The sequence below is a fragment of the Drosophila kikkawai genome, chromosome 3L (assembly GCF_030179895.1).
Source record: "Drosophila kikkawai strain 14028-0561.14 chromosome 3L, DkikHiC1v2, whole genome shotgun sequence".
Lineage (NCBI taxonomy): Eukaryota > Metazoa > Arthropoda > Insecta > Diptera > Drosophilidae > Drosophila > Drosophila kikkawai.
In genome coordinates, this window is record NC_091730.1 from 326,842 (window position 1) to 466,250 (window position 139,409).

General features: G+C 43.8%; 12 protein-coding genes across 23 annotated transcripts; 8 read left to right on the top strand and 4 right to left on the bottom strand.

Annotated features, from left to right (window-relative positions):
- Positions 1-751: 751 nt before the first annotated feature.
- Positions 752-28,230, top strand: trh (PAS domain-containing protein trachealess). Of its 5 annotated transcripts, XM_070285803.1 has the most exons (13): positions 752-768; positions 1,292-1,616; positions 9,728-9,760; positions 9,964-10,011; positions 20,391-20,626; positions 23,053-23,120; positions 23,192-23,480; positions 23,759-23,880; positions 24,181-24,282; positions 25,079-25,272; positions 25,337-25,443; positions 25,663-25,810; positions 25,932-28,230. In XM_070285803.1, exons 2-13 carry the CDS (start codon positions 1,336-1,338, stop codon positions 27,340-27,342), a joined length of 3,039 nt encoding a protein of 1,012 aa, XP_070141904.1. In that variant the 5' UTR covers positions 752-768; positions 1,292-1,335; the 3' UTR covers positions 27,343-28,230. The 5 variants fall into 5 exon arrangements, with proteins under 5 accessions (XP_070141904.1, XP_017028092.1, XP_017028100.1 ...); XM_017172603.3 differs by lacking the exons at positions 752-768; positions 1,292-1,616; positions 9,728-9,760; positions 9,964-10,011 and adding an exon at positions 16,609-17,469 and having other exon boundaries at positions 23,192-23,498; XM_017172611.3 differs by lacking the exons at positions 752-768; positions 1,292-1,616; positions 9,728-9,760; positions 9,964-10,011 and adding an exon at positions 16,609-17,469.
- Positions 28,231-29,295: 1,065 nt separating this feature from the next.
- Positions 29,296-33,593, bottom strand: LOC108078658 (uncharacterized). Of its 2 annotated transcripts, none has more exons than XM_017172591.3 (4): positions 33,412-33,593; positions 32,797-33,346; positions 30,154-32,735; positions 29,296-30,092 (listed from the first exon to the last, which is right to left on the bottom strand). In XM_017172591.3, exons 1-4 carry the CDS (start codon positions 33,463-33,465, stop codon positions 29,850-29,852), a joined length of 3,429 nt encoding a protein of 1,142 aa, XP_017028080.2. In that variant the 5' UTR covers positions 33,466-33,593; the 3' UTR covers positions 29,296-29,849. The 2 variants fall into 2 exon arrangements, with proteins under 2 accessions (XP_017028080.2, XP_041633252.1); XM_041777318.2 differs by having other exon boundaries at positions 33,400-33,593.
- Positions 33,594-33,664: 71 nt separating this feature from the next.
- On the top strand, positions 33,665-36,595 carry Cdc5 (cell division cycle protein 21). Its single transcript, XM_017172702.2, has 4 exons — positions 33,665-33,823; positions 33,881-34,146; positions 34,210-35,651; positions 35,712-36,595. The coding sequence occupies exons 1-4, from the start codon at positions 33,779-33,781 to the stop codon at positions 36,401-36,403; spliced, it is 2,445 nt and encodes an 814-aa protein (XP_017028191.1). The 5' UTR covers positions 33,665-33,778; the 3' UTR covers positions 36,404-36,595.
- On the bottom strand, positions 36,588-37,383 carry LOC108078718 (adenosine 5'-monophosphoramidase HINT3). Its single transcript, XM_017172717.2, has 3 exons — positions 37,049-37,383; positions 36,792-36,985; positions 36,588-36,726 (listed from the first exon to the last, which is right to left on the bottom strand). The coding sequence occupies exons 1-3, from the start codon at positions 37,236-37,238 to the stop codon at positions 36,673-36,675; spliced, it is 438 nt and encodes a 145-aa protein (XP_017028206.1). The 5' UTR covers positions 37,239-37,383; the 3' UTR covers positions 36,588-36,672.
- A 200-nt stretch (positions 37,384-37,583) lies between these two features.
- Ptpmeg (protein tyrosine phosphatase Meg) lies at positions 37,584-47,537 on the bottom strand. The gene is made up of 11 exons (XM_070285837.1): positions 47,442-47,537; positions 47,106-47,343; positions 41,931-42,395; positions 41,282-41,389; positions 41,132-41,224; positions 40,933-41,074; positions 40,029-40,866; positions 39,184-39,863; positions 38,501-39,122; positions 38,263-38,440; positions 37,584-38,199 (listed from the first exon to the last, which is right to left on the bottom strand). Exons 3-11 carry the CDS (start codon positions 42,081-42,083, stop codon positions 38,110-38,112), a joined length of 2,904 nt encoding a protein of 967 aa, XP_070141938.1. The 5' UTR covers positions 42,084-42,395; positions 47,106-47,343; positions 47,442-47,537; the 3' UTR covers positions 37,584-38,109.
- Positions 47,538-48,208: 671 nt separating this feature from the next.
- mth (methuselah) lies at positions 48,209-52,285 on the top strand. 2 transcript variants are annotated; one of them, XR_011445010.1, is made up of 10 exons: positions 48,209-48,324; positions 49,634-50,143; positions 50,200-50,350; positions 50,456-50,635; positions 50,695-50,955; positions 51,019-51,190; positions 51,247-51,441; positions 51,530-51,623; positions 51,869-51,965; positions 52,025-52,063. XR_011445010.1 is itself a non-coding variant. In XM_017172346.3 (9 exons), the coding sequence occupies exons 2-9, from the start codon at positions 49,649-49,651 to the stop codon at positions 52,091-52,093; spliced, it is 1,620 nt and encodes a 539-aa protein (XP_017027835.1). In that variant the 5' UTR covers positions 48,209-48,324; positions 49,634-49,648; the 3' UTR covers positions 52,094-52,285. The 2 variants fall into 2 exon arrangements, 1 of the variants encoding a protein (XP_017027835.1); XM_017172346.3 differs by lacking the exon at positions 51,530-51,623 and having other exon boundaries at positions 52,025-52,285.
- A 344-nt stretch (positions 52,286-52,629) lies between these two features.
- LOC108078430 (G-protein coupled receptor Mth-like) lies at positions 52,630-55,107 on the top strand. The gene is made up of 9 exons (XM_070284969.1): positions 52,630-52,764; positions 52,932-53,378; positions 53,441-53,576; positions 53,636-53,812; positions 53,872-54,138; positions 54,200-54,368; positions 54,424-54,618; positions 54,674-54,740; positions 55,077-55,107. Exons 1-8 carry the CDS (start codon positions 52,735-52,737, stop codon positions 54,738-54,740), a joined length of 1,488 nt encoding a protein of 495 aa, XP_070141070.1. The 5' UTR covers positions 52,630-52,734; the 3' UTR covers positions 55,077-55,107.
- Positions 55,108-55,218: 111 nt separating this feature from the next.
- LOC138928287 (odorant receptor 85b-like) lies at positions 55,219-56,809 on the top strand. The gene is made up of 5 exons (XM_070284970.1): positions 55,219-55,677; positions 55,738-55,936; positions 55,994-56,282; positions 56,335-56,536; positions 56,591-56,809. Exons 1-5 carry the CDS (start codon positions 55,378-55,380, stop codon positions 56,807-56,809), a joined length of 1,209 nt encoding a protein of 402 aa, XP_070141071.1. The 5' UTR covers positions 55,219-55,377.
- Positions 56,810-57,723: 914 nt separating this feature from the next.
- mthl10 (methuselah-like 10) lies at positions 57,724-68,375 on the top strand. Of its 6 annotated transcripts, none has more exons than XM_017172677.3 (6): positions 57,724-57,852; positions 59,694-59,869; positions 64,559-65,322; positions 65,421-66,036; positions 66,112-66,306; positions 67,621-68,375. In XM_017172677.3, exons 3-6 carry the CDS (start codon positions 64,569-64,571, stop codon positions 67,784-67,786), a joined length of 1,731 nt encoding a protein of 576 aa, XP_017028166.1. In that variant the 5' UTR covers positions 57,724-57,852; positions 59,694-59,869; positions 64,559-64,568; the 3' UTR covers positions 67,787-68,375. The 6 variants fall into 6 exon arrangements, with proteins under 6 accessions (XP_017028166.1, XP_070141443.1, XP_070141444.1 ...); XM_070285342.1 differs by having other exon boundaries at positions 59,723-59,869; XM_070285343.1 differs by lacking the exons at positions 57,724-57,852; positions 59,694-59,869 and adding exons at positions 62,057-62,634; positions 66,431-66,617 and having other exon boundaries at positions 67,621-67,739.
- A 1,124-nt stretch (positions 68,376-69,499) lies between these two features.
- Positions 69,500-71,912, top strand: mthl9 (methuselah-like 9). Its single transcript, XM_017172364.3, has 7 exons — positions 69,500-70,470; positions 70,545-70,736; positions 70,798-71,031; positions 71,086-71,242; positions 71,306-71,509; positions 71,579-71,658; positions 71,723-71,912. The coding sequence occupies exons 1-7, from the start codon at positions 69,822-69,824 to the stop codon at positions 71,755-71,757; spliced, it is 1,551 nt and encodes a 516-aa protein (XP_017027853.1). The 5' UTR covers positions 69,500-69,821; the 3' UTR covers positions 71,758-71,912.
- Positions 71,913-72,917: 1,005 nt separating this feature from the next.
- Positions 72,918-75,829, top strand: mthl8 (methuselah-like 8). Its single transcript, XM_017172415.3, has 6 exons — positions 72,918-73,722; positions 73,782-73,944; positions 74,155-74,346; positions 74,398-74,616; positions 74,681-75,038; positions 75,545-75,829. The coding sequence occupies exons 1-6, from the start codon at positions 73,201-73,203 to the stop codon at positions 75,591-75,593; spliced, it is 1,503 nt and encodes a 500-aa protein (XP_017027904.1). The 5' UTR covers positions 72,918-73,200; the 3' UTR covers positions 75,594-75,829.
- A 51,537-nt stretch (positions 75,830-127,366) lies between these two features.
- On the bottom strand, positions 127,367-128,720 carry LOC108078500 (uncharacterized). Its single transcript, XM_017172403.3, has one exon. It carries the CDS (start codon positions 128,233-128,235, stop codon positions 128,047-128,049), a length of 189 nt encoding a protein of 62 aa, XP_017027892.1. The 5' UTR covers positions 128,236-128,720; the 3' UTR covers positions 127,367-128,046.
- Positions 128,721-139,409: the final 10,689 nt, after the last annotated feature.

A 139,409-nucleotide genomic window follows, 5' to 3' on the forward strand; every position in this document is an offset into this window, starting at 1 on the left:
CCACGCCACGCCACTCCACTCCGAGAGCCGCAGATGCAGCGCCGCCAAGATGAGATGATGATGATGATGACGACGCTCTGGAGAGGAGTCGCCGCCGAGAGTCGGACCAACAACATGCAACCAGCAGCAGCAGGCAGCAGCAACCTCCATCCAACCAGACCGACGACCAGACCAGGCCAACCGACCAGCGACCGAGGCGACCGACCATGTTTCCTGATGCGAGGCGATGCGAGGCGATAGTTTATCGCCAATTTTCGTGCCGTGCAGAGGTGAACGCGGACCAAAAACGTGCGAAAGGAAAGCTCTGCTCAGCTGCCGCTGCCCAAAGGCGAGAGAGTTCCGTAGCCTCCGAGGCATCCGTATCGCAGCATCCGTATCCGTGTGCACCCGTACATCCTGCGGGGTCTCGCCTTTCCTCCCCCCCAGGGCTGACTTTTTGTGGCTCGCGAATCGCCTCCCTTTTTTTGTTGGCTAGCTTTTCGGCTGCTGTCGGAGATAGTATCGCAAAGTATAGAGACTGGGATGAGCTGAGCTCAGCCAAGGACTCCGACGACTCCGACTCCTCCCGACCAAGCTCCCCCCAAAAACGGCCATGCGCGTTAACGGTAAATAATGGCCGCCATCTTGGCCCGAAACGAAATGTGCAAATATGTCTATATAATCCCCAAGTGCTCTGTGTGTGAGAGTGTGTGCGTGTGACGACACCAAATCAAAGATAAATAGCTAAAAAGCTATCGCCGGAAACAAAATAAATAAATACTTAACAGGGTGGGTCGAGTTCTATATGGAGGAAATATATACGAAGATATAACTTGGGAGCAGGACGAAAGTTTAAGGATAGATCTTTGCTTCAAAGATTTTCAAGAAAATGTCTGTGATTTTTAATCAGTAAATTCCTATTTTATTATATAATTAGTTAAGTTTGATACCTATACAACTATTACTATATATACTGTACTTAATAAAAATTAAACGTAATATATTTCATGAACTTGGATCTACATAAGACTTATACGCTGGGAACAAAATTATTATCATTACCCATAGATATAATTTAAAGATCTTGAGAATATTTAAATAAACAATACCCTAAATCATTTGTTTTTGAAAATTTAAAAACTATCTTTTTGTATATTAAATATTTGTATATTAAATGTCATAGTTACTTAAAAGAAATCGATGGTCTTTGCCATCCTTAGCTTCTATTCTGCTCGTAGAATATCCTCCCTATCATAAAAATAAACAGATCGACCCACCCTAATCTCCTTTAACCATATCCAAAAATATATAGCCCCAGATAAACATATACATATATATATAGAGGAGAACCCTGGAATGGAGCACCACGGCAGTGGGTTTGTGGCCTCGCCCTGGGCCGCCGTTTTGGGCCACCACTCGATGGCATCCGATGCAGGATTCGCAGCCGCCGCCGCTGCGGCGCATGTCCAGAACCACTCGATGCACCACCCCATCCACTCGCACCACCACCATCACTCGCATTCGCACTCGCATCCACATCCGCATCCGCACTCGCATCCGCACCACCATCCGCACCTGGGCGCCGCCGGTGGGATGCCAATGGATCTGCATGTGCCGCAGGGATTCCCGTACTACAGGTAAATAAGCTATAGAGGAACCACATCCAGGTGCACCTGGCACCTCTCTTTGGCTCTAGCTATCTACCTCGCTCTCTCTCGCTCTCGTTTTGGTATGCAAATTTTTGGGGGCGTTGCCAGTGTCGGAAAAGCGTCATCCAATGGGCTAGAGAAGAGTTGAAGGAACTGCCCCTAACTAGAGGAAATTAATCCACTTCCGTGTTTCTGGGGTTGACCGCCGGGTATTTATAATGGAGGGTTTCTTTTTGAATAAAAAAGGATTGTAAGGAGGGAAGTACTTAAGAGAATTTGAGGAGAAAATACATAGGGAAACCCTTCAGGAGAGTCATTTTAAATTCTCTGGGTTTTTCAAGCAGCAAATTTCTTATTTGATAAAAATTATTTCAAAGTTGTCTAACAAAATAATATAAGCTTTAAGATCTCTCACCACAAAATATATTTTAATAAAAAAGTAATTCCACACGTCCCTTCTATCTTTAATAATGAGGATCCTGCCCCCTTCTCGATTAAAAGAAATCGCTTTATGAAGCCACTTTTGACCCTGACATGTCTCACACCTTGCCACCTTGTAGGCATCGCAAAGGAAAACCACCCAAAAAGTGGCTTTCGCTACTCAAAAATCAGCGATAAAAGGCCGAAATTTAATTTACTCGCGAAATAAAGAGCAAAGCTGTCGGGAAAAGCAGAAGGCAGAAGAGGGCCCTGCCGAGGTGCCAACATCGATGAAACTCATTATTAAACTAATTGAATTTACGTGACAATAACACTTTCGACACTTACTCAGCGGCGGCCGATGAACGCCTCACGAAGTCGGACGATTGTCACGAGATAAGTTCCCCTGCCTTGGCCCCTCTCTCACTTTCCCCACTCCCGGAATCTCGGGTTTTCCTCTCGCAAGACTCCTCCATAATGCATGGTTATTTTCAATATCGAAAAATGAAATCGGCATCAAAGAACATTTCGCCGCAATAGCCAAGGAAGCCAAGCTGGGTTCAGTCCTCTGAGCTCCTCCGACAGACCTCTTTTGGACATTCCCACAACAATATTGCAATGGCGATGTAATTCATGAACTCTGATTGGCGGTGCCCCGCGAATATGCCGAGGAGAGGTTGTAGTTAAGCCCGGGACGGATATCTCGATACTCGGAGAGACCATGATCCCGGCACAGCAGCTTTGACTACCAGTGGCTTTTTTTGGGTTTAGCTTAGCTAGAGATGGACGGGATCTCTATGGGAGATGGTTTGAAAATATAAAAATCGAGTATCCATGATGTCCTAGTAATGGATATAACTATATTCCTTTCGATATTTTTTCTGCTCTGCAAGTTCTATATTTAAAATAATGATTTCAAAAAGAAGGAATTATTAGGAATGCCTCCAATAATATATTTAAATATATATTAATTCTTTAAAAATATATGTAATCCTACTTATATTTTTTAAATTCATAATATCCCCAGCGTGATGCCCTCCATACCGATAGCTCCCTCACGCAAATCTCCAGCGCTCACACATCGGTGTGTCCCTAGTTCCAGACCTTAGCTTTCCACTCCAACCCCGAACTCTTTGCGACTTCTCTGCGCTCACACAATCAGCGTCTATCAGCATTTTTCAATTATATCGGAATAGCGTTATCCGTGGCTGGATCGCGTCAGAACGCATAATTACTATAATCACCTGAGTTATTACCTTGGCGAATATTGGCCGAGACGCAGACGCGGGCTCGGACGGGGAAGTAATATTAAAAGCAACAACAAGCGAGTGGGGACAGGGGAGGGGGAAGAGGCAGCCAAAAGGGTGGAATACAGAAATCTAAACTGTGATTGTTGGCCCCCCTTTCCGCACTCCACACCCCTTTCCCTGCCCTGCCCTGCCCCGCGTCCTTTGATGGGCTGCCTCTTCTGATGACGTTGCTGCCTCAATTTCATTTTGGTCTTTTTCCCATTATTTTCATTTTATTTTTTCGCTTTTTATTTTTTTTGTATTTTTGTTTTTGCTTATGCTTCAATTCGTTAAAGTTACATTACACTGAGAGAAGAGGGAGGTTCAGAGGGGAAGAGTTTTGACCTAACTGGAAAATTGCAGGGACGTTTGTTTTTCATTACAGCCGACAACTTTGTTGCTGTTTCTCTGTGAGGAGGGGGGGTTTGGCATCAGAGGCTGGGGAAAAAGGGGGGTGAGTACGCGCCAGGAGCACGAACCGCATTTTCATTGCACAAAGCGATCTCCACACACAATTTTCCACGGTCAGCCAAAGGGGATTCCGAGCTCTTTGCGGTTTTCGAGGCCAACTCTCGGCCCCCTCCAGCTTCCCCGCCCCTGGACGGGGGCTCTTAAGACCCCATCGCAGACAACGGTAACACCGCAGAAATGTGCAGTGAAAAACCATCATTTCAACAATTTATATTTCGAACGTGATTGGTGGACCTCGGTATATCCAGCGAGAGATGAGCTCCGCCAGGGGGTCAGGCGGTGGTCCGGGGTACCAGGGTTAGTAGCACTGCAAGACGGCCATTAAGAAATTGCTGTAAAGCATAAAGAGCAAAATGAAACCGAACAAAGAGCACACAGAAAGCAGCACAGCAGAGCTCCTCAGCGCGAGAAAATGAAATAAAATGCAGCAGATTATGATTGCGATTATGCTGGGCTCCACCGAGGGGATATATGACGGGGATAATGGCGGCTATATGGCGGGGGACAGACACACATATAAGCTGGATGATGGGAATGAGCATATGAGAAGCGGCGACTGGACATCAAAAGCGGGAACATCAGCAAATGGATATGGAGAAACAAATGGGGAAAATGAGAAAACGCGACGAAGTAAGGGGCAGGGAGGAAAGGATGAGGTGTTCCCAAGATCTTTGGATACTCCAAATCAGGACTCCTCATTTCCCATCTCATTAAGAACTTTCCCCTCATTCAGTTCATTGAAAAGCCATCTCAGCCTTATCCCAGCATCTCTCTCCCTGTCTCTGGCAACAAAAGAAAAGCCGCTGTTCAATCAGCAGTTTTCATCAGAAGCCCATCTTCCGCCCGCCAATAAGGAGAGAAGGAGGAAGGCCCGATCCCGGCGAAGGTGTTGCCCAGGCCCCACCCAAAATGCATTACGGTCTACACTTGTTCGGTGGCTCCTCTCCTCACCGATCAAGAGATCCGCACTGGCCCAGTGGTGGTTCCCAGGCGGCATCCTGCGTTCTCCGGCTCCTGCGGCCAACGTCACATTCAATTAAATTATGCAAATCAGACGCAACACCATACAGCTTGAGCAGGACACAGCTCTTTGAACAGAAATTGACTTTCTGCGGAGGTTTCTTCCCCAAGCCACCGGCAGCCCCCTTCGATTTCTCTCAACACTCCACCCACTCGCCGCCACGTTGAAGTTGCAACAGCAGCAGGAGCGGCGGCATCAAGTTGCAGGTTGAGGCAAATTACAACGTTGCCTCGGGCTCCTCAATTGGCTAAAGATGCAGCCTAAGATGCACTGAAAGAAATGAGAGGGAACAGCAAATAGGAACCTTTATATATAATATTACAAAACTACGGAATAAGCTATAGTTCCCAGTTAAAAATTCATAGAAGGTGCTAAGAAATATTTCAAAAAAAACTCACAAAATTACTTTCAATTGCCAAAACTTTGCCGCTTACATATTCCTCCCAGTGCACTCAAGCATTATCTGGTGTGGATGGCTTTTTCCATAGCAACGTTGATGAGCTTGATGTTCACACAGCCGGCAGGCATAAAGCTATTACACGGATACCACTCCGCAGTCGCCGGCGAGGAGGATGTCCTTGCTGCCGGCAAATCTCAAAGTGAGCCAACAATTTCATCAACGCCAAGACAAGTCGCCGGCAAGCTCCTCCTTTCGGGCTCGGCTTCGGGTGCGGGTTCTTCTTCTGGTAGCGCGCGAAAATTAATTGAAATTCATGCCGTGTTACAATAACAATCATTAAACGGCACACACACTACACACACTCGGTACACACACTGGCACACCCAAGGGCCAACCCTACAAGCACAGCCTGCCTGCACACCCAGAGTGCAAAAGTACAAATCCCTGAGTGGAATATCAAATGCTGGATTAGCGCGATGATTAGCCAGCGATTCATAAATCGATGGATTGCACATACGACCAGTGACTATATAGCGACTAACGACTCGCGAGTTATGACTTTTGACTATGCGTAGATAGTGGTGGCAGATACAGAGGTACATACTGGACATTGGGTATTGGTATCGGGTATCGCCTCCTCGGCGAGGGAAGTGCCCTGTTGCCGGGTGATCAAATAATTGAGATAAAAGTTCCAAGGGACCAACCCGAAAGTTCTTCAATAACCATCGACAAAAATCAAGTTAAGGAGGCAGGTTTCAAGATCGAATTTGTAAATACCCTAAGGGAGGGTATATATAAGATTAACAATAATTAAGGTAATTGGGATTGTTTGATGTTAGAAGTCTCCTTAGTTTATTTATTTTAGATTCTACATTTTCTAGAGTTATATTTATAGATTGGGACCTAAACTTACATCTAAGTACCTAATCAGCAACATCAATTACTAAACATTTCTTTCATCAAAAAAACTAAACAAATATTATTTTCTTAAATAATAAATCTTTAAGTCCGTCTCCTCGAGTAAGTGTATTATTGTAGGCAGAGTTTTACGCTTCCTCTTTCTTTTCCTTATATTTTTCCTTTTTTTTTATTGCAAAAAAACTTTGCCAAACTTATAAATATGTATGAGAAGTTTTCGAAATTGTTGGAATCCCTGCCGACAACAATAACTGCAGCAGGAACAGCGTCCGCAAGGTCGGTAGGAAGACAAGCTGGGATCGACGACGATGATGATGATCAGCGGAGTCCAAGTCGATCACTTGAACAGCAGTTCGTCAGTCAGTCAGTCAGCGGTCTGCGACTTTAAAAGGGAGCCAGTGAGGGTTCGGAAGGAGGTGGAGTTGGGGCTCGGGCTCGGGCTCGGGCTCGGGTTCGGGTTTGGCAACAGGCAATCATTGATCAGCGGAATTTAGAGCGAAAATTTGATATTAAGGCCAGGCGGAGGAACGGCAGAAAACAACCGAAACAGAAATTACGTTAAAGGCAAACCAAAAAAAATAAAATAAACCTAAAAATTGTTAAAATAAAATTAAGCAGAAATAAACGCCCCACAAAAGTTTTGCGGGAGAAATATTACTAAAGAAGAGGAAAGGGTCTTTTCAGAAGGTCAGAGATCGGAAATTGTCGGGAAACTACATCTTAAAAAACTAATCAAGACCAATAAGTATCTATAGAAAATCGGAGTAAATGTATTTTCCAAGTGCACAGTTGGCTTTTAATATAAATAATTGTCCAGCGCTACCGCAAGTCCTCCTCCTTCACCGCAGCTTCGTCTCTTTTGGGCACAATCAATAATGATAGATAGGCCACCGAGGGGAGGCTGGGAAGGATTGGGTTTTCGGTTGGGGAATGGGTGTTGGGGGGATCGCGTGTGCGATCAGTGTCCAACCACAAATCGCTTTGGGGCCTTTGACAGCATCATTCAAAAAGTAAATACGATCTGTCGCCGCTTCGGAGTGGAGCACGGAGCAGTTCGATCGGCGATCGACAGTGGAGCGGGTTTTGCAATGATCGTGATGAAATTCGCCAATCGAACAGCAGGAAGCTATTTGGAGGCGATTGGTGACGGTGGGAAAAATCGACGGTGTCGCAGGGAGGAAACATTTCATAGACAGGGAGTTAGCGTCAGCCATCACCTGATCTTCAACCCAAGAACATCCTGCCCTAGGCATTAATTAATAATTAAGAACCCTTTCAAGATCTGCCATCCGTCCGCCCGATGACAACCTTACTTATCGCTTTTTAAGTATGTACAAACATCGTAACCCGAATCAGAGGGCGACTGCTGGGGCTAGTTAAATGTGCAGATTACACACCTTATTATTATGAAATATGTTCCATAATTATGGCCACTCCGGTGAGCCGAGGGACAGCCTCTTAATAGTCGGCTTTGGCCAGCCCTTATGTAATTTCCACTGCCCATGCCCAGTTTGAGAGCGGAGCAGACCCTAGACCGACCTACCTGGCTCCTTATATTGACAGTCCTGGCGACAACACGATGTCTCAAAAGCCGAAAGGAAGGGGACCCGAGACCCCGGTCGCTGCCTCTGCTGGCTCCTGTCTTCCTCCTCTCTTGCCAATTTATTTATGGTGCGGTACAAGTTTTTACGCACTCAGGTGCTCTGAGACTAATTGGGCACGAAACGCAATCAAAGTGACGACGACAACGATGTATTGGGCCGAGCCAGCTCCCGCTCCCGCTGGAGAACCGGGTGACACTCACTGGAATCGATGGATGGCTGGCTGGCTGGCTCGCTGGGCCGCTCGATCGATCGACGGCTGGATGGATGGATGCCAGCCAGGACAGACGAGGTGCACAGAAAAACCAAACGATGAACAAGCACTCGGAAAAAATTGAAAGGTTTTATTAGGGAAAATATATATTACAGATTTTCTTAATCGTTTTAAACTGTTTTTTTTTTTTTAGTAACTTCGAAACAAACCCCTTATAATCCATCAAAATGTTGCAAAAACTAAGAGCTTATTACCATTACCTAGCAAGACAAAATTAATGTGATTTTATTATAGCTTATTATCTTACAATTATCTCAAGTTTCCTATATATTTTTCCAAGTGATTTAACTTGAGAGGGCGACCAGAGAGTACACCGATCGATGATTCCGATCACTTGAACTTTATATCTCGGCTGATGAGGCTTTGATTTGTGGCCCTCAACCCGAGCTCTCGGCTAGAACCGGAGAACCGGAGCCGTCCAGCCAAATAGTTGGCCTATGTTCTACACAATTATCTGTTATTATCGAGCTTTATTTTAGACCTTTTTTCATTGCGCAGCAATGTTGACATCTCATTGCTGCAGGAGGAGCCTTTTATGCCAACACTTAAAAATAGCAGCCACAGGAGATGTTCGCCTGCCGCCTCGCCGTCGCTCTTTCTCCGATCTTGAAGAATTCCTTGGCATTCCCCAGCGATCGTTGAGGGAGAACACGTGTCTCCCAATGGGTTGGGAACCATGGGAGGTGGGTGGGTGGTGACTGAGTTGAAGCTTTGAAAACTCGAGAGATAGAAAAGTTAGACCACTTTATCAACTTTAAAGTAGATTTCTTACCATCTACCCAAACCTTTTTGAGTCGACTATAAAATATATAAATTGGTTGGCTTCCTAGGTAAAGGCTAACCCAAAACGATAGCTGAAATCTCGTCTTTTCCAAGACTCCCAAATAAAATCTCTTTTCACCATAACTGAACACTTTCTTCCCTGAGCTACTCTGCCCTCGAGGAGAGGCTTGACCTGCGACTACCGATGATGAACTCAATCAAAACGAAATTAAAGGAAGCCGAGAGAGAAAATCCGCGAAGCAAATTACAATTTTGATAATTGCCCCCGAATGCTCTTGACTCGAATCACTTCCTTCCCCTTTAACGGCGTCGATCGATCGATCGACGGATCGAGCCACAAAACTGCCGAAAAAGGGTCAGCGATTTTCGGGGAAGGAGAGAGAGACCGCGAATAGGGTTCCCTGGGTTATACTTTTTGGGGGCAATGATTTACGACTCCAGGAGAAGGAGGAGAAGGAGCAGGAGGAGACCGAAGAGAGCGGGCCGAGGGACAAATCAATAAATTTTAGATCGGTGCTTGCACTTGATTATAAAGTGGAACCCCGCATATAATGTCCAGTTGTTGTATAATTTGAACAGATTGCCAGTTTCTTATGCGCCGAACTTCCTGTTGACCTTGTGATTTCATCGGATATATCTCTGCTAATGCTATGCTATGATCTTCTTGGCAAATATTGGAATATATAAAATTATAGGGAAATGTCCATTTACTTTCCACAAAAAATCTGAACCTAATTCCTATAGGTTTTAGAGCAAGAGTCTAAGAGGACCAATGCACAGATTAAATTCCTCGACTCCTTGCACTTCCTGTTGGCCTTGTAGAGAATGTGCTTTTTCTGATAAACATATACACACACATAAAAATATTTTTCTATATTTTATATAGAACCCCACTAATGCTATGATTCCATCTCCATTGCAGATACCGCGAGGATGCTCTGTGCTGGGGCGACAGGTGAGCGAAGCCAACAAGTGAGCCGAGACATTTATCGGCTAATTTAATTTATTTAGAAAATGCCACATCTTTTTCCCGCCGTAAAAGCTTCACGCTAATCGAATTCAACAGCCCCTACTTAAATGCGATCTTTTTTGCTGTGGCTTTCTTCTGCTCCCCGCTCCACCGTCTTTACCCTTCTTCTCAACCATTTCTTCTTGCAGAAAGTCCATGGAGGAGATCGGCGCGGCCCAGTCCTCGGTGAATGCGCGGTAAGTGTTAATGTTACCGTAAATGATTCAGTTCCCCCGATTCAGCCCCGATCGCAGCCCCTTTCTCAGCGCCACCTGACTTGGCGGCGACTGCGCATCGCATTTGTTAGCATAAAATTATTGAATGCCAGAGAAGTCGTCGTCGCCGCTGGCTCCATCTCGCTTCGAGTCCCAGTCCCCATCCCCATCCATTGCCTTGTTCACCAGTCGGCGCGACAGACGTCAAAGGCGCATCTATGAGATACCTGGTATCCGCGGCTAAGACCAGAAACCGTTGCTGCTAGCCTTCAGTGTATCCTAATGCCAGACGGTTAGGTTAGCTAAGCGTTTTACTAGCCTTGTAATTAAAATCACAAGTTTATTTAACGAGGAAATAGAAAGAAGAAATTTAAGCGATAAATAAGCTCTATATAAGCTCTATATAAAAGATACTAGGCGTCCTATAAGATACTTTACACGTCTTAAAAACTACCAAACTAAAAAGAGGGATATGTCCTTCTACTAACTTCCCTTGTCCGTCACTAAAATATCCCAGAGATCCGTAGACATTTAACCATTCTTTAAAAAAATTCTACTGAGCTAATCTAGTGTAGAGCCGAGTTCGACTCGATGCCAAAGCTCTGGTACTTGATGTGCGCTGTCTGGCCGTTTGTTGACTTGTTGTCTTGTTCTCGTTTTGTTATGACATTTTACATTTTTAATGGGAATTCTCACATAAAAAGTACAAATATCGGACTAATTGGATTTATCTCGAGGCTGTCGCGCGTTGTCACACTCTTTTTCTTGGCTTGATGCCGGAAGATCTGAAGAAGACTCAGTGAGCAGAGGAGGAGGAGGAGTGGAATCCTAGACGAGTTTTCCTGCTGGTTCTCAGAGACTCTGGACCTGGACTCTGGAAGGCGAGTCTTGTAGCAATTAGCTGTAACCCAGCAGTGGCCAGCAGCCGAGTCCCAATTCCTTCCCGAATCCGAATCCGTTTCCAATGAATCGATCAAGTGAAGAGCACAGAGCAATAACAAGCAATGCAGCAATGAGGTAAAGTTGCATTGCTCAAATTGATTTCTGCAATTAATTGAACAACGCAAATGACAAACTGACAAAAACAAAAAGCAAAGCGAGGCAAAAACAAAGCAAAAGTGAAGCGCAAAAAACCTGGAGCAAATTCCAGTCCTCCAACTCCGCCTCAGGGCCCCTTTCCACCGATTTTAACCAACCTCGAGCCATGCCAAGAATGCACTTTGGCTCCCGAACACGCTTCCAGCTCGCGAGCAGCCTCTCCTGGGTTATGGCGCAGTGGACAAGGTCCTGGCCCATCTTCATCAGAGGGTATCATTTGGAGAGTGTATCAGGCAAAGGCATAAACTTGTTCTTTATATTCACGACAATACGTAGTTTTCGTATGAAAATGAGGCCTATTTAGTGATCGTATTAGAAACAATTTTCGTTTCTTGTTCCTTTTTTTTTTTTAATTATAATATTAAACACTTCCCAATTACCTAATTTTTTAATTTCTTCATTTCATGTTTTCAATTTTACAATTCCGCAAGGAAACTCTTCGAATCATAGCTGAGTACAGCCGCTTTTACACACTCATCCTTATTTTCCGCTTCCAGTCTCCATATTCCCAGCAAGTCTCCCCTATTTTTTACCTTGTCATGGTCATGCAGTTGTTGCTTTTTTTCTTGCTTTTACTTTACTCATTTTTTATGATCTGCCACATTGGAGAGGCAGCCGGTAGCGACACAGTTTCGGAAGGTGCAAGAATATTAATTAATAATTCCGATCACAACTGAACACTTTTGTGTTGCCGCAGGAATCCGAATTATTTAGCTAAATACCAGAAAAGTGAGCGAAAAGCCAATGGAAACCGGAGTTGAACGGAGAGATAGAGATTGCGAAAGGGAGCATACGGAAGAGATTCTCAATTAATTTTTGATTTGTTGCCATTTTTCATTGTTTAGTTAATTTATCAACGAAAAACGGAAAGTTGATACCACATTTGACTGAAAATTGTTTGATCAAATTATATTATTTATATTTAAAGTTAGCAGCTTTTTATTCATTTTCAGTTTCGTTTAGCTGTAATAGAACAGTAAAAGATCGTTTCTTCAAATATTCCTAGAAAACGCATATTATCATGATATCTTGGTCCTCATCCTATCCTGTACAGAATCACATTTAAATCCTTTTGAAACACCATTTCTGACAAGAAGAAAGCAAGAAAAAGTGGACCCCAACCCACCGAGAAAGTTATTACCCAAGCTCAGAGACCTCAAGAGCATCCCAAAGAAAACGTTTCATCGGAAGCACGCACAGCAGCGATAAAGATCACGCTCCCGAACTGCACTACTCCGATTTCATGGCATCTCTCGTTCTGTTGTTTTATTGCTTAATTGTTGATCTCTCTTGTGGTTTTGAATTATGAACTTCCCCCGATGTCACTGCTTTCGTTTTGTTTTTGTGTTGTGTAACACAATTGAGGAACAGTTAGGCCATAAAAAGAACCTCCTCAGATCTGACAAGCAGATAATGCATTTCTCCCGGCTACTCTTTTCGAAATAAATAATTTTGGAGCTAGAAAAACCAATAAATGGATTTAGAGAAATTATGAAAATTAGATATTATCAAAAAGACCCAAGATCATGATCACAACCTCCTGTTTATATATAAAAAAAAACAAAAAATATTTACAATTAAGAACAAGTTTTAATTAATTTTATTAATTGCATTTCTTCGAGTGTAGTAGAGATTCTTCTGGAAATAATTTTGTTTAGCTATTTTATCACCTCCCGTCAGTTTTATGGGTGCTCGGCCCGCCTCCTGGTCAGTAAAGTCCGGAGAAAGAGAGTGAAGAAAGGAGAAATGGTGACAGATCAGCGATCGTGGTTAGTTTATTGCTTCCTCCTGTGGCTTCTTTTCTCACTGAGAATCCTTTGGCTATCTTATCGGGACGATCACGTGTTCATCGATCGTTTTCAAGGCGCCCTTAAATGCTTGCTCTTCTGATTTGGTTTTTGTTTTTGTTTCTGGTTTTTCGCATTCATTGTTTCATTTGGATCTGGCTTGGCCAACATCACGTATACGTTCACGTTCCTATTTGAAATGGACGCCTCGTGTGTCCGAGTAAACGTGATGGATGCATCGACTGGCCACTTTGCGGACTCTAACCCCGAAGCCCACACAGTTTCTAACTGAATTCCTTAACTGGTTTCCACTTCCTTTGGCTTCTTGGACTTCACTGTAGTACAGTATGCACCCTCAACTTAATATTTTATGATGGAAATGTTTTCCCTTTATCCTATTCAAAAATGTACACAAAAAATATACCAGCAGTCTATCCTTTGAAATAACAAATATAAATAAGATTAAATACATACTCGTATGATATAATTCCTACGGATACTTGAGAGCTGTGGTCACCTCTGATGATTACTGTGGCGTCTCCGTGAGAGACGTGATGTGATGTGATGTGGAGGAGCAGGCCGGCGCAGACGTGCGCCAGACACTTGAGCTTTAGTTCTATCCGCTCTCGCTTTTTCATTCATAAAAGTCATGCAGCGAATTCGAGGCTCCTGACTGGAATACTACAAGTGTTTTTCGAAAAACCAAAGCAGAAAGCGCAACTGAAACCGAAACCGAAATGAAAATTCATGTCCATGTTTCCAGCGTCGCCCGCAGCACGCACACGCACCTCAAAATGGCGAGGGGGTGGTAGCCCAGTAGGTATGGCTCCTGGGGGGGGGAGTAGGGTATGGGTATGGGGTTGAGGCGCCATCGTTGCACGTCCGTGGCCATTGTCCTCGGGCAACTGGAAGCCGTCCACACTCGCCATCCACACTCAATCCACACACTCTGAAAAGATTTAAAATTTTTAAAGATTCTGCAATAAATGGTAGTGTCCCTAATCTGGTATTATTTTAACAATATTTTAGCCGAAAGCCAGGACTTAATTATTTTTTAAATATATAACCTCTGCACTTTTAATAATTACCTAAATTATTTATCAAAATCTTAGCGATCAAAGACCCATGCTTTTTGTGGGCAGAGTCACTTGTCGAAAGGAAAACCTTCCTCAGAGTTCTCTGAGAGTTTATGACTTATGATATAGCGTTTGAATTTTCGCTCAGTGTACACGCATTTGCCAATTGCCGACCTACAGAAGAAGGTTCTTTCACGCGCCCCCGGACAATTTCAATGCCGGCCTGCCGATGACGATGATGACCACGATGTCTGCTCGGTGTCTGGACGTGAACGTGAACATGGACGTGGCCGTGGATGTGTATGTGGACGTGGACATGGCCAACAGCCCCCGTTTTGCCCCCGGAAGCCCCGCATCCTCGCGTTCATTCCGGAAGCGCGAACGCTTTCCACGTTCGATTTTTATGGCGAGCGCGCTGGATTCGAGTTCCTCATTCATTGTCTACTCGGCCGGCCACCTCTTCTTCCTTGCAGCTAGCTCTTCTTCTCGTTGGACACTGCGCCCGTCCCCCTGCAACCCCCTGTGCCTGACCCAAGCACTTGGCACGTTTCCTTTTTAAAATTCACAATTGCCGCCGCCGCCGCTGCCGTAATTGTGGGAGAATTCGCTACGCCAACTTGTCTCCTCTCCGCCATCTCACTCACTCTCTCCCGAGAAATCGATCACGTTTCGGTTTCTACACATGTTCCAGTTACGATACGCTTACGTAATGTCTACACCACAGCTCCTCCACCCTGGGATTGGGACTGGGGTTGGGGTTTCCGAAGGGGGCAAGCTTTAAATTGGCCGTGGTTAAGGCCAAGACAACGACTTTGCTCTAGTTTTAGCGAAAACAACGGAAATTGGTAGTGGAATTAGGTATCAGTGAAAAGGATGCCAGGATTCAATTTTTCCCGGTCAAAGAGGTCAAAAAGAATGGATTTGTGTCGTGGTGTTTTTTCTACAAAAACTAAGAAAATATATCTAAAATTAGAAAAAAGTATATATGAATTTAAGGCAAGGCTAATTCAAGACCAGCCACCATATTTAAAATTTGTTAGGGTTAATTTTTCTATTTATCCCGATTTGGGGGGTTTTTTTCTAATTGGCTTTGTTTAGATCCGTTCCTAATTCAATTAATTCATTTATGAAATATGTGATATTACAATGTGCTCTGTTAAATAGACATAGAAAAGCTTTCTAAATTCAAGAAAATAACCTTTAATTTTAGAAAAGTCTTCCTTTATGTTTTTCCACATTTCAATCAATGTCCTGTGTAAACTTTCCCCCATTTTCCCCATTTAGTTTTCAATGTTGCCAGTGCGATGGTGACCCACACCTTGATTATTGCGGGGGCCTTCTTTCCGTGGAAATTAAAAGGATGTTGCTCCTCCCGCTCTTAATGGAGGGGGGCAACTATGCACATAAAAGAGACAGCTTCTGTCTGTGCGAGTCCGGAATAACAAAACGTTCCCTGCCCCAGCCCCAGCTACCTGTACCCCTAGACCCCCCTCTCTCCTATGTGCTGCAGGTTTCAGGGTTTCAGGTTCATTCCGCAGGACATCCATCCGTAGGCTTTACTTCTTCGCTTCTCATTGGCATTTCAGTCACATACACAAACACACATAAAAAGGCGCGGCGACAGGAATAACACCCACGCAGCGGGAGCGAGCGAGAGAGAGGCGAATTCCCAAATGTGTAAAGAAGTAAACTAATTGCTGCGCGTGCAGCAGCGCCAAGCAAAAGCCCCATCGCCCTCTCTCTCTCTCTCTCTTTTTCTTTATGCCTCTCTGTCTTTTTTTGGAGTACATAAACGCAGGCGAGATGGGGAAAATGGGCGAGCGCGAATGAGATGGCGCTAGGCAAACCAGTTTTCCAACAGGCACGTACATCCAACCATCCCTTTCTGTCATCTCGCGCTGTCTCGCTTGCTCGCCCTCCTCTGATGGGGCTCATTTTGTATGCGCACTATGTCGATTCCGATTCGACGCCGCGTCACGTCCCGCCCATTTGCACGCACACACGCTCCCGCCCCTGTAGGTGTGTGTGTGTGCGGGTGTGTGTGTGTTGGAAAGCGTGAGGCTGCTTAAAATGCTACTGGCGCTCCTCGCACATGACTCTGCAGGCGGTCAGGTGCTGCTCACCCACACAGGCACATGCACCGGAGAAGTAGGGTGCCTCAATTTTTGTTGTGGGAAAAAGGAATTTGTAGAATTTATTATTTTAAAGATTATGGTTTGGATTTGACTATAATATATTTAGAAAGTAATCAATATTTGATTTAATACAAAAGAAAATAGTCCTTTGTTTAAAAAAACTTCAGTTTAGTTCTTCAGTACTATTTACTTGGGAATAATAGGCGAACTCTTGGCAATAATTTTTCACCACTCTTAATGTTGCCTCCTTTGAAAACGAGTCACCCTGCTGCTCTTGGCTAAGCTGGCGCCGTTGCTTCGGCTGCCTGCTCCACCAGCCTTCGTGCTTCGTGTTGCTGCTTCGGCTGCGAGTCTTGCCACCCCCGAATTTTAGCTGTGCCTTCTCGCTCGCTCGCACGCCCGGCTCTGCTGCTTCGCTGCCGCTCGCCTTTTGCCCTGCTTTGGTTTTGTTCGGCTCGGACTCGAACGTGACTCTGGGATTATTCTGCACGTACTCTTCGCCAGCGACGGACGTACCGTAGCTCTCCGTACTCCGTATTCCGATTCCGTACTCCGTTTTCCGTATTCCGTGGAGCGTTCCCCGTGCCAGCGTCATCAGCTGCAGTTTCACGTACGCAGCCCGGCCGTGCAAGTGCCTCCATATCCGTCTCTTTCGCTCCGGCTCCGGCTCTCCAGTGCGTACCCGTAATTGGCAGGTCTCCGTCGAACCCCAACCCGTACAGAAGCCCGGAGACGTGCCAAGTGCCGGAGATAAATGAACTGGACGCGGCGCGCCTCATTTGAATGCCAATCGATTGACGGCTAGTTTCCCGATCCGGATCCACATCCGCCTCCGTGCAGTGCGTGACCCGTAGTCGGTCGCTGGATAATTGGGGACACGTAGCACACGCGCGTCTGGTGTCACGGACACAAAAGGATGCGGCGGCCTTCGCAGCCCTGAATCCTACCTAGCCCAAGGCAGTTAAAGCAACCAAGTGCAATATACAGTAGTGAAAATGTGTTAAGTGTTAAGGACAAAAGGTCCTCCGCCAACTGCGAAAACTTGGAAGATACTCATAGAGACCAATTAGTGAAAAGACCCTTCCACAGCCAGAGCGACATGTTGCCGTATCAGGCTGCAGTGGCCATGGACTACGCCGGCTACCAGCGCCAGCCAACGCCCGGGCATCCTGGCTCTCACATGGCGACCATGGGCTCCCTGGCCATGCCGGCTGTGCCGTTCAGCCACAGCTGGATGGTGCCCACCCAGGACCTGTGCGCCATGCCGCCGTACAACAAGATGCCCGGACATCAGCAGCCGCCAGGACCCGGCATGCATGCCCAGCAACAGCCCATCGAACCGGGGTTAGTAGTCCGCGAAATAAGGATCTAAATAAACTATGTAGAGCGTCCCTCTTTATGTTATTAGGAATTATTAGCAAGATTGTAGTCAGGACCTTTAGAATACAATGGGATACACCCTTGTCTAAAGAAAAGGATTCAGTAATCCCCCAAAAGAAATTCTAAAAAAATACCCATGTTTGAAAAAAGCTCTTAACTTTGTTGAAATGTAGTCTTCTTTAAAAAAAAAAACCATTAAAACCCGATAAAGAATACCGCATTTAATGATAAAAGGCCTAAGATCGACAAGGCTTATCCTTACAATTTCCAAAGGTAAACCCCATCAAGTCATAAAACTTTAGCTTGAATTCATAGGATCCAAAAAGATTGAAAACATATATTTAGAAACGACTCGAAAATTTCGAGATTCTCAAATTTTGGATTCAATGATCCTTAAGGATTTACCCCACCTGAAGCAACACTGGCATTATTTGATTGTTTCAGCATAAAAAATAGTATATTTAAATGAGAAGCAGTTTAAAAATTTGAAATCATTTAATTTAAAAATAAATTGTAAGGAGTTTTGTCATAAATCTTATAATTTAATTTACAAATTCGATTTGAAACTGACATTTACTATTGGGATTATTCATTTACTTTGTTAAAGTAAAGTTTACACGATTTTCCAGACCAACGTAGGGCATTCAAGAAGTCCGAAGAAGCCTAAAGCGAAATTGTCGTCTTCATTGTGTACATTTTGTGGGCTCTTAAATTTATTTTAATGCGCTCATCACCGGCTTGAAGCTTCGTTTTGCGTAGCTTTATCTGAAGCCGCGTCGGCTTCTGGCTCTCAACTCGAGGCTCCGGTCTCCATCTCCAGTTGTAGCCTCGGTCCGGATTTCTGCGTCTTCGGCTCGGGCTTCGCGGCAATGGAGCTGGAGATCCGTATCGCAGCCGAGAAACCGTCATAAAAATATTTTTGATAATTAAAAAGAAACCCCGACTTGGGGCTTTGCCACGGGCCAAGCCAGTTTTCCCTTCGCCACTTGCTTTTTGTTTTAAAAGAGACGACAAGAACAGGGCATCAACAACAGCAATTTTAATTAGTTGTGTTGAAATTACGTTTAGTGAGATGTCAGTGTACCTGGCGGTATGTTACACGCCGTGTAAATGTTTTCCTAATAAAAAAAAGCGATACCGTTGAGGGAAACATTTTTTCCAAATTTAATTTTGGGCTAAAAAAAACATTAATCTTGGCCTCGTCAATACCGAAATACCATTCAAATCAGGCGGGGAGTGAGATGTGTCCGCATCGGAGGTGTTGCCTTGACAAATGATGTGCGGTCTCGATTTTAATTTCGCACGAAATTCGCCACTGTCTAACGGGGGAACAAATTGCCTGTCATTAGCAAAAATTGCCTAAAATTACGCACAAATTGCAAGTTATTGGACACAGGCATTGGTTTAGGGTATTTGTTCTCTAAAAAAGATGCTTGGTAAACCAATATAGGGAATAGTTAGGACCTCCAAAAATAGACCACCTTTTAGGTAACTCTCTTTTTTCAGTCCCTAAATGTTGTGTGTGAAATTTTCTTGGCTATCTCAATCTCTATATCCCAAATCCCTTGGGCAACTCTTTTTCCACTTGATTGGCACTGAGTTTGCAAATATTTTTATAGTAGTAGAACCCCGATAGGCAATTCGATTAGCGGCTTAATGCGGGAATTACAGGATCCCAAGGCAGTGTAAGCGGCTTACTGCGGTCATAGAAGGAGAGCGAAAGTCACCCAATCTTACTTTTTTCCTTTGTTTGTGCCTGGGTTCTCACAACACAGGACAACTCAAGGATAAAGGCTAGGGAATAAAGGATAAGAAGTGTGGCCTCGGGGCCTTTCCTTTGTCAAGGTAATAACAGCACTGAGTACCGTTATTGCTTTATCAGTGTTCTGACTCTCTTAAGAGCTCTCCTTTTTAGATATGGCAAGGACTCAGCGGGTCAGCTGTCCTTATGCAATTGCAATTCGAAGAAAACTAGAGAAGAATTATTACAGGAGATGTTTGTGTGGGTCCATTTCTTAAAGGATCTTTACAAAAATTATTAAATATAAATATAAACCTTTTGGAAACTCTCTTGAATCGCCATGCCCACCGAAGTTTGCGTAGCGCACACACTGATTTCACTGCAGGTCAAAACAGCAACCACAAAGAGTTGTCAACAAACTTAAATTATGAAGGCTTGAAGCCAAGTTTTTTTTCTGTTTCCGACGAAGATGCTCACAGAGAGATGGCCGCCAGCAGATAGCGGAACCGCAGAAGGCTGAGCAGATCCATATCCACATTCACAGCCACATCCACATCAACTGTCTTGGGGATCGGCGGCGGTGAATGAAAAGCTTTCTGGGCATTTAGGGAAAATAATATAACAAAACTGGAGGTGAGGAGGAGATGGGATCGTTTTGGGAGGCGGCATTTTCACAGGGATTCGGGGGAGATGTGTGCTGGGAAATCGTAATGAAAACATCAGCGGATGTCTAGAAGCTCGGACTGGGAAAAACTATCTCACCCGCTCACTGGCGACAAATGAGTAGCCATTTGTCCAGGGACAAACTGTTGTCTGTGCTAGCTATTGTGCCCCAGAGACCCTAGGAACCGTTCACCCCACCCTCGCCGAGAGCGCTGAAAGGCTGACAAATGCTGGGCAATTAGTTAGGGTTTCGGTTTGACACCATTCCATCACAAAAAGCCGTCGGGTTTGGCCAAACAAATGGCCGCAAACGCGACTCTGACAGGTGCGAAGAGGAGTCTTCTCTTCGGAGCGATCGGAGTCCCCTTTTATTATTCCTCTCTGCCATTCGTCAGTGTCTACTTATGTAAACTGATTTATTTTCCCCTATATTGTCCCTTTAATATTGTATTTATAATAATTCCTACTTATTTATTGACAGCATCCTGGAGCTGCGCAAGGAAAAGTCGAGGGATGCGGCTAGATCGCGTCGGGGCAAGGAGAACTACGAGTTCTACGAGCTGGCCAAGATGCTGCCCCTGCCGGCAGCCATCACCAGTCAGCTGGACAAGGCGTCCATCATAAGACTGACCATCAGCTATCTGAAGCTAAGGGACTTTTCCGGACACGGCGACCCGCCATGGACAAGGGAGGCCTCCAGCAGCAGTAAGCTCAAAAGTGAGTACAAACCGAGAACAGCCGGAACTCCAACTAATATAATAACTAACAGGACCATTAGAAAGGTTATAAGTCAATGATTACACTTCGATTTAGACACAGAATAAGATCCCTCCGCTTCTTTCGATTTAATCTAGTAAAGCCCGGAAACTCCCAATTTATATTAGTAAATATCATTAGGCACCTCCAAAAAAGTGTGTGTATTTAAAGAGAAATTTACATTGGCTTATTTGCATTTGGTGGCGGCGACTGTACGCGAAGACGACCGCCATATTGGCGGCCATTGTCGATCGGTTGTTGGTTGTTTGGGGGGACAAAAGGAGAAGGCAGAGAGGGGGTCCAATGAGCGGCAATAAAACCGAAAGCGGAGACATGGCTTGAGTGAAATCAAAACTATACCTCATTTTTTGCACAAGCTGTCTATGACAGAAGTTATGCTCATAACGCGCACCTTAAAATGCGGCCGAGTCAGCTCAAGCGGTTCGTATCTTCCAACTGCTTTTGTACTTTGTTTTGGGCTTTAGCCAAATTTGCATAAAATATCGTTATTAAGCGCAATTTATTTTTATTTGCTGCGCATGCGCGACCATTTTCGGTGCCAGTCTTGCGTGTGTGACAGTTTGTGGAATTTCAGAAGGCCCCATTAAAGTGATCGATCGATTGGCTGCCAGAAGCCAGTCACTGATTACTGTTCTTGAGAAATAATTGAAATAAACGGTGGATGATTCATTCCACAAATAATAATGTAAATTTAATTTAATCCCAACGAAGAACCCCTCACAGTTGTCGACACTTAGCCTCGCATTAAAGCCTAACATTAGGGCAAAGTACAGAGATATTCATGGGGTTTGAGTTGCCCAATACAGCAACACAGAGTTTTTGTTGCCAGCTCAAAGTGCTATGTATACCATCCAAGCAATTCCTCGCCCGAGCCAAGCCAAGCCACGTCATGCTCCGGCAACGTTGACAATGCATTGTCACGTCAAGTGAAAAAGGCATTCCACGACGACAGCCCACGACTTGGCCAGGTCTCAGACAGTATTCAAAGGCTGCCAACTGGCAACTCAACTGGCGAGAAGTGCACTTACAGAAAAACATGAAAGAAACCTATACCATAATGAAGACGAGCTTGTAAGCAATATAATAATTAGTTACAAGATGCAGGAGCCAGTTTTAAAATAGGTCTTCCCTTAAGACCTGTTCAGTATTAATTTATAAAAATATTTAAACTCATTTCAAGGATGAAAACCATGAAGAAATCAGCCATTAAATTCACATTGAATAATATTTATTTTTGTTGCCGTGCGTCAACTGCCAAAGTGGCCAAGTGGAAGCGGACAGAGCAGAGCCAGAGCCAAAAGGTAGTGGCGTGAGGCGGCAGGGCCATCAAAAAGCCAAAAAGGTAGTCAAGGCACTAAAAAATAATCCAAAATCAATGGGGCGTTATGTATGGAAGGCGGCGGAAGGCAACGCCTTCATCCATTCAATTGGATTATTATGCGAAACTAAACCCAGGAAAGCAGAAGGAGCCGGAGCCGGAGCCGGAGCTGGAGCAACAAGCTGCGGGGCAATAAAAAGCACTTCAATTTGACCCACAGTCACGGCAAAAAAGAGCCAGAGAGTGGGTGCTGTTGCTCGGTGGGTGGAAGGTCATTAAGGCAGGCGCAGCCACATATGGCAGAGTCCGAGCGGAAGCGGAAACTGTTTGCCAACTTAGCGCGTCGACCGCTGCAAGTCGCTGGGGAATCGCGCTCGAATACGAGATGGAGAATATGTATGTGTTTGCGGGGGAAAAATATTTGAAATGGTCTGAAGGGCCCTTCGATTTGCACTTGTGCGAATTATGACTCGGCCCGGTCGGTTGGTCGGTCAGTCGTCGTCCATAATCGTAAAATTCTATAATTGAATTAAATAAATATACGCCTCCTCCGCTGGATGTGGGTTTGGGCATCAGCTGAGGAAATATTGAATGTCCGTTTTGATATTTACGATGCCCTGCGGTTATCCTCCAAGTTCCTGTTGTCTTTTCCTGGGTTACGGGGGGAGTGATCACTTATGAGGTCTGGGAGTGAGCCATAACTCAAGGGGGGCACCGAAACATAGGCTTACTGGGAGGGAAAAATATTTATTTATTTATTGTTGCTCGGCCTAAACAAGAGCTACTCGAATTGATCAAATAAAGGTATAGAGGATGGGTTTCTAAAAGGGATTCTGTGGTTTGTAACAATAGGAATACAGCTTTATAAATATTAATTTTTAGTTTCCAAGTTAAAGATTATTTCCCCTTGATTTGTCTTAATTTTAATACAATTTTAAATATATAATTTTCTCGTTAAAAGACTAGATTAGCTTGTAATGAAACATTTTTCCCAGTACATTGTTTGCAACCCTTTCTAAACTAAACACCGCCTCCACTTTCTCTCCAGGTGCCGCCATCCGTCGCAGTCCCGCCGTTGATTTGTTCGAGCAACATCAGGGCACCCACATACTGCAGGTAAGCACACCGCAGGGTTCGCCATCATGACGATATGCTAATCCAGAACCCCTCCCATTCTCCATTTCCAGTCTCTGGATGGCTTCGCCTTGGCTGTGGCGGCGGACGGCCGCTTCCTGTACATCTCGGAGACGGTGTCCATATACCTGGGCCTGTCGCAGGTGGAGATGACGGGCAGCAGCATTTTCGATTATATCCATCAGGCGGATCACTCGGAGATTGCCGAGCAGCTGGGCCTGAGCCTCACAAGCGGCGGTGGCAGCAGTGGGGGAGGCGGTAGCTCCGGTGGAGGCGGCGGCTCGGGAACGGGCATGGCCTCGCCCACATCCGGAGCCTCGGACGATGGCAGCGGCACACACGGTACGAACAATCCCGACGGTGAGTCAAGTCCGAGTTGTCCAAACACCAGGAGCGGGGAGAAGTCCTGGGGTGGGTTGTCTTAAATTCTGAAATCCTTTACAAGGGATGTTCAGGAGGACAGGAATCGTAGTTCCCTCAAAAGGAATTTGTGCTTAAGGGAGAATGAGGAATGGCACAGAAAATCAAACATATTTTCCATGAGAGAGAGAGAGCGGGACTTATCGCCTTGAAAGGCTAATCCAAACTAATCCGCGAACTTCTTCCCAATCCCATTCCAGTGGCCGCCTCCATGACCCAGGCCTCGACGAGTGGCTACAAGGGCTACGACCGCAGCTTCTGTGTGCGGATGAAGTCGACGCTGACCAAGCGCGGATGCCACTTCAAGTCCTCTGGCTATCGGGTGAGTCTCCAGTTCCCACTACTTCCTATTCCAAGTCTTTCGAAGAAGCTATACCCTTCCGTTTTTATTGGTTTCCCCTTTGTTTTGTTTATTTTTATTGTTATTATTTTCTGTAGCCACTTTGCTAACTGAATAGTTGTTGTTTTCGGGGACGTTATGTTTTTCTTTGACCTGAATGTAGTGTGTAAGGGAGTAAGAGACTAACTAACCCTAGAAGTCTAGCCTAGAAGTTGTGTTGTGTAACCTGCATTGCCCCTTTCTGTATTACGTATTACCATCCCATCCACTGCTTATCTACAGGCCAGCGATGCAACGAGCAATTGCAACCACGCTAGTAACAATGCCAATGCTAATTCAGCGGGCAATGCTAAAAACGTTAAGAATCCGGGCTCAAACTATTCGGTACGTATCAATTGAAATCAGTACGTTTGTATGCTAGACTGCTAACAGCAAAATCAAAATCAAAATCAAATTACAAAATTACTTACTTACTGAGCGATTCGTTTTTTAAGTTCGTTACCAACAACTATTTCGGCCATAACTTTTGTGTTTGCTAAAAGAAACGATAAAGAGAAAAGAATGACTGATTTTAGATTGATCAGTATCGAATAACTAGTGCGGAAGCTGCTTCATTCATCCACCAATCAATTAATCAAATCACCATCCATCAGCGCGATCACCACATACGCTCTATTACAAGGTTCTACAGTTTTGTTGTTGTTGAAGAAGAAAGCCTTTACACTCGGCTAATATATTTTTATCTAATATAGAGCTTATCTATTATATATATAATATATATATATTTTTTTTTTTAATATTATTAAAATATATATAAATTATATATTTTAATATTTTATATTCTTTAAAAATCCAATTAAGAGGTTACAACAATTCATCACGATCTTAATTACAATGAGTTTCGAACAGTACATATTTTTCCTGCACAATTCTAAATTTTAAATAAAAAAATTTAACTAAACTATAATTATTATAAATAATATTAAAGCTTATAACGAAACATGGTATATAGAATGTACCTCCTGCCTGAGTGTAAAGGTGTTTCCTGGCCCAAATCCCTCAGAATTCCTTCTTCTTCGCTCAGCACACCTCGTTAAGTTCGTAGGCTACCCTGAGTGGTGCCGTGGATTCCGATGCTCCAACTAACCAGCTCTTGGCCTCGTTCTTGGAACCTTTGCAGGTGGTCCTTCTCCTGTGCAAACTGCGTCCCCAGTACACTTTCTCCCACAGCCGCAAATCGCAGCCGCCGCTCCTTGGAATGGTGGCCTTGGCCATTGCCCTGCCGCCGCCTTCGGTGCACGAGATTCGGCTGGAGTGCGATATGTTCGTGACCCGGGTGAACTTTGACCTTCGAGTGGCCCACTGTGAGCCGAGGTAAGCCAGCATCAGCTTTACTTTTAAATGCTTCTTCGACTAATAAATGCTTTCTTTCCTGTAGGGTTTCCGATCTCCTGGACTACACGCCGGAGGATTTGGTCAACAAGAGCCTGTACTCGCTGTGCCACGCCGAAGATGCCAACCGCCTGCGCAAGAGCCACACGGATCGTAAGTGGATTTAAAATGAATTCAAATTTAAAATAAAGAGACAATTCATGGTCCTTTTTTTTAAATTATATTATTTATTTATCTTAATTTATCTTATATATATCTTAATTTTAAAAGGTTTATAAAAGTATCATCCAGACTTATTTTTGAACAAGTTTTATCCATCCATAAAAGTGTATTAAGTTTACCTAATTCATATATCTTTCCCTCCTTGTACAGTGATCGAGAAGGGTCAGGTGCTGACCGGCTACTATCGACTGATGAACAAGAGTGGGGGCTACACCTGGCTGCAGACCTGCGCCACCGTCGTATGCAGCACCAAGAATGCCGATGAGCAGAACATCATCTGCGTGAACTATGTGATCAGGTGAGTGTCTCCTTACAAGTACCTCAAAAGTTAATGGTTTTAAGCGCAAGCCATACACTATGAGTTATTTTTAAGAAGCAGTAAAGTTTTAAGTTTAACTAACGCCTTATTGCATCCTCAGCAATCGGGAGAACGAGAACCTGATCCTGGACTGCTGCCAGCTGGAGCCCAGCGTGGACAGCATTAAGCATGAGGAGAGCTTGGGCAACGATAAGAGCAGCGGCTCCCCGGGCGGCGATGCTCCCGGAGAGGGCAACCCGCACCTAAGTGCCGGCGACATGAAGCTCAACTCGCCGAAAACCGATCCCGATGGCCATTCGCACCGCGGGCGAGGACGCAGTGCAGCGGCCTCTCACGGCAGCAGTCTCAATAGCCTCAGCCTGATCAAGGATAGTCCAACGCCGCTCGGCGTTGAGATCGAAGCTGGTGTCGGTGTGCTGCCCACCACAGTGGCCACGCCAGTGCCGGCAGCCACGCCCAACGGCAGCAGCTCCAATGCCGGCAGCGGTGGAGCGACCACCAAGAGGAAGCGCAAGACGAAGGCGGCCCAGCAGGCGGAAGATCAGGAACGTCAGGAGCAGGCGATGCCGGAGCAGCCACTGCCCAAGCTACCGGCCATGGAGCAGCGCGACCAGCAGCAGCCCCGCAGCCGCCTGCCTTCGCTCGTTGACGAGCAGCAACCCGCCTCTTCGGCGGCGGACTCGGCAGTCAAGGACCTGGAGCATGCCATGTCCAAGCACCTGCCCTCGCCGGTGGCGGTGTCTGTGGCTCCGCCGCCCAGCACCGACTTCAGCGCGGACTCCCTGCTCAAACAGCAGCAGCAGCAACAGCTGGATCCCAACGAGAAGAGCAGCACGATCCAATGGATAGGCACGCCCTACCAGCAGCCGCCGGCACCCATGCCAGCCACGGCCCTCCTCCGGCAGCTGTACGCCAACCGGGAAAGCGTAATCCGGGCCACGGCTCGCCAGACGCCGACAGGCGTCGGCCCGGGCGTGTTCTACGGGGACCAGCAGACGGGACCCTTGCCCACGCCGCCGGGCAGTGAGTCCTCCTACGAGAACCAATACCTGCAACTGCACTCGGCCGCCTCGGCTGGCGGACATCCCGGCAGCGGCCAAAAGACTTCTGCCGATGCCTTCACCAATCTGGTGTCCACCTACGGGGGCTATCACAGCTCCATCGACTACCACAACGCCATGACCCCGCCCAGCTCAGTGTCCCCGCGAGACTCCAATCAGCCCGGCAAGGCGGCGCCCGTGCTCACCTCGAATGGCGGTGGCTACGACTATGCCCCCGATCCGCTCCGGGGCCAGTATGCGACGACATCCGGAGACGGAGGAGTGTTGCCAGCGACGTTGCCTCTGAAGCCGCAGGCCTACACGGCTGCCATGCACCCGTCGTCCACCACCACCGAGGGCGGAGTCACCTACAGCAATCTAGACCAGCCGCAGTACTTTGCGCCGCACTCGAGCTTCCATCTCTACCACAAGGGCAGCCCGACCAGCGGTTGGTACTCCACGCCCTCCTAGGTGCTAGACGATCAGGGCCAGGCCCACTCCTATCAGGAGCAGCATCATTTCCAGCAGCAGCAGTACCAAGATGGCAGGCAGAGCCAGGCGCCGGGCGGCGATAGATGGGACTTTGTGGGGGCGCTGGGCAAGGTGGCCAGGATGTTCTTCAGCGCCAGGAAGGGGAATCCGGGATAGAGCGAATAGGTTTGCTAGGACTGGTTGCTCCTCAGGATGAGGCACTCCCCCACTAGCAATCCATAGAGCGTTAAATGAAACATTAAATGTTGTTAAATAATTCTTAAGTCTGTAAATTATGAAACACGTAGCGCACACTGAGACACCCAATGAAATTATACGCAAGAATACTCAAAACGCAATTAATTAAACACAAACTAACTAACAAGTAACGTGTAATGAGTAAGGCTAAAGTAAATTGAAATATAAACTAAGACTTGCATAGAGTGCCAAGGAACAGAGAACATGAATCCCAGCTATGAGGAACGGCTTGAACCCAACCCTCTCCCCCTCTATCTCTCTCTCTCTTGTTATTAATTATTTAAATAAATTGTAATTTTACCGATACATAGGCACGCGCGTATATAAGATTAACTCATTACAACATATAGTATCCCTAACATACACATAAATATATTTAATGACATTTTTACAACATATCAAATGCTTCCTCCTGTAGGTCCTAGGATTTATGTGTAATCGAGCAGCGATTCGACTCGGTTATAGTATCTCTAAGAGTTCTGCTAATGTTCGTCTAACTCCGTTTCCTCCCTATTGTATATTTAATGAATCTAATAGCTAAAAACAACAAAATACCGAAAAAAAACAAACAACAAAAAGCAAAGACCGAGCAAAAAATCTGTAATTAAATTTTGTATAGAAGCAACAAGAAAGTTTCTCCCATTAAAGGCTTAAAAAAATATTGAATTTAAAAGTTGTCTACTTATTACTTAAGGAATACCTAAAGGGGCATATCAATAGAATATTTTATTATATTTATACCTTTGCAGGGTATTATAATTTCAGTCAGAAGTTTGCAACGCAGTGAAGGAGACGTTACCGACCCTATAAAGTATATATATTCAGCATCAACAGCCGAGTCGATCTAGCCATTTTATATAAAAAATATAAAATATAAAAAATCCGATTTTATAATACAAAATAATATTTTTCTAAGTCAAGGAATCATTTCCGACCCCTTAAACCATATATATTCTTGTTCAGCATTAACATGCGAATCTTTCTAGACATGTCAGGAAGAAATCGATTTTTTGGCCATTTTTGCAAAATTTTATAAGGGGTTACATCATTAAAATTTTTGATTTTGATAAAAAATTGAATTTTCAAAATTTTTTAACGAAGTATGCAGATTTATTAACTGTAGAAAATCTTGCACATAACAGTTTTCCGATTTAAAATTAATGCTCTTTTGGCCGAATTATGATATTTTTAATTAAAAAAAAAAATCAAAAAGTTTTTTAATATAAAAAATCAGGCTTTATAATACAAAATAATATTTTTCTAAGTCAAGGAATCATTTCCGACCCCATAAACCATATATATTCTTGATCAGCATTAACAGGCGAATCTTTCTAGGTATGTCAGGAAGAAATCGATTTTTTGGCCATTTTTTCAAAAATTGATAAGGGGTTACATCATTAAAATTCTCAAAAATGACCAAAAATTTTGATTTCATAAAATTTTAAATTTGATATGCATTTTTTTTAAATTAATAACAACTAACACAAAACTGATTTCCGAATCGAAATTAATGCATTTTTGGCTTAGTTATGATATATTTTAATTGTTACCTGCAAGGGTATACAAACTTTGGCTGGCCAAAGTTAGCTTTCTTTCTTGTTTTTATTATTATTTGAGAATTCGTATTTCAGCTGATGAATCCCTGATCTCTGACTTTTTTAAACCTCACCTAAAGACTTTAATTAAATAAATTAGTTTTGAGATTTTATGTTTTTAATTTATTTTTTCTTTACATACGCGTTACAAGACGACTTTCATGGAAGTCCAGGGCTAAGGGAAAGAAACGGAAATCGAATTTGATACAAAAGTTTTCCCGATTGACCTTTATATATATACAATTCATATGTACAGTAACAGATTCTTAAGGATATACAGTAAATATGTACAGAAACAAAACAGACAAGAGTTTGAAGAAAATATTTGTATATGTATGTATCTTTGGTGTAGGCCAAAGTCGTAGAGAGAGGTCCTATTGAGGGAGTCAGGATCATTTGGGGTGGCATTAAAGCAAGAAAAAAATATATAAAACTCCACGGACTGACTCGGATGTTTAACAATATTTGTAATAAGATATTATAAAAACTTGAAGCTACAGAAATTCCAAGGAGGCTTCCTCCCTCCTTCTCTCGCTCTCTCTGCGATTTTGGTATAAAACTTTCTTACGATTAAAACTATGCGGCACTTTGTGTGTATTTGATGAGTCTCCCAAAGAAACCCCTCCTTTCATATGTACAATTTGGTTCTCCTGCTTAAGAAGCAGCCTGCAGGTCCACCTTTGTACTGGAATGTGCGCGCACCACCTGGCTTTCCGTCTTGATCTGGGAGGAGTTTGCCGCGGGGGCTTGAGCCCCAGCTGGTGCTGATGCTGGTGCTTCGTGCTTGGCCTGATGAACCTGCAGCAGGCCTTGATTAATGCTCGTGAAGCTGCACTGGTCGCACTTGTAGATGATCGAGGATAGCTCCTGCTCGGGATGGCGCTTCTGGAGGTGTATCTGCATCGAGTGAAGGGAATGGTAAGAAACAGTTTGTGGAGAAAACTTACAGAATGCGAACCCGAAAGGCGGTGCTCTGGATGGCCTGGAAGTCACAGTGGGGACAGGAGTAGCGTTTGTGCTCCTTGTGCGTGCCTAGATGCCGCCGGAAGGCGTTGTGATCGCTCGTCTCATGGTCACAGATGTCGCAGCGGAATCGCTTTCGCTCTTGATGCGTCCGCAGGTGCAGGCGTAAGCTGCTCTTCGAGCCAAACACCCGCTGGCACTCGGAACACTCGAGCTGCTCGTTGCGCTCCTTGCACAGGTGCTCCCGCAGGGTCTTCCGCTGCTTGAAGGCCGCGCCGCAATCCTCGCAGCGATGCATCAGAACGGCGGCGTCTGTGCCGGGGGCGGAACCCCCCAGCTGCTGCTGCTGTTCCTGCTCTGCCTGCCCAGGTTTGCCCATGCCTAGCCCCTGGGTGCGATGCAGCCGGCGGTGGTTCTTCAGCTGCTTCGTGTTCTTGAATCCCTTGCCGCACTGCTCGCACTTGTAGTTGCGCTCCTCCGAGTGGATCTTGGCGTGCGTGTTGACCAGCCGCGAGTAGATGGGCGTCTTGAAGCTGCACAGCTGGCAGCAGTACAGCTCCATGTCGATCTGGTGGGTGCGCCACAGGTGCGTGTGCAGGCAGTTCCAGTTGCTAAAGTCGCTCGACTTGCACTCCGGGCAGATCATCGGCTGGCTGGAGCTGGGCAGCCCGTTGTGGCACCTTCCGTGGTACTCCAGGGTGGCGGGCGACTTGAACCGGAACATGCAGCCTTCCACCTGGCACTTGCCACCCTCGGGCACCTGGCCGGAGCCTGGCGGTGCCCTCCTTTTTGAGGATGCACTGCCACCCGAGTGCTTGGCCCCGTAGGGACGCCCGCGGACGGAGGTTCCTCCGGGCATTGGTGGCTCGACGGCAGCGGGCAGCAGATTGCTGGCCACATATATGCGGGCGGGCTTTTCCGCAGGCGTTGGCATGGCTTCCGCCGCCAAAGGCACAAGTGGAGGGACAGGCAAGCTGCTCAGAGATGTGCTCTGGGCCGCTACAGGCGTTCCACCGGAGGTTGTGACGGGCACCAGAGGTGGCACCACATCTGCCCCTGCTCCTACTTCAGTCCCTGTGCCTTGAAAATCCTCCGGGGGCGAGACATACAGCTGCGGAAAGTCCTTGACGAGTAGATCCTCGGCAGCGTGCGAGAAACCCTCAAGTTGGGGCGTGTCTCCACCTACATCGCCTGCCACCTCGTTGGGAGGGGCGAGGGTACCAACTTCGGCATCTGGCACAGCGTCCTCTATCCAGGGCCAGCCCTCGAGGTCCTCGGCCAGGTCGTAGCCATCCTCGCTGGGCCAACTCCCACTGATGGAGGGCTGAAAGTCGCCCAGTGACTGGGGATCCAGCTCCAGTGGCTGCTGTTGCTGCTGCTGATGGTGCTCCACGGCCGGCAGATCCATCATCGACATGGCCCCCATGGGCTCCAGATTGGGCACTATCAGGTGCTCCACCTCAGTGCGGTTCATCAGGTTCAGCTCGTCCACGGTGCGCAGATGCAGCGTTCCTCTTTGCGGGGCCTTCAGGATGTCTACGTTTTTGATGAAGATCTTCTGCTTCGTCGTGATGGGAGCAGTTGCCGTGGGAGCCGCCAGGTAGTGCTCCATTTGAACGGGCTGCGACCCCATGTGTGGCATAGGAGCCTCCATGGAGCCATTGAGGGGCGGCGGAGGCGGTGGAGTCTCGTCCGAGACAAAGTCCACGCCAAAGTCAAGGTCTAGGGCGCTGAAACGTGTGTTGTCCAGGCCGGAAACCGCTCCTCCATTCCCATTAAGCACCGAGTCAAAGGGAAAGACCTCCGAGCACATTTGGGCCAAGGGAGCGAGACTGGGCTCAAAACCCGGAAGCGGGCAAGTGGGCGTCAGTAGGGGATCTGCTTGGAAGACGTCTCCTCCTCCCACGTCCCCTGCCATTACTCCCGGAACCCCCTGGCCCACTGTCGCCGGGAGACCACCGTTAAAGCCCATTCCAGGCAGGGCGGATGGCAAAACCATTGGCTCCTTGAGAATGTCTACGTTGCGGATGTAAATCTTTGGTTGGCGCGGCTTTTCGGGCACCACACCCACTATGGGAACGTCCAGCAGGCTGTTGGACGTTATGAGCGACTGATCCGGCAACTGGAAGTCGAAGGGCAGCAGCGCCGGCTCCCTAAGCACGTCGACGCTCTTGATGGAGATCTTCTGGCTGGGTTTCGGTGGCGGTGCTGCTGCTGGTGCACTCGCCGGTGCTGGTGGCATGGCCTGTTCGTTGGGCGAAGCGCCTACCGCCACGCCTTCCAGGAGGTCCAGGATGTTGCCGGCACAGCCGCTGTCTGGCATCAGGGGCGGAAAATCTGGCAGGGAGTTCACGTTCACCTGTTGCTGCTGTGGCTCGCGCAGACAATCCACGCTCTTGATGAAGATGCGGCTCTTGGGCAGGCCTTGGCCTTGGTTCTGGGCCTGCGCCTGCTTCTTAACGTGGACTTCGTTGGGTTTCTCGCTGAGCAGCGCCAGTATCTCATCGTCCTCCAGTTGGTGATCCAGGCTGAGGTGCAGGCTAAGAGCATCGCTGCTGTAGAATACGTTGGAACAGCCTATCGGGGAGTAACGAAAATTATGAGACGGCAGTCCTGAAGCCTACGATCATGACCTCACCCGGACACGGTCGCCGCCGCTGGGCACTCCATCCGTAGCAGCTGGCCAGGTGCAGGTGCTGCTGCAGCCTCACCTGGCAAAGGCTGAGAAAGGGACAATTGGGGCAGCGTAGGATCAGAGGCGGGCCGGAGCTATCCGCCTTGCCCTCCACACTTTGGCAGCTGGAGTTACGGGTGGGCGGCGTGGGCGTAGCATTCAGACGCTCCTTGGCGGCGGCCTCCGCCAGCTCCGACTTGATCAGCTCCGCCTCCGATTTGATCTCGGCGGTGCGTCTGCGAAAGGCGTTGCGGTAGCTCTTCTCTGGCTGCTGCTGCAGGTCCGTTGTGTGGATCTGTACAAAAGGAATGCCCTCCGTCGGAGGCGGCGCTGCCGTTGCCTCTCCATCGGGTAGCCAGACAGCGGTAGCGGCTGTGCTCCCAGGTGCTGCAGAGTTGGTGGAAGCGTTGCCGCCGATGCCCAGCTCGTCGTCGAAGAATCCGTTGAAGGTGGTGGAATCGTTCTCCTGGGCGTGAACTGGCGTGGAGAGCGAGAGGTCCGGGAGCAAGTGCAGCTAGAAGACACACGGCGTGGTTTTGTGGCCAGAAGAACTCGCGGGGTGCTCACCTGGTGGCTCACCTGGCTGCTATTGCTGCTGCCGCCGTAGAAGCCCGGATAGGCCGCATAGCTCATGGTGGCTCCGTGATCCTGGCTCCAGGTACCGGTCCTCGGGTTTCCGGTGGCGGGGCCGTCAATTCCGCATTAAAATTTCCATTACGCAGGGACAAAAACTTTTTTGGTCTTCAACTGATAGCGAACATCTGTTCATCCCGCCATCCCCGTCTGGCAACGCCAGGATCCTCGTTGAAGCTATCGATATAATCGATATACTCGATATACTCGATAACAACTCCCACCTCTAACCGGCTGCTATCGGTCTCTAGTGAAATTAAGCAAAAAGCGAATTTGTATTTCTTGGGACTTTAATTAAGAAAATTAAGCCAAAATGCCGCGAATTATGATCAAGGGAGGCGTGTGGCGCAACACGGAGGTAAGTGCCCAGGCAGTTGCTAGTTTTTCGCACTCCTAACGACTCTCCCCACCCCAGGATGAGATTCTCAAGGCGGCGGTAATGAAGTACGGCAAGAACCAGTGGAGCCGCATTGCCTCGCTGCTGCACAGGAAGTCCGCCAAACAGTGCAAGGCCCGCTGGTACGAGTGGCTGGATCCCAGCATCAAGAAGACAGAATGGTCGCGCGAGGAGGACGAGAAGCTGCTGCACTTGGCCAAGCTGATGCCGACGCAGTGGCGGACCATCGCCCCCATTATTGGACGCACGGCGGCCCAGTGCCTGGAACGCTACGAGTACTTGCTGTGAGTGGTCTTGTGCTTTTAGCCCGGAAAGATCATTACTAATTACTAATTTCCGCCTTGCAGCGACCAGGCCCAGCGCAAGGAGGATGGCGAGGATACCATGGACGATCCGCGCAAGCTGAAGCCCGGCGAAATCGATCCCAACCCGGAGACCAAGCCGGCGCGACCCGATCCCAAGGATATGGACGAGGACGAGCTGGAGATGTTGTCAGAGGCCCGAGCCCGTCTGGCCAACACGCAGGGTAAAAAAGCCAAGCGAAAGGCGCGCGAGAAGCAGCTGGAGGAGGCACGTCGCTTGGCCACGCTCCAGAAGCGACGCGAACTGCGTGCCGCCGGCATCGGAAGCGGGAACCGCAAGCGCATCAAGGGCATCGACTACAACGCGGAGATTCCCTTCGAGAAGCGCCCTGCCCTGGGCTTCTACGATACCGCAGAGGAGCACCTGCAGAAGAAGGAACCGGACTTTAACAAGATGCGACAGCAGGACCTGGATGGGGAGCTCCGCTCCGAGAAGGAGGAGCGCGAGCGCAAACGCGACAAGCAGAAGCTAAAGCAGCGCAAGGAGAACGAGGTGCCCACCGCCATGCTGCAGAATATGGAGCCGGAGCGCAAGCGATCCAAGCTCGTGCTGCCCACGCCGCAGATCTCAGACACGGAGCTGCAGCAGGTGGTCAAGCTGGGGCGCGCCAGCGAAATGGCCAAAGAGATCGCCGGCGAGAGCGGCATAGAAACGACAGACGCCCTGCTGGCGGACTACTCTATTACACCCCAGGTGGCGGCCACTCCGCGCACGCCGGCTCCCTACACCGACCGCATCATGCAGGAGGCCCAGAACATGATGGCCCTCACGCACACGGAGACGCCGCTCAAGGGCGGTCTGAACACCCCGCTGCACGAGTCCGACTTCTCCGGCGTCCTGCCCAAGGCGGCCTCCATTGCCACTCCCAACACGGTGATTGCCACGCCATTCCGTACGCAGCGCGATGGCGGAGCAGCCACGCCCGGGGGCTTCCTCACGCCCTCGTCGGGCGCCCTGGTTCCAGTGAAGGGTGCCGCGGCCCCTGGGGCCGCCAACACTCCGGCCTATGTGCGGGACAAGCTGAGCATCAATCCCGAGGAGAGCATGGGCGTCACCGAGACGCCGGCCGTGTACAAGAACTACCAAAAGCAGCTGAAGTCCACGCTTCGGGAGGGCTTGTCGACGCTGCCCGCTCCGCGTAACGACTACGAGATCGTGGTGCCTGAGCAGGAGGACAGCGAGCCGATGGAGGTCGGCACAGAGCCCGCCGTGGAGGATCAGGCAGATGTCGACGCTCGACTGCTGGCCGAGCAGGAGGCGCGTCGAAAGCGGGAGCTGGAGAAGCGCTCGCAGGTAATCCAGCGCAGCCTGCCGAGACCCACGGAGGTCAACACTAAGATCCTGCGGCCGCAGTCGGAAAAGCAGAACCTGACGGAGCAGCAGCAAGCCGAGGAGCTTATCAAGCACGAGATGATCACGATGCAGTGTGAGTATAACCTGGTAATCCCCATGAAGTCGCCATACCTATACCAAAATCTCCTCGCAGTATACGACTCTGTGAAGGATCCCGTGCCAGGACAGTCGCAGCACAAGCTGGAGCAGCTGCAGAGCTACTTCAAGGCCAATCCGTATGAGGACATCTCGCAGCAGGAGCTGGCCAAGGCCCGGCAGATGCTCAACGAGGAAATGGAGGTGGTGAAAGAACGCATGTCGCACGGCGAGTTGCCGCTGGACGTCTACGCCCAGGTGTGGCAGGAGTGCCTCGGACAGGTGCTCTACCTGCCCTCGCAGCACCGATATACACGTGCCAATCTGGCCAGCAAGAAGGATCGCCTAGAGTCGGCCGAGAAGCGCCTGGAGACGAACCGCCGGCACATGGCCAAGGAAGCCAAGCGGTGCGGAAAGATCGAGAAGAAGCTTAAAATCCTCACCGGCGGCTATCAGGCGCGAGCTCAGGTGCTGATCAAGCAGCTTCAGGACACCTACGGCCAGATCGAGCAGAACACCGTCTCGCTGTCCACATTCCGCTTCCTAGGTGAGCAGGAGGGCATTGCTGTGCCGCGTCGGCTCGAGTCGCTGCAAGAGGATGTGCGCCGCCAGATGGACCGCGAGAAGGAGCTGCAGCTGAAGTACGCCAGCCTGGTGGAGGAGCGCGATTCCCTTTACTCGCAGATCGAAGCCATCACAGGCGTTCGCCCCACGGCCCAGCAGCTTCTGCCCGAGCAGGATCAGGTCTAAGTGGGAGCTTCGGTCCGCTAAGCTCAGCCTCAAGTAAAACAGAACTTGGGCCAAATCTAAAACCTTTACTTGGCGATTTTGAACAACCCGAATCTTGACATTAACGAATCAAGTTAACAGATACCTAGGATCTGCCCGGGAGAGCGGAGGGAGCATATTATAAGCAAATATACTTTACATTTTAAACGATTATTTGATTTATCTTTATTTTTCATTGGCACTTTCTTAAATATAACACTTTTGCTGGGAAATTGAAGACCGCTGATCCTCTAGTTGGACTGTAAACTTTCCTTCTGCGCCAGATACAATCGCGCCTCGTCGGCCTATAATCAAAGAGCTTAGATTAGATACGGGCGGGTTTCTATGAAAATAAAAAGAGATTACGCACCGTTTTAAACCACACCGAGGACGGCCGGAAAACTAGTCTCGATAGGAAGCCCATTTCCGAGCGCGGGGCAATGGCATGCATGTGAAGGTGGCGCACGCTGATGAACGGCGGCAGGTGAAAGCCGAACAACACGTCCTCGCTGGACACTCCCCGTCCCTTCAAGAACTCCCTGAGGCCCTCTTCCAGCCGTGTAACTGTAAAATAATAGTAAAATTTAAGATATGTATGTGTATATGAAGGAGTTTAAGCACACTTACCCAGGTCCTGGTGGGATTTGTCGAGAAACTTAAGGCTCGGGACGTGCTGTTTAGTCACTGCCAAATAGTGATGCTGTGACGCAGGCTTAATATCCTTGAAAATAACAAATTCATCCGTTTCAGTCTCCAATACGGTGCCCGAGTCCTGGCCACTGGATATATCACAGAAAATGCAGTTGCTTGTCGTCATTATTTGTCAAATGTTGAAAAAATTGCTTTTGTTTGCACTAGTTTTTGGTCCTTGAGGTAGATTTTATTTAATTTTGAAATGAAAATAGCACTGCAAATGTTTGTTTCTCAACTGAACAGCTGACTCGGGAACTGGTTATCGACAACAACCAGGGATGCAAAGTTCTAAACATCGATAAGCTAATTTAGTTAGCAAAACTATTATTTAATTTAATAATAATGAGCAATAAAAATATTTATAATTGAGATCTGTAAACGAAATTTTGAAAAATCCTAAACAACATTTTTTTATTTTTAAATACACATTTTATTGGCGTTTTTTATTAATCATAAATACATTTATTGATTGATTTTGGTGCTAAAATGCTCAAGTTTATTCTTCCTTTATTAAAGGTATAAGGTTTTCGTATTCATATTATCTGTTGCTGTTTGCATATTGTTCTCGACGTAGCGTTGGTTCAGTGTAAATAAATCGCCATTTGTTCCGATGCGCTTTGTATATTTCCTGTTCGATTAGGTAGTTGGTTCAATTCGTTTTTCATTCCGCGGTGGCTTTGTAAAATTTAGAATTGTTTTCCTTGCAGCACTTGCGGCGTGTGATAGATATATGTGTGTATATTTAGGATTAACTTATGAACGGAGCTGATAATACATAATAATATATATAAATATATATATTTATATATAGAGCTGGTAATAGTAATGATATACAATCGTTTTTAATCATATGTCTAAGGGTACTAGATAGATAGAATTAGATGTAAGAAAAAGTTCAATCGTTGTTGTTGTTGTTGGGGCGTTGTAAAGCGGAAGATCGTAGATTGCGTATCTGGGTTAGATTGTCGCAGTCCCCTCTTGTCGTAGTTCCAGTCCTAGTCCTCGTCGTCGTCGATCGCCGCACTGCTGCGAGAGATCTTCGTGTAGGCTGCATAGATGCACTCGCACACGAAGCGATACTGGCTCTGGAAGGAGACGGAATAAGCTTGAACAAGACGCCAGACAAGATCTCCCAGGGATATACTCACCACATTCTGCACCATGCAGGCTCGCTGATCGCGCATGGTTCTCACAATGTCCAGTGGATACACCGGCTCCCGGGCCTCCATCAAAGCCAAGGCGGTGTCCATCAGTATGAGCACGCCGGTGCGTCCAATGCCTGCTGAACAGTGGACGATCACAGGTGGATTGGCGGCACTGATGCATCTACAAGTAGGTCGGAAAAGGTTAAAATCCAGTCCTGAACGCTTCTTCGCAAATACTCACTGATGCACGCTCGTTGATACGGGCGTTTCGTCTTCGGGAGTGGCTCCATTGCTGGCCGCACACTTGCGCTCCCGCATCAGGCCGCCGTTCTCGTCATCCTCCGCATCAGCGTTCATTAGGCGCATTTGCTTGAGGTTCTCTTCAATTTCCTGAAGAAGCGTGCGCTTGCGCGCATTTCGCACTCGCTCCGTGAACTCGAGGAAGAGGTTGGGATCGGAGGGCACGCAGTGGTCGGGCCAGGCCAGGTACTGCATGTGGTGTATGTGCCGCTGCTCGTGCTTGTCGTTCAGCACGAACTCGCGGAAGACGAAGCTGCCCGTTTCGTCCGGCGTCTCGGTAAGGCAGCGCACCGAAAAGCCCTCGGCCAGCTGCAGCTCCTCTCCGGTCACCGGCCAATACTGGTGGCACTTCTGCCGGCCGGCCTCCATTACCGTGGTGAGCATCACGAGCAGGTGGCTGCTCTCTTGCTGAACCATGCGCCAAAAGTCCGTGGTGGTGCTGGCCAGCGGCCCCTGGGTAGCTATATATCGGTTCACACCGCCGGGAATCTCCATGTTCACGTAGTTAGCGTTGATGTAGTCGCCGGTGAGCGAGTTGACCAACGACACCCGTGTGCAGTCATCTGAAATGGCGACTCCACGTTAACACAGACTCTAAATTAGGGTAAAGGTCTTTCAACTTACATGGCGATATGTCACGGTATCGGTTCTTGGGCGCATTGGACGGCTTGCGCGCTTCCGTGATGGCCAGATCGGGATTTTTGCGGTACATGAGCTCATACTGGGCCAGGAGAGCGCCAGAAGCCAGGCCATCGCTGAGCAGGAGCACGCTCTGGTTGAAAAGGGCGTCCCCATCAAGCAGATTCGAGTGCGATCCGGTTTCGTCGCTCTCGGGAACGTACTGGTACATCGGCTCCTCCTCCAGATGCAACGGCATTGAGCTCTGCGGACGCACCGTCAGCAGAAGCTCGCCACTGGCCGTGTTGCGGCAATCACGGATTAAAGCCACCACCTGCTCGTGGCGCAGGCCATGCACCTCGCGTCCGTTGATCATGAGCACCTCGTCGCCCTCGCGAACGCGGGGTGTGCAACGGTCGGCAGGCGTGTGCGGCACCACCTTGGATACCTGAACGGGATGGCTTAGGTTTACACCGCCCTTCACATTAAACCCGTAGCGTCCGTGCTCGTCGGCCAGCAGCCTTATGGTGATGAGGTCGCTGCCACTTTCCGGCTGGCCCACAGCGTCAGCGATTGTGGTGGGCAGCAAGATGGGGCTGTGCTTGCCGGAGCTGTAGGCAGGTGGCATAGGGGAGGGTGAGGCCGACTCAAATCGCCTTGTACACTGCTCGCTTAAGCCCACCTCGCTGAAAAGATTTCATATTTATGTTAGCTTAAATGGATAGAAAAATCAAGAACAAAGAATATCAACAATTTTTATAATTTATAGGGTCGAAAATGACCGTTTCAGAGAATTTCAAGCATCTGACTAAAATTAGCCTGCAAGGGTATTAAAATATATAAAAACTCACAGCTGGATGTCGTACTCGTCGCTCTGCTGCTCCCAAGCCTTCCGTGGCATCGAGTCGGCCTCCTTGGAGGTAACCTTACCGCTCGCCTTGGTGATGGTCAGAATGGTGCCTCCGGCGGCCGCGGAAGGCTTACCATTGTGAGAGGCAGCGCTCTCGGAGCCACTGTGCTGCTGCAGGGGCGTGCCGCCCGAGGAGCCCGATGTGCCGCCAACGCCTCCTGCCGCGAATCGCTTGCTGGGCGAGCGTACAAACACCTTGTGGATGCGGCCGCGCTGCTTCGACTCCTGCACTGCCTGGAGCTCGGTGCGGCCGGAATAGTAGAACTTGCTGCCCAGACTTATGTTGAGGAAGCGCGAGAGCCGGTGCGGCCGCTTCAGACGGAAGAAGCTATGGTGCTCCACGCAGGACTTCCATAATGCCTTTGCGTGCTTGTGGCTAAGCATCCCGAAGCCCAACAGAGTGTCGTAGCTCTCGCTGGGCTCGCGGCGGAGCTGGATGAAGAAGTCCTTGCGTTTGAACGACACCTTCACCATCTTGCTCCACGAGAAGGTGTTGATCCGGAGCGAGTGCTGGAAGACGAGCAGCCCCACCGCCGACACGCCCAGCTGCAGCTCCTTGCCATTGGAGTCGGTGGCGCTGTGCAAGTCAATGCCATACAGCTCCAGACGCTTTGCGTGCTCCAAATAATTGTACTCGGCGTCCGCCGGCAGCTGGCCGCGATGCAGCTTGTGCAGCTCGCCCACCTTGCGCTCCGCCTCGGGCGTCTGGTCGCACAGCAGCTGCAGGCCGCTTAGGTAGCCCACCTGGTGCTCCGACGCATTGAAGTCCCCCAACTCCGCTGTGGGAGGAGACATTGGGATACAAATTAAACACCTGATGTGAGAGAGTCAAGGGATGCACTTACACTGCACCGTGTAGCTGGCAAGCAGGCACTGGGTGTTGCTGGAGCATGGCAGCTTGCCCAGCAGAATGTAGCGCTTGATCTGCAGATAGAACTGATAGCGAGTGAACTCCTCCTGTAAGCGGCTCGGATCGCTTACAAAGAACTGTGGGGAATAGGCAGTTTATAAGATCTGTAAGGATAGGGGCCAATACAAGCTCACCTTAACCCTAAACTGTAATAATGGAACGGCATTGTTGTCCAGGCCAACGCTGCTGCATTGCTTCTTGAACTGCTTCTGGGCATCGACCCATCTCTGCGGGGAAAAAAACAGAGTTAAAAGATGTTTTGAGATACAGTTGGAGGGACTTACCACAACATCGTCCGGCTTCTCTGGGAAAAGTAGGCCGAAATAGTCCCTTTCGGATAGCTCGAGATACTGAAAGACCTGATCCAACAGCTCAGAGCCTTTTGCACGTTTCTACAAAAGAATGGGATAAGAAGGCATTATTTCTCAGCCCCAAAGCCCCTGTATTCAGATATCTGCCTAGGAAATCTTATGGCGCATTGCTCCCCCCCACTTTCTGCGATGCAATTACAGCGATTAAACGCCTTCAATTTAATTGCAATTTCAGTAGACAGATTTTGTCCCGATTATAATTTTCATCTCCGCAGCACACACTCGATCATCGTCGAGGTGAAAAGAAAGCGAAACCTCGGATGGAGCTGGAGATTGGGAAGCAATGCGGACAAGTGCGTGTCTGCGATGCTAGCTGAGATGAAGAAAGCGAGCTCGAGTGCGCAGATAAAAATGAATAAATGAATAGCGATGATTAGCAGAAAACTTTCTTTGTTTTGACTATATTTCGCATATTGAATAATTATGCGCATGGCTAATGGAACTCTACGAAGCAGCAGAGGAAATCCTCTCCTGACTCAATATCAACACATTCAAATACTAGTTTGAAGCAGAAACCCCCCCACTCCTTGGCTGTTTCTAGGCCTAATGGGTGGGTTGTTACCTCGATCCGAAAGGTGTGCGTGATGTCATCTAGGAACAGGACGGTGACGCATTGCTGCCGTTGCGGGTTCTTCTTGTCGCGCGCCAGTTCTGTGCCGCCTCCACGAAGGCGGAAGGTTCTGCTCAGGTTTCTCAGTCGGAAGCGCTCAAACATGACCGAACTCCATGCTGCACTGCCGACTGCTCACTGGATTTGGTTTTGGATTCGTTTTCGAATTTCTAGGCTCCGGGCGGTACGTGTTTCACGTGTCTTTCTTGGAGGGCGCTCTGATTGCGGAGAAGTTCCTTGCGATGGGGCCTCTCCTCTGGCTCGGCTTCTTCTGTTGTTTATTCGATAAATTGGCAAGAGTATTTAGTGTGTATTATTGTTTGTTTTGCAGGTGGCTGGCTTGCTTTTGTTTCCAGTTAACTTGGCTGCCTCCTCCTTTGGCTCCCTTTCATGTGGATGGATTGGATCTCTGATTGACTGCAAAGGGAGAGGGAAAGGTGGTGGGTGAATAAAACGCTTCTAGCAGTTGATGAAGGCAAAAGTGTTCGTTCCGGCCTCTTCCTGTTTAGATGTTTATTTTGACTAGTTGTTATTTTATGTCCTTCCTAACAACCAGTGGGGTGACCCCTACTCCGATATCAACGCCCGTTTCAAAGCACCTTTCCCGGCCAGAAGATGGTGAATTTTTTCACGTATGGCAAACCCAGACAAACAAACCAAGCAGTGAAGCTAGCGACTGACTTCGTCGTCGTCGTCGTCGGTGACAATCGACAAGTGCAGGGTGACTAATCATTTGTCTTTCAGGTCTTTCTTCGGTTCCCCCTGAGTTACCTTCTTCCTAACCACTTGGGTCGGTCAATGGAAAGCCCAGAATATAACTGTTGTCAAACTAGCAGAGTCGGCTGTTTTATGGGAGTATGAGGGGGCCAAGTACTAAAACACACTCATTGTACATTTTAGCACTCGGGAAAAAGATTCGATTTTCTGGAATGCTAAATGCTTAGGTGACCGGTTATCCTTTTTTTGAATTTCTCCATTCAAAATAAGTTATTTTTTATGGCTATTCGAGGGAGATAGCTCTTAGCGCGTCTCTTAGAAACTCGAACCGACTTTGTTTTTCGCAGTGCAGTCGCCACAAACCTTCTTCTTTCGCTGATGATTGATGTACCGTGTAATTGGCTTAAATGCTCTTCACTAATATATACACACAGCCCTAAGTATCTGTGTGTGCATAATTGCAAACGTAAACACACAAAAAGCAAACGCGAACAGAGTCTTTTACCTTTCAACCTTATTTTCCCGCAAACGTTGGCGTTTTCTTCCTCTAAACTGGGTTAAAACCGCTTTTGTTGAGCTTCTCGAAGCGGGCAGCGATTGAAGAGTGGGAAATAGTGTTTTTTTTCATACAGTTGTCAGTAATTATCAGACTGGGGATAACTAGCTAGTTGCCTTGAGTCAGTGGCCGCCTTTTTGGGCTGATGATCGAACGACACCCAACCCAGGGGTCAATAGTTATCGGAGGCCAAAGCGCACAAAGCCTTTTATCGAAATGAAAATGAAAATGAGGCATTCATCGGTTACTTTTTATAATTCTTTCCGACGCCAAGAGCCTTGTGTATAATTTGTTCGCTCTCTTGGACAGACACACATGGAAAGAGAGCGCAATTGTCGCAAGTAGTAAAAATATCTCGGAATAGGGAGAGATTGTTCGGTGTTCTATAAAAATAATACATTTCCGGACCGTTGCCAGGCGAGAGAGACAGATGGGCAGTCGATCTAGCACTTAGCCAGAGAAATGTGCGCATTATCAATGACATGTAGATAATTTATGTGGTGGCACAAGGAACTCACAAAACGGGCAATAAATAAATCCGGCTTTAAAAAAGCAAAGTGATTGGGCTCACCCTGACTTTGGGGCCCTTTTGTTCCGTTCCGTTCCCTCATAGACACTTTCCTTGATTCATTATCAGTTGGTGGTAATTATAAGCGTAAACTTGAAGCTTGCTAGCGCGATGGTTCGATAATATTAGTATAGTATAGGTACAGTAGCCACTCTACAATTTTTAAGAGAATGATTGGAGACCGTACATATAAATTGGAGCCTGATAACAAAAAAATATAATTAATTTCGTTTCGATTGCTTAAAATATCCTTCAGATCATTAACTACAAACAACGCTGTATAGTGTTATAGTTTACTATAAACACTTTTTTTTTTTTTTGCTGCACTGTATTTCACTTGGTTATCAACAGGTTGGCAAAAGAAAAAAGGAAAAAAAGCACAACAGACACACATTGGGAATATTATTAAAAACAAACAAATGGAGGACGGTTTACGTCATTCTCTGACGCCCACGAGACGGGGTTACGACAATACCTGGAGCTGTGTGGAACGGGAAGCGAGAGCGTCGAGAATTGAGGCGGTGGTGCTAAAGAGGTGGTCACCATATTTGTGGGGAAGCCATGACCACTGGTCAGTTCGGATTCCATGTACGGCCAGGGCAGCTTGTCAATGAGTATACTACGTACTACAGAGTTTTCATTATGAAATCGAAATCGAAATGGTCAACACACACACCTAGGCGAGGCGACATATCCATGGTATGGAGTGACCGACCGACCGCTCGCTCAGTGCCCTCTTCCTATGTTTTTCGGTTCGTTGACCGACTTTCCGCGGACAATAATCGCTGCGACACATACATATGTACATATTTGCATATGCAAACGCTATCTCAGTGCCTGACCAAATTACGGTCTGGGGGCAGCTTCGGCCTTTTTCTGCGGCTCTTTCTTTGTTCGCTGCTCTCGGAGCGGGATGTAGCTCTTGCCAAACCAGTTAAAATCTGCAGCACTTTCTTAGGGCAACTAACCACATGACCTCTGAAGCCTCTTGAGATCAACGGTGGATTGTCGTCGAGGCTGTTTCCCAATCAAAGAAACCATGTCATTCCAAAGGCCAGGGCTTGACAAGGGCAACCGGAGCAGCACAATGGATCCACACTGTGATGTAATGGAAACCGCAGACGTGGATAACTTCTAAGGAAGCGAAACTCGAGAAACCCAGCCGCCAGCCACAAGGAAAACAACAAAGCCTAGGCCAAACAAAGCAGGCGACAAGATAAGCTTTCCACATGCGAGTGGAGGAGGAGCAGGCTTTGGGCAGGGGGACAACCAGATGTCACTCCATTTCAATTACTCGGCACATCCTTCAAGCATACTTCCATTTTTATAACGCTTTCGATGCCTGGCAACCCCAATATAAGTCAAAGCAAAGAAATTACCTAAATGGGAAGGATTGTCCTGCATGCTAAAACAAAATATACTGTAAATCTACTTTATAAAAAATATACATTAATATATAAAAATTATAAGTTCAAGTTACAATTAAAATATCCTTCCGCGAAGACTGTATTTTCAATTAAAATTTACTTTTGTGTACAGTTTGCATATACATATAAATTATGTAAAATTTACCCCTGAAATTTCCTGATTTAAAGTGCTTTTTAATGGAGCTCTCTGCTGTCCATAAAAATATGGTCAGCACCCCCAAGTTTGTGCCCTTCGTGTTTATCAATCTAACCCGCAGCCTGGCTTCAAATAGAATTTTCCGGTGGCAGGGGCCAGGGGTTGTGATCCACCTGGTTGGGAAATGGCTTTCTCTGTACGGGAGGAGGTCACTGCCTGACTGGAAAGCAGGTTACTCCCCCGATTGATTTCCTCTCGTGCCGAGGACGCATCAATTACGCTGGCCTGGAATTAATTATCGGCTGGCGTATGCATTTGCTGCTGCTGCTACTGCTGGTGGGGCTAATGTTGCTGCCCAGGGTTGCCATGTGTGCGCACACACCGCGAAGGGGGTGGCCCGAGACGGGGCTTAGTGTGTCCAAGGCGGGGTTTAGTCCGCTTATCGTTGTTTGCCTTTTAATTTTTATTGCTTCTGCGAAGAAGGGCCGGGGGAGGGGCATGGGAGGGGAGCGAGCACATGCACAGCACACCCCGTGTGTATTTGTTCAGTGCTCAGCATTCCGCCTATGCTATTTTCGTGTTCATATTCCACATGCAGCCCAGTCCCCGGCGGAAGACTCAAGACCCGGGCGGGCGACAGTTATATACACACACAACCAAGAACGCATTCACTCGCACAAAAATGAGCAATGCCTTCGTGTTGAAATTGAAATCCATTACAAGTTCAATTGTTTTATGAACGATTAAAAGAAACTAAAACTAGAACTTCGGTCAGATTTAATAAAAAAAGGTGTCCTAAAAGCAATAAAAATAAAGAAACTATGAAATCTGGGGCGATTTTTATAATGTATAATTTTTATTTTAAATGAGACATTTTTCCCAATTTTAAGGGCATAAAAAATTTACCAGCAAAACAAGTGAAATTTGTCTGTTAATTAAAAAAGAATCTAATTAAAGCCAATCAGAAAAAACGTTCCGAGCTGGAGAAAAGTAGAAAAATTAACCCTAAAAAATTGTATTTATTTTGCCTTGCGTTGTTTTTATGGTGCGTTGCCTTAAATTTATAGAATCTTTTTGTTAATTTTAGAAAATGTTCTTAATTCTACAGAATTTTACAGTGCAGATCTCAGCTGATTTGTTTTCCCTGCCCCTCTCTTTATGACCCTACCTCTCGCCGGCCCCTTATAAACCATTACCATACGTAAGAATACTCCCTTTACTTTCACCGTTCATCTTTTGATTGGGGTTAATTCGCTGCTGCTGTTATTATTGTTTGGCCTAGCAAACAGTTTTATGACAGTTAACTGGATGGGCGAATCTGAGCCGGGTGGAGTTTGGGTATGACAGTAACAGTTAATTGACGATTTGTAAACACAATAAAAGATTAATTGCGACAGAGGGAGACAGGAAAACAGGAGCGAGAGCTGGCTGCAGCATCTTCGCTATCCTCTTTCCTCCTATCTGCAGCCTTTGCCACTTCCTCCATTGCACTGCTATACGTGCGGCTTACGAGATGCAGGCAAGGCATGCATGTGTGTGTACAAGTAACGTCTTGCCCTCTCGCTCGCGCTTGCAGCAAAATAAGGAAGAGACTGACAGGCTGAGTAGGCGGCATGTGCGGGTGTGCAAGCGAGCGGAAGGGAAAATCAAGATGAAGAATAACAATAATTACGGTACGGGAAGGAGTTAAAACACCACAGAATCTTAGATTAAGCTGACTTACCTCTGGTTATTGAGCTTTCCCTGTCTGTCTCTTGAGCTGTACTTGCACAAAGTAGATTTATAAATATTCCGTATAACTCTCGTATATGTGCCTCCTTTCTTGTTTTATTTAACAAATTGCCGAGTTTCTTTCAACTCGGGGGCAGCATAGAACTAACACATGCACAAAAACGCGTTCACGGACACGGATAGCGAGACTCGCATACACACACACACAGCAGCCGCTTCGTGGAAGTCAACTTAAAATGAAAAAAAAACGCAATCAAAACTCACGGATTAGGTCGAGAATCGAACTTAGTGGTTGCGAGTTATCTTTTCAAAATTTAATCGGACTCACTACACGGGTAAGCGCAAAAACGGAGGAAACGAAAACAAACCGAAAGAAACCGAAACGATTGTGTTTGTAATTAGCAACAGTGTTGCCAGATGGCTCCCCCTGAAAAATCTCAAAAGGAGAGTTATCGATGTATCGCAAAACACAAATGGAAATGGTATGACCGTCTACTTTCTGAAATGGCAGATACAGGAAGTAAAGGTGGCTGATGTTCACAGTCATCAAAGTTTTATAATGGTAAAAAGAAATAAATAGAAAAAAAAACAGTCTAGGTTTAGCGGTTTGGTGAAATTGTCAAAATATACTAGTGTCTAAAAAATCATGCACCTAGGATTTTTCAAAACATCCGTGCGTTTATAATTCCCTTTCCAAATTTGTTTTTTTTTTTTTAATTTTTAAAATTTATAAATTTTATGTTAATTTATTTTACAGATTAAAGTTAAAACATAAAAAAAAAACAAAATAAAAATTAATAAAGTCAAATGGCATTACTTTTAAATCGAAACAATATTCTGTGTTATTTTTTGTAATGGGTTAATATATGTACATATGTTTTTGCATAGCTTAACTAAACGATTTTTACAGTAATGTAAACTTTATATTACTGAGTATAGAATTTATCAGACAAGTATATGTAGGTTAAAAAGTAACTTTAAAATAATTAAAATTGTTGTACAATTCTGCATTTCTGTCTTCTTATGATTCCAATCTGTATGATTGTATCTATGTACATATCTGGCAGAAAATGTCTGCAAAAGAAAGAAAGGAACAAACAAACTCGTTTCATTATCATCTTCCCAGTGGCAGTCGGGCTGAAGTGAATCATGGATCAGTTCATAAAGAGTCGTCGGAGGCGGAGGTGCATTATAATCCTTGGACTCCGTGTGTATGTATATACAAATCATTTTTTATTTTTTTATTGTTGGCGCTCGGTTCCTTGGAATAGGGATCACTTTGCCAAGGCCAAGAAGTTTGCCAATTTTTATTTGGTTCAGTGACCGCCGTTTTTTTTTGCATAGCTTTGAATTCGTTTGAGTGGAAACATATGCCACACATGGTCTATGAGTATATTGAGTTTACACTTTAAGAATTTCTGTGATCATGTTGTTTTAGTAGAAAATATTATTTATAAATATAAATAATAATAAATAATAAATAAATAATAATAAATATATAAATAATAATATATATAAATTATTAATAATAATTATTATCACATTATTTATTAATATTATTTATAATTTAATTAATATAATAAAATATATATATTTATAAATGTATTAATATATATATTTATATTTATAATATATAAAATATAAATAAAGATCCATATAATTCTACATATAAATAAATTTCCAAGAAATTAATTAATCACGAGAATAAAGTTTAATTAGAGGCGTGCGTGGTATCGTTTCCCTTTATAGACTGTTATCACTGTGAGTCAGTAGCTTAACATAACACTCTCTTTGCTAAAAAAAAAATAACGATATAATTTTTTCTCTCCGCCAATTATATACAATGAACAAAGAGCTAAGCATATAAATAAACAGGAAATCGTTAATAGCAAAGCATGTTTGTTAGCTTTTTTTTTAAATATTCCCTAACAAATATTTCGCGAATTCGCCGAACTAATTTTTTAGTGCTTGAATTAATTTGTATTCAGAACCATTCGTTAACATTCTGGATAAGCGGACTATGGGGCCCCTAAGACAAACTGCATTTAAATATTGAAAAAAAAACACGTTCAAATGTTTGAATACACAAATATCTAAAAAAATTTTAATACAATTTTTTCGCAGTTGAACGTTATAAAAAAATCACACAATTTAAATTTTAGTAAAAACTCAGTTCAGGAGTCATGTCAATAACAATTCACATGCTTGTGTATTTTCAGGGGAGGGTATACTAGGTATACAAGCTTCCTAAATTCAGCTTCTCTTTATTGTTTTATTAAATATTTTTGTTTGCCACTTTTATGTTGTTTTTGTTTTTCATACAAGAATAATCTTCTAATGTCATATAATCTATAGAGTTCGGGGAAAATGAAATTAATGTTCTTGTTGATTGGCAACTGTACGTATGTACAAATTTTTATACGTGCATATTGGTTGTCTTGAATTTAATGCCGATTTCCAAGAATAAATGCAAAGACTTGAACCTCCCACAGAATTGAAATGGGTTTCTTTCATTTGCAGACTCTTGGCGTATAAATGCGGTTGTTCGTAGTGCTCTTATGGGTGCTGGTACTGCACCAGACATTGGCCGATATTCCCGATTGCGACGACCTTGATACTGTGGAACTCTCGGCCAGCCAGAGGCTTCCCAATGGTTCGTATATCTACGAGGGTATCCTCATTCCCGAACGGTTAACGGGGGAATATGACTCCAGACCTTTACCGGACGACTCCAAGGAGTCGGTGAACAGGCGGCACTGGCGGGGATGTGTCTGCAAGTTGAAGTCATGTGTCCGGTTCTGTTGCCGTCACGATCAGATAATGAAGAACGGTGAATGCACTGATACCAAGGAGAAGGAGCTGGCCCAGATCGATCCCTACTTAAATGTGACCAACGCCAACGGTTTGGAGGTGAAGAGACACTTCCGCACCGATCTAATTCTCCAGACGGATTTTCACATTCCCTGTAGTAGTAGCAACCTGTACCCTCTCGACAACAGGGTGGAGGGCAATAACTACACACTGTATGAGGTGGGTATTGTGATGTTCCATTTCGCGGCGCTTAACCTATATGTATTGTCAACCAGAACGGAACCATCCATCGACATATGGACGGCGTACAGATGAACAAGAGCGAGTACTGCATTCAGCACAATCAGCTCGATGACAAGGATCCTCAGTCCCGCATCGTACCCCACTACTGTGTGCAAGATGAGCCAAAGACGGCACAGACAGTGGGTAAGCTATGAGAATTCAAAACCTATGAGACCATTATTTTGTTAGCCTTACCCAGTTTTTTATATTTCCTTTGCCTACACTTATTTCCACCACTTCTCTCCGTAGTGATGATAATATCTCTGATATGCATGATCCTTACTATCGGCGTGTACATGTGCGTTAAGAAGCTGCACCGCAATCTGCAAGGAAAGAGCTTCATCTGCTACATGTTTTGCTTGTTCATGGGGTTCCTTATCCTGCTACTGGACTTGTGGAAGTTAACGGACGCGATCTGTTTCACGGCAGGTACTTTGAGTTGACCGGAAACCCTGAACTCATCTAACCAAGTCATGTCCCTTTGACAGGTTACTTGGGCTATTTCTTCGTTATGGCCGCCTTCTTCTGGCTCTCCGTTATCAGCTTTCACCTGTGGAAGGAGTTAGGCGGTAACTCCAGCTCCCACAATCGGTTCCTGCCAAATAACCTATTCCTGGCCTTCAACGGATACGCCTTTGGCATGGCGGCGATCCTGACCTTAATCATTTTTATATTAGATGCGTTTGTAGCTAAAGAGGATAACCTAGACTGGATGCCTCTCGTGGGCTATTACACCTGCTGGATCAATGGTGAGTTCGGTTCACATTTTATGGATTTTCAAATTGAGCTTTCAATATTTTCTCCCCCCGTAGCTGTGGACTCGTCCGCCATGCTTTATTTCTATGGACCCATGTTGGTGCTGATCGCCTTCAACATGACCATGTTCATCCTGACGGCCATTCGCATCGTGGCGGTGAAGAAGGAGCTGACGAAGTTCGCACAGCGTCAGGAGCGGACGAAGAAGCTCAACTCGGAAAAACAGACGTAGGCTTGATCAAAAAATGTATCTACTGCCCTATCTATTCTAATCCGTCGAACAGTTACATATTCTTTCTGCGCCTCTTTGTTATCATGGGCATGTCGTGGAGCCTTGAGATAATCTCCTATTTGGTGCGGAACAACGAATTCTGGAAGACGGTTTTCACAGCGGCTGACATTTTGAACTGGTCCCAGGGCACAGTAATATTTGTGCTGTTTGTACTGAAGCGCAGCACTTTAAAACACTGCATGGATCGGTGAGTAGTCTGAGTAGATTGTCCCGGAAGCTAGAGTAACCAGCAACCTCCGGGTACTGTCGTGTTATTGAAATTCTTGCCTGAGCAGCATTAGGGGTAGGAGCAAGGAAGCGGAGGCCGAAGCCAGCGGGGAAGATATCTCGCTCGAGGAGACGCAATTAGCTCCGAGTCTCCTGTAATAGGTAAACTGTACTGAACTGCTTCTAACTGCTAACTTGGTGCTGGAGAATGTACTATCTACTATCGACTGTGACTAATTATTGGGTTCTATGTTTGGATGCACTTATAGTTTCTCTGACCAGCTTGATGTTGTCGTGTTCTGTGTGCCTTGTTATGTTCCTTCCTTTAACTTGAATGTAGCACGTTGAAACTTAGACTATATATCCTGCATTTTTCTTTCATATTTATAACGATTCTTCCCCCCCAGGCCGGTGAAACAGAATAAGTTTAGCGGTTGCAGCATAAAGTCATGCACAGGTGGAAGTTCGACTAACCGATATACCTATAAGCTCAACTCGATCCAGGTAAAGCGTCTTACAACTACCAAAAATTGCTATTACGACTACAAAGAACCTTCCTGCAGGTGGCACACTCAATAGGTAAACAATCGGAAATGCAAGTTGAATCCTTATGGGAAAAACCAGAAAAATAAGGAGGCACGGGTAACGACCAAGTAAGATCAGCCAAAGACTTGTACGAGAATCTCTTAACTATGTTCAAGTACCTCTTAAGTATACATCTCTATTTACATACTCGAGTTTTATAAACAGACTTACTGTAGAGATAAGCCACCGAAGAAAATTGCCTTTTATAATGTAACTAATACAAATAATATTATTCTAAATGTTTGTTTTATTTATTACCATTTATTAGAATCTGCGTAAAAAAACCCAAAGCTAGGAAAAGTAAATAATGAATCCTGGAAGTGAACGTAGCCAAGTTCAAAGGCTTTCTGAAAAATTTCAGGGGTTGAAAGAGCCGTAGGCTTTATTCTCAGGAAACTTGCAGATGAAGTATACAATATTTAATTATTTAATAATCCTCATCAAAAGACTTTAAAGATAAGATTATAAGCTTTCTTAACTCTCACATTTTATAGTGATTTAAGCTCTCCCTTTGTGTTTTACCCGTCACACTGATACGAATTTCCAAAAATTTGATTATTTCAAAATATGTGTTTATGTGCAATCAGTCAGTAAGCATAATCAAGATCTGGAGCAGCAGCCGCCGCTATATCTTGGCCTCACTCACAAATTTATATTTCAGTTCTTTCAAAGTCGTAGGTTCGGAATCATGTGCAACTGCTGTACAACGATGTTTTTAGTAAGTTTCCCAATTCCAATATATTTCCCAGTTTTTATAGTCCTCTAGGGAGTAATTAAAATTCGCTCAAAACAAAAGTTGGATAGGCTTTGGATTTTGAAATGAAAGTAAATAGGATTCAAAGTTAGATTTAAACTGGTTGCCTCACTACTCTTTCCGCAATCCAGATGTTGTGGATATTCTTTTTAGCAACTGCAGATAAAACAGGTGCTGATATCGCAGGCTGTGACTATTTTGACACTGTCAACCTCAACGAGAGTCTGAGGTATCCAAACGCCTCGTATTTGTACGATGGGCGTCTTCTTATTCCCGCTGAGCTTACGGCTGAGATCGATCACAAAGAGCTGCAGGATGGCACCAGAGTTCCGGTGGAAAGACACATGCGGGGATGTGCCTGTAAGCTGTTCACCTGCCTACGCCTTTGCTGCCAACTGAATCGGACCCTGGATAATGGCCGTTGCAAGCCAAGCGCTAAGCAGAGTCAAATTCTAGAGGTCATTCACCAAAATCGCTCTGGGTATATCCTTCAGGACGATCTCCCTATGCCGTGCGATGATGTGCAACCGTTCTACGAAACATTGAAACCGGAGCTGCATGTTCGGACACAGTCGCGTCATTAATTTTTAAAGCTCTGAATTAAAGTTGGTTCTTTTAAATTAATTCCTTCGGACAAAAGTTCGACGAGTCAAACAGACGGCTCTTCTGTGTCCATCCTTACAAAATCTCTGAGGAGGACGTAGACATCATCAAAATAGTTTCCCACAACTGCACCATATCCATTGAAGATCCCCAGAAGATGGGAAAAACTATTGGTAGGCTATGATGGAGTAAGGAAGAAGGATATGCACATATTATTACATCTATTTTGCAGCGCTGCAGCTATCGCTGGTTGGTCTCTTATGCACGATCTGCGTGTATCTTTTTCTGGAGGAACTGCAGAATCTGCACGGCCAGTGCTTCATCTGCTTCATGATCTCACTCTTCATTGGCTTCCTTATGCTCTTGCTTGACCTGTGGAATCTATCGCGCAACTATTGCTTGACGGCAGGTATAATTCCTCAGTGCTTAAGGATATCCAGGATAATCTATCGATGCTTTGGTCTGCAGGCTATCTGGGCTACTTCTTCGTCATGGCCGCCTTCCTGTGGCTCTCCGTCATCAGCTTGGGTCTGTGGAGTACCTTCTGCAGCAGTGGGGTCCAGGCGCGTAACCGGCATTCAACCAAACGCTTTGTTGTCTGCAACGCCTTTGCCTGGGGAGTGGCGGCGGTACTCACTGGAGCTATATACCTCATCGACAAGTTAGTTAACTCTTCGCAGGAGAATGAGGAGGTGTGGCTGCCGGGAGTGGGTCACTTTACCTGTTGGATCAATGGTGGGTTAGCATGAGCTCAACTTTCCTGCGGATTTTGTTATACATTTTCATAAATTTATAGTCTCCAGCTGGTCCGCCATGATTTATTTCTATGGTCCGATGGCAGTGTTGATCGCATTTAATCTGGTCGTGTTTGCCTTGACGGCCCATCGTATTATGGTGGTGCAGAGGGAGCTTCGGAGTGTCCACAGACAGGACAAACAGCGGAAGTTCCAATCCGACACTCAGACGTAATAAGCTTCTATAGTGAATGGCTTGCCATGACCCTAAACTCTCTCCTCACAGTTACAGCTTCTTCCTGCGCCTCTTTATCATCACTGGCGTCTCGTGGAGCTTGGAAATAATCTCCTACCTAGTGCAGAACGTTGAAGTACTGAGGGAGATATTCCTGGTGGCCGACTACTTTCATTGGTGTCAGGGTATCATTATTTTTGTCCTGTTCATTCTGAAACCCAGAATCCTGCGGCTGTGCAAAGAAAGGTAAGTACTATGGGCTTTATTTCAAAGTGAAAATAAGAACACAGTCTTAAAGTAGAAATAGGAATCGTGATACTGACTTTTCCAAAGATGAGATGACGTCCCTTGATGGGGCTTTGACATAGGTAAATCCCTGGGTTTGCATTATATTTTGTGGTGCTAGAAATTTGGGTCTAAAAACTAATACTTTGTGATTGTTCTAACACGCAAGTCTATATATGTCGCATTTATTTGTCCTTGTTGAATTGTTATTGGCTTTTGTTTTATTTTAAATTTGTTTAGATTTTTAAAAATGTTTTTATGGTGCTAGAAATATGGGTTGAAAAACTTGTACTATGTTATGGTACTAACACGCAAGTCTCTATATGTCGTTTTTATTTGTCCTTGTTGAATTGTTCCTGGCTTTTATGTTTTATTTTAAAATTGTTTAGATTTTAAAAATGTTCTCTTCTTCAATCCAGGTATGCCAGTTGCATAACGGAGGAAATCAACAGATAACAGAAAGTTTCAATGAACTAGTTTTAAGATTTTTTTATAATAAATATTAAAAGCAAAGCATTCGGTTCTTTACTATTACCATTCCTTATTTCCTTGTAACCCCAACACTGCCCAATATATCGAAAGTGGTCACACGAGTTTCTAACGATGTAATCCAACCAATCCAATTACTGTCTGCGAGTCACGCCCCATATGCCATAATATAAAGAGGAAAGCTCTATAAAAGGTAGCCTGCTGTAAGTGGAGCCTTCATCTATTGGCAAAATGAGCAGGCTGCAGGAAGTGACCCAGCGGATATGGGCCTCCGATGTGGATACGGGAAAGATAGGCTCCTTAGAGTTGAACGCGTGGCTGGCTCAGCTTACGGGAATACCGCTGGTAGGCCTCCGACCAGAGTCGAGGATCCAAAGGTTGGGCATTCTGGTTCGCAGCTTCTTCATCTTGCCCTGCCTCTTCTGCTACGTGTGCTTGGAGATCTATGACCTTGTCCTGAACTGGGCGGATGTGGACGTTATGACCCAGAACGTGCTGATGACACTCACCCACGTGGGCTACTGGGTCAAGGTGAGGGCATAGGTGTTTCCAAGTGCTGCTCTGACATTGGTAAGGATAATGTGTTTGCAGGTGCTGAACACCTTTCACCATTACGAAGAGATCAAGGAGATTGTCAGGCAGCTGAGCTGCCTCACCAGGGCCTGCGTGCTGTCTGGCCGCCAGAGGAGCACCTTTCATGACGTAGAGGTGGAGAACAAGCTGGTTTGTCTGATGTACTTTTGCCTGGTTGTGTTCTCCTCGTCAACGGCCATGGTCATGCTACTTGTCGGTGAGTCCGAATGGGTGTGATTCCACCTAGGCCTGATTTACTCTTTTCCGGGGGCAGTGCCCGATGAAATGGCCGGGCAGCGGTTTCCGTTCCGCGTCCAGATGCCTGGATACCTGCCTCCGCTGGTACAGCAGCTGTACATGGGCCTGAGTGTAATCTGGATCTCCTGCGGCATTCCCACTATCGACAACATGAACGTTCTCTTGATGAATCAAATCTGCCTGCACTTAAAGGTGCTCAACATGGCCTTTGATGTCTTGGAAAGGGATAAGCAAGGACAGCGGCTCCAGGTGGACCCTCACAGCTGGCTCCAGTCGATCGTCCAGTACCATTGCAGCCTGATTAGGTGAGATTATGCGTTTTCCTTGACTCCTAATTCGTACAGTTACATCCTGCAGGCTACGTCAGCGCGTGGAGCGGGTGTACCGCCTGCCTATGATGTTCCAGTTCGTGTCCTCCCTGGTAGTGGTAGCCATGACGGTGTTCCAGATGCTCGTCGGCGATGGTTCCAACAGCTCGATGCTCGTCTACTTTATGCTCAGCGGCGTGCTCTGCCAGATTTTCCTCTACTGCTGGTTCGGCAACGAGGTCTTCGAACAGGTGAGTCTGTGCTACCAATGTCTTTGGTTATACAGGACACTCCTCATTCCGCAGAGCAAGACGCTGTCAAGCTCTGGATTCCGCTGCGACTGGCTCCAGTTTGATGTTCGATTCAGGAGGTGCCTGGTCATCTTCATGGTTAACGCGGACCGTCCCTTTTTGTTCACCGCGGGCGGATTCATGGGTCTGACCCTCACGAGCTTCACCAACATCCTGAGCAAGTCCTATTCGGTAGTGGCGGTGCTGCGTCAGATGTACGGCAGGTCACAGTAGAGGCTGGCTTCTGGATCAAAAAGGAAGTTGGCTACCGTTATCTCTATATATTTCAGCTAACGACAATCCTGTTAAATAGAAGTATATTATTCGAATCTCTGCGTAAGCTGTCGATACAAAAATGTCAGAAAAGGTAATTGACTGTGGGTGTCCCTCCAATCTAGGGCGGAAGTTTGTTTAACCTTATCGGAAAAACAAAAGGCTCTGATAATTGGCCATCATAAAAAGTGTTTACATATTTTGTGATTGTTTTCGGCGTGTAACCTGCCATTAGCTGATACCTATCATTATATCATTATACAGTTAGGGTCCCATTCATTTATTTTCGGCATTGAGAAATATACAATATCCGAAGTCAACGGACATAATTTGTATTGTTTTCTAAGCACAAATGAGATATTGTACAGGGATCGTAGTCTAATAAAATTCGTTAAGCCAGCTCTGGGACCTCATAATCCATATTAAAAAATTGCTTTTTTTAAAACAATATTTACTGGCTACAGAAATTGCATGTCTGAGATGCACCTTCTTTTCTGTTAGTTTTTTAAGATTTTTATTCCCACTAATCTAGAATACCTTGGTCTAAAAAAAAAAACAAATATCCCTATTTTCCAATGGATACTAACAAAGAACTGGTTGGTTCCTTTGAGAATCTAGATTAACCGGATATTTATGTGATTTTCCATTCTTATTCTGTATATCTACACACTTTCTGAAGAGTATTCCACATAAACCTTTCCGAACTCCGACTGGGACTACTCTCCGTCGAGTAGGTGTGCTTCTCGGCTAGCTTGACAAAGCTTTTCCCTTTATATATGGTTAGTATTTCGCCGCAGCTTTTCCGTTCCAGCTGTTTGGAAGCTAAGGCAAACGCCGGAGCATGGGACGCCGCGCGGCTTCAGTCGCAGCGAATTCGCTCGCCGAAGAAGTTCACTGTTCGGGGTTTGCGGGTCAATCATCGAATGATATCGCGCGATACTGTTATAATATTTGAACTTGATCTAGTAGGCGCTTATCTAGCCCTAGAAGCGGTCCCTCGTCTCGTAAGCACTACTCACTCCATCGGGGCCAATTAACTAAGCAAATTTGCAGTGAAAACAAATTAAGAAATCCTGGCATTAAAAAAAGATCACTTCGTGGTATTCTCCTCGCTCAAGGCCTTGGGTCTCCGCTCCTCGGAGTTTGCCGAGTTTCAAAACAAATATATATACTATAATGCGATTTTAATGTCTCGGATCGGATCGGCTCGGCTCTGCGAATCTGCGCCCACAACAAACAGTCGCGTCGCGTTGTCTCCTCATAAATTGTTTTGTACTGTTTTTTGGTGAACCCTTGGTTTTTTATGTTATGTGTACATTCGTACATGTGTCGCGCCGGCTCAATGCCAAAACCAGTTTCGGTCTTTTTCTCAAGTTCGGCTAAAAACATATAGTATTCAGGGAATACCAGAGAAGCTCCTTTCCGATATATTTATTATATTATAATTGGTCGTTACTATACTTGGCCGGTCTCTATAGCCTGATTGCAGACACGTCGCGCACTGTTTAAAAATTAAGTGCTGGAAGCCCCGTACCGAGCTCTCTACGTGCTAATGTTTTGATTTCCGAATTTGAGACGTGGGACTTGGCTTCCTTTTAATGGCTCATTAATATAGCTGCTGTAGTGATTTCTATAGCCATAAAATATCACTATCTAGCGACCTTATACGATGGGAAAGCCGGGGATATGTACTTAAGTACATGTCTATCAATTTGCAAATATTATAATTTATATTATCAGCCTGAGATTATAGTCAAGGTTCTAGTTAAGCAAGTTCATCAATGGTCATCACAGTATTACGATTGGATTATTATACCAACGAATACGGGATCAAAACAAAGAAAGTTCTTGTTATAAAACCCGTTATCTTTTTGGGGGAGGAACTCAAGCTGCTCTTACGGGAAAAGCTCCAACTGGCGCTTGGCTAATTAATTCATACAAATCAAGCATGTTGAACACACTTTTTTTGAGTCATCGCCAGCAGTCGTCTGTCTGTGTTTCCCCCGCGGCACCACTCCACACTCAAGAAGTCCATCCATACATCCATTCACTTGTCCGATAATTGTTTTGTTTGCGAACAGACACACAGTTGAGCCACTGTTGGCACTCGATCATATTTCGCATTGTTTGGCATTTTGTTTTATTTATCATCAGCGGCCAAACCGAGAGCTAGCAGAGCTAATAGGGCTTTCTTATCGGCCTGGTACTTGTCTCGTACTGCTTGAGTTTTATTCGAACTCCCCACTGCTAATACTAACAGAGCTCTAACAGCACTAGTATCGCTCTGTTATCCACCGGGTACTTCCTTGAACGCTTCTCGCGCAGCAACTCAGTTCTTTTCGAGACGTAACCCGTAGTGGGCGAGCGGATGAGGTCCGCTGATGTACATATACAGTAGAGATATATCCACAGATCGGAATTACGAACTCTGAATGCCAACGTTAATTAATTTGCAATCTAGCGTGTGTGACTTTGTCGGTGGAAACGTCAGAAAACCAGTTCGCGTGTGTTCGCATATTTACACCCACTTCCCGGGGAATTCCCCCGGCAACCTGAAGTTTCTACGAGTCGCTGAGAGAGAGAGAGAGAAGCCATTACGAAAAGAGGATTTCTTAATTTCTTGAGAAACGTTTATGTGGTTACCCACCTTGGCCGTCGCCACAGACTCTTCCCAGAGCCGATTTGCATAAGTAACCTGTTGAAAAACAAACACGTCGAACTTAAAAACGCATACCCAGTTTCGTTCAGATAATACATATTAAACGCCGGAACGCAGTGCGAAATAAACCCGTGAACAAAACACCCAGACAGTGATTTTATTGTTTATTCTCCCATCTATACCCAGTACCTATGACCACCTCTGGCAGTGGTCAGTGTTCTCAGTTATCGCTATTCGTGAAATGCAAGTGCCACACATCAATCTATAACTGGAGAGTGAGCGAGCAGGAAGACTCTGTTGATTAACAGCAAACAACCTGAAGTTGCTGGCATTATTCATAGCCTCCATCACCTGAGAGCTGGGTAAGTTTGCTATGGGAATAGCTTTTGTGATCAGCATACTATAAGTAGTTCTCCCTACGAAATATAGTTCCGCATTTTGAAGAATTTTCTCATTCGAATTGTGTCATTTTGAGAATTCCAACGAAATAAACCGAAATAAAATTAATGCCTTCTGAATGAGGCGACGTTAACTTTAATAGGCTTATGAGTTCTGTCCATCTGCGAATAGATTCCTAATGGATTTTACCAGATAAAAGCATATCGACGCATTTTCGCGAAAGTATCGTATGTCGAAAAATCCAATTTTACAGGAGAAGCTTTTTTGTGCTTTAATCTCTTAGGAAGCACTATAGAAAAGACAAAATTGAAACTTAATTTTTATCGGAACTATAAGGTTTTCAGTTATAATATTTCACAGGGTAGTGAGACATTAGGTACCTAACAATTTTGCATTAAAATCTCAATTTCGAAAAAAAGCGACATACGATACTTTCGCGAAAATGCGTCGATATATACGTCGTATTTAATACGATTTAATGTTGTGACGATTGGCTTTAATAGAACGCTAGAGCGTGTCAGGTTTTCTAATTTCAGTTGGGGTTTTTATCGGTTGAACTGGTCAAAGATTGACTGGCATTCCCTGATTAAAAATCACAGAGAAACACTCGACCATATTTACCCAACTGTTCTCGATGCACCTTTTATTGAGTCACTGCACGAATTTTGCAATTATTCTAGGCGGAGAAATGGCTACCGGCCCCCTGGAGGCCGCACCTTGGGTACTGTTTCTTTCGTCTCTGAATTCGAATTTGAATTCTCTTCGATTTGAGTTCGTATTTGTTAAATGTTTTGTTTACACTTTCGCACATTTGGCCGCTGCGAGCGAATTGTTGTTGAAACACATCTCGGGAATATTGTTTATTGTTTGCTTTGAGGTCTGTTTATTTCAATACAATTTTCCTCTTACTTGCAGGGTATTAGATAAAAATATATAAAAATACATTCGCGCTGCCTGCACTCACGCCCACCACATCAGAGTAATATCTAAGTACTAGAAAATATTACAAGCTGCGGCGATTAGCATTCCATTTAATTTCAATTGGTATTATCGGGCCTTTCCCGCTGTGCATTTTCATGATAAGCTCCAAATGCAATTACCAATTAATTGTGAAATGCTTTTCCAGTTGCCAACTGTATGAGTCGACTTGACATCTGGCTGGGGATCTTTGCCAGGCACCTGATGGTGGCCATAAAAAACTGTCTGGATAAGGATAATGGTGTTTGGTCTCTGGAAATTAGTCCTAGGGGTGTTTTAAAAACGGAAGTTGTCTTTAATTAATGACTTTTCCAACTACTTTTAATCGGCTATGACAATGGCAATAACTCACGAATAAACCATATGTGTGTGGAAATTCTAAAAGAGCATATCAATTTGAGGTTTATTATATATACCTATATATTTTGGGTAAAGCATCATCTGTTTTAGCTTTTCAAAGGTTCGAAATATTAGATAGAAGACAACTCGAAAACACTCTCAAATACATTTAGTTTCCAGTATTTCGAGGGTATTTCATAATTTCCTAATAGTCCAACTCAGAGGCTCTCCTCCAACCCAAAGAGCCTTTCATCATGGCTAATGAGCGGGAACAGACATATCCCAATGACGGCCGTTTATCTTCCCGGGTCTCGAGTTCCCCAATGGGCGATCTGTTGACTGTCCCGCCTCTCCTGCGCCCACTCACACATTCGGGGCGCCGTGGGGCACATCAGGAGGGTGTCAGTGGAATAATATTTGGCGAACTTGCCACCCGCCCACAAGCCCACTCTCGAGTGATAGAACGTCTATAGCTCTTTCGCGGGGCCTCCGCCTTTGTTTACAAGCCGCAGACAGCATCGGCGTCTAAAAATACTCCAGTTAGGAATTTTCACACGAAAATCCACACAAGAGCCAGCCCGTCAATGGGATTGGGCCATATAAATTGCTTTTTGCCAAGTGTTTGTTTGCTGCGAAAACAGAAAGCATAGAACTCTATAGGTAAAAAGGGTAAAGGGGCACATCTGTAATCGCTGCTTATCGGAACCGAAAACCCACCGCAGTTCACCACAGTCCACCACTTTCTGGCGTGGTGACTTGTAACCCCTCTTCAAGCGCTGGGTTTCCTTCTGTCTTCGGGCGATTAGTTTCAGTTTGTGATACGGACAGCAAGACAGAAACCGCGCAGAGCCCTCGAAAAGATAATGGGCATACAGTGTATATAAGACAGAGCCCAGGGACTTTTGGTGGCAGACGTGATAAGAAAACACTCGAAAACAACAGAAAAACCCAAAAACACAAAGAGACGAAACCGAAAACGGATAAAGCAATATATATATGAAATATAATTTATGCGACTTGAGGGTTTTAAAAGTTCGCTTCCGTGTAAAAAAACATACGTTAAGTTTTATAGGATTGGCCGGCTAATGTTTGTTTTGTTCGGTCATTTTCGATATTAATATGTTGACGGTGTCGTCGCCTAGTACCTTTTTGTTTGAATTGTAATAAATTACGCATACGCCGTGTGGGTGCGAAGCCGTTTCGATTAATCTTCATTGCCTCGTCCAAAGTCTAATGGGATTCTGATGATGACTCAGGGCGCCAGTTTTTAGAGTCAATAACTCAGCAAAGGACCACCCTACCTGACCATGGACAATCCCCAAATTATCAGCATTAAACCGATACAGATAATAATAAACGAGTCCAAGCCGAGTAGCAGCAGTAACCTGAGGAGACGCATTGCAGAGCATCTGTAAGTGATCGCAGTAGGCATCGAATGGCTCGCGATTTCGCGGGAACTGGGGACTCGATAAGTCGTTACTCTACATATACATATATAGAAAAATAAATAAGCAACTCGTATTCCTTTGTCAGACATTGGCAGCGCCGTTGGCCAATTGACTTTATCTTATCGGTTACCGGCCACAAATAAGACATTTTATGAGTCGGCCCGCAAAAATACACACATCAAGAGTTGGTTATAATATTACTTGGGAATAATATCTGGGAAGAACCACAATTTGGCAACTTATAACGAAGCTCATCTGTTGAGACAAGGCTTAGAAATGGCTATTGTAATACCCTTTCCTGTTTGTTACTCAGTTTTATAGAATAAGAGAATTATTAGACTTACGAATTATTAGTTCTTATATCTTTGCAAGAAATTACAATTATTTATTATTTATTTATTTTTATTTTATTTATTTATTATAATTATTATAAATATAGACAGAAGTTTGTTACGCTGTGAAGACGGCATTTCTGACTCTATAAATCATATTTATAATTGATCAGCATCAATTTGATCAAAATTTTACAAGGGGTTTCATCGTTAAAATTTTCAAAAAGTTACATAAATTTTAATTAACAAAGCAACATTTATTTATGACATTGTCTCCGACTTTTTTAGGCCCTAATTAGACGAGTTAATTACCTGGTTCTTTTCAGTGTGCTATTACGACTTATTTTCAAATCGCATTAAACAATTCTTGATCTGAATAATTGTTTGGCTGATCAAAATATACACGAAATATATACACAAAGTGGAGATTTGAAAAGAAATATTGCTTCTATCAAAGTGCGGCCAGCGAGAATCCATATATTGGATAGATCGCTGCCCATAATTCAATTTTATAGCCAATTGTTTTCATGGCTTTAATGTTCCGCATGTTTTGATTATTTTTCAAACATGCGTGAAAGAACTGAAAAAGCTCTCTGAATGAGCGAAAAAAAAATATATAAATATAAAATATATTCGATCTGCTGAATATAATTCCCGTTCCCCAAGTGTATGTCCGCTCTCAGCGATTAATTATGCTAATTTTCCATCGCCAGATAAGTGCTTCCACTATACCCATTCCAGGACCCCCAGTATCCATTTACTACATTAGCTATCTATATGGGAGTTTAATGTGTTTACTCTCCACCCATCATGGTAATTTTGTGGCCCACGCGCCCGAGGTAACCCTCGCTCCTCTTCCCTTGGGATCAATGAATATTAGGTGCCCCAGTCCCAGTCACAGCCCCAGTCCCTCGGTGTGATGCAACCGATAAGATAGCCATCGACGGTGGTGATGGTGGGCTTATCTATTCGCACTGCTAATGAATTTATGGCCGGCTCGTTAGCAGCGCTTGAAATGCCATCCCCAGAGAGCTAGGTAATCCTAGATGGGGGAAGCAGAGTCGGAAGTCGGATGGATGTCACCGCTATTGACAGACGACGGCAGTTACTATCAATTTAACACGAATCCATAAATGTTGGCTGCGCGCTCCCTGCGTGCCTGACCTTATGATTGATGCCCCACGGCGCCTGGGTACGAAACCGAGAGACCGAGTTAGCATTTACTCCGCGCAGTGGGACAGTCCCATTGGACTCGTTGGCTGCTAATTGCTTGCGACGCTGTCCTTGAAAGCTGCTCCTTTATCCTTTCAACGACCTGTTGCCCGCGTGCATGATTCACTAATTGGCTCCGGCTGCCCAAATTAGTGGTAATTAAAAAAGCACTAAGTAATATCAATTTAATTACTAATTCAAATACAGTTTGCTGCTTCAGTGAACAACTGTACTTAGGATAGTTATATCTGATAAAAAAACTACTCAAATTTAAGGTTTATTTTGGATTAATTATGCAACATCCAACACAAGAGACTAGCCCTACCTTTCTCCTTACTTTTAGGACCTTCATAATGCCAAAGAAAATCCAACAACGCGGAGGATCCCTCTACTGCGGAGTCACCCTGCTGGGAATCCTCTGCCTAATAGTATTCCGCCTGATCCCTGGCCTGTCCTTTGGTGTGTTTGCCATGGCGGAGCAGGATCACTACCACACCATAGACGACCCCAATGTGCCATGTAATTTCTACGACACCGTCAATCTCACCGGCCACACGGCCTACCAGAACGGAAGCTACGATTACTACGGCACGCTGATACCCAAGCACTTGGTGGGCACGTATGACTACATCCATCGATCCCTGACGGAGCGGGTGGAGGTGCCCCTCCATGTGCGCGGCTGTGCCTGCAAGCTGAAGGCCTGTCTCAATATATGCTGCCCGTGGCGGCAGGTCTTCAACAGCGAGAAGGGCGAGTGCATGGTCGATCCGCAGGATCAGCGCATCTGGCCGGATCCCGTTATGCTGAACGTAACGTTTGCCAACGGCAGCATGGAATCGGTGGACATCTTCAAGCAGTTCGCCATCCAGAGCTTTCGGCCCTGCGCTAGAATGTTCTCCCTGCAGCCGGAGATTAACTACTTCGATGGCTACCTCATCTTTGAGAACGGGTCCATGCTGCGGATGGACGATGACAAGTATATAAAGAAGAACGAGTACTGTCTGGTGCCGACCTACGTGAATGATACGGATCTTTACTACACCGTGAATCCAGCAAACTGTGACATGCTGGACGAGCGCAATACAGTAAAGATAATCAATGCCTATGGTGAGTGTTGGCAACATGCCAAGGAGAACACCTTTGACTACATAACCAAATATTTTGAGAAGCCCCCGCCCTTGACTAATCTTCTCCTGCTCTTTCAGCAATGCTCTTCTCCATTCCATTCATGATGCTGACCATTGCCGTGTATCTGCTGATCCCCGAGCTGAGGAACCAGCATGGCAAGAGCCTGGTCTGCTACCTAGTGGGTCTCTCCGTCGGGTACTCCTCGCTGACCTTTGTGCAACTGGAAAAGAATATCGATCCCAGCAGCAATTCATGCAAGGCCTTTGGCTATACTTCGTACTTTTTCTTCATGGCCGCCTACTTCTGGCTGAACATAATCAGCTTCGATTTGTGGCACAACTTCCGAGGCACGCGGGGCATCAACAGGTTCCAGGAGAAAAAGCGCTTCCTCATCTACTCCCTTTACTCGTGGGGTCTGGCCCTGGTCTTCCTAGCCTTCACATTTAGTGCCCAGGAATTCACTTCCTGGCCGAGTTACCTTAAACCGGGTATCGGGGACGGCACCTTCTGTTGGCTGGACATGACCAACTGGTCGGCCATGATTTATTTCTATGGCCCCATATTGGTCATTGTCGTGGCCAATACGATCATGTTCGTGATGACAGCCATCAAGATCCACAGCGTGCAGCGGGAGATGGCTAGGATAATTGCCGGCGAAAACAGCACCAAGAACTTACGGACCGAGAAGGACAAGTGAGTGCAGTTTTCAAAGTACTTTCCATCCAACTCCCACCTAAGGAGAGCCCGTCGCGTCTTGTCTTCCCTTAGATTTGGGTTGTTCCTGCGGCTCTTCCTCATCATGGGCGTCACCTGGCTGTCGGAGCTGATCTCGTTCTTTGTGGGGGCTGACAAGAACTGGTCGAAAATCTTCTACATCTCGGATCTGGCCAACGCCATGCAGGGCTTCCTCATCTTCATGCTGTTCGTGATGAAGAAGAAGGTCAAGCACTTGATTACCAACAGGTGAGTGTGCAGTTCTGCTTCGAAATCTGTGTTTTGTCTCGTCCCATTCCGATCCTGAGGGATCTGTCATCGATCCTTGTTCCCCTGTGATCTGTTTAATCTGTAACCCAACGACAATTCCCAGAACAATACGGGTGCGCAGTCTGCGGCAGACTGAGAGTGTTACGATGGGGCCGAGCACGATCTCAATGAAGCAGCGCTTCAAGGAAGCGTCCAGCCAGATCCGAAAACTGGTAGTCATTCGCAATGCCTTCGCCAATGGCTCCACCGCCAGTGGGATTCACTCCCACGATGTCTGAGGCGAATCTTCCGTAAGCAGTAGGTCATATACTGCTCGATTGTTGTGGCCTCCGACTAACCTTTACTAGCTGAGGATTAGCCTTGCAATTGTATTCCTTTAATCTCTAGGAAGCTCTATTAAAAGCATATGCAAAACCTGCAAAGAAATAAACCCAAGAATCCTAGGGATTTTAGGGGTGCATTGCCACGTAGCTCACTTACTGAAGAGACCCAAAAGATTTTGATGTAGCCCTTGTTTATATATTCCCTTTATGTTGTACTTATCTCGTTGTCAGACCGCTTTCGATATTGCTTAACCTCAAGCAGAACACCAACAGAAACAGCCAGCCGACTAACTCTAGACACTCCAACAACAACACTGACAACCAACAACACAAACCCGAATCTCCAGCCGCCCAAAGCTAGACTCCAGGCTCAAGCCATAAAAACCAATACGTCCATTATGCATAGTAGCCAAGCCTACTTAGTAGTAACCACATCATAACCCAACACCTTCTTATGTTTTGCGTCTATAATGTGTGTCCATATATGTGTGTGATGTGTCTTCTCATCGAATCTAAATCATCGTCCCCACCGAAGACTCCTGGAGAAGAGACGCTCGAATGGTGTGAACTCGCCCAACGTCTCGACCACCACCACGACCTCGATCACCTCCGACTCCAATGTACTGCCGAAAAAGCTCCCCCTTAGGGCTGTCGAGCATCCAAAGGCCTGTTCCAGCCCAAAGGCGGCCATCTAAACAGACTGGTCACAGGTAAAACTGAGAGTAGAAGTTGCCACTGCCTCCGCCTTGGGAAGTCACTAACTAAACTAGCTCTAACCCTTAGACTTTAATCTTTTAACCCCTAATCATCATAATGAGTTGCCTCTCGAATGTCTTGGTGCTTGGTCTATGTATTTCCATTTAGATAACAAACCCTGGTAATCCATTAACCCCGTTCTAATCAGATTTTTCAACATTGTCTATTCCACTCTGCCCACGCAATGGACATCGTGACGATCGCCGTGCCTCAGATGCTCGAGTGCTCGCGATGGCAGCAACCAGCGACAGAGCCAGTACTCCACAAAGACCACGTCGAGCAGCGTGGCCAACTTGTCGCTGCACGAGAAGCCTTCGTTGGCGGCGGAAAAGCCGCTGATGGCCACAGATCCTCAGAGAAGCACCACCATCTTTCGCTGAGTATCACGGGACCAGTTGCAGCCTTGGGTCGACGAGCATCGAATAAACCATAATGGGAATATGTGTCCACAGAAGGAAGGGAGATTCAGTTGGAGATCCCAACCTATTCCAAGGACCAGCTCCCTCTGCGTCAGCATCAGCCATATTTCGGATAGAACTTTACGAAAAGACACTACTATAGGAGAAAGTCCCTATCCATGCATCCAACTCCCCGAGAAGCATTCTCACAACCCTTGTCTCTCTTTCTCTCTCTCTTTGTATATGTCATGTGACCGCCACGAACAACCTGATTAGTTCTATAAGCACCTTACCCTACGCGTCAGCGCCATATCTAAGTATATTTATGCCTATGAAATTATAACCAGCTAAGAGGGATCAAATCGAGTCCAAATCTTAAAGATAAACCACCTGCATGTACGTACGTAACATAGATGTGCCTTGAAAACATTCAGATTTATATATTTTATACGCATAAGCGTACCCATTCTCCATATCTACTTATATATAAATACGCTATCTATATTGGTAAAATAAAAATTACGAGAAAGTATAATCGTATGTCAAGCTTAATAAAGCCAAAGATAAAAATTATTATTTTATGTGTTGAGGCCTTTTTTGTAGGTACCGAATCATTACCACTGATTCACTGATAAGATATTCAAATAAGGTAAATTTTCAAAGTTTTAAGGAATATATACTAGTAGTATAAACTACTCTGCTAAAGATTTAGCAGAGACACTCACCATACCGAATGTATTTGATCGTAAGAGATCATTAGCAAATGCGGGCACCATAAATACGGTATGCTATTTTTTAACCTGTACATAAACCCTGAGAGTTTCAGCTTCAGCTGTAGATCGGGTTGGATTTTCTTGTCTTAACAACAGCTTTTTTAATTCTTTTAAGAACTAAATTAATAACAAACAAGAAGGAAAGCTAGTTGGCAACCCTTGCAGGTTACAATTGGATCAGGCGCCGAATTCAAAGTATACTAGAGGTAAGCCAAAAATTAATTCATTTTACCATATTTCGAAATGTTCGCTTCTGTTTTTACTATTTTTATTTTTAATAAAAAAATAGCAACTTCATTTTAAATTTTAAGAATTTATCGTCATCAAATTTAATTTGAAAAGCGTGCCTACGCTATTTTTTTTTTCTAGGTTAAAAAATCTGCATACAGATTTTAAGATATTACTTTTTTTACGATTTAATAAGCTAACGGCAATAACGAAAACAAAATCTGCACATCACCGGCAGACATCCCCGAGCCAAGGATTTTGGAAACCAAGGTTTTTACCTGACTTCGATATTCGGTCTGTCAATCTGTAATTTTTTAAATTTTACTTTGGAAACAGTGATCTCTAATTTTCAGTCGAGTGTTTCATATCTTTTGTGTCTTGATCTTTAATTAATTGAAAAGGAAAGACACATGTTAAACACACTCACTCACTGGAATTACCTTATGAATGGCTAGAAATAGCTGATTCAACACCACTCACGCGGTGCGGTGCCTATCAAAAAATGAATTTTGAATGTGCCAGTCGCGCTGGTTGGGATTCCACACGTTCGGGAGAGAGAAGGGGCCTGGGTATGGAGCAGTGACTGGTCCCCACCGCTTCTGCTTCTGCTGCTGCTGTTGTTTCTGTTGCTGCTTTGCTCTGCCGGTTGTGGTCGCGTCTGGTTTTTGGGCTCGCTGGCTAATCAGTTAGTCTGTTTTTTATTCTTGGCCAGCATGGAGCGGCACTGCGGTTGCCCCTGCCGGGTCTAAGAGAGAGAGAGCGGTCTCTCCATCGTTGTTTACGGCTGTTCTTTTGTCGTTGTCGCCGCTGTCGTTGTCGCAATCACAGACGTTTTTAGACAGCGCCGCTGCCTTCGTCAGTTTTTGGGTTCCGATTGTTGTGGACTCGGAGTCGGATTCGAATTCGGATTCAGATTTTGCGAGTGTGCGTGGATTGCATAAAGAGAATTCGGCGGCGATCATCGCTTCGATTATTTGTTTATTTCATTATCGAGCTCCGTGACGTCACTGTGAGCCATGGCTTCGTCTTGGATCATCACCATAGGCTTGGGCTTGGTTTTATGCGTGGGCGTACGATCGCTGGAGATCGCTAGCATGGATCATCCCTGCGCCTACGCGGACACGGTCAACATCACGGATGGATTGCGGCTCAAGGACGGATCCTACTCTTACGCCGGAGTGGTGGTTCCTCCCCATTTCATGGCCGAGTACGGCTTCAAGGTGATCGATGGCGTTGAGTACCGGGCCAAAAAGCACTTACGCGGCTGCGTCTGCCTGCTAAAGCCATGCATCAGTTTCTGCTGCCCACCGGATCTGGTATTCGATGCCAAGAATTGGAACTGCTCCAGGCCCCACCAGATACGGGAGTCCACTCACATAGAGCTGACCTACAGCAACAATAAATCAGTGGAGCAGGTGCGGATCTTGGATCGATTTGTGGTGCGCACGGAGCTTGGATGTCGGAACAAGTTTGTGGACAAGAAGCACGAGAGCTTCTGGCAGTGGGATCTCTTCGAGAATGGTTCCCTGCAAAGGGACAACCGGCTGTGGACCCCAGATGAGTACTGCTTCACTCCATTGGAGCACAAGTCTGAGCAGTGGGAGCTCGCGCCGCTCAGCTGCGAGCGCTTCCAGACGGGCTACCGGGTGTGGATCTACGCCATTTGTGAGCAGTCGCATTCTTCTCGTTTGAGGAGGTTTTTCTATCCAAAAAGTAACCCCTTTGTTGAATCCTTTCAGGCAGCATCATAGCCATTATCATAAACATATTTATCCTGTCGCTACTGGGCTCGGTAAGGGAAGCGCGGCAGAGTTACTATGGCAAGGTGATCATCTACTATCTGCTCTGCATCGTCGTGGGCTACTCCCTTTTGGTCTACTTGGCCCTGAAGAATCCCATGAAGCTATCGCATGCTTCCTGCAGAAATATAGGTGACTGCTAAAGGCTCGAATTTCATTCCTCCTTTAACTTAGAAAATCGTACTCTATTTAGGCTTCCTGGCCTACTTCTGCATCCTGCTATCCTTCGTCTTCCTGGCCATTTGCAGCTTCGATTTCCTGCTTAACTTCAGACAGAAGGCGGTGAGGGATTGGGTTCGTCGCCTTTGGTATGGCTTATCAGTCTTGGCTGTGGTGGGACTCCGGTTCCTCGTGTCCTTCGCCCAGGACTCCAAGCTGCCCAAACACTACAAGCCAGGCATTGGCGAGGACTACTGCTGGTTTGATGGTGGGTCCTATTGGGTTTAACCTAACGAATAATACTTTATACCCTTTATTTCAGTTCGTCTTTGGGGCATTTTGATCTACTATTATGCGCCCATTACCATTCTGCTCATCTTTAGTATTGTGTGCTGCCTCAAGGCCTACTTTTCGATCTACGAACTGCCCCCGGACACTCAGTACATATTGGGAACACAGCTGAGAATCGTCAAGACCCAGTAGGCGAAGATCTCTAAAGCTTTTCCTAGTTCATCCTTGTTAAATTTTGGTTTTCCTTTCAGTTTTTACGCCTTCAGCGCCTATATAGTGGGCGTGTTCGCCGTGTGGGTCCGTGAGATCGTGGTTTACATAATGGCCAGAGTAAGGGAGCACTTCTTCATCATAGACTTCTGGAGTGGCATTTGCATCCTGGGCCTGGCCATAGCCGGATTTATTCTCTTGCTTGGGAAAAACATGCATGTGAAATCCTGGTGGGCCATCAATGTGTAAGTTAAATTTATCTCAACGGAAAAAGAACTAAAAACTAATATTTAAAATATTGCTTCATTTCACAGTGAGTCGAGTCAAACAGATCTGAGTGTGATCAATGCTCGCGTCTACAAGTTCGATGAGAAAGGGGATCTCAAATCTTCAGGTTATTATTAATAAATATATATTTTTTGGTTTTTAAGTCAAAACTAATCTATTTTGTCTTACAGACTCACCCTATAAGCCCACAGTCACGTCACTTTAGTTGATTTTGCTGTATCAAGCTATCTTATGATTCATTTAAGGCGTCGCTCACAAATATGTCCATAATTTATAAGTGACTCAGTATACTAGGTATAAGTTTGTTAAATAAACTCAGATAATGTGCATGTAGAATGTATCTTTATCAATCAATCCTTAGCTACTCTGATCTTTCATAAGCTAATTGTTTCTACCTTTAAGCAAATCTGCCACAAATTCACACTCATAAATTCCTAATTTTATAGATTTTGCAACTTGTCAACCATTTTCTTTTCTCTGTCCTCCTTCTCCTATTATTAGCTTTATGAATAATTTTTGTCCCGCGGCAAAGGAAACTATTCCTCGAATATCCACCCCACGAGAGTCTCTCCTTTGTGACGTGCTTCGTCTAGGTTGGGTTTGGGATTAGCGGAAAGCCACTAAGTGGCACGCAACAAATGCTCGGTTAATGACGCAATTGAGAATGGCCGAGAGCTGACTTTATCCGTATCGCTCTATCTGTCCGAGTATCTGTATCTGTCTCTATTTCCATGCCTCCGTCTGTAGAATGTCCGGTGCGCGAATAGTTTCCAATAGTTATGTGAAAAGTGACTCAGTAATGAATAGTGGAGACACTATAGGACCTGATTTTTATGGAGTTTTTAAGGGGTTAATTATAAATAGAAACGAAGCCTTTATGATAAGGCTTTGCGATAAGTTTATTGGAGGTTAAATATAGGTGTGGTGATCCTCGATATGTGGACTTTATATAAGGTTCTTGAAAAGTATAATTAAAAACTAAATATTGCCTCAGAAATAGTTCACTAACCCAAAGAACTGAAATATTTAAATTCAAACTTTCCTTTTCCTCTGGGGGAATTCCTCTTAGCATCCAAAATCCATTCAATCATAATTTTCTTAGCATTTTTCCAAGCATATATGTATAGAGCATTTCCCGACCATTTTGATGTTTGGCCAACAGCTTACTTTCCCCCCCCTTTTTTTTGTTCTTTTGTTGTAAACAAAATGCCGCACGTTCCTGGGACGACGCTAAATAAAGTGGGTGTGCGCCTTGCCACACCTCACACACCTCGCACACAGGCCTCAGACACACCACAGACACTACACCACCACCGACTGACCGCCTACCTTGCCTTCGATTGAGTTCGTCGGGATTCGGATTAGCAGTCCAAGTTCGACGAGTGCCAGGTGCAGGCTGACGATGATCCGCCGTACACCCAACTAGCGGCTCTCCCACCTGTGCCCCGCCCAGTCATCAGTGCATTACAATTACCCATACCTGTGCCATTCGGTCGGTCAGTCCATTTTGATACCATTTCCATACCAATTCGATTTGGATTTGGCAATCGTCCGGAGGTAAACACGCATAAATTGGACGCTCTAGTGTAAACAAAAACACATCCCGGAGCAGGGAGAGCCAGAGATTAGATTCGTTCGGCAGTCGAGAATGTCTCTTCGAATGGCGCAGTTGTGCCCTCTGGGGATGAAGATCCTTCTTCTCCTCTGCACAGTCCACTTATGCTGGGGATATCACGAGGAGACTCACTATCCCTGCGCGTTCATTGACACCGCCAACATCTCGGGGAGTTATATCTCGGAAGGCTCCTACATCCACAACTGGACAGTGATTCCACGTCACTTGGTGGCCGCCTACGACTTTGTCATTGAGAATGGCATCCGTATACCGGCGCCCATTCACCTCAGAGCCTGTGTCTGTAAGTCGAGGCCGTGCGTAAGGATTTGCTGTCCCGAGGGGCAGACCTACGACCTGGTGACCAGACAGTGCGAGATACCAATACGCCAATTATCCAGTCTTCCCTCGGAGAACCACATGGAAGTGGAGCTGAACAACGGCAGCCTGAGCGATATAGAACTAAGGTCACGTTTCAGCATTCATGTGGGAACGCCGTGTGAGCACATGAAGGCGGTAACCAAGGGATCGGAGTATGTGCACTGGACTCTGCACGAGGTAATGAATTTTCCCCATTGCGAGCGCTTAGATGCTTTAAAATTTTCTCTTTTCCCCAGAACGGAACGGTGACCCATCGGGGCCACCTGTTCTCCAAGCACTACTGCTTCACTCCCTTGCTCCTGCTCAATGGCAACACCTCCTGGGACTGGCAGCCCTTGGCCTGCGCCCCGGAGAAACTACACTTTGTACTGGGCGTGCGGGAATGGACCTACGCCATATGTGAGTCCGCCAGCGATTAAACACAGTCACAACTTTTGCTTTCAATTTTTAATTCTCATTTTTGAGGCAAAAATAGACACCGCCTCGCCTCATAAAAATAATTGCTAAAATAACAAAAGGAAATCGCCGATGTGTGGATTGATAGTTTGATCGTCAGCGATATTCATGCTTTTATCCAGCTGATCTCGCGCTCTACTCGTTTCTCTGCAGGTCTTTTGATCGCCATAATATCCATGTTTATTGTGCTAATGGTGTACCTGATGTGCTCCGAGATGCGCAACAGTTTCTACGGTGTGGCGATCAAGGCCTACACTATTTGTATGATCATGGGCTATGCCCCCCTGGCCTACCTAACTCTGCACAATCCGGCGAATCTCTCGAATGCGGCCTGTAGGATCTTACGTGAGTTATATCCTTCCAGCCCTGAGATCTCTTTTCTAACCGTTTTCCTAGCCAGCTTAACTCTCATGTATCTGGTTCTCTCCTTCTACATCCTGAGCTTCATTGCCTTCAAGCTCTACCTCAGCTTCCATGGCGTTGTTTTCACCAAACTCATGTTCTGGCTGATCTTCACACCGATTGTGTTGATTGCCATTGGTTGGTCCTTCTTCGTGGGCTTCAGTTACTACGGCTCAAGGCTGATCTTTGGCGGCGATACTTGCTGGTTTGATCGTAAGTACTCGGCTATCTATCCGATAACTAATATAATTAACTAATTTACGGATCGCTTTTCCAGCGCGCAACTGGTCTATTATGGTGTACCTGTACGCCCCCGTCTTTGTGGCCTGCGCCATCAGTGGCTTCTTCTACATCCTCAGCCTGATCTACATCAGCGAAGAGCCCGAAATCGAGACCGAGAAGAGCTTCGAGTCCATTGAGAAGAATCGCTTCAGATCCTTTTGGAAGTATTTCGGCTATACGGCGCTCGTGTGGTTTGTTTGCGTCTGCTCTTTTGCCTTCAATTATTACCGGGAGGAGCGGTCGCACCTCAACTATGCCGTCAGCTTCTGCATGGCCTTTCATGGATTTGCGGCACTCTACGCGTTGATTGGGAAGAATCAACAGATCCAGAACTTTCTGCGACGCATTGATAAGTGAGTAACAGAGAGACCTATATTTATGTAGCGTAATCGCGGATCTGACAAGAAATACCAGAGCTATATCAGCTAAATGTGAAGCGAATCGATCATAACTAAGCCATAAATGCATTAAATTCAATTCGGAATGCTTTTCCATGTTAGTTTTTAATAGGCTAATAAATATTCATACTGAATTTCAAATTTTAAGAAATTAAAATTTTTTCAAATTTTTAAGAATGTTAACGATGCAACCCCTTAAACATTTTTTGATAAAAAATTTTGAAAATTTTTTTTCTTCTCGACATGGCTAGAAAGACTCGCCTGTTGATGCTGATCAAGAATATAGGGTCGAAAATGACTCCTTCACTGCGTTACCAGCTTCTGACTGAATTTGTAATACCCCGCAAGGGCAAAGTATTATAACAGAGATTACCCGGTTTCTACAAGTCGGAACTCTCGACTATAGCCCTAATATAATATTTTAATAATGACTTATTTAAAAACAATTTTCTTTCCTAAAGCGAGGAAGATACCTGCGAAAACTCCGTTCCCCTGTCGAGTTTTGGTTAAAATTTACCAAAGTTTTACAACAAGTGGAAGCAATATTAGTCACGACGACAACCCAATGAGCAATTTTCAACTCAGCCAAGGCACAAACCTGATGTGTTTGACGTGGAAACTAAACTTAAATTTACGTATAAAATGTCTGTCCAAACTATGTCTGTATAATCAACAAATACTCTATTATACACGAAGAGTTCACGTAATTTCATGCAGATAATTTTTCGTACCAAAAATATACTCTTTAAGTCCTTAGATAAATGGCTTTTATTTTATTTGTGGTTTGTAAATAGCTCCCAATAAAATTATAAAATAAAAACAAAAAAACGAATGAAGTAATAGAGAGGAAAACTATATATATTTAACCATATTTAAAGCCTTTAAGTAGAAAGGTTTTTTATTGTCATTTTTTTATGAACAATTGCAACAATTCGGACTTGGCTTGGCGTATCCAATTTAATCTTTCCCCGACGTCTCATAAACACACAAAACACAACAAAAGTAACCCAAAGCCGAACCCGAAACTCTGGCCAACAATATACACGTAAATAACGTAATTTACACAACACAAAACAAACTCGGAAGTTGGCCGTAAGGCAACTCTGGCCGAGGACAAGGATGAGGATGAGCGGGTGCACCACAGAATCCAATCCACGGCAATCCACTCAACGTGCTCCCATGCCCAAAGTCCCACTCCTGACTGGGTTCCCCCTTGTGAAGTTGCAATTCTCTGGACCGTGGTCGAGTGTCCCCTTGCACCTCCCTCCTCTTACTGCTGCTACTCCTGCTCCTGATAATGTTCCTGCTCCAGCTCCTGCTCCTGCCTTGCCTCCCCTCTCTACTTAATAAGTGCGCGCCGATTTCGTTTGACATCAGAGGTCAATGGCCGAGAGACGAGAGCGGAGCGCCGGCAAGAGAGAGCGAGCGCTGAGCACAGCTGCATCCTTGCATCCTCCTCCTTTGGGTGGCTGTCAAGCGCAAGGAATCAAGTGGAAAGTGAAACGAGGGGAACCCCCGTTCAGTGTGCTCTTTTGATGTGGCCTCGCCCAGCTGCCCAGCTTCCTCCAACCCAAAACCCGATTGGGCTTCGGCTCTTTTCGTTGCCTTTGCTCTTTTCCTTTTTTTGGCTGGGCGTACAGCAGCAGGTCTCGGGATACGGGCTACGGGCCACAGGATACAGAGCGCGGAATACACACACACAACTAAAGCCGGCAAAAGCGCGCGCAGGATGGATACACACTGGTGGATCGATAAAACGTAGTAAAAATGCTCGTAGTAATGGAAGCTGGAAGGGAACCCGGCACAAACTGCATCGGCATCGACAACGGCATCGGAGGAGGTCCAGCAGCATCCTGGCTTTGGTCGTCGTGCGCACTGGAAATCCACGAGAGGTAGGACATGTTTGGCGCGTTTTTCGACTGCATGTGTGAGTGTTGTGCTTTGTTTTGTTAATATGCAAAAGGGTACAACGCGGAAGGACTCTGGGTAGGGAGCGAGGAGCAAGCAGCGAAGCCGAAACTAACCAAACTCGACCGCGCCCTGTTTCGGGGACTCCCCCAACTTCCACAGCCCCATCATCGTCATCATATCTATCTCCTGGACGGGACGGAGGAACCAACATGAAAATTAATTACCAAATGACTTTATGCTTTTTAATGGCCCGATGGCAGTTAAAGGATATTAGACAAGCCATTAAATGGCTAACTGGTTGCGGCTGCACACACAGGCCACGCCCCTGAAAAAAGGAAGGAGTCACACATCCCACATACGAGCTAGGATAGGAGGGTGTGAAGGGTAAGAGGGTCCGAGTGTGTGGTTTTCCAAATGGAACTCTATTTGGTCAGAGGAGTTTTCTATTATCGATATGGAAAGTCACTAATTAGCATTTGGAGAATGTATTTAAAGAAGTTTAAATGGCTGAGAATTTAAGATTAAATATTTTTTCCCACTTTTTATTATCAATATTCACAGCCTGTACTATACTCGCAATAATTATCATATCGAAATAAATGTAGTGATTTATACATGGATTTTTAAACTACGAAAAACTGTCAACTGTTACGACATTTCCACAAAATATCGATATACTTTAACTGAATACAAACTTGTCCAATTCCTAGTTAAAAACTCTTTTATGAAAACTTAATACTTTCCGTTATTAATACATACTCAACACTTCCCATTTACCATAAACGAAAAAAATAAACCCTTCCCCAACCGTTTCCGGTCACATTCTAGTCGCCCCTAATGACTTGTCCTCCCCCCAAACGCTTCCCAAGACTTTTTACTGGCCGTACATATTTCCGAAACAAAGCACGTAGAGCAAATCAAATACAATAAATAACTTTTAATTTAGCATTTCGAAGAAATTTACAACTCGAGGCGTAATTTATGCCCATAACTGTCCACCCGACAAGCAATTGACCAACATATCCCCCCTTATAATTTATGAATTAAAAAGTATGAGGAATGCGAGGAAAATGATAAATTAAAAGCGAAGACGAAGAAGAAGTCAAAGGCAATTTAACGGTTAGCAATAGTCCCACAAAAAAAAGGGGGCGGAGTACCCTCATAAATTCATTGATGAAAACCCGGGCGGGCACAGTGGCCCCAGGAAAACCTACTGCTACTCGGGGCCTTCGATTTCTAGTAAGTCATAATCTACGAAGCGGGTTCGAGGTTTCTGTTTTGTCTTGGCCTCCCAAAAGGGGCATACGCGTGTGCTCTCGTTTCTCACCTGCAATGACACCTTTTCCCATTCGAATCATGAAGTTTTTATTATTATTTTTGCCCCTCTTTTCCCTTGATTTTTTCTTACTTCGCTGTTTGTTTGCTCGTTGTTGTTTTGTGTTTGTTGTGCTTGTCACTTGTTGTTGTTTGTTTGCTCTCGAGATTTATTTCGTGCGCCTTTTCGTTTCGTTTGGCCTGTTCAATTTACACAACATAGCTCGCAGCTCGGAGCTCGGAGCGATCTTTGCACGCCCAAGCCCCTCTGGAATGAACTGTAGTGTAGACCCACACTTCACCTTCATGGTGGAATAGCGATAAAGCGAGGCGCTATCGGAGTCCATTGATCAATGACGCGGTAGTTTCAGAGATCGGGTTTAGTATTATATATAGTATTATTTATTGGGTAACTTTTGGAAATCGAAATTGATCTTTACAAAAGTCTGTAAACAGGATTTAAATTTCTTAATTTTTTTAATTAATAAATATTGTACAGTTCATTATCGCTTTTTGCAGAAATATTTAGAAAATTCTATGCCACTTTTAGAAACATTTTATAAAGGAGACAAAATATTCTAAATTTAAGGATAATTTTTCTTGAATAAAGAAAACATGGGGCTACTTTAGGGTATCCACAGGTGCCCATCAACCGTCACTTAACTCAATTATGAAAAATTAACCAAAATTAAAAAAAGATCTAAACAAGGAAAATCAGAATGAAAAATATTTTTATAAGTGTAATATAGCCTCGATTCAATTTTCTCATGACATTAAAACTCATTGGATCACTAACCTGCGATCCCACATCGCTCACTCACCTCCCTCGTCCTCCTACACCTGCCAAATCCACAATTGTAGAGCATCCGCTTCGGGAGTTCCCAACGAAACAACAAAATTTGGACGAGACATCTTTTATGGTGACGGCACGTGTAAATGCTTAACACAATTTTCAAGTTTTCTTTTTGTCGGAAGCTTTCGTTTTTGGGCTTTCTATGGACACAATGTGCCATAATAATCGCTTCAAGCGTTGAGAGAATTACGAGAGCAATTAAAGTGGCCAAAGAAGAAACCGAGGCGGCTGTCGATCTGCTGACCTCCAACTTCAACTCCAGGCGGAGGATGCGAAGAAGCAGAGAGATATCTGTTTCTATATAGACGGGGGATCAGCAGTTATCACTCGTTGCACGCTCAATTAACGGACAAGCTGCGGTGCTGAGAGATGTGGCAAAATGAGTTGCAGCATTCCAGACCTGCAACTGGCAACAGGCAGCCTCCCCGCTCTGAAGCTATACTGGCGATCCGACCCGACTCCGACTCTCGACTCCATTCCCATGCAACAATGTTGCAGAGGAGCATATCGTGCCGACATCGGGCGTTGCAGAAGAGCAGCATGAGCAACAAAAAGCCAGCAAAGACTGCAGCGACATTGCCGCGGCATGAGTGTGCGTTTTTTGTGCATGCCCAGGGGCCTTTACAGGGTAGCAAAGGGAGTGGCAGGTCTGAGAACAATATATATCAATACTGCAAGGTTATTTAAACGATGCATTTAACAATTTATAATCGATAAATAAAATAATCAGGTTCCTAGGATATTGGATTTTTCCGTTCGATATAAATCCCCTGGTTTCAACTATCTATATTCTGTTAAAACTTCCAAATATTGAACCAAGGTATTACTTCCTAATTATAGGGCATCCCCTATTCCAGTGCATTTTTTCGGCTCAGCTTGGTCCCCTTTAAATGCTTTAACCCATTGACGACGATCGTTTAAGGAATTCCAGCGCCCGGCGTATTCTTTTCCGTTTTTTGTTTGCGGGTCAAGCAACTGAGGGAAAGCGGCGGATGAGACGGAGCAGGGAGCTGGAAGGTGGATCTGACAGCAGGGACAGAAACAGGGACAGGGACGAGGCCGAGTCTGGCATCTTTATGGCGAAGCTGGGAGGCGGGAACTGAGAACTTCTACCGGTCGGCTGGGATGGATGGAAGCTGGGGTGCCGGTGTATCCATTAAGGCAAATGATGGGCAGCCGCCCAAATGCTGCCCTGTGGCAACAATGTTGCAACTCGCCGGTCCAACCGGCACATTAATGAAGTGATTTGCACTTTTTACCAGCTCCTTTCTGACCACCAACATGGTAGCGTAGCAGGAGCACCGCAAGGAGGAGGAGCAGAAGGGAAACAGTCCGTTTCCAGGAACAATCCAAACCAATCCAATCCCAAGCAATCCCTTGGAGGAGATTGGTGCCGCGGTGGGTGAGATTTATGACAGTCGCCGTGGATCGCCGTGTCACTTGTCAGGGAGAGAGAGATCTCAGTTGATTTGCATGGACTGTGGCTAATTGAGCCGATCGGAGGAGCGATCCTGACAAGGCGAAATGGGGCAATGTGAAAGGAAGCCGTCGCATCAGTGTCTGAGAAGTGATCTTCACACTCCAAGGAAGATCGTGCGGATCTTAATGCTCGCCTTTCTTCTCGCCGAATCAGTTTCTTGGAGGACACACGAAGAACGCTCTATCGCTAATCGTGATCAATTGAAACTATCATCACACACACGGAATTATCTTCAAAGATCTATCAAATACATATCGAAGAACTCATATCAATGAAAAGAAAGTACTCATAATTTTTGCTGATCGAAAATTCAATCTCTGCCTTTTAACGTTTTCTGAAGAGCGAGAGCTCTTCAATTTAGCACTGATCCCCTTTTTCCGTTTTGAAGAGGTTTTTATAACAAAGGACTGCCAAGTCAAGTGAGGATCTTAACGAGGGGCTTTTCGAGTGCCCGCTCTTCATGAATGATTCACTGATCTTTCTCAACATGGAATCCAAGCGAAGCTCTCTTCTCCACTCGCTGATCTATTTGCTCAGTCAATGCCGATCGTGATCGATTGATGATCTATTGCACTTTGGGATCTCCTGCCGGTCTTGGTCCTGGTCTCCAGTCAGTCTCTCCCATTGTTCTCGCTTTTAAGCGAGGAAAAATCGTGTCTCCCCAAAGCCACGACTCCAGATCTCCAGCTCCTGTCATTGACGGACCAAGACGCCGCATAATTCACATTTCCAACTGCAGAATTCCCTGCTCTTCTTCACTGATGCTGCGGCTGAAATGGACATTGACCGTCTGCGGAGAGTCAACGATCTTCAAACGTGTCAACATTAAAAATAGCAGCCAAATGCTCTAACGAAGCCCCCGTTTCCCCTTAGCCCCTTTCCGCGCAGCTCAGATATGCAGACGTGCAGACGTTCGGAAAATGCCAAACGAAGACCAAAAGACACAATCGAGGCTACAGCAACAACGACGGCGGCGGGCCAGCAGAAAAAAAAAACAAAGCAAGGCAAACAAGAATGCCAATTAGCAGGATATCAACGAGGAGTTACCCAGGAATCGATGAGACTGTAAGAGATATCTATGGGTTTTCATAAGGAGAAAATGGTCAACAGTAATCCAGGAGATCATAAGACATCGTTGCGTAATATCCCCCCTTTGATATAAAATTACAAACTTTAGTGGTAGCAATTAAGTTCCTGATTACCTTCAGCTGGACACACCCCACTACCCTATCGCGGCATTCAAGGGGTATCCAAAAAACAACAGGATGTTTGGCGGTTGGCGGCGCTATCAACGAAATTCCAGCATTTGATCGGACAGAAGACAGCGGCGAAGGCGGTGACCGGGGTGCAGATTTGCAGACTGGGGAAGATCGCAGACGAAATGCAAAGAATCAAAAATTATATACACATGTTTTGGGGACTGGAAATGGAGACTGGCGTGGCTACGTGCAGAGAAGACTGCGAACTGACAAAGCCATTAATTACTGATTGCCGATACTCAAGGAGCTCAATGAAACGAGGGGTACTGAGCTGTCTTCTCTCTGCCGAGAACGGGAGGAAGGCAGACGACACCCCAGACATGGCGCTAAGCGAAGCGAAGAAACCCCCGGGAAGAAACTGCACAACAAGCATAAATCATTCTCCGGATGGGGCTTCGGCCGTCTCACTTCTCGACTCTCTTGCTCTCTCTTTCTCTGCGGCCCGCAATTCTTCACCCTTTTCCTTTCTAATCTCAGAGCTGCAGCTTTGACCGTTATGACTTCCGTTGCCATCATCGAGGCTTAACGATCTGGCCCCTACTTCTTCCTTCTCCTCCGAAGAGTCAACGATCAGAGAAGTGGTTAAAAAAATCAAGTCGGGACTTCAGGCAACGACCCATAAAGTACCCTAAATAATAATGAAATACATATATGGTAAATATAAAATAAAAATAAAATACCCTTAATAATAATCAAAAATATTGAAAATTAAAAAAGAAAGAGCTGGAAGGGCTGTCTCGAATATGAAAATATCGGGGTTTAAGAAAATAAGCAAAATGTTGTATTACTCCCAGAAGAATGCAAACCTAAGAAAGAAAAATGCAGAAACTAGATATATCTTCCCAGAAGAGTTATTTAATATATCAAGGAATTGAGAAATCTTTTTGAATATTCTTCAATCACTTTTAACTAAAAAGTTTTAAGGGTATTCAAAATATTCGCACCTCAAAACGGTCTCTGTTGCATTATTGCTCTTTTTGCTTTCGCTTTCGGTTTAGTGTTTCTGCTCTGTTCTCTCCTCCACTGCCCTCTCAATCAATTCATTTATAAAGCCAAACATAATTCGCAAACAAACACCGCGCCGGCGTCTCACCACCGATCCTCGCCTCCTTGGCATTGTCCTTGAACGCTTAGTTGAAATTTATGGAATACATTGAACTCCGGCCACTAAATTAGTCAGTTAAGGCACACACACAGCCCAAAAAGCGCAGAGCAGGAGGGCAAAAGTGAAATAAAAAACATGACAAAAGTTTCGCCGCTTTTTGGCGCATTAACAAAAATGTTTCGTCGGTGATCAGTGGGACTCCGGTTCGGGACACGGGACACGGGACTCGAACTCGGTTGATGATAGTGAATCAGTGTGGGTTCAAGGAGACAGCCGCGAGTCGTTGACCGGCTCAATTGTCTTGTTCTTGGCGAGAATAAATCAGGCAGCAGGCAAATTCTCAAGAATTTCAAAGTTTAACGGTTACTAATTAAGGGAAAGAACTCGGTTTTTATAGAAAAACAAAAGTCAGTTAATAAGATTAAAAGTGTTACAGGAGCTTCTGAGAACGATAAATGTAAGGAGGTTTTATGACTTTTAGTATTGACAATAAGCTAAATAATACCCAAGGGATTTAATATTTAATTTTTAAGTATTAAATTACGCGAAATACCTTTTAGTTAGATTTAATTTAAATGCATTTAATGGATTCAAAACCCACCCAGCAGCACCTCAAGGACCCTCCTCTCACTCCGGACTGTCGTTTGAAGTGCAAATCCCATCAAAGTTAAGTTCATAAGCCCTAAACTGCATTTTGTATATTGGCCGAAAGGACGCGTGCCACGCCCTCTAAGCCCCCGTGGTCTCAAAGGTGGAAAAAAAAGATGGGGAAAACTGGCAATAAGAAAACACAGGGGGAAAATAAAAAAGAGAAAGAAGGAGGAAAACTTTGCCCTGACCTGCTGCATATCCTTAAAAAACAAATTGCATTAAAGTTTAGTGGGAATTTCTTTCTCCTTCCGCTACACGAACTCACATTTATGAGCCCCACGCCCCCTTCCTCCTTTTTTTACTTAGAAATATGCAAGGATTTTTTTGCTCCTTTTTTTGTGAAAACAACATTCGCTCAATTTAAAGTCAAGTGTCAATGCAAACTCCTAGAGCCTCGCGGAGATCCATACAGCGGCTTTGAGCACCCTCGAAGGCTCTCCAGGACCTCTTATGATGCTGCCAGGACGGACGACGGGCGACCGACTCTTTGACATGCAAAACGCGAGCTGCGCGCGGTCTCGCTTCATTTGACATTTTTCCTATTTTTGCATGGCGTGGCGACGTGCATGGGATCGGGTTATTACCAGTCCTTACCCTTTTTGCCCCCTCTCTAATTCCCCACCTCCTACACCGCCTCCGCCCCTGGGCAGCAACTCTTTCTTTGTTTTTGCTGGTTGCTTTTTCCTAAACCCTTTCATCAAAGGCTCCACGGGATTTTCTCCATTCTTGTTTTCTTTTTTTTTTGCATCCCCTTAATTTCTGGTGCCCGTTTTTCCTCATCTTTTTGCGGTTTGCTGTTAATATGATTTTCCCAGGGTTTTCCTAGGTTTTCACAACTTTTTTCGGTTGCAAGGAAAAACCTTTTTTGTACTGAAAAGTTCTTAAACATTTGTTGAATTCAAGAGCAAGTTTTATTTACTATTTTGTGCTTTTCTCCAGACATATCTTGGAGAACGAAACCCTCGAAACCCTAAAGAAACTGCAAAGAAGAATGGTCCAAAGTTTTGATTTGAAGAGGAATTGTTGTTTTCCTTTTGTTAATTACAATTCCCGGCAATGCTATTGACCCTGCAGGGGAGTTCAGGACTTGTCTGGTTGAGGGATTAACAACCATGACAACAGGCAGTCCTGAGCCTTGAGTCTTGAGCCTTTGTGCCCACCTGCCTCCTCCTATTCTACCTTCAACTCAACCTCCAGCCCGCTGACTTTTATAGACAAGTGCACCTATTGACGACAATCCGAAAGCAATAAAACTCCGTTAAGACGAAGTCAAGGATCTGAGCCAGAAGCTGGGGCTCTTGGGTGTCGCATGAATAAATAAGGAAATCAATTGTTATGGAGCAGCCCCGGCCCGGCCCGGCCCGGCCGGCTGCTGGCATTAATCTCTCGAGCAAAAGGGGAGAGGAGTCAGGGCGTGGCCCACAAAAATGGAACGCGGCTAACAGGACCTGAGCAGGATCCGAGAGCCAGGAGCAGCGGAGGAACAGGCGACCAAAGTACAGTCGTCAACGAGCGTGGAAAACAACTAGCGGCAGCGATGGCGGCGTCGGCGACGGCCATAAAGACGTCTGCTGCAGCTTGGCGCAGGGGTAACCCCCGAATCATAGTTCCCCGAGTCCTAGCCCAGTAGCTGTACGAGAAGCGACATCTGCCCTAATCATCTGCCAGCTCCCACTGACACCCACAGCCGCCGCCACCGTCCACCCACTCCCCGCCGTTTGCCTTCGTTAGTTTCTCATGAAAGCTTTTAGTTGTCTGGAATTTTTGGGTGCTTTCTCTACCCTGGGTTTTAGTTCCTCGAATCCGTATCGGGGATATGACACCAAGAATATATATAATTTACTAGCTTTTGACTAAAATTATAATACCCAGCTATGGTATAAAAACTACCTATAGTTTCGACGATAACTTTTCCAATTTAAAATAAAGAATAAAAACATTTAAAATTTAAAAAAAAATATCAAAAGTGCATAATTTAAAGGCAATATTATATTTTCCATTAGCAATGGCTCTCATCTATATTATACAATGTTGTTTATTTCCAGGGTAGCAATAGCTTCGAATAGCAGTATTCCCACTTTGCCGTGAATTTCGTTGGCTGGCTTTTTTTCGGTTGTTGGATGTGTGCTTGGCTTTTTCGGGGGTTGAAATTTCGGGTTCCTCGTCCACGTCCTCGTCCTCGTCCTCGTACCAAGACAGGCGCACAGACGGGACCTGTGAGTGAGTATCTGTGTGGGCTTTAAGCAGGGCATTGCACTCGGCGGCAGCAGCGGTTGTCGAAGGCTTCGCAGCATTCTCATCCTTTGGCTCCTCATCCGAATTCCATTTGGCATTTCGGCTGGCTGCCAAAGCAAAGCTCTCTCGATGCCGTTCTCTCTCTATTCCGCTCTCTCTCGTGTTTCTCTGCGTTTGCTCTTTCCCCGAAAATCTGTACCTGGACCTCGCCTCACCAGGAGCACCCAGAGTCCCAGCATCCTGCATCCCCATCCCTTGACATAATTACAAGATAAGCGTTCAAAGTCAGCGGCGCTCAGCGGCGCAAAGGTGCCGACATTACACAACGCGAAGGAGGCTTTTCCAGCGGGGAAACTCGACTTGGGAAAACGTGCGAAAACGGCAACTGCGAATTACGAACTCTGCGAATTCCGATGAATGAATCCCCCTTTGGGTGCTACGCGAAATCAACTTGGCGGTGACTTCTTGGTGCCTGGTTAATATTTGCGGAATCGATAACTTCAAATCGATTGGAAAACCGAAAAAACCGATGGGGTTTCCCGAAAACCCAAGTAAAAATGAGCCTTGGGGAAATGCTGTAAATATTTTCCAAAATAATGGGAGTCCAGGGGAGGCCAGAGGATGCAAACTATCAATAGGTAATCAAATATAGCGAATAAGATAACAGGGCGAGATTTATTAGGAGCCCGTGAATGGGATCGCAGGATGCAATTAGATAATCTTGGTCTTGGGAGATGATAAAGTAAAGCAGGACAACCTAAAGTTATACCAGAATAAGAAGGTACCACTCGGTTAACACAGTTCTGGTCAAGGTTTATGTTTGCTTCAATCGAGCTCGTAGCGAGAGGAGCGGTGGGAATCCTGAATTAGCTAAAATAATTTAACAACAACCCCTTAATTGTAGGCCAAAAACATCCGTTCTGAATCACAACAAATTACCGTTTCGACTAATTACATTGACACAGACTGTACCCCTTCTTGCCAGGGCCTATCCCAAGCTTAGTTCCCCTCTTCGAAGCCCGCTGCCGAGCTCCCTACCTTCCGGATGCTGCGCTGCTCCTCTCTCCAGGTTTACGAGGTTACGACTTACATGGCCCCGTCCGGGATTTTCAGTGTACGGCGCTCAGGAACCACAACGAGCAGCTAGGAGCAGGCACAGGAGTTGCGGCAGCAGCAACAAAGGGAGGCTGCGCCGACTGCGATGCCGTAACAACCATGCCTACCGCAAACAAATAAAGGACATTGGGGAGCTTGGGCGTGCTGGGATAACTGTTGGGGGTTGCTGTGGGGAAAAGCCAAAGAACCGAAGAGAGCCGAACAGGCAGGAGATGAGCAGGAGCAGGGAAGCAGGAGCTGAGCAGAGAAAGGGAAATCCTGGGGCAGAACAGAGCGAATATCGATTCGGTTGTGGCGCTGTTAGTGCGATTCGCTACAGAACAGGCAGGACTCTCAAATACAATTTTCAGAGTCCTCTAGTTATATATAATTTAAAGTCCTAAAATATTGACAAATGTCAGAAAACAAGCTCCTTTTTTTCCATCAGTATCAGCTTCTTATAAAACTGCACACGTTTTCTATTCAAAACCTTGGTTTATACTCGAAATTCCACCGTACTCAAGTCAGGATGATGCAGGGAATAGACCAACTTTGGCGCGAAATTTTCGATTAATGAAAATGCCCATTGCTCTCCCTCTTTCAACCATTTTCAGCTTTTCTCTCTTTTCCTTTCTCATTGCACATCACATGTGGGAGTGTGCGGGTGTGGCGTACTTCCCCATTGCTCTTTCAACTGTCGGAAAATGTTGTCCGGCGTTCAGAGAAACTGACAGAATGCAAAAGATTTTCCCCTCTTTCTCTTGGACATCGAAATCAGTTTGACATTTGCCGATTTTCCATTTTTTTCTTTCGGTTTTCTGTTTCATTTTCGCAACTACTACAATGGAGGGGTGGGAAAAAAGGGACTCACTCGAGGCTCGTTATGCAAATTTTTATTGAAATGCTTATGCCAACCGATTATGTACAAGCTTACATGGGTTAAGGCGAGTTTAATGCCACACTTGTTGAACACTTTGAAAAATATTTAATGCATTTTCAGATCAAGTAAAAATTAATTAATTAGATTTACTCTCAATTTTGAAAATTAGTTTAAAAATTGTACAGTTTTAGCTGTAGTTTTAATGATTTAGTAACTCAAACTTAATATCCAAGACTCTTCCGTAATTTCCCGAAATATTTACTGGCCTAAATTCTCTCAAAAAATGTTGTTTTTATCCCTTTTTTCTTAAGTGTGGGTAATGCTCTCTGGGATCGTTTTACACATGGGAACGCAGGACCCTTTCCCTTGCACCACCCCGCCCTAGAGCTTGCCTCCTCAGCCTCTTTTGGCAGCCTCTCAACCTTCATTGCTGCTGATTATGACAGCAGAACATGTTGCTCCGGGAGGCCGAGTTCGAGGGGAGCAGGCTTAAATTGTTTGTTTATAAATAAAGCATTAAGCTATTGATTAAAATTGAGCTTTAAAAAATTCATTGCTGGACCTCGATGGTCCCTCTTCGTCGTCGTCGCCGGCTCTCCGCTCCCTGCCCGCTGGTTTCAATTGAATGCGAAGTTTACACAAACACAAAGACCAGCTCACACACCGCCCCACACCATACACACCCGCACACTCACTCACGTATCCTGGCTGATGGGGGGCGGGGCGTGTGGAGTGTCCTGCGGCTTTGTGCACATGTTGAATATGTTTGCAGGCTTTAAGTTCGTTTCGATTCGCCTGCAGGGGAAAACTTTAAAGTAGTGTCAGGAAAACGCGGTGGAAAACTTACAGCGTTCAGGAGGTAAAGGAACTAGGAAACGAAAGCTCTGAATATAAAAGCCAAAATGTTTCCACGAATACTCAATTGGGCAAAACTATCCCGAATTCGATTTTCTTTCTCTAATTTGACACCAAGGATTTGTAGCAAAATTAGGTGATAGTAAGCTTTTCATTTAGGAAACCGAAAGAGGTAGAGGATGAACAAAAGTTAATTAGGTTTGGCAAGAGGCAAACCTTACTTAAAGAAGAATTAAAAAAAAAATTTAAAGAATTCAAATCAACGAAATTATTGATTTAATTTTTAAATTAAACCATTATTTTCTTCTGTGGTACAAAATGGTTTTCCTTTTATACTTATCTAGAAAATATTAAGTCATAGTAACTTCCAATTTATTCCTAAAGTATTTCCCACAGATCTTACTTTTTGGGATAGCTGTTTATTATTTATATTATTCTCTTATTTTCCCCGCATACCGCAACCATTTCGGTTCTTATCATCCGAAAAAACCAAGAAAAAACAATTTCGATAGCGCTGCAGTGCGAGGAGAATTCATTGAGGAAAAGAAAAAACTTTGACAGAAGGCGATGAACAAAGAGTGAACAAATAATGATTACAGAAACGTCAATAATCAATTTCAATGACCTAAACAATTTGTCAGAGACAGAGAGACTGGGCCAATGATAAGTTATCACAAGAGAGCCCACAAGAGAGTGGGCGGGGATGCCCCATGTTGCATGGCATTCTTGGGTAGCAGCTCAGACGGATGGATTTGACATTATCTGCCATAAAGATTACAAAAGTTGACTTCTTGTTTGGCTTGGGCTTTCCATTGAATGCGGCGAGTGCACGTCATAAAAACGTTTTTATACGGCATTAATGGGGGGTTTCTGGGGTGCCTGTGGGTGCTTAGCCAGCATTTCACTCAATTCAGAGTTTCCAGAGCGACTCAGCGACTGTGACTCCGATTGTATTATCTTGATTTACGTTAACATTTTTCTTTTTCCCTATATAAACGGTCACTAAAAAGTGCAACGTCATGCGGGGCTATATCTGGTAGATATTTTGAGTGCTCGAGTGGCGGGGTTAACTCAACAAGTTGAAGTTGAGGTCGCCGGCAGATGGCTGCTCGGTTTATCTTCTATTTGCATTGAGAAATATTTACACAACAGCAGCAGACGACGACGCTGGAATCAGCGTCAGGAAGATGCCCAGATGGAGGAGATATGACCAAAGTCAAGACGGCGATCTGAGATAAGGGCAAATCAGACTTGTGAACTTCCAGAGAATCTTAGATATCCAAGGGTGTGATGAGGAGCTCCATTTCAATGGAAAAAGAAATAAGAATTACGAGATTACTACATTAATCTTAGGGATTCTGAAAGTCACCTGAACTGCTAGAGGAAGGTACCTAAAGGATACTAAAAGTCACCTATAACTGGTGTCCTTCGTTACCTTCGGAAGTTAATCTCTGTTTTAAATCACAGCTCTCTCGCGCCTGAACCCACCTGAGGTCAGTTAATTGAGCAACACTTTCGAACATTTATCAATTACGAGCCACTCTCAGCCTTTCCACTTCTCCGCCTTTTCCCAGCCTTACCGCAATTAGTTTGAGTGCGATTGGACAAGGCAAATGATGGAAGGCTTCCAAGAGCGAGAATGAGAGATGGAGAGCGAATGGATGGATGGACGGATGGATGGATAAACCCCGAGGGGCAATCGAAGACCAAGACAGTGACAGAGCCACTTAAGCCAGGGGAACTGCGAGCTGGTAGCTGGTAACTGCTAACTGGGAAAAGGGAAAAAGGAGGAGGAGGTCCTACCCCAGTTGCCCATTCTCGAATCCCCAAACCGCTGAGCACTTAAGGCTCTTCTTCCCTGAATTGTGATTCAATTGAATTTGGCTCTTTCTTTCTGGGGGAGAGGAATGGGCGAGTATTTAATATAAAGCAATTTTCCTCTTAAATTCACTTCAATAAACAATTTATTTTTGGTGGGTTTTTGTAAGTAGACACAAAAATAGAACGCCCCAAAAAGATTATTTCTCATATGTGGATGAAAAAGGGCCACATATTTACTGAGAAGCATACACACATATAATAATACTAATAATAATAATAATAATAATAGTACGAAGATGTATCGAAATAATTTAGAAAGTAAAGCTTATTATTATTAGGTATGTATATGGGTAAAGTGTGTCAACTGCAAAAATATCACGAGATTCACACGATCCCTTGAAGAAGAGAAGCGCGGCGAAGGACGCTGAGAAGTGAGGTTGTGGGAGGCTGTGGGAGGAAGATGAGCTCTGTGCCTAAGTGGAAAGAGTACGCATACAAACCTAGTCCTGCGTCAATGGCACTACAAAAGAGGCTGAAAAGAGACTGAACGAAGGCGCATTTCTAGAGAAAAGCTGCCTCCTCTTCTATGTCCTCGCAGCTTCTTGGCCCCGCCAAGGATAACAAGACAGTCTCCTCCTTTGCAGCTCCTATGCTCTTCCGGCGGCCCCAGCTTTCTCCTCTTCTTGTCTCGTGTCTCAAGTGGAAAACTGCGAAATCGTTTAACACGCACCACACACACACACTCACAGCACAAACTTGACCCAATTTCTGTGCGTGAATCATTTTCCCACCCCTCGTGCGAGTGTGTTTGCTTTCCATTCTAGTGAAAAATGTCGTTTATGAAGCGCTTATTGTGTTTGGCTTGTGGCTACCTCTCAGCGCTCTCCACGTCCACGACCACGTCCACGACCACCTCCAGCTCCAGTATATCCCTCTTTCCACTGGCGGCTGCTTCCGTTTCCGCACTTGAATGGCGTGCGCCACAATGGCTGCTCCCTTTGGACCTCGTCCTATCATACCAGCCCCAGAAACCATCCCCATCTCCGTTCCGTTGTTTGCGGCATGCGCCACTGCCTTTGTCCAGCTTTTGGTCACACGCTCCTGCTCCTGTCTTCTGTTGATACCCTCGAAAGTCTATCATCATGTCGATCCTTTCCCTAAATTATTATTATTACTCTTTGTACGAATATTTAGTAGTGTTTCTTGTAAATTATTTACTGTGACTAAAGTTAATAATTATATTTTTTTTTATAAAAAATATTCCCTATTTTGATAGTATTCCAGTACCCGGTATTTCCTAGTCCAAAAAACTACACATTTTCAACTTGTTTTTATCGTGCTTTCTTCGTTCCTTTCTTTTCTTTCTTTTCATTCTTCGGCGCTGTCAGTTGGGTCCGAAACATTTTACGCATCTTTGGAAAGGATGCAGGAGAGAGGCAGGCAATCGCAGGGAGTGGCTTCCTCTTCCTCCTCTGTCCACGTTTTTTGACAGCAACGGGAAGCGGAAACGGAAATTTTGTGCCCATGCGTTTTCATTCTCCGTGTTGAAGGAGAAGGAGGAGAAGGAGGAGGAGGAAGTGGGCCTGGGAAACAGGGAGTGTTGCTAGTGCTGCTTGGGAATGTTATGCAGGGCGGACATGTGGGCCTTTTGTGTCCACATAAGGGGCCGGGTGACAGACCCGCCCTGCTCGCCTTGCTTTTTACAATTTTTAAAAATTTATAAACTTTTGTTTCGATTGAGTTTTTTTTTCTGAAGGCCTTGTTGCGTGATTTGTGGACTGTCTGTCACAAGTGGAAAGAGGGAGGGAGGAGGGTACTTTCTAAGGGTGGAGTTGTGTGTGGCGTCATGTGACACATACACACCCCCCGGAAAATAGGAAAAACCGGAGCAGGGATTTTTAAGAACTTGGAAGCGAAAGTTGACTTTCGAGTTTAGAAAAAAAAGTTAGTTTGTTGATGTTTAAGAGTCTCTTTAACCGGGTATTCTGGAAAAGAGTTACAATAGGAAAGTTTCCCAATTAAAATTTATTTTTGGAAAATATCGCTTTTATTTTCAAGTCAATTCCTTTAGAATTTCTCTTTTCTCTGCAGTAGAAGTCCTACTTTGATCACTGTTCCTAGTATTTCCAATCCTAAATACTTGTATTATCTTTTCTCCTTCTTCCTTCTTTATGGGGGAAACCTCTCTCACTCCCCTATCCCTGTCCCATATCAGAAGTTTTTAATAAAATGTAAATTATTCTTCCGTTTTTTTTTTCGTTGTTTGATAAATGTCTATTGAAAAAGTTGCCTTCTGTGTTTCAGTTTGTGTATTATTTTTTCAATGTGCTTTATTGGGTCCCTTTCTCCCCCTACCCTGCGTTGTTCCCTTTTTTCTGGTTTGGTTTGTCTTGTGGCTTTTGTGGTTTTGGCCATATTTTATTCATAGTTGACACGAAATGCGTAACAAATCGTTTTGGAGCAAAGTCGAAGTCAAGTATGAAACCCCGACAAACAAAAGGGAAACCGGAGCAGAGCCCGGCCACAAAATTTATAGTTTTGGCCTCTCGAACACGTCGCCTGCTTCAAATCAAAAATAAATAAATATCCTAAACGACATTTTGCGAGGGGCTGAGCAGCTGGCAAGCCGAAACGAGATTAGCATAACACAGAAAGGGCTCTTTTTTCGCCTTTTTTTTTTTGGGAATCCCCTTTAAGCCAAGTGTGACGTCAATATTTAATCACTATTGAAGGTTGTAATAACTTGACCATTAACGGCGTTAATTTATGCGCAAGCCATGAAATGGAAATACAATATTGATTGGGTTTAAGATTCGGCTACAGCCTCATGCCTGGCGGGGATTCCCCTGAATCAGCAGCGTTCGAAGCTAATCTTCCCATGACTGTGACTGCTCCTCCTGTTCCCTTTCCACACCCCAAATTCCGTATCGCTCAGCAAAGTTTGCGGCGGAAAGTTTTCTAAACAAACGAAAGAATAATAACAAACAAAATCTCTTGTTGCAAATCCAATTCCAGCCTCAGTCTGGGGAAAAAAAGCTGCAACTCGGCATTTGTCTGCAGCTCTTTCAATTTTTGCGCGCGCAAAATTCAGAGATAAGGCGCCGGAATAAAGGGGCAACCAGGGGGATCCATTGGGTCTCGGTCTCGGGTTTCAGCGCCACTTGTCGCCAGCAGCAGCAGCAGCAGCTCCCTCTGAATCTCTGCTCCCTCCCGTAAAGAGTTCTCCTGTGGCGACGTCCCGTGTAACTTGACAGCGAAGGAGATGCAAGCGAAAGGGGAGCTGTTGCTGCTGCTGCCAAGAGGGAGGAGCCCAGGGGGGCTGCTTCAAGGGTTGCACGTGCAACGGCAAAAGTGTCGCACACATTATTGCTACGTTGCAGATTTCGTGTTGCTCGTTGTCGTCTCGCTCTCGTTTTTTGGCGGGAACTTTTGTAAACAAGCCCAACCACAGGCCAGACTTGGCTCTGGCTTCGGCTTCGGCTTCATATTTATTCACGCCAACGTGGACAAATAGCCGGGGAAAAGCTGGGGAAAGAGCACAGGGGGCGAGGCAGGCGGTGCGAATATGCAGCGGCGGGGTTAACCATGTCACAATTTTATGAAAGCCAAACATTTGGTCGGCTCGTGTGAACCCACGCTAATCCATTTTCGCAAAAATACACAAAAGAAAGGGGGTACCCAGAGGCTGAGGTGAATGGCAGCCAAAGGAGGAGGGGGTGAAGAGATGGGGTTATGCGGGGCGGGACAGCAGACATCGTCCAAAGCAAACAGATCAGGCGTTATCTGACTGACTGACTGACTCCGCTGGTGTGCCTGGCGACAGTTACGTAAGCTGAGTGAGGTTTTGCACTGAGAGAAAACTCAGGTGGTAGTTGGATTATTTAAAAATTAAAATAAAAGGCTGACTCTTTATAAATAAAGATATTCTTGTGAATTATATTATACAAAGGGGTGCTATGATGCACTTATTTTGGGAAAACGATTTCAATATAATTCTAAGTCGTTGAAAATGCTCCTTTCTTTAAAGTATTTCAAAGAATTGTGTTTTCTAAATTTTAAATGACAAATCCAAGTCCCCAGCCCGAATTTTGAGCAGTGCAATGCGAGCCATTTGTCGTCTAAGTTTTCGCTTTGGCAAAATTAGTTTTATGCAAATGCTGAGCACATAAATTGTGCTCCATAAAATTGTTGCTATGACGTGTCTGCAGCTGAGGCGATGGCCGAACCGGAGGTGGAGGCGGTGACAGAGGGGGAAAGGTGGATCAGGAGGGGGGAGGGCAATTGGCAAACCACTTTCGCCTCTGGCAAAGACAAACTGTTTGGTTCGATGTGTTCGAGTGTCTTGGCCAGCAACGTCTAAAGCAACTGCAGCGAGATAAAATCCTTGGCCAGGTGGTCAAGAGATATATTGTGTGCCGAGTTATATAGTAGATGCATCCAGGTGGGCACAGGCACAAGCACAGGCACAGGCAGGAAATGCGCGACTGGTAGTGGGAGTGCAGAAAAGCCTGGGAAATTCCATAATTGAAATGTGGCACAATTATTGAGTTTCCATTTTTCATGTGCAAATGGAGTTGTAGAAAATTAATAAGGATTACAATAAAACCCGCTCCCAGGATCTTGTATTTAAAATCCATTTAACTGATAGATCAATGTTGAGATAGAGTCTAGAGTTTAACAAGACCAAACTATACCAAACTTTAGATCAAATCGAAGCATAGATCTTGAGATATCACGCTTCTAACTTCCTGTGCCTCTTGTCAGGTGCTCCTTAATTAACCCGTAAACAAGATGTTTTCTCTCTCCCTCACAATAGCAGTTCCTCAATTGCTTATTCCTTTGGCATAGTCTCGCCGTTCGTCAGGTCCAAGTAAGCCATCCCAGCCAAGACAGACACCAGAGTCAATGGCCCATAAATCAGTCGAGTCCCATAATTCAATCATAACACGGGGCCACCTTTGCCGGCAGAGGTACCTGTATATTGTATATAAGTATAAGGAGGTGGGGGCTATTTCCATATATATCCATTCACAGGGTCTAAACGATAAACGATCGTTTAGCGTTTGCCGCAGAACACGGAACGTAGCGAACCTGCAACACGCACACACGTCCGCAGATAATAACTCAGAAATATCGGGGGAAGGAGTGGGCATGGGAAGGCACTGTGAAAAATTGTTGGTATACATGTTGAATCACTTATTCTACACTGCCCTAGGTATTTTCTGCTTTTAAGTTCTATTTTGGTAAGCTCTGTCCGTCACATTGTCAGGAGCTGTTTTAAAAGATTAGAGTTTGTAATCGTATTTAAGATGAGAAAGCATTTTACATATGTTCACCAAATAAGCTAATACTTCTGAAAGCTAGATAGAAGATTTCTTTAGCTTATTCTTTCTTTCAGTGCACGAGCCGCTTTTTGGAGTGCGGTTAGTTTTAACTTGGTGTTGGACTTGTACTCTACGTGCGTGTGTGGTAGTGAGTGAGTGTGGCAAGCTGCCTGTCGACAGCTAAGTTATCGCTTTGTTTACACGCATCCGAAAAAAGTTAAGTAAAAAAAAAATTCCCAAGTCAAAAACGAAACTGAAACCGAAACCCAAAATGCAGCCGGGAGACGCCGCCACCGCCGCGTGTGAAGCTAGAAACTAGAAACTCACGCAACGAGCGTCACGTACGCACTTGAGGGCCAGCTGAAGTAACCCCTGCCGCCGCCTCTGCCTCTCCAGATCCCCACCCCATAACCACCCGCCCTTTGAAGTCTCCTTACGGAAGCGCATTCAGTCGAACCGATCACGATTCTTTATCTAGAAGAGACTTCTCAGTGGTCGTCGCCTTCGGGGCTATGTATGTGACTTCCCATGTCTCAACGGGGGGAAGTTCTCACCACCTGCCTGTCGGGGGGGATTACGGCGAAAGGCAGACATGATGACTGAGTTAGACTAAGCATATAGTATATACAGCTGCAGTCATTTCAATAGCACCAATAGTCAAAGATTGCTAGATTAGGTACAGTCTAGCGAAACTATAGAAAAAATCAATTTCTTTATGATTAAAATTGCTATTCGTATGCCTGGCGCTGTAAGTAGTATCTAGCCCCATTAAGAAGCTCACACCTGAGGGTATCCATCAAGGGGATTAACCCCAGGATTTATGTAGGAACCCAGGCGCCCTCGAAGAACTTCCGAACTGGAGATCGTATCGGTTTTGGTTAGGTAGGGGGCGGGAGGTCTGATTTATCAGCTGGCGGCCTCTAATCATGCGGAACTGCCCCTCTTTTTAGTTTTGTGTAGATTTCCTTTCTCACATTTTTTGGTTTGGAAATTTTCCATACCCCAAGAATTTCATTAAGATTCAGATAAGGTTGCGTGAAAAGAATAAGAAGAGGAAAGCAGGCAACACAATTTCTAATGTATTTTAATATTTCATGCATTTTGTATTTATTTTTTTATAATTTATTTAGTTCATTTTAATGAAACTATAATGGTAGAGGCTTTAAAGCTTGCAAGAGAATGCATTTAATAAAGTTTAAAAGTTTCACTCCCAAATATATTTAATAATGTACTACATACTTTTCAAATATTTTATTTATATTTTACTTTTAATTCAATTTAAAATTTGTTTAATTCTTTGTAAAATTATAAATGAAAAAAAAAATTAAAAGTTCTTCTTAATAAAATTATACTATTTTTGGAAATAAGTTCATTTTAAGGAAATTTTAGATTACAAAATGCTGTTTGCTCCAAAAATTGCGCTATATTAAAATTAACAAACGGTTCAAAGGAATTTATTTTTTAAATTGACTTTTTTCAAATATCTTTCTAAATGTTTATCTTTTTATTTAATGACTTCAATCGCCATTAATTCATCAAATTTAGTTCCAAACTAATTTTATGTCTAAAAACCGTACCAAAATTAGGAATAAAATTGTGGATAAAGTTTTCATGATATATTTTAAAACTTTGCCGACTAAAGACAAAAAAAAAAGATAAAACCTGGGAAAATGTATCTGAAGAATGAAAAGCAATACAGAAATTATAGAAGAATGTCGAACGAAATTTCCACAAGAACTTTCCTAGTTTTCCGTGAAAACTCGTGGCTCATTTATCACCAAAAAAGTGTGCCTGAACAAATACAATTTTTTTCCCCAAAAAATACTTAAGAAAAAAACGAGGAGATATTTTCAAATTGATTTCCCAACAAAAACAAAAAAAACATCTCACATGGAAATTGAGGAAAAGCGGATGAGAAATTTTTTTCTAAAATGACATGATGCACGGCACGCACTACAAAAAAAAACCTCTAAAATCGAAAAAGCAACAAAAACAAAGAAATGCACGCACACATCAAAAATCAATCTGCACAATAGCTGCTGCTTCTTCTTGCCTTCGGGTTTTGTTTTTATTTCGCCCTTCGTTACGAGACCTTTTCCACGCGCGCACAAACAACAACACCAAAAGAACCGTAAATGTTCCATTCCGTTCCACTCCTCGTGCCGCCCCCCTCGCTCACACCTAGTAAGCATTACAGGAACGAGAAATTTCGTTGCAAGTGAAATTGGCACGCGGCGACGCTGCAGTCGCAGTCGCAGTTGGCGTCGTCGCCACGAATATTGTGAAATTCCCATTCCCCATACACACACACACACACACACACACTTGCACAATTTATAATTGTTTGTTATTCTTTTGTCTCGCTCGCACACTGGTTATCGGATTTCAGAGCCAGCAGCAGCAGCCACAAGGAGAGCAAGAAGAAAAGCGAGCGAGTGGGAAAAAAATACTCAAATACTACTACTACTAGTGCCACCGCCATAGCGCTCTCTCGCTCTCTCTCCGCCACACACCAGCTCAACACCGCCACCCAACCATTCCATTCATGCAAACGAACGAAACGTAGTAGAAAGGGACAAAAGAGCAACAAACGAAGACGAAGCGAGCAAGGAGGAGCGAGAAAAAAATTATTTACGATTTATTTTGATTTTTACACAAGAGAGAGCGAAGAGCCAGCGCCGGGGGTTTTTGTGTCACAGGGGGGTTGGGGTGTGTTCCGAACCGAAATGAAATGGAATAATGGTACAGTTTGGCATTGGTCCGCGCGGGCGCAGAGAACGAGTGGAATGGCTATGCTGCAGTTAAGAGAGGGAGAGGCAGAATGAACGTGTGGATCGTAAGTTCATCCACTCTTTTGGTTCGTTTCCATGCTGTTCCTATGCCGCATCGGGCGCTCTTAGTTTTTTCGCGTTTGTTTTTATGCACTCACTTTCGTAATAAGCGCTCTCTGGCTTTCGCTCTCCCGCTCTCGCTCTGTTTTTGCTGGCTCTGCGTCGCTCCCCACACTAGTTCGTAACAAACTGCTTCTTCTTGTTGTAAACTGTACGTACGTTTTATGTGTACGTTTTGCCTCTGTGTGCGTGTGCTTGCTGGCTGTAAATTGTAAATGGTAAATTGATCACAACAACTGTGTGTATTTCCCATTTATGTTTGCATTTATGCTTCCTTCTTCCTCCTCCCGTTCTTGGCTTGCTCCACTTACACTCGCACACTCACACTGTGGCACATTTACAAGGTGGACTGTACTGTACCTGCAACGAACGAACGCTTTTGTGCCCCACTGTCTGTCGTCTGTCAAATGAACTAAAATCAAAATAAAATACACATTTCTTTAATTTTTTCTTGTTTTTTTTTTTTGCTCTTGTTCGGCTCTTCCCTTTCCACCCTCCCCTCTGCCACCCACACAAGTTGAATGAACTCGTCTCTTTCCGACACCCGCCACCATTATACAGTCTCTGACTTTATCCCATTCCACCCCCTTTTCGCTGTCTCTTTCTGGCCAAGGTGCCAGATCCCGGAATCAAAATTGGACTGTTCCTCTCTTCTTCTTCCTCGGCCTCCATTGGAAACATTGTTTTTGTTTTTATTTTCAGTTTGTTTTGTTTGCTGCTTCTTCGATTGTTGTAATTGCTGTCACCGAAACGACGCAATAAAGGTAATATGGGGAGGAACAGGTGAGGGGAGGAGAGAGTGAAATATAAAGAGAGATATTGGATAATCTCTATGTTATCTATATTTATTCAAATAATACCCACTGTAACCGTTTGGAAAATTACAAAAATTCCGGCACAAAACTACAACTTTTGCTTAAAGAAAATTTTTGCAAAATGCAAAACATATCTAAAATAGGAAATATTTCAATTTTCATAACTATTTCGCAGCAATCCACGTCTTAAAATACAGTTTTAAAACAGTTTTTAATGATAGGTGGTAAAGTTTCCTTGAAAAGGGCCAGAATCGCACTATATTTTGAGGTGTTTAAAATTTTCTAAAAACTACTAAACCCCAATTATAATATCTAGATATAAAAATATGTATATTTTTTATATATTTCCCAATTAGAAGCCCCTAACCCTACGCGACATTACTCCCCCTATTCCCGCCGAAATCATAACCATGGAAATATAAATGGAAATGAAAATGGAAATGGAAATGAGTAAAAGTAAGTCATAAAAGGTTAACCCCGACAAAGGCGGCGGTGGCCTCAACTTTTATTTTATTATAAACAAAATCGTTTCGAATATTTATCGGAGACAACAACAAATCAATCAACCCCCTTGGCACGGCGAATGAGCTCGTAAAGCAGAAACCAAATATGCGTGTCTCTCTCTATGTGCGTGTAGAAAAATGGGTGGTGGATTCGGGGGGTGGTATCGTTCGTACAGGGGTTTCTCTTCTATGGTTTCCACCTGCTCGAAAACGGGGTCAAACAATCAGCAAAAGCAGCTATGGAATTTGTTTGGGTTTCTCCAAACGGCTGCACAGATCCTCTTTCCATGTTGCACTACTCACTTCCCCCGTCCTGGTCACGCTTCCCAGCGGGAAAGAGATACAAAGAGCTAGGCGAGATCCCCCATGGAAATCCGCCTGAAATCCCCATTCACATCCGATCCACAGCGGATTCCGCATCATGGCAGGTTCGCGTGCTCGGTGCAAAGTCCAACTTTGGCTCAAAGCACTCGGTTGTAACGGACCGACTATAGCCGCTCTCTGTCTCTGTCTGTGAGATACTCTTGGCGGAGTGAGGGTATTATGTTTCCGAAGGGGGTTTAGTCAGATTTCATTAGAGATTTCACTGTATTCTTTAGAATGAACTCGGTTTCATACAGAAAAAGAAGAGAAAAGCTCTTAAATACCAGCTAGAAATTTGTTTAATATTTATTTAAAATAATAAGGGTATCTAAGACTTCGATTCTGACCTTTTAGGTTTTACCTCCCCAATGTTTATTTATCTTTCAGCTTCAGTTTCAAAAAGTTGGCTTGCAGTTCAGTTCATTTCGCTGGTTTGCCTTTTTGTTTTTGTTTGTGTTTTGGCGTCTTTGTTTTTGGTTTTATTTTCCTTTTTTTTTTTTTTGCACATTGCATAACTGTTCATTAGCGAAGGCCGTTAACAACAATAGCAGGCAACAACAACAGAATTAAAAACAACAAAAAGTTGCCAAAGCACGTCGCACGAAATACACAAAAACACACAGAAACTGCTCGAAAATTTCCAATGCCAAATTTTTTACGACTTTTTTTTATATAATTTATTTATTTGCAGCGCTCTTTTGTTGAAAATTTCTAGTTCATTAAGCAAATGTTTCGAGTGTGTTTGAAAAACTCGAAACAAATGGCTAAGAAAACCAAATAAATCTTAGACAAACACCAAATTCATTAATTAAATAATTATGCAAAATGCTAATTAATGAACGTTGCGCAAACAAAAGTAATACACAAAATTGTTGTATTTTGTTTAACTTTATTTAGTTTCTTTAGAAGACTTATTATAACCTTGAACTCTAGGTCTAACATAACTACAGCTCATATATCCCAACATTTTTATTGTTCTTAAAGTTGTAATAGTGAAATAATAAATACTAACTAAATGCACTAAATGCTAATGAAATTTCTCAGATGCAGATGCAAGCACAAAACTCGTTGAAAAATTCACAGAAAAGCGGACAGTAAAAAACGAACTTTGCATGGCTAATGAATAACTGGAATTACCAGGAGGGGGTATACTGAGGGTTTTTGAAGGGGGATTCACAACAACAGCTGGCGCTTAAATTGCACTTGTCGTCGCCAATTGCGCCACGATTAAAATAAATAATTTAACTATACAATATTTACCTTCAGAGTTGTTGTTTGACGATTTAAATTAATTTTAGTCTGTATATGTTAATAATTAATAACTTCACTGGGTTACCTAATATTATAATACCCATAAAGGTTTTTCTAATATTTTTTTTTTGTAATAAGCTTCCCTTATTGCTTTTGCTTATTTTCAAAATAAACTTTCTTAGGAATGATCTCTAAATTAATGAGTTATAACAAGTGATTCTCGTCGGGCTTTCTCATCTATTGAAACTTCCGGGTTTCTAAATCCGTTCTTCCCCACAACCGAAAACTGACACAAAGTTGACAGTTTGGGAATGCCAAGGGGCTGTAGTACCTTCTCTGCAATGTTTTCCACATAAAAACAATAAACAAAATACTAAAAATATGATGATATATGCCCAAAACTGCATATTTCCTATACCTTCCCTGAAGAGATCTCTCTCCCTCGCTGTTTTCCCCACTTTCCCACCATCCAAAGTGTCAGCTTGGCACTCTTGTCACGTCTGTCATTTGGCTGAGTCGAAGCGCAAACGATGACAAATTACTTAGAAAATGCAACAAAGTTGCTATGTTCGACGGGGGGTGGGTACAAGGATAGGGGCTGAGGACGATGGGGTGGAGGGTATAGTTAAAGATGGTCCGCAAATTCAATTTCCGTAAAAATCTCGCCCTCGAACAATTGCAACTGTTGCACGAAGCCACAAGTATCCCGTCGCTGCCTGCCTTCTTCTCTCTACAAATACACTTGGAGAAAAATACATTTGCACAACAAAAAATTGATATTTTCGGCAAGGTTTTATAATTAATTCCGTAACCTTTACCTTATCAGGAATTCCTTTAAGACATTAATATGATAGGCCGGATTTCCCAGTATCCCAAAGTATAAACATACTTGGGAATTAAAAGCAGACCCAGGAAAGAGTCCAAAAATATAATTTACAGTTTCTTTTGTAATACCTAAAGTCAAGAATTTTTCCCCTGGCTTATACTATTTTTCTCAAGTGCATTCATTCACTGGTTCTTGCCCGACGTTTCTGGCATTTCTTCCTCCATTTTGGGGCTTCTGTGTTAATTGCTGTCACATGACAGGCGACAAGCAAAAGGATGTGCCAAGTGTAAAGTGGACCAGGGGTGGTGCCCCTCCCAAACACCCCCCTCGGAAAAGCGATGGGGGAGGTCATGGCAGATACCATGCAGCCCCTTGGCCCTCTTCCCACTGCCTTTATTCCATTTTGGCCTTTTCTTTTTTTTTTGCCATTCCCGTTGATGATTCAATTTCGGGGCAAGTGCAATCTGTCAAGAAGGGGTTGTGTGACGTAGAAGAGAGGGGATGGAGGAGTGCCGCCTTTCCATCTTCCCGTACAACCCCCTTTGCCCCTTGTCATAAGTGATTTGTTCAAAGTGTTTGCCTGTGCGAATTTCCTGGCGCGCTTTTCTTTCGTTGGTTTTTTTTTTATATTTTCTTTGCGTTGCGTTTTTCACTGCAAATTTTTCGCCTGTTTTCTGCTGTTTTAATTTTTTTTTGACATTTTGTTTGACACTTAATGGACACTTGTCAAAACGGACAGCCGTACGGACACAGTTCTCTTCCCGGCACTCCCCACTCTCCACTCCCCCCTTTACTCCATTTCCAGTTGAGATTAGATAACGGAGGAAAATAGCAAACAAAATGGAAAAAACGAGTCACAGTAAACAACAGTTACTTTGTTGCATTTACCGCTAGAGCCGAGCCATCGACGTCATCCCAGAACTCGGTGCTAACTTTGTCGCAAAAAATACGATAGCAAAAAAAAAAAAAAAACACACACACGTTTGCCCGAGATTATAGCAGCTTCCCTCCTCCACTATCATCATTGCATCTCTGTTGCACTTGCAGGGCAGGTGCAGTGCAAAAATTACGACACACCGCAAAATGTTTACGAGCCGCAAATAAAACATGCACAAACATGCGCAGAAAAAAGGAGAAAGAATAACGGGTGGTATTAAGAACAGGAAGAAAAAAAAAGCAGAGATGTGGCGCTAAGGCCGCGCGCACACTACGAGCTGAAAGCGGAGCTGACGGCTGACGGCTTATCAGCTCTCTGAAACAAACACACTACTTGTATGAGAGCGCGCACACTGAAAGCGGAGCTGAGCTTAGAAATTTGCACTGAAATTATCAGCTCGCTTATCTCAGCTCCGCTTTCAGCTCGTAGTGTGCGCGCGGCCTTAATGCTCCCTTGTCCTTTTGGGGTTAAGTGATCAAGTTGCATTACTATTTTTCATTCATTAAACGTATACATACATACATACATATATGTAAACATATTTAAGATCTCTTTATTGATTTCTCTTTCCTTTTGATACATCCTCTTTGGATCCATTTAAATACAAAGTTTGGGTCTGTGTCCGAACCTAATCTATCCAACCCAACTATACGACCTATTATACAGTGAGTCACATGCTCCCATCCCGAATAGTAACTTACAGCTCTCGGATCACATATAGTCGCTGGGGACTTAAAGTTTTATTTGCAGGTGAGTGTATTGTATTGGCACACACGATTGCAAAAATGACGGTGAAAATGTGCAGTGTCGTAAATAGCTCCGGCTCAGTGTCCGTCTCCGTCTCCGGTATAGTGTGCTTATGCACTCGAGACGCCTTGGGTACTTGAGAAGTCTACACGCGCCGACATTTGGCCTAGACCCCGTCGCTGTCGCCACGCCCCCTCTTCACCCACCCCCCGTCCTTTTCCGCGGGGCGGTGGCACTAGGTTTTTTAAGCAAAGCATTCCCTCCACTAACCGCCCTCACCTGATTACACACGCGCCTCTCTTTTCATTTACGAGCACAAAAAAAAGGAAATAAAACTGAAAAAACAAAAACTTACAATAAAAATCGTTGCAATAACAAAAACAACAGAATTACGATAATGGCAAATGGCAAATAGAACTCAATGGAGAGAGAAGGGAAGTGGAAGGGGAAAACGGAAGAAGTGGTTACACGTAGAAAAATCATTAAAAGCAAAGAGACCTATGGAATATTTGCAGGTACCGGTTCCTGTTTAACTTTAATAGCCTATTTAACCGCTTATCTATGTTGTATTTATTTAACATAAATTACTTTTTAATAGTTTATAATTAATTCGGGTTTTATAGAGGTTTTTCCTTTAGATACAAAGTTTATAACACTTGGAGTTGTTGAAGTTCCATGCGATCCAGGGATCCAGCCAAAAACAAAGCCTGACTTTGTCTAAATATCATGACTTGCTTTTACTTGGGTCAGACTCCAAGCTTTATATTCGGTGCCCAACCCTGCCTTATTTTAGCAAAATTTTCTAACTTATTCGTAGAATTTTTTTAAAAGCCCAAATCCATACGTATTCCCTTGATCCCCATTGTAAAATCGAATTTCTTCAACTGTAACGCGTATAGATAGGGGGGAATCGAGACCTATTTCTCGGTGCCTGAGCGGGCACCTATTGTTTTTGTAGTTTTTACGTTTACTACAAAGTAAATGTCAAGTGCGAATCGACGATAGTTGGTGTGTGTGACTGGGAATGGTGCTGGGCCCCACGTGTGTGTGCCCAAGTGTGTGTGAGCGTAGTAAAATGGCCTTGGGAACGTTTGTTAACCTCATTTTGATAAAGAAACAACAACAACAAAAGCACAAACAGCAGCGGAATAGCCAGGAAAAAAACAAAATATAAATAAAAATCGTTGCTTGGCACGCCAGCCAGAGCAAGAGGAGGTGGGGGTACGTACGTAAAAGGGGTGGCAAATATGTAAACCAGGAAAACATGAACAAAATATTCACATTGCTCTCTCTCTCTCTCTCTCTTTTTGTGTTTATGTTACTCTGTGGGGCACAGTGTCAGTTAATATTTAATAAAGAAACCAGAACCACCAGAAGAACAAGGGAGCAAGGGAAGCTGGAAGAAACTAAGAGAGAATTGTGTAAACAAACAATAAAAGGCGGCAAAGAAAAGGTTAATGGACACACGAAGATTTCATACTCTGATGAAATAATCAAAATTATCATATTAATCGAAAAATTTCGATCAAATGGAGGGGAGTATCTATTGATAACTTGGATCAATTATCGAATTATCAGATGGAGATAGAAAATAACCAAAATTATCAAGTCAATCTAAATATAAAGTAGTTCTTGGTTTATTTTTGTAGTAATAATATGGTAATAATTCGATAATAATTTAAACAAATTCATAATCATAGCTTTAAACCCTCTAAATAAATAATGCGCACTAAGAGCGTCTTATGACAAAAGATAATGCATTCTTAAATCTTGCCAAGCTCTCTACATTTATTTACCTTCTTAATGGAATGTTGTGCAATCCCACAGCCTTAAGGGTATCCAAATAGTTCAGCATGTGACTAAAATCCACCAGGAACTACATTTGAATCACAGTAAAAACATTGATCTCCCGCACGCATGGCAGGGGAGTGTATCTGCCGCTCTAAAAATAAATATGTAAATAATTCTGAGGTGTGTTCAAGTAAGCTCTTGGCAAATATGCAAGATCACTTTTAGCTCTGGGATTAAGGGGGTCCCCTATAGGCAATTAGCGAATCTTGTGACTATTCCGGGTCGTGTGACTCTCTGCACCACTTTCGTTATACGGATCGGCGTAGCTTATTTTGATTATGCAATCGTTTGTAGATATGAAAGCACAACGCATAAATAAATTACGTATACGCCGTGATACCCGCGCAAGGTTGCTGTTTTTTAGAAACGATTTATTGGGAAGACGACGAACCCCGACAAAAGGTGTGAGGTCTTAAGTGTTATTGAATAAAAAATAAATAAATAAATAGTCAATATTCAATGCAAATGCATTGTCAAAATAAATTAATTTTAATCAATGACAAATGGGTTAATGCATTAACTTTTTGTTATGTACTCCTTTATTTATTCTGAAAATTTCTTTCTTTTAGTTTCGTTTTTTTTTTGTGTTGGTTTCTGGTTTTTTGTGTTCCCGCGCAAATCCCATTTGCGAATGGCGCCGTCAAAATTTGCTGTGTATTTTTGTTATGGCCAAGTTTAATGACTTGGCGAGATGATGACTGGGCGGAGGGGTTAATTGGTCGGGTGGCGGTGGCGGTGGTGTTAGTGGTTGAGTGACCCTAGAACAGGCCTCCATTTTTGGAGTAAAGTGAAACTCTCCCTAGCATATTATTCCCTCACCTGGAGATCGCTTGGTTGAACGCACTGCGGCGGCTGCCCAAAGAAACCCCAAAAAAAAGAGAGAAGCCGGAATGCGAAAGCCAAAACAAAAGCCAAAAAAAATCCAGAAAACGTGGAGGAGAAACGTGCGAAATAAAAAGCGAAAATTCCCTGCCTCTAGAACAAAAACACACAACGAAAACAAACCGTGAGTAAGGTTCTCAGTGCGCCAAGTGGAGGGTTAATGACACCTACAGGCAACAACAACACAAAACATCAGCTATAACTTCCACAAAAAAAGAATATATATACAAACAAAAAACCGAAAATCAACATCAACGAATTACAAACAAAATCCACTGGCTGGCTACCTCTCTCTTTCACTCTATCTCTTGCTTTGCGTTACACTATTTCCCTCGCACAATCTTTTTGGCAATGTCATTAACATTTCAAGCGTTCTGCCATCTCTTTCTGGCACAAGGCACCCCTCTTCGAGCACCCCTTAGCGACTAGAGAACCTGTTCCATGGATAGCATCGATAGGTAATCGCCAAATATAACCCTTCTAGAAGAACGGCCCTGACATCGTTTATAAGAATACAATATTTATTTATCGAACAATTATATTTATATTAAACGGGCTACCTAGGTATCCCTTAAGTATTATTATTTCTGAACCAAAATGGAACCCTGTCGAATATTTTATTAAAAATTTGCTTATGATACGTTCCGTAAGAGTCGAAAATTTATGGTATTATTATTTTATCAATAAGAATAATAAAAGAATATAATAAAACTAACTAGATATACAAAATATTAGAATAATCTAGTTTTCTATCCTTTAAAACCTCAAAAAGTAATTCGCAAAGTCTCTTAAATGGCTTTATAGCAAATCAACTCTTAAAGAAAGGGTATATTCCCCCAGCATAGGACAAAGTACGCTTTATTTCTTATGCTTTTTTTTGCTTACTTCTGTTGTTGTTATTCCGGCTTGGTATTATCTATTTTGGCAATGCCCACTGCTGTCTCTTCTGCCCCCATTTGGCCCTCAACTCACCTTTCCGATATTCTCGCATGTTCCACTTTTAACTGGGCTATTGCGACTTAAGCTGAAAAAACTAGGAAGAGGAATGTTGTTGAATCAGAAGCAGAAGCCACAACAACAACAAAAAAAAAAGAGCTCAAACTCTTTCAAGTTTTATTGAACTTTGGTGGCCACACACTTTACTTTTGCGCTGATGTTGCGAAATATATTTAAATTCTCTTTTGGTCTTCTCTTCTCTGTTTCTTGGCCTCTTCTGTAATGAAAAGCGCCAACAAGCTAATGATGAAATATCTGCCAGACTGCGCAGTTTCTATATCTGCTCTGGGGCCAATATACCGGCACTGAGCTCGAGTGCTGCCGCATTCCCGATATTCTCGATATACTCTCTCTATATATCTTGAGATGGCTGAGAACGTGCCAGAAATTGGCAAAATTTCTGAAACTAAAGCCTGAATACGAGGCTCAATCGCCCTTAAGGTGTCACATGGGGCGTATGCGTAATATGGCCAGCATTGGGCCATTGACTTTTTGGGGCCTTTTCGGGCCCATAAACAGCAATGTCGTCAACGGGGCGTATGAAATTTCGTTGGAAAAAGGCAAAGCAAGGCAAACGCGCGCTTCTATCTCGGCGTGTGCGTCATTTTAGCAAGAATTTTATGAGCTCAGAGTTCAAGAATCGCGTTCGAACAGAGAGAAGGGAAGGTGATGATCACAAGGCATACGAGTGATCGTTTTTATCGATCGATAGTGTGTAATTATGGTTTGCAAAGTTTACAAGGAATGAGTAAAGAACTCACTGAAACTTGATTGTGTAAATTGCTATAAAATGCTGATAAGTTTGTATGTAAGGCAGCTAAGATCGGTAATGAATGCTTTATAATTAAATCGGTTTATTAAATCATAGCAACACCCATGTATTTCCAGTATAGTAGAGCATTTTTAATTTTAGCTTTTGCGTTATTCTTGAGTTATTTAGCTGTTGCGACTTAGCTTTATTTTCCTATTCAATCAAGAGGAAACCCCAACGAAATCTCTAATCTTGTGATTGATTACATGCTCTTAATGGCTCCATTAAACTGTCCCACAAACTATGTCTAAAGTCAATACCCTGGCAATATTTTTCACATACAAAATCGATTCGTCTGGCACTCAATTCGCAAGATCTCCGGCCGTATCCAAAAACGATCCACGAGATCATGTGAGAGCCATGGGTTTTCAGTTGGTCATATGAGCAAGACACGGAGTACGATGTGACTCAATTCGCTGATTAGCGATTGCCCAGGGAAGGCCAAAAATAAAGCACTTTCGCTCGAACGCAGAAATTTCCCCGACTTTGCTGGCGCCGATCCCATGATCGATTCGATTTCACAATATTTTATCTGTGACTAAAAATATTTTTACACAAAGGTCAACTCTATTTGCGCGGGCCTAAAAATAGATACATAACATATATCGCTGTACAGATATCTCCCAAACTGATTATCACCCGCGATATATTCACCCCTACTAGTCTCAGCAGCAACCCCCGCATGTGAGAATGACGCTCGCAGCAGTTGATATTGGGTATTCCCGGTTGAAATGGAAGCAACGCAAAAAATCGCAACCGCGAAAAATCAGTTAACGAAACTATAAACAAACGGATATTGCTGTTTGTTGTTTACGACTTGTGATTAACACTTTGTCGCCGTTGCCGATCGGAGTCTCCTCACGCCCCTCCGTATCTCCGAATTCATGGAAATCATCGTTGTACCGCAGTCCGGACTCCTGAGTTCGGACAAAGCGCGTGCCGTGCTCCGGCCGTAGTGCCTCGAAAGTTTTCATCACAATTCGCACTCGGCCTCTAATCAAGTTGTTTGCCCAATAGTTTCTTACACACGTAATTAACGCGACAGGGCGGCAAATGAAAAACAAATAAACAAAAGAGAGTCCAGCGCACAGGGAGGCACATACAAACTGCCAAGTCATGTTCGGGTTGAAGACCGACTTAGCCCTTTAATTCGGGGGGTTGACAATGACACTGGGAATTGAAACTACGGTATTAGATTAGGTATACTAAAGACAGGTATATGTATCATACCCTTAAGTAAAGTTTCCACATAGAATTTAATAAAAATAAAATTATATTACCTAGATTTTACCATATAGGGAATCGTGTGAAAAATAAATATTAAAATAAGAACATAGTTGGGGATGAACATTTGAATCTAGGGAACTTCCTAGTCGATCACAATAAACTGTTTAAATATATTGATCTGTTTTGCTTTTATTCCCTTAAAGTGTGAAAAGTTGGAGGATCGCTACAAAGCAAAAACACACAAAAATCACACTACAAAGTGTCGCTTGTAAAAAACAATTTTCAATGATTTTTATTTGTTTTGCTTTTAATTTCGCTGGTTTGTTTTTGTTTTGGTTTTTTCGCACTTTCAGTCGAAAGGGGGAACTTTAGCCAAGTGATTTTTGTGGCGAACACTTCTGGGAATTTTTCGGTTGTTGTTGTGTCGCCCAGCCGCTGTTCGTGCAATAAATAAGTAAATTTGCATTCAGCTCAAATACACGAAAAAAACAAATGCATAAATAAATGAAAGCAATTCCAAAAATTTCGCACACGACCTCAATGAGTCATGATAAAAATAAATACAAAAAATATATAAAAAAAAAGAGTGAACGGACACCTCATCACAAAACAGCATTTTCCCCCCATTTCTCTCTCTCTCTCTCGGCCAAAAATCTGAAAATAAATGTTGAGTCGAGGCGCGAAATTTGCAAGAAAGCAACAGCAACACTTTGAAATGTTTTGTAAACAAATATGTTAACCGAAAAAGAAAAAAAAAAGAAAGAAGGAACAATTAAATTGCCGTCGAGCAAGTTCGGAATTCCCTTTCTCCGTTGTTGTTGTTGTCCCGATTTAATTACAAAATATATTGGCCATAATAAATTTGGCTTCAGTTTTTGGCGAATTGCGATTTTTGGGCGAGGCAACAGCAAAGGCGAAGGCAGAAGGCGTGAGAGGACCTTTCCCAAGTATTTATGGGATTGGTTTTTGTGACTTGAATCGATTTTGGCGACGTCAGTTCGTTGAACTTTATTTGAATTCTTCTTTTCTGAATAATCTATATTGTATTTGAACTTTAAATAATTCAAGGCAATTAATGTATAGGTAACACTTGGTTGGGGAATTTTCGAGAATTAACACATTTATCTGTGGATCAAATACTCAAAGAGAAGATATAAATAGTTGTGATGGTATTTCAATATTATTTATTTTAATTTTGTGCAAATTTCTTTGAAAATAATCGGTTATGGCCTACTCTGAGAAACACAAATATAAATAGTTAGCGAAAAAGAAAGAAAAAGAAAGATTTATATATATATATATTTCGACTATTTAGCTGTTTCTTCGCTTTTATTTATTTTTTATATTAAATTTATTGGAAAATAAATGGATCCTAGTATAAACAATGGGGTTTTCTTGGGTTTTCATGAATTTATTCAACTCTTTTTATTAATTATAAATATTTTTAATATTTCTCTGACTTTTTGTTTTTATATTTTCTGAACTTCTCGGACTTTTCTTTTTACTTTTCTAGTTTCTCAGATTTTTCTTTTACATCTTTCCCATTTCTCAAAATGTTCTCTGGCTTTCTAGATTTCTATCCTTCCAGTGCCTGCATAATTTCCCTTTGACAAACCATAACGCCTGCTGTGCCAACACTCGATCTCGTTGGCCTACCAAGCAGATCTAAGCCTCACCTGCCTGGGCTCTGCTGAGGGTCCTCTTTTCGCCTGCGGCTCCTTATTTTCCCTTTTCTTGCGCGGAGATCTCGATCTGATCCCAGCAGCTCATTACTTGCAAAACAATGCCCAGTGCCAAATCCCTCGCTCCCTCTCAGCCTCACACACGCATTTAATGGCAGGCAGGCAGTCGGCCAGACCAAGGCGAAATGCATTTATCCTTGCCAGGTAAGTGGGAACAAGGAATAAGAAGTAGGGACAGATGCCACCGCGGCGAGGAAGAAAATTAAGACCAACGGCAGGTGCGCGATATTTTCGTGTTGCGAAATCGAGGACAACAAATCGAAATGAGGTTCTTCAACTGCACATCGAAGGACTCCTCGGCTCCGAATCCATGTAATTTGCCCGCCTCGAAAGAGGGGGCCAGCAAGCAGCAGCAGCTGCCATCTGTTCCTTTGATTGTGCCTGAATGTTGAATGCAGCAGGAGCAGCAGCAGCAACACGTGGCAGGTGGTGGCAGAGGGCTCACTGTAGAGCAGCTGCCAGCGCCGGTTGTTTCTTTACTTCGAGGGGATATTAGGATAATGCATTCTATATATTTTAGTTTTTTGTACACCTTATACAAGATTTATGTTGGTTTTTTATACGCTATGTAAGTAATGTATTATTAAATTTCCGATTAAAAATTTATAAAGTTAAATGTCTCCAACATTTTCTTCAGCAATTAAAACTTTTTAATAACCAATGTTATTTTCTAACTGTGAAAATATATATTAAATTCTTTAAAATTCTTGAAATTCTGTCTGCTCTTATTGATCGAATTCAATCTTAATTTCCAGGGTATTCGCTGGCCCATTGTTCCTGTTTTTATTTGCTTTTTTGTTTTGCTTCCATGGCTCGGTGGCAGCTGCCTGAAAGGGCCAGCGCTTTGCCAATTACCAAAGTCGAGCACAAGGATAAAGAATCGAGGATAGAGGATCCATCGAGGATTCCTAATAGAGGGTCGTGGATCGAGGACAAGGGATCGAAGGTAGCACCTGTCTCTTTGTTTCTGGGATCGTCTCTTTTTATCGCCGAGTTACTGACCTCGTGACTCGTGTTAATTTTTAACGCGCTCTAGTTTCTTGAGTCAGTCGGAAATTCTTCTAATTAGCGAAATGTTAAGCCACAAAAATATATAATTGATTCGCTCGCTGGATTGTTGGATTTCTTGTTTTGCCGCTGCTCCGCTGGAATGTTGCACTTTGAGTGGTGTTGCAAGCAGCAAGTTGCAACGCTGCCACGATGCTTCCGCATTCCCAATTAATAAGTCACTTGGAGTCGGAGTCAAAAATACACAATAAACAACAATTGAGCATAGGAAGAGGCAGCAGCGAGTGAGAGTTGATGGAGATGATGGGAAATTTCTTTGTTGATCTTTTGGCTTCGTTTTGGAGCACGATGGATCGCTTATTAGGGAGGATGGCAAGTCTGTGAGTTTCTATTCATAGACAAAGTTAAAAGAAGACCGCTTTTACCTAAAATCGAGCTAGAAATATGCCCGAAATTTCAGAAAAATAGTTTTTTGATTTAAGAACTTATTAAGTTCCAATTTTCTGTCATCTTTTCTGGTTTTATTTGTTATAGTATTTAGCATTTCACCCCACTACTTCATATTTCATCAGTTTAGTCACTTGACCGTCCCGCTTAATTTCCCTTCACAATTCACCCTCTTTAGCTTCCCGTTTAACTCATATCCTTCTCGAATTTCATCAACTGACCATTCTTTGAGCAGTTCATGGCCATTGCTCCCATTCCCCCCGAAATGTGTCACCTTCAACTGCAACAATATATATTCACTTCCTCTGCGGAGATGACTCAACGATATTTGTGTATGGTATAGGTTTTGTTAAATGCGAATACAATTTCGGCGATTCTGCTGGTTTCACTCTCCGTCCGCCCACGATAAAAACAATCCAAACAATTCATCAATTGGCGAGCAGAATATTTGCGACAAACGTCACGGAAAGTCAAACAATTTGTACCTGCTAAAAACCATGTGACTGTGGGAAAAACAAACTACAAACTTAAACAAAACAAGAAAGGAAACTAACTTCGGGAGGCCGAAATTTGTATACCCTTGCTGCTTGCCATAGGATCGGTCATTCAATCAAAAATCTATCATAACTAAGCCAAAAAAGTATCAAATTCACTTCTGAAAGCTTATCTGTGCTAGTTTTTTCAAGGGTAACGAAACTGCATACTAAATTTCACATTTTAAGATAACAAAATTTTTGCCAATTTCATCTTTGACAATTGAACCATTTTAAGACCTCAAAAATAAAAAATAAAAATTAAAAAATTTGTTTTCTGCTAAACATAGCTAGATCGACTCAGCTTTTTGTGCTGATCAAGAATATATATGATTTATAGGGTCGGAAATAAATCCTTCGGTGACTAAAATCATAAAACCCCTCAGGAAGGTCTACAATATTCACACTCTTTAAATTAATATATTTATATATTTTAAATGGTAATTTTTTGTATAAAAAATATCATAACTAAGCCAAAAAAGCATCAAATTCAATTCGGAAAGCTTTTCTGTGCTACTTTTTTCTAGGGTAACGAAACTGCATACTAAATTTTACATTTTAAGAAATTAAAATTTTTGCCAATTTCTTCTTTGACGATTGAACCATTTTAAGACCTCAAAAATAAAAAATAAAAATTAAAAAATTTGTTTTCTGCTAAACATGGCTAGATCGACTCAGCTTTTTGTGCTGATCAAGAATATATATGATTTATAGGGTCGGAAATAACTCCTGCGCTGACTAAAATCATAAAACCCCTCAGGAAGGTCTAAAATATTCACACTCTTTAAATTAATATTTGTATATATTTTAAATGGTAATTTTTTGTATAAAAATATCATAACTAAGCCAAAAAAGCATCAAATTCAATTCTGAAAGCTTCTTTGTGCTAGTTTTTTCTAGGGTAACGAAACTGCATACTAAATTTAACATTTTAAGAAATTGAAATTTTTGACAATTTCTTCTTTGACAATTGAACCATTTTAAGACCTCAAAAATAAAAAATAAAAATTAAAAAATTTGTTTTCTGATAAAACATGGCTAGATCGACTCAGCTTTTTGTGCTGATCAAGAATATATATGATTTATAGGGTCGGAAATAACTCCTTCACTATGAAACACACTTTTGACTAAAATTATAATACCCTGCAAGGGTATAAAAAAACCAACAAGACAACTGACGCCAAAGAGGAATTTTCCGAGATCTTGGCCTCAAATGGCTGACACAAAATAGGTCGCTGAAAGTGATTTAAGTTGGCTCAAAGTTTTGTAATAAAATACAGTGAAATAATAATAATAATAATTTTGGCCGGATTTTCAATATTTTATGCTTCAACACCTCGTCTGCTTTTCCTCGCTCCTCCCATATATATTTTCACCCTGCTCTCCATCGTTATAGTGTTGGAATGAATGAATTATGCGAATGCCTCGTGAATGCTTATGAATATTTCGCTCACGCGCCTGCCAACAGCAATCACTCATTTGAGTTTTCCCCCCTGTCACCGTCCCTGTGCGCCCCACCCTAAGCCAGACAACCTTACCCCACTTCCCTGCCTTCTGGTCCGGCTGCTTGTCGTATCCGAAAAACATGTCATCATGGTTTTCCCTCTCACCATCAAGTCAATTAGTTGTGATGCTCATACCCGGCCATACACAGGCAGAAAAAAAGTTTTAACAGACAGTTAAATGGGGTATTGATAGGACATAATAATACCATGAAAAGTGTTCTATATTTTTAGCCAGAAAATATGGTTTATTTTTTTTCATTTGGTTATTTTTTTTTTTGTTTAAAACTAAAAGTAATGAAATAAATATTTTATATAGATAAAAACCCTAGGAAATAGAACACTTAGCTTGGGTAATAATCATAGAACCTGAGATGTATTTGACGCATTGATCACTCTTGGGCGTTCCTTGTTCCATATACTTTCCCCATTAAGAGTATCTTTTCTTCCTTGTTTGTTTTCCTACGAGATTTACGCCCAATGTAGGCCAACAATGACGCACAGAGGCCTCAATGAACTGTCGGACCAAGAGGCCCAGAGCCAAGGCGGTGCAAAGATACTTGCCGCCCGTCCCAGACCAATGACGGACTGTTTCTTTATTTGGCTGTGGTGGTATTTTTATGACTGCTGCCACTGCCACGTTTTGGGTTGCATAAAGCGAATCATTTCCCCAACGTCAGACGCATTTGCAAAAAAACAAAAAAAAAAAAAATATTATAAAAAAAAAAAAAATAAATAGGAATAGAAAAGACACATTCCCCTGACAGCGTCGAAAGACGTCAAAATATTTTTAGCTGGCGCCGGAAATGCGAAAGCCTTTTTGGCTATATATTTCTTTCCTAAACGCTCTCTGGCTGGCCTTGTTTAGCAGGGGTGCCCCTCGTCAGGGCACCGAAGAATTGGGGTATTTTTAGCTAATCACGCGGATAATCCCGCCCACTAAAAAGAGTCTAAAGTGCGAATATTGAAAAGCGCAAAAAACTTATAATTTCATTTCGAACAATAGCCGGGGGGTAAATGAACGGCCGATAGACTGTCCATGAAGAACATTTTAATCTTGGATATATATGGCTTTACAGCAGACCAGAACCTGCACCAAAATTAGCTCACCGCTAAATGCCTTTATTTTAAAATTAGACCTGTGCTTCAGCTCGAACATGTTTCTAGGGATTACTAAGCATTAGGTTTTACTAATTATTTTCTAATTATTTTATTTGGGCAACTTGTGTTCTTCCTACGAGTGAAAGAAAAACACACAAAATGGGATTATCGTGGGCTATTTTTCAAATAACATCGAAGGGGCATCTCAAATATTTCTTGTTGAGATTTTAAATAAAACTATCAAGAATATATATGCTGATCAAGAATGCAATGGTATAAAAATATATAAGGATACATAGAAGGAAGCTAAATTAACTCTTAATCAAACGTAACGACTATATTCCCAATCCTGTGATCCTAGTCCAGTACCATAATAGATCTCTTTGAACTTGTAGGTTGCCCCAAACTTCATTTGGAAACTCAACAGTTTCCTCTTGCCATTTCATCGGTCATTTTTCAGCCATCGTAACTGCTTCCTTCCCGTTTCTAACGCTGTTACCCATTTCTCTGCCATCGTAACCACTTCCTTCCCTTTGTTTTAAGCTCTTTCCGAACGGATCTGCTCGATTCCCCCTCTAGTCCCTTTACCTCCTGCAGCTGCTCCATTTCAGTTTCCGACTCCTTCCCCTCTGTAATATCCCTGCCAACTCCTTGATACTCCAACTGTGACTCTAAAACTCCCAACTCCTTTTGTCTTTCGATTGCTTTTTGCCGTTTTGGCCTGGACGTGAGTGGATAACGGCGATGACAGGACGAGGAACGAGGCGATGGGTCAGCTTCAGCCTCAGCTCAGAAATATCGATTCCCAACTTCATTCGGAATCGGAATCGGGGATAAGGGACAACGGGGTAAGGCGCCCCATAGATGAAAGGAGAAAACCTAAATGACAACTCATTCGGAGTTGCAATAAGTCACCCTTCAATTTGCCTGTTCGCCGGAACTGAGAATGGGGGGAAAAAAATGAAGGAGAGAAAAGAAATGGAAATGGAAGTTGGCTGTTAAAGTTTTAGCGTTGACAGCAAACAGGAAAAGCTGGAGGACGGGCATGGGGAAAAATAAGTTGGGACGTGAGCTGCGTTAAGCAAAAGTAAGGCACACGCAATCCCAGGGTCCGAGGCGGGGGACTTGGACTTGGACTTGGACTTACTTGTATGTGAAAGGACCGACCGACTGAGCGAGCGACTTTGGGCTATTAATTTGGAGGCAAACAACGCACGAGCCGGGAATTAGGCAGCCGACTGAGTGGATGTGGAAGTGGGAATGGAAATGGAGAAGGCAGAAGACTGAAGGAAGAAGCCCTGATGTCAAATTTGTGAGCAACTGCAGCAGCCGCTGATAAGATTTATGAGTGTGTGCGAGAGAGGAAGCTTTATGACTGGAGAACAGGGCCAGGACTTGGCCCAACCCCCAAAAGAACGAACTACACACATCCGAGGGAAGACAAAGGACCAGGGCGACGATGACGACAAATGACAAATAAAAGATTTTTATTATCACATTATGCGGCAGCAGATTTCCCTTAGATGTTTGTCGCTCAGTCGCTGCCAGCGGCTTTGTTTGCTCGCTTTTCTCGTTTTCATCCATTTAGAGATGGGACAGTTGAAGGGCTGGCTATTTCCGGTATAAGGATATCAGGTATTCAAGGTACTATCAGAAAAATGTACACAAAGCTATTCGGAACTATTCAAAGCTAAAGAGTGTCATGAGATACAAAAACTTATAAATGTATAATAATATTTGATGTTTCAAAATTAGATGTATTAAACTTTATGATACATTTGGCATGATATTGAGCAAAAGACACTTGAGTTTCTCATAGCTAAAGATGAGCATTCTTAAAATAATTCCATTCCAAAAGAATGCTTTAAACATTGGTATTTTTACCTCTTGCTGAGATTTACTTTCACGAACCCACGGCTCATCACCAGCATTCATTCGGTGATTCGACTCGAACCTTCCTGGAGACGCTCTTGCTCTTCACTCCTCCTCCCTCGCGCACTTCATCGTCGGCTTGGACTAGTTTACTATTGTGCTTTTTGGTTACTTAAGCTTTCACTTGCTCCCGCTCCCCATTCCAGGTTGGGTTTAGGCTAAGTTTTGCTGCTGCTGCTGGTGCAGGTTGAAATTCAATTTGCCAAATTAAAATTCTAGGCGCGCACACAACAAAGGACGACCAAGAATCCGAGGAGGAAAATCCGCATTCAATCTTTGTCTTTCGCTGCTCCTCTTTCCACCCGGCTTTTCTCCTACATTTTTTTTTTCCGAATTTTCCCCCATTTTCATTTACTTATTTTGGTTATTATACGGCTCACAGATCCGTCTGCTAATTAACTTAAAATAGAGTAAGGGTGAGAGCAGATAGAATCGTCCAACTGTTGCGCGATGTCGTCGCCCATTTAGGTGGGATTCAACTCTGGTGCTGCTACTGCTGCTGCAGTTGCCCCTGTCAATTCCTCGCGCCAGCCATCGGGATGAAGATTGATGCCACACGCGGCGTATACTTAATATTCCTGTTGCTTCTTAGTCTGCTTCGCACGGACATTGAAGATGTAGATGTGCTATCCGGCGGTATATAGGGCAACTCGGCGGCTCTTAATGTGCCGCTAAGCAGTGGATGCACAATTGAGATGGTCAACGGAGCGCAGTGTCTATGGCCACCGAGTGGAACGGAACGCTGGAGGAGGGAAATTAGAGAGGGAGTCGCGCCGGAGGCTAAGTTTAAATATGGCAAGTAAAAAAAATATATATACAAAAAAAATGGCAATAAAAACGATTGCAAGGCAAGAGCCAAAACGAAAGCCAAGTCCATAGATTTCTTGGCCGAGAGTCCAAGAAGGAGGAGGGGCAGGCTTGGAGTAGTCGTCGATGGGGCTAAAAAGGTTTTAACTTGGCAGAGTACAGAGCAAAGCCTTGGCTTTTGATTAATGTTTCAATTCGAGTGCACAAAAGTGCCCATTGAAATGAAGGGAAGCACAGAATTTAAAGTAAATGTTAACTTTAAACGGGGATTTTAAAGTGAGCATTTTAAGCCACTGAAAGTGGCCTTAGATCCTCATTAAAGTAACCACAGATTTGGAATCTGAACGTTAAGTGAGTAACCTTACTTTTGATTACAGGAAACATCCGCCCTTCCATTCAGCTCCCCTTGGTCAATCCTCTCTAGGCCTGTCTCCCTACGCCACTGGGTTCTTCCATGACATCCACCTGTCAACTGGCAATCAAGAATGTCCGAATGGCGACATTTCGGCGACAGAGAAAACTCGCAGTCATTTCGGATTCGATTTAATTTCAGTTAAGCTGACGGCTAAGTTGCCTTGCCCAGTCAGTCAGTAGCTCCGGGCCCCGTGAACCCCAGCTGATCCCCACCTGACGACCACCTGACACCCCCTTCCTCTCTCAACCGGTCCCGAGTCCTGCTACTGCTCTGACCACCAATGTAATTCATCATTCTGCCGTTGCTGTTGTTGCTTCTGCTGCAGCGTCGTGTTCGCATTCCATCCAAGGTTGCCCCCAGATCCGCCTCAGCTATCCGGCCTCTCGCTCTGACTGGTCTCCTCCGTCTTGCTCTCGCACATGCGCCGACTTTACTTTGACAAATTGCAACTTTTCGATAAATTCGAATCATTTGTCATTGACACAAATAGCTTTCAAATTGCATAGACAAACACTGGCACACACTCAAGCACATACACATTGCCAGGCACACATGTTGAATGCAGTTGATTGGGGGGCGAGGGGGGAGGGAGGGCATTGGGGCGTGTTATTGTTGTTGCTGCAACATAAAGCAGCAGCAAGCAGCGGAAATTCCAAACAAATTAATTGCAATCTTCAAAAAGATCTTGTGCAAAAAAGTGAACAGATCATACATTTTATTTCGTGGCAAGTGGTAAATTAAAGTTTGAAAAACAGGTTAATTTTTAAAACTATATAGCGACTCCAAATTACAAAAATATGTGAAAATATATAAAATATAAATATAAAAAGTGTGACCAAATTGGGCATAGATACGTCTTGCCAGACTGTTCTCTCGAATATCTCGTTATTATCTTTCTGCATCGCGCTCGGTCGCTGTTGGTGGCATGCCTCCAAAAGTGTTTTGTTATTGTTCGTAAACTTTTATTCAACAACAATAACAACATAAACAACTACAACCATACTGAAAACAAGCAATAACAACCTCTAATGGCAACAACAATCGTCACACAAAGGTTGCAACCCTCCCGCTCTACCCCCTTCAACGTGATTCGCAGCCCCACCGCGCCACAGCTGCTGCTGCCTGCCTCTCACCTGGCCTCACCTTGCCACCCCGCGCTATCCCGCTCCCCTATGCCCGTCCCTGTCTCGCATGCCTGGGCCAAGCCAAGCGGCTGTCCCGCTCGCACACGCCTCACAATGACCCAGTTTCCAAAGCGGAATGTAAACAAATTTGACCTGGAAAAGAGTTTTTGTTTTGTAAACAAACCGCGACTGCGACGCTAACGTCGACTGCGACAGCGACAGCGACGCAGGCAGCGACTGTGGCAGAGGTGGCTCAAAGTGTATGAGTGTGTAGATTGCGTTTTCGGGCCTTAATGACAACAACAATAAATGCGAAAAAATTCGCCAACAAAGTAATTTAGTTGATGATGTTGTGGCTGTAAAAAAGGCGAAATAGTTGCGGTCTTTGATGAATAAAGGCAAAGGAGAAGGTGATGAGGGGAAGGGAGGAGGTAGAGGAAGCTATCAGAAGAGTGAAGAGCCAAAAACTGTCAGCAGAAAGTGGTAACGGTCCAAAGATTTAAGAAAATTGTATTAAATTGGGGTGCTTTTCAAAAAAGAAACTATTAATTATAAAATATAATTGTAAAAATAATTTAACAGAAAACAAATTTCAATTTCAACATAATTAAGCTATCTGAACCTAAGAGTTGTGAAACTTAAATAAAATCTTAACTCTAAAAGTTTAAAAGATATCCGGATAAACCTTCCCTGAAAAAGAGGCCCGCAATGACCCCATCTTGGCGGATATATAATATCTCTTTCTTCAGGGTTTCGGGGCACCCTTCCACAAGCCTGAACCGCGATGATCTCATAACTCAGTGAACTCCCTGACCTCCACTTTCACTACTCGGCAAACTCGCTTCTGGCAGCCACTTCTTCGCCATTCAAACATTTCTCACATTTATTACCAGTTTTTGTTTAGTTTTCTTTTTTTTTTCTCTTGTTTTTTTCTGGCGGTCCGTGGATTTTCCCATAATTCCTCATTTTTAGCAATTTCCTCTCTCCGCCTTGGTGCTGTGTTTTTATTTGTTGGAATTAGCATAAAACAAGAAAAAGAGATAGCTTTGGCAAGCCGAAGTTCGTATACCCTTGAATTTTTAAATAGAAATCGAATAACTAAGCCATGGAAAGGTTTTCTGTGCCAATTTTTTATTAATTAATGAACATATTTAGCAATCCTTGGAATTTAGGGGGAGTTTAATACCCTATAGAAGATGAAATATTCGATTTTTATCGATATTGTTATCTATTTTTTTTAATTATAAAATTTGATTGCATTTTTTTTCTTGCAGACATGGCTGATGATGACGCTTATCAAGAATATATACCATTATAGAGTCCTTCTTACTGAGTTATTAGCTTCTGCCTCAAATTGTAATAAACTGCAAGGGTATAACAATTCAACAAACGGGATTCCGGAAAAAAAGAGTTTCATTAAAATGAGTTTGGTTTTCTTTGTTGTGGGTTTGTTTTGGTTGTGCCTTTTTATCTGTATCTATGATGGCCTTCCTTGTTTTTTTTCTGTTCGTAGCCTGAAGCCTCTCTCCTCCTCCACCTCCTCTGATTTTTTTCGCAAATTCGAAATTGGCTCACGTAATAAATATCATAAATTGCGTTTTACTTTGACACACATTAGCCAGAAACCGCACCGAAAAATGAACCCAAACAACGCTCTCTTTTTCGTGTTATTTTTGTTGTTTTCTCTTTTTAGTTTTCTTTTTTTCTTTCTGCTCTCTGTTTTTATCTGCAAATTTGTTATTGTTATTTATTTTTTTGCTGGAAACTCTCCCTTGGCTTTCGCCCTTGCAGTTGCGAAATATTACGAGCCCGATATCAGATAGAGATCACCGCCATCATCATGGGTGTCATTATGGAAGGTCGAGTATAAAAAATTAGAAACATTTCTGAACAACATTCTGTTGCTTGTGTTGTTCTTGTTGTTTGTTGGCCTTTTGTTTTTGCGCCGAAGCCAAAACCATAGCCAAATAATGATTTGTTTTTGTGTGTTTCGTTCCCAAGGCTTACGTGGCGTATGAGTAATTTGTTGTCTGTTTATTGAATTTAAATAGCGTTGCTTCCCAATTGTTGTTAATTGGCAACGGCGGCGAAAACATGGTGAAAAATATGAAATATAATGAAGCTGACAACAGAAGAAGCACATTAAAGAGGGGTGGGTGAGAGGGAAAATCCGCTAAAAGACCCCGACGAGACACGCAAAAAGGAAATCTGCGTCCAAAGTGGGGACTTGTTGTCAGCAAATAACAAAAACAAAAACAAAAAAACGCAAAACAAGAGACAGCAAAAACAAACAACGTGCAACGTGCAACAACAGGCGGCAAACAAAATGTGCAATTTTTTTGGTGCCTCCACTTCACTTAGCAACATTGTTGCAGCCAACAGACGGGCCCAGGGGGGCTGGCGGTGCATGGATGCAGTTGCAGGCGGCTCAATGGAAATGTATGAATTGCATTTGCTAAATGCAAAAAAAGAGAAGCCAACGGCAGACTTCAGACTGTAAAAAACGCAACAGTAACAGCAAAAATAAAGAGAAAAAAGCACAAAAATGCTGCGCCTGCGCTAGCGGCAGAAAGTGAAAGATGATCGCGATTGCAGGCAAAGAAATCAGGACAGATGAGGGGGGTTTAAGGGGGGTTGGGGGCTGAAGACAGAGGACAGACACCAGAGGGGCGAGCGGTAAGACGCATATGTACGATAGGTGCAAGACATATCACACAATGGGAGCGTGAGTTGGCAAAATATTTACTGTAGTTTTTTCATACCTTAGCCGTAGGGGTACTTGGAATTTTTATTAAATATACATATATATATATATATATTATATATATCATCCCTCCTTATGATCAATATTGTAAGTCGAAAAATCTTATTTCTATTAACAGGTTTAAATATTTGCTATTATTTCTATAACGTGCTAAATATTAAATAAGACTTTCGTGAGATAATACTTTGGTTTATAGGGTATCAGATAGTTTAATACCTAAGAAAACAGCCTATCCCTCTAGTTTTTCCCCCTAGTTCCACCTAACCATTGACTACATATGGTTTGTATATGATTCATATATGGGCAGGAGAGAAAGATGGCTTGAGATAGGCATTCGGTGTGCTAATGACTTCGATGATTTGCAATTGTAGTCTCGCTCGAGGGCTGCCAACTCGACTCAATTTGTTCGGGAACAGAGACAGAGACAGCAACAGAAACAGAAACCGAAACGAACACGGAAAGCGGAAAACGGAGGCCGTAGCATCATTAAGTCGTAACTTAAGGGAGGGGAGGATCAGGAGGCGGGTTAAGCAGAATTAAAATAAATAAAAACTTCAAGTTTGAGCGCTTAAGTTGTTTGTTCCCCTCTCTTTTTCTATCTCCTTACACCCGTCTCCGCCTCTTGAGCATAATTCAACTGCAACATTGTTGCAAATGCAGACAGACATAATGAAGGAGCCGGAGCCGGAGCTGTAGGTGCCGCCGGGGCTTAAGACTTGATGGGCAGAGCGAGAGTTTTGTGTCATGCGGCTGCTAATAGATCTGGCAAACACAGTGTGAAAAGGAACCGAACGAGCCCCTAGGAGGTAGCAGGGGCACCTCTGCTCCGGCTCCGGCTGCTGCTGCCACTTTGACGAGTTCCTGTTAAACTCATTTCGTACGTCTTCTCGTGCAGTTTAATGACTCCAAAAGTTGGAAGTTCTTGTAAAGATGATGATTAACAGAGCAGAGCACAGTGCGGCAAACAATGATGATGACACAGGGAGGCGGGGGAAGAAAAACCAGCAGAAGACACACCATCAACCACTTTTGAATTCTTCTTGATGACTTTTAACCAAGTCCTTGGAAGAACAGATCTTTCCCAGGCTTATTTAATTACTTTAATTTTAAATACGATATTTTGTAATACTTTAATCGATATCGTTATGACATTTTTTATTTAGAAATTTTTCTCTTTAACGGAAGGATAGACTTAATAGCCATTTGAGACAACAGTCGTAAATTGTGTGATTTTTTAAATACTGCCAAAACTTGATTATTTAAGATTTAGGCAGTAGTACTTTTCCTCCCTCTTTCCCTCCTGGAAAATCCTTTCCAAGAAAAGTTCTTTACGATGGTTATTTATCGATAAGCTCTACAGGCGGACACAGGCGGCAGTGGCCACCCAAGCAGAGTTTTCCACTGTGAAAAAAGTGTACGAGATTTATACACTCTCCCCGTGCACACGACGGGGAACCCCCCTAAAGCCACGCCAAAACTTCGCCCCCCAAACCCCTTGCCATACCGATCTATCCACGGCTGACGAGCCAAGGAAAACAATTCATATTTTCTCCTCATTTTGGGGGCTGGCGTTGCAATATTTTTTATGCATTTTACAAACGGCTGGGGGGAGAGAGGGGAAAAGCGGATTTTGCTTGGCCAGAAAGATAATGGGGAAGTGGAAGGCAGCGGGGCTTGGGGCAGGCGCTCGTGGACGAGCGGTAATCGAGCATACAAGTGCATTAAGCACCAGACAATTATGTTGCGGCAACATTGTTGCAGTCAAGCGCCGCCGTCGCCTCCGTTGCCACCATCGTTGTCAGCCACGCCCACCCACCACTACTCCCTCCTCGCGTCCACCTCTGCCTCCCCTCACCGCTTTCCTCAACAAAGCAAAAAAAAAAACAAAATCAACGAAATTTTTCCTTTTGTTTTTTGGTATGTGAGTGTTTTTTCTGCATGCGCAATTTAAATTTAGTCAGCTGGAAAATTTTATGAGGCCGAAGTCATAAGAAGCGGCTAAAACAAGGGGCAACTAGAGAGGGGGTGGAGCTGGGTGGTAAATGGGGAAAAGTCCACAGTGGGCGGGGACTTCATTAGCGTGACTGTTTACGAGAAGAGAGATACTAACTACCAGATGTTAGTTAGTTAGTTGAATGAGACTTAAATCTGTGGCATTTAAAGCAGATAACAAGGTGCCTTCAAAATTGTATTTAATATTTAAGATTTATGATAATTTAGGTTAAGTTAATTTAGAAGGTTAGGATAATTTAGAAGGTTATTTGGCTTGCTAGTCGATGGCTCTACTACGTACGACATATTCCCTATATTCTATGCATTCATAAATCCTGCCAAGAGAAAGTTTCTCCTAAAATAAATTTATTTAATAATTTACACTTTGTACTTAATAAATTAAAAGTCCTATAAACAGCTATTTACTGAGGGTTATCTTAGAAATTTTTGCTTAATGCTAAAGGCCTGTCCAAGAAATGTCCAACAAATTTTTACGATCTGCCATCAAAATGTTAATTAAAATGTTAACAGGAATGCCACCACCACCAGCGTCACCACCCAGGCCTTGCATTGCAGGATAATCAAAAACCAATATCAGAGCTGATACACCCCCAAACTCTGGCTTCCCTCCCCCCATCTCCTTTTGGCGTTAATGCTGCGTCATCATTTGATATTCATGAGGAAGTCGGAAAATTTCCAACACCAGAAAAGCGGAATCAGAAAGGAGGGCTCAGAGAGGACTCGGGGCTAGGAATTCGTTCGACACTCGCAGTCACGTCCTGGCGAACCTGCAGTGCAAAATTTAAATAAATGCTCGCGTTGTCCCCTCTTGCCCTTTATATTCCAGCACAAACACACTGTGCACTTGAAAAAAGAACGGGTAAAATGTATCCTTTTAAGTAAAAACTTGTTGCAGTGATTTGGATTTATAGTTCAAGGCTTTATCTATAAAGCAAGTGCTTTGATTAAATTAAAAAAATAAGCATTAATAATCTAAAGTCCCTAGAAGGGAAAAGAAAAAAAACGTACATATCTAATCAATAATGACAGCTTTCTTTCACGACAAAAGAATGTATCATATTAACTCAAATTTCGCAATAATATTTTTTCTGTGTACACCCACATATTTTTCCAGTTTTTTTTCGAAGCATTTCCCCCACTTTTCCGCGCTTTTTCCACCTTCCCGTTCTCCCTCCTTGACCGAGTGAGCGCGAGTCCATTAGCAGGAGAGTCCACAGTCCAGAGTCCAGAGAGCAACTCGCCTGGCCATAATCACCTTGTTTGTCGGCCGGAACACCTTTAATGGCAACGGCGGTGGAGATTCCGTGGCTGGGTTTGGGGTCGGGGTCTGAAGATGTCGTTACGGCGGATAATCATTGTCAGGACGAACTCTGAAGCGAGGATTTCCCGGGGGCAGCGGGCAACGGAGAGTGGAGGACGAAGAACGGTGCCATCAAATAAACGTAATTCAATGCACATAATGACAACAACATTTCCATTTTTGACTCCACGCGATTTTCCGACCTGACTTTTCCGACCGCCAACAGCTGGGCTTAGAGGGTCTTTGTTGGTATTTGCATATGGCCAATTGGGCAATGTCAACAGAAGGCGTGGGCGGAGGCGAAAAAAGCTCATCGAAGTCGAAAGTCCGCAAAAAGATGATTACGAATACCGAACGGTCAACTGAGGGGTGTGAAATTAGGGAAAGATATTAGGCGGAATGTCGGGGGGTGACTCTAAGCCCATAATTCAGATAAATGCCAGGATTGGTAGGATAATAATTAAAGATCAGGTAAGTGGGCCTTTTAAAACAAGTTTGGGCACCTTTAAAAGAGACGGATTTATGTTTAGTTATTCAACATAATGATACGTTGCACCAAGACAAAAGAAGCAAGGACGATATATGTATGTATTTTGAACCCTTTTTGCTGCATCCTGATTTTACCCTTAAAGAAACCTCTAGATTTACATAAATATTCACCCATTGAATTTCTAGAACTTTCCCTATCCCATTAAACCCCGTTCTACGTAAGTGGTGTTGGAGTAAAACTTTATTTCTGGATTTTTTCTGTTGGATTTGGTAACGTTACAAATATGGCGAAAAGTCTCTATTGAACTACGCTCTAAACATTGATGTATTATAGGTTCGGTAACGATGTGTGTGTGTGGTGTTAATCGAGTGTGTGGTGTGGTGTGGAGTAAGACTTACGCACTAATTCGAGTTGCTTCACTTGGGAGTTAAGTGGGACTTTATCGTGTAAATGGGGGGGAAAGGAAAATTTTGCAACTGCAAAATGCAAAAAAACGCAGTCGATAACTGTGTTGGCCGCATCCTTGAACCATTTCATTTTCACTCGCAGTCAGGCACTCGCACACACACACACTCCGCACACTCTGAACACTCACACGACAACTGAAAACGTTGCACATACGACCCGTATGCACGCTAGTTGTTTGGCCTTCTCCTCATGCTCCACATTTTCCTCCTTCTCCTTCTCCTCATGGCAACATTTTCCCATTTTCCATTTAGCACTCGCTTCACTCCCTCACTCTTGGTCGATTTTGGATGCAGCCAAGTGTTATGCAACTGCTTAAAGGACTTTATCGTGTGATTTCTTTGGTGATTTGCGTTGTTTGAGTTGTGATTTGTTGTGTGTGTCGTAGTGCAGCGCAGCTTCATTCTCCCTCAGATTCCGATTCCGACTCCGCCTCCTTAGAGCAGGTAGCATTTCCGCCTCCAGCAGGAGCAGGTGCAGTGCCCATGGCGATAGTAGCGACACAGGCACTTGAGATACTTGTATCCGGCGCAGCAGTGATGGGAATGCGAGTGCGAGTGCGAGTGATAGTGGCTGTAGCAGGAGCTGTCGTGCAGACAGTAGGAATAGCAGCCGCAGTCGCACATGTTGTCAGTAGTTTGGTGATGATGCTAGTCCTGATGTTAGTCCTGGTTTTTTTGTATCGATTCAGATATAGCTGTATCCGTAATGCCTTCTAGCTCCTTGGCTCGCTGCTGCCCAACTGATTTCTGGCCAACGCTTTGCCTTTCGACTTGGCTTAGGTTAGGTTCCGGGCCTCCAATCGGAATGTTGCCGTTGCCCGGGACAACCAACGTTTGATCGATCCTCCTCCGGCGGCGGCGGAGATACTACATTTGCGTATTTGGGTGGCCAACATTCGTACCACGAACCGGATCGTGTTCCTACGTGTATCCGTATATGGGTTAGCATTGTTGTTGTTATGGCAATTCAAGTTGAAATCATGTCAATTGATTTCTGGTAGGCACTCCGTGCTTTGTTCAGGTCCCTACGTTCCTATTTTGTGTGGTTTATTATGCCACGAGTTAGTGGCGGGTACTGGGAATCTAATTGAACCAAAATTTGGCTTGTAGGAAGGGGTTTTATGTTTACGGTGTTACCCTGCAGGAGAATATTGAGGAAGAAGGTCTTAGGCTTAATTAAACAAGTATTTTTAAATATTTTTCATGGGAGAATTTGAGTAAATCAACTATATTTGTAACTAAAACCAAACTAAAGTCACAATAACATGATAATAAAAGACGTCTTAAGGTATATGTGAACAGGTCAAACCCTTTAAACTTGCACATCTTACATTGCTTTTTCCATAATTATTATCAAATATTTACTCAAAAATACAATTTCCAGGGCATGTGCTTGTCTATAATACCCTCCCCCCTACTTACTTTTTGCCTGGCACCGCGCGCACTCAACTCTCGAGCCGTATGATTAATTCGCAATGTTGTCGCTGATTTTATGACCGAAATATTTGGGTATATTTTTGTGCATTAGCTGCCGTCGCTGTCGGCCCCGAAAATAGATTTTGGCCAAATGCAAATTCATGCCTGACCCACATTGGCGGCGGCTGGCATTAGTCACCAACATCGCCATCACCATGATGGGATCTTTGGGTGCCAACTGTGTGTGTTGCAATCTGCAACAATCGATGACACATGGCTGGCGATGGTGAGTGCACACAAACCTGACGTCATTGTGGCCACCACACGGCGTATACGTCACCTTGTTTATGCGTTCAGGCTGAGATCAGCTGTAGGGGACAACCTGCACCGCATGATGATGTCATCATCATCATCGTCATTCTCAGGGGCGATCATTAGAGTGCTGTGCTGATGATGGGCGCTGTGTGTGTTTACCCTTGCTCAAAAACAGCTGCTAATTGCCAACTCCAATTTGGATACGCGTTAAACAATCAGGAAATGTTTTACTCGATCACTTAGCACGGTGATCATTAGTCTGAGAACGAGAGTAACTGACTGCCACAGGTTGGTAGTGAGCAGTCCGAGTTGGGGTAACAAATGAATGGTAGAAAACAAGGCCCCAAAAGCTCAATGGTCTATGAAAAGAGCATAAGGTTTTAACGTCACTGACTGGAAATTAATACAAGTGAAATTATTATGAGACTTTTAGATTAGTTATTTACATACTACATTTATTATCCATATATTTGTGCAACTGAATAACGAAACTAGATTGCAGTAACGTGATCACTAAAAAAAAACCCCCGGCTATAGTGCTGACTCAGATATTTACATGCATGTCAAGAGTGTTTCTCATACGATCTCAATAAGAAATCCCCCCAGCTGTGGTGGTTCCCCGATAATTTGCACACATGCGTGTTGCTTATCAGTTATCTCTCCTTTCATGATTATTTTTTGGGGGTAAAGCAGCAGCAGCAGCAGCAGCCGTTTAACCCTTGTTTAGGGTCCAATTAAAGTCGTGAGGACACACGTAACGCGGTTTTAATGTCAGGGACAGCGCAGTCTGTTTTTCAAGTGTCCTTGTGGCGCTTAAAAAATAAAGTCCGCACACACGTATGCCCCCAGCCCGATGGCGAAAAGTTTTGTCAGCCAGCCAAACCTGGTTAAAAACGAAAGGGCATTGGTTTGGGGTTTGAGTTTGAGTTCTTCGGGTTGCAAGTGCACACGGTTTTGCAGCAGTTTTCCAGCAATGCTCAGAGTTCAAGTTGTTTCAAGTAACACTCGAAGGACAACGGGGCGGACAAATAGCGGACCCTATGTGGACAAGCTGAGGAAAGAATCGCAGGTCCTTGAGCGAGTGGCAAATAATGGTGTTGCGTGTCGTTTTTGCCACAAAACGATGATGATAACCGAACGACACATAGCAAACGACAGGCAACTCTGCCAAAAAAAAAAAAAGAAACAGAAAATAACAACCAGAAACGAGAGAAAAACGCGCAAAAAATGGCAAAAATAATGCACCAGGCGATGCAAGAAAATAAACTTCTTCCGGGGGCAAGTTCTGCGCGGAATCTCTCCCCCCTCGCGAAAACGCGAAAAGCGTCACTGACACTTAAATTAAATTTGTTTCCATTCCAGCAGGCGACACTTTCGGTTTGGGTTTCGGGCTTCGGGCTCAAGTCGAAGTTTGGGTTCAGTTTTTGGGGTCCCAGCAGCAGTTTGGTTTTTCGGTTCGCCTTTTGGGGCCAAAGAAAGAACCGAGACCAAGACCAAGAAAAGCAGTTTTGCTATAAAATAAATTAAAAGGAAAGCCAAGCAAATTGAACTTTAACTTTAATAATTCTCTGAGTAAAGAGACGACTGAGGCATAATGTCATACAAAATAAGGATCTATTGATTATGAAACAGGTTTGGAGACCTATTTAGCTTAATTAAAGCTTTAGAATAAGATAGAAAAACTGAATCTAACGAATATTTCACAAAAAATGATCGAAGGCTTTTAAAAATAGCAAGTATTAAATGCTAACATAAAAAATAAATATAAATCCAATTAAAAAAGACAGAAAAACAATTAAAAACTCATATGTATATATTTATAAATTTTCCCTCGTTTATGTCTCCCGTTGTCCTATCTTCGCTTTAATCTCTCGCATGTTTTCATCCTTGTATAAACATCGTTCTCGTCACTCTGGTCACCACCTTCCTCCTGTTCTCCTCTTTTCCTCTTTTGTTCCATCTGGCAGACGCTAAAGTCACCGCAAATGTTGCAACAGTTTAAGTTGTTGTTGTTGCTGCTGCTGCTGCTGCTGCCGCATCTGTGCGTGTGGATGGGTGTATAGGGGGTGTGCGGGTGTGCCACTGAAATGCCTCACAACATCGGTGGCAACAACATCAGAGCAGGAGCATTCCATGTCCATGTCCATGTCCATCCGATTCTCCTCCACGGCCATATTCTGCTCGACTGCGGAAGGGAAACGCAACTGAACCGAATGTGGAATGGTGTTTATACACTTGACAAACGATTTCATACATTTTTTAATTCAAATTTGTACAGATTAAATAAGAGTCTTTTTTGAGGCTGCAACCAAACACATAAATAATCTTCAAAAATGATTCTCATTTTAATGACAGATTACTGGATCGTAGTCCAGGATCATTAGGAATAAAAAGGATATTAATATGAAATTAGAGATAATATCTCTTTATATATAGAGAACTTTGTTTCCGTGCAGCCTAGGTTCAGGGATGGATTTCCTCTCGTTTGGTTCGCTACAGAGTTCGGTTTCGGTGCAAAATTCTTGTTTTCTCGCATTTATTGTTTTTCGGCCCGGACCAGAGGCGTTGGCTGTCGAAGGGGGGTGTGAGAGTCAGGGCAGCGCAAAAGCCGCCGCAGCCAAACAAACACATTTCAATCAAAATGCCCGACAGACAGGGACAGAGGGACAGGGCCGCCGTGGCTCATATGTGGGTGGCCCCGAAAAGGGGGAATGCGCTGTGTTGTGCTGCAGAAGGGGGCGAAACCAACATAACTGTTGCTGGACGGGGGCCATTGCCGCAACTGCCACAAAGTGGCACTTGCCAGGTTTTTGACAGAAGTTGGCTTGCCACATGCCAACGCAGGTTGCAGGCTGCAAGAGCAGCTTGATTTCGGCGGGAATCGAAATAAAGACATCGCCAGGACTCAATGCAACTTTGTTCCATTTTCTTCCGAAAATCAGCGGAGGTTGACAGCTCCAAAATTTGCAGCAATGCAACAATAGTTTGTGGAAAGACCAGAGGTAGAGTTGGAGACGCGAGGGAAGCGATTAATTTGATAGCTAATGCATTTGCATTATGTATTTGTTTAATGTTGTTAACTTTAATTTACAAACAATTAAATATAACATGATTTCTGTTAACCTTACTTTCAACATCACCAGATTATAAAAGGAAGAGCTTTGACTTTAAAAGCTCTTGAGATCCTTCTACAGAAATAAAACCTTAATTATTTAAACCAATTTAAATAAAATTAAATTCGCGTGGTTCGGTTTTCACATTCCTTGCATTAAGTATACTTTTGCCCCAAGCATTTAATTCCCCTTAATGTAGTTTTTTTTATTATTTGGCTTGCAACATTCCCTTAGCAAGAATGCCAAAAAATGCATTTACCCATTCAGTCACGCCATTTTGCTTCCCGAAAAAATAAAACAGAGCGAAAAACAAACAGAAAATGGTGGAAATTTGTAGAACAACGTCATTAGGGGAACCGAACAGCAAACCGTTTGCCTTCGTTTATTGTTGATACCATTTCTTCATCGTCTCTTTTTGTTCTTTCCTTTTTTTTTTGCTTAATTTATTTTCATGTTTTAATTTTGACCATCCCCACTTACCCCGCCCCCCTATTCGTTTTATTATTTAATTTAACCAAAAATGTCCACGACACCTCGAGAATTCCAGCGAAATGCGGGCCACCGCATGCCACATGCGGCATTAAGTGCGGAGGATCTCCCTGTCTTTCCCCCCTTTTATTCTGAGCCCATTTCCATTTCCACTTTGCATTCGCCGACTCTGGGCCTGGGCCTGGGCCTGGGCTGCATGTGGCACGCAAGAAGTCATTAAAAAGCACTAAAAACGCAACACTCGTAAAAACAAGCCAGGTCCCGACCCGCTTTCATCCTCCACCTCCTTCTCCTCCTCCTTGGAGGCAGTGGATGATGCAGCAGGCTATAAACAAGAACAACAATCCAAAGGGGCAAGTGCAGAGAACGGAGCCAGAGAATGACAACAATTTTTGACACACACAAACAAAATTCGATACTAGAAAGATATCTGGGAAAAATACAGGGTATCGAGCAGAAAGTTATTTAGGGAGAAATAATGAATTTATAGGGACTCAATTGAGATGAAGTCTGTAAGCCATCATAAACTGCTTATCGATTTACTTAATTCCCTTACAACCTAATTATCGGCAAATGATCGATTATCAACTGTCGCTTTTCTCAGTGCAGAGCCTAGTTTAAAGTATGCAAGTAAACTAAAACGTGATTCCCCCCAACTCTAGTGGCCTTTTCCCTCTCCCTCTGAAGGCTCCACCCATGCTTCAGCGCCTCCCCTCTTTATTTTTGAGTTCGATTGCACACTGCAACCGCATTCTCCAGTCTGAATATCAGACTTGGGCTCGTCTCCACCGACAACGACGACGACCGCATTCCTTCATATTTCGCAACGCCAAAGAATTCCATGAATTATCACATCACTTGTGGGCCCGGGGGGAGGGAGTTTCCAAGTTTTCCTGGAACTGCCTAGAGGAAATTGGCTGCCTGGTATTTGGGTTGTGAGTGCGCGTGCGTAAACTGCGCAAAATGCAAGCTGACATGCTGACATTGAATGGAATCGGGGGGAGAATGGCTCATGGATCATGCGTGGATCTTGGTGACCGCCACTTGGCCAAATTTGGACAAATCCAAGGCTGGTTCAGCAATGAGGAAACGTGGGAATAGATGTAAATGGTTGGGCAATTAGCGATCAGTATCTGTATCTGTGGGTGGCCTCCAGAAGATCAGTGGGGAAAATATCACAGAGATCAGACAACAGATCTTGCCATATCGGGTTTGCAGATTGATCTTAACTCTTCCCAGAAGAATCAAGTCGTTAAATGGACTTGAGCCCATTATCTAGCACCCATTTATGGATGTTACAATGGACTGGCTTTCGTATACCCTAAAAATATATTTACAAGAATATTATAAGTTTCAACAGGTAACTTCTGACATTTACGCCTTGATCTTGTGCAATTTTCTTTAGTTAGCTCGATTTCCTAACCTTTAGACAGTTTATGTTTGTATTGGACTCCCCATTCATCATCATCATGAATCCATAAACAAAGCCTAATCATCGCTGACCTTTGGATACGTCAATGTTATCACTGCTCACAGCTCATAAACACTTCGCACATTGATCTCGCTCGCATCTAATAGGAAAATCTCTGGTTCTTTTCCAGAGACTCCGCTGCAGCAGGGTGGGGTCCCCGATTTTTCCACTGCCTGTTTTATGCAAAGCAAGGCGGGGCATAAAGCGCATACGCATAACGCACAACTGAGCCGATAATCAGCAGCAGACGACGCTCCTCCAGCTCCCCACACTGCCCCAAGTCTCGTGACTCGACGTTTCTCCCTCTCTTCTCCCCTATCAACGCAGTGACCTCTCGTAGAACCCGTCGACTTGTTGGATTGTTTACAAGCTCGTTGTAAAACGGGGAGCGGAAACTTTTGTAAACTTTTCCACAAAACGCAGAAGCGCAGCGACAGAGCCAGGGGAAAACTACCGAAAAAAAGTGACATTAGCCATATCAATTGAACAAAAGTAAAAAAAAAAAAAAAAAAGAGAATACAATGAAGAAACGGCATTTGCTCGCAATGTGCCAAGTGGTTTTCAGTAAATTTCCATTAGAGCCCGAGTTCAACAGACAGTCGGATTACTTACTTATTTGCTCTGCTCATTAGTGGGCCGCTTTATGCCAGTTTGTATATCCGAAGGCGACTTCAAAACGAGCATTTAAACAAATTGAAATGTATTTGGAAACAATAGCAATAGCATTGACGTCAGACATCGATTATATTTAACTGACCGCCTGTCTACAACTGATGGATGCAACCATTGACATTTAGTCGAGACAAGAAACGCACAAATCATAACGAAACGATCGAAGCAGCAACCCGAATGAGGAAGGATTTGCTGCTGGTTTGGAATAACAACTCAACGAAGATGTCAAATACTCTTTCTATGAGAAAGCGTTGCACCTTTAATATCTTAACAATTCATGCTAAATTCTTTCTTAGATCGGGTTATATTTTCCCCAGTTTAACGATTATTAAAAAAGCTTACAAATTAAAAATGGAAATTACCTAAAATTAAACAATATGATTGTTCAAATAGCATTGAAATTGGGAATGATAATTACCTAAAACAAGGTATTATTATGAAATGAATGTTCTCCTTAATAATACGTAAATTCCATTTAAATAATATTTAAAGAGTATCTGGATATCCAAGTAATCCAAATTCAATTTTAAAATACAACTGCTGTGCGTGAAATTAGTTTATTTTGCCTGCCTTCATTTCATTCCTTTTTTCCGAATGCGCTTTTTGTGCGAATCGCCAATTCATTCACCTTTTAATCAAGCAAACCAGTTGCGGCTGTTGTTGTTTACTCTTCTCTTTATTTTGGTTTGGTTTTTTTTTTTTTCTGGGTCTGTTGTTGTTTTGGTTTTTGGTCATTGCCAAAAAAACTGAATTTCCCCGCTTTGTATGCGCCGCAAAAATTCGCAAAGAGGAGGCGGGTATGCGTGGGTCAGGCAGCGATAAAAACGACGTGAGATAAATACATAAAAATATTTAACCAAGAGTTCGAGGACTGCTCGGGGGGATGACTAATCAGAAAAATATTAAAATACAAATAATAATAATACGGAAAAAAAATCAAATCACAGAGAGATAGAGGGGAAGTGGAGAGGTTGCGCTTGCGCAAAAGTCAAAAGCATTGAAAGCAAATAATATACATTTTTTTGGGGAGCACTCAAAGCACCCGTTTGCTGACTTTTGTTTACCGAAAGCATTTCATGAATGAAAGAAGCCATATCTTTTTTCTGTTCGCCTTTCGATTCGTTTTCAATTCGATTCGATTCGTCGATCCAATTCGATTCGAATGCGATTGCCCCCGGGGCGGGCAGGTAACACTCGTCGCTGCTCGGATACTCAGATACTCGGATACTTGATAATGTAAAAGCGCTCCCTCCGATTTTGTGGGGTCTCTCTTCGAGTACGTGTCTTGAATGAAAAGCCCCGCACGCGTGTTTGCCTCGTCTGTTTTTTTTCGCCAAATTATCTCCAACTTAAAATCTACAGAAACCACCGAAACACAAACAAACTTCATGAATGAGATGGGACCGTGGCCGGGCTTCGGCCAAGGCGAAAAAATGTCAATACCATAAAATAAAATACATTTTATCGGTTGCTTTTCTTTTCGTTTTCAAGAGAGCTTGAGAAGTTTCTCGTCCGCAAGTGGGTTTTGTTTTCGAATTGTATCTGTATCTGTATCTTTTTTGGGAGGCAACTGAATGCTGAGAAAGTTTTATTCAAACCGGACTCGGTTTTGGTATTGGTCTTTCTGTATGTATTCAATGTATTCCTAAATAATCTAGTCAAAAGCAAGTTAATTACAATGTTTCTTTGAGTTTTACCAAGTGTAAAGTTGGTTAACGTTACCGTACTCAAATATCAAAAAGCTTACACCGGATCTCAGACAACTCTTCTACGGATTTCAACACCTTTCATCCCGATTCCGATTTGGCAACGACCAGACCACAGGCAGAAGCAGCCATCGAAATGGAAACCGTGTCAGACACAAGCGCTCGTGGCTCGTCCATCGCTCGTCTAATTTCATTCAAAGTGGCATATTTAATTTCACATTTAGACGTCTTCATAGCCACATCTCGAGGCATCTCGCATCTCGCCTGTCCCTGTGTGTGGTCTGTCTGTGTCTGCTGCTCTGGTCCACTCTTACTCGACTTACTCCGGTAGTAAGTACCCCGCGAGATGCCAACCGGAGTGTACGAGCTGTTGGGCAAATTTCCGGTTTCTTGGTTTCTGGTTTCATTGTAAAAAGCCAGCGTCGAAGACAAAAACATTTTCGTACGTTTCGGTATTTTTGGTTCACACGTGCGCGGGTAATAAACTTCAAATGACCGAAACTGAATGAGTGAGGGGGAGAGGAGTGGAGTGGAGTGGAATGGAGCTCTAGCTCTCTGCTCTGGCATTAAAGTGGGCCTGGCCGAAGGCAAGTCAAGTGTTGAAGCCAAAACACTTTGCGACTAAACAAAAGCAACAGCAAAAAAGGCCAACAAAACGTTTAAGAGTCGCTTTCGTACCTCTACCTACCTCCTACCTCCATCCCTCCTGCCTTGACTATTTACTATTTTTATCGCCCGCCTTGCCTTATTAATGTATCTTCTGTGTTTATCATTGTCGAATTTTAATTAAGCCGAACTCCGTACACGTGTACGCTTAATGCGTTTATTGTCCAACAGGTTCAATGGCCTATTTTCCTTCCCATTCAACGGATTCCCTGCTTTTTTAATTGGCCACCGTTTTTCTTCAGTAATTAGAAAAGGGAAACTGGCGGAAGGTTAAGATTTAGACATTTTTATGGGCAGTTGCGGAGTTTTTTTTTATTATCGAATTGATAACCAACAAGGAATCTATTGAATATATTCATGGGAGGTTATTGATAAACCCTTTCGGCTTTGATTGATTGAAATCAGTTTCAGTTTCATATTGTGTTTATACCTTTGTCCGGTGTAAAATCCAGCTTAGTCATGACAATACTCATCTTCACTTCAATTTATGCGTTTATAACCCCCTTTCGAAACCTCCTTAAATTGTATTTTTCTCTTCCTACAATTTTGATGACTTTGCTTAAAAATAATCCTTATGATTCTTCAAGTTTATGGCGAAAGAGAGATCCTTTAAAAAGAAGAGCGACAACGGCTCCCGCAAAATTAGCTCTTGCGGCAGTAAATGTTTATTAAAATTTCCCCAAAATATTACGTATACGCAATGTGTTTTCATTCAGAAAGGAAATGAGCACAGCCCCCGGCGGCTCAGTTATTCGAAATATATATTGAATTTCATGGCACTTTGGGCGTCTATTTTAGATTTTAGACCCCAACCCTGCAACCCTCAGAGAAGCCATAAAAATTAATTTATTAATAACCCTTCTGCGGCCCGGGGGTTGAGTTTTTGGCCCTGCTGACGCGTCATTAAAGCAGCCTGTGTGTGGCACACACACTCCACACACTCTGCACTCAGAGCACTGAACACTAAACACATCACATCCACACATTAGTGTCAATGCTAATGTTAATGCTAACGCTCATATCCTGTCCAAGGATAAAAGCTGGGTCGGACAACAGTGGAGCTAATAGAGCTTAAAAGTGAGTTGAATTGGCGAGAAGGGAAAGCGGCCTTTTGAAGGTATAAATACGAATTTACACTATGCCATCCAATCTACACTATGCCATCTAGTCTGGTCTAAATCTTTCCACTTTGCTTTCGTTTAAATACCACTGTGCGTGACACCCATTCCCTTGGCCCATGGCGCTGTCCATGTGATTAGATGTGAAGTTTGTTTGACTTTCGTTTTTGCTAATAGACTTCACAAATGTTATGGCATCAGGAAGTTGTGTTCCCACACTCCTTCTATGCTTGGAACAGATGTTTTTTTTTCTGTTGTTGTTGTTATGTTTAGTGTTATGGCCATCGAGGGTGAAGGTGTAGCATCTAATGGGAATGGGCCCGATGTCCTGCCCGCCAGTTTTGGGATACATTTAAAGTGAAGATATCCTGTTTCCGTGTGCCTTTGTTTTTGTTCCGTGGCCCCGCGCTCTTTCTCCCTCTCCAAATAGAGTTTTCCCCCGGGCTAATTTCCGGCGGCAACGGGTTAAGGAGGAGAGTGTACCCCCGAGTTTAATTGGTCCGAGGAATAACTTCGTTGCGGGAGAGAGAGATCTCCTCCTGGCGCTAGCTACCTCCGGTTGGGGTGGGTTTTTCCCTTCCCCCCCTCTCCCTTTCATATATTGGAGGAAAGTAAAATTTTATGCACAAGTTGTTGTTGTTACTGCCACGGCTACTGTTGGTGGCGCATTAAATTTGATGGTCTACTAAAATTTCTATCAAAGTGTATGCATGGAATTTTTCTCTTGACAGTTCCGGGGGGGTTGCTTTTTGCCTGGCTGTGGGGATTGGTGTATTAAAACTTTATATGCATTATAAAATTGGATTTCATGTCACTCCTGAAGTTGCCATTC

Bases quoted from the DNA above. Each gene is read 5' to 3' on its own strand.
- trh (XM_070285803.1), top strand. From the start codon at position 1,336: ATGGAGCACCACGGCAGTGGGTTTGTGGCCTCGCCCTGGGCCGCCGTT. The intron at 1,617-9,727 runs GTAAATAAGCTA...TCTCCATTGCAG, and splicing joins CAGGGATTCCCGTACTACAG to ATACCGCGAGGATGCTCTGT. The intron at 25,811-25,931 runs GTGAGTGTCTCC...TTGCATCCTCAG, and splicing joins TGCGTGAACTATGTGATCAG to CAATCGGGAGAACGAGAACC.
- LOC108078658 (XM_041777318.2), bottom strand. From the start codon at position 33,465: ATGAGCTATGCGGCCTATCCGGGCTTCTACGGCGGCAGCAGCAATAGC. The intron at 33,347-33,399 runs GTGAGCACCCCG...TGTGTCTTCTAG, and splicing joins GCAGCCAGGTGAGCCACCAG to CTGCACTTGCTCCCGGACCT. The intron at 30,093-30,153 runs GTTCGCATTCTG...CACTCGATGCAG, and splicing joins TCCAGAGCACCGCCTTTCGG to ATACACCTCCAGAAGCGCCA.
- Cdc5 (XM_017172702.2), top strand. From the start codon at position 33,779: ATGCCGCGAATTATGATCAAGGGAGGCGTGTGGCGCAACACGGAG. The intron at 34,147-34,209 runs GTGAGTGGTCTT...TCCGCCTTGCAG, and splicing joins GAACGCTACGAGTACTTGCT to CGACCAGGCCCAGCGCAAGG. The intron at 35,652-35,711 runs GTGAGTATAACC...ATCTCCTCGCAG, and splicing joins CGAGATGATCACGATGCAGT to TATACGACTCTGTGAAGGAT.
- LOC108078718 (XM_017172717.2), bottom strand. From the start codon at position 37,238: ATGACGACAAGCAACTGCATTTTCTGTGATATATCCAGTGGCCAGGAC. The intron at 36,986-37,048 runs GTAAGTGTGCTT...ATTATTTTACAG, and splicing joins CAAATCCCACCAGGACCTGG to TTACACGGCTGGAAGAGGGC. The intron at 36,727-36,791 runs GTGCGTAATCTC...CTTTGATTATAG, and splicing joins CCTCGGTGTGGTTTAAAACG to GCCGACGAGGCGCGATTGTA.
- Ptpmeg (XM_070285837.1), bottom strand. From the start codon at position 42,083: ATGTTTGAGCGCTTCCGACTGAGAAACCTGAGCAGAACCTTCCGCCTT. The intron at 41,225-41,281 runs GTAAGTCCCTCC...TTTTCCCCGCAG, and splicing joins AGAAGCCGGACGATGTTGTG to AGATGGGTCGATGCCCAGAA. The intron at 41,075-41,131 runs GTGAGCTTGTAT...TATTCCCCACAG, and splicing joins TATTACAGTTTAGGGTTAAG to TTCTTTGTAAGCGATCCGAG.
- mth (XM_017172346.3), top strand. From the start codon at position 49,649: ATGCGGTTGTTCGTAGTGCTCTTATGGGTGCTGGTACTGCACCAGACA. The intron at 50,144-50,199 runs GTGGGTATTGTG...ATTGTCAACCAG, and splicing joins ATAACTACACACTGTATGAG to AACGGAACCATCCATCGACA. The intron at 51,966-52,024 runs GTAAAGCGTCTT...ACCTTCCTGCAG, and splicing joins ATAAGCTCAACTCGATCCAG to GTGGCACACTCAATAGGTAA.
- LOC108078430 (XM_070284969.1), top strand. From the start codon at position 52,735: ATGTGCAACTGCTGTACAACGATGTTTTTA. The intron at 53,577-53,635 runs GTAGGCTATGAT...TCTATTTTGCAG, and splicing joins GAAGATGGGAAAAACTATTG to CGCTGCAGCTATCGCTGGTT. The intron at 53,813-53,871 runs GTATAATTCCTC...TTTGGTCTGCAG, and splicing joins CAACTATTGCTTGACGGCAG to GCTATCTGGGCTACTTCTTC.
- LOC138928287 (XM_070284970.1), top strand. From the start codon at position 55,378: ATGAGCAGGCTGCAGGAAGTGACCCAGCGGATATGGGCCTCCGATGTG. The intron at 55,678-55,737 runs GTGAGGGCATAG...ATGTGTTTGCAG, and splicing joins ACGTGGGCTACTGGGTCAAG to GTGCTGAACACCTTTCACCA. The intron at 55,937-55,993 runs GTGAGTCCGAAT...TTCCGGGGGCAG, and splicing joins CATGGTCATGCTACTTGTCG to TGCCCGATGAAATGGCCGGG.
- mthl10 (XM_070285343.1), top strand. From the start codon at position 62,531: ATGGACAATCCCCAAATTATCAGCATTAAACCGATACAGATAATAATA. The intron at 62,635-64,558 runs GTAAGTGATCGC...CCTTACTTTTAG, and splicing joins AGACGCATTGCAGAGCATCT to GACCTTCATAATGCCAAAGA. The intron at 66,037-66,111 runs GTGAGTGCAGTT...GTCTTCCCTTAG, and splicing joins TTACGGACCGAGAAGGACAA to ATTTGGGTTGTTCCTGCGGC.
- mthl9 (XM_017172364.3), top strand. From the start codon at position 69,822: ATGGCTTCGTCTTGGATCATCACCATAGGCTTGGGCTTGGTTTTATGC. The intron at 70,737-70,797 runs GTGACTGCTAAA...TACTCTATTTAG, and splicing joins TGCTTCCTGCAGAAATATAG to GCTTCCTGGCCTACTTCTGC. The intron at 71,032-71,085 runs GTGGGTCCTATT...CCTTTATTTCAG, and splicing joins GGACTACTGCTGGTTTGATG to TTCGTCTTTGGGGCATTTTG.
- mthl8 (XM_017172415.3), top strand. From the start codon at position 73,201: ATGTCTCTTCGAATGGCGCAGTTGTGCCCTCTGGGGATGAAGATCCTT. The intron at 73,723-73,781 runs GTAATGAATTTT...TCTTTTCCCCAG, and splicing joins TGCACTGGACTCTGCACGAG to AACGGAACGGTGACCCATCG. The intron at 74,347-74,397 runs GTGAGTTATATC...CCGTTTTCCTAG, and splicing joins TGCGGCCTGTAGGATCTTAC to CCAGCTTAACTCTCATGTAT.
- LOC108078500 (XM_017172403.3), bottom strand. From the start codon at position 128,235: ATGTGCGACTGCGGCTGCTATTCCTACTGTCTGCACGACAGCTCCTGC.